Source organism: Dipteris shenzhenensis, chromosome 27, assembly GCF_047967505.1.
Source record: "Dipteris shenzhenensis isolate YYH24624 ecotype China chromosome 27, Dip_SZ_1.0, whole genome shotgun sequence".
In the NCBI taxonomy this organism is placed as follows: Eukaryota; Viridiplantae; Streptophyta; class Polypodiopsida; order Gleicheniales; family Dipteridaceae; genus Dipteris; species Dipteris shenzhenensis.
The window spans coordinates 18,371,032-18,515,210 of record NC_141622.1 but is presented as its reverse complement, the minus strand read 5'-3'; the positions used below and the strand labels follow the sequence as shown (position 1 = coordinate 18,515,210).

Genomic DNA, 144,179 nt, shown 5'->3' with positions numbered 1-144,179 from the left:
GCACTCCTCAAGTACCAAAGTCCTCTGAGTTAGATCATAATATCTCCCAATTGATGGTAGAGTTTGCTGATTTGAAATTGCATTTGGTTAATGCATGACAACCTAGAGCACCAAAGAGTGAGGATAGGCCTCGAGATAAGAGTGGGGTCACTTGCTATGAATGTAATGAAAAAGGTCACTATCGCCCTCAGTGTCCTAGATTGAGAAAAACAAGTATCCTTGTTAGAAGCTTCTTCAAGGGATCAGGAACGAGAGGTAATGATGGCTAAACAGGGGCATGGTAAACTAAAAGAAGAAGAAGAAGAAAGCAAGGAAGAAGTAGATGATGAAGAATTGGAATGGAAAACATCAAATACACAAGATATGATCACACCCACTACTCAACCACATAAAAAAAAGTAGAGCAAGAATTGCCAAAGACACCCCAAGAAGAGCTGTAGCTCAAACAGTCTACTGGAGAAAGCAGACCACTAGCCAGATTGACATATACTCAGAAAGGAAAATTAGTTCAAACTGAAACCACAAATTATGCTCTTATGACTACCAACATGGCTACAAAAGAGCCAGCATACTTTGAAGATGCAGTTGACAAGCCAGAATGGCAAACTGCTATGAATGAAGAAATGGAAGCTTTGTATAAAAACAATACTTGGGAATTATGTGACCTTCCACCAAGAAAGAAGGCCATAGCAAAGAATGGGTTTACAAAGTGAAATACAATCCAGATGGAAGCATTGAAAGATACAAAGCTAGATTGATTGCAAAAGTATTTGCAAAATAATATGATCAAGACTATGATGAGACTTATGCTTCAATAGAAAAGATGGACGCGATAAGATTTTTGATATCGCTAGCGACACTTAGTAGATGGAATGGTTACGTAGATGAGAAAGTCTACATGCAACAACCAGCAGGGTGTGTTGAAAAAAGAGCATCAGGTTTGCCATCTCAAGAAAAGTCTCTATGGCTTAAACCTAGAAGTTGGTATAGTAAAATCGATAGGTACTTTGTAATCTGGGATACATGAAGTCCAATGCAGATTATACTCTCTACACTGACAATAGGTGCACGTGAGGCTATATGTCTCAAAAGAGTATTGTTAGAAACAGATTACTTTGACTCATCAAATCCAACAACAATATACTGTGATAATCAATTGGCTCAAACATTTGCCAAGAATCCAGTATATCACTCTAGGACAAAGTACATAGATGTTAGAGAGCACTTCATCAAAGAAAGAGTGTTACTTAGTGACATCACATTGCAACATTGTGACAGCAAGGAAAATGTTGCAGACATCTTTTTTTCAAACCTTGGGAAAGAGCTTTTTGACAAGCACCGACAAGCTCTTGGTTTGATGCAAAGGAAGGACATTCCCATTAAAGGGGTGTGATGGAATGGAAGGCCTACTTCATGATGTAGATCTTGAGGGAGGGTGTTGAGGATTCAATGGAATGTTCAATCCTTCTTCGATTCCCCATAATCATCATCTTGATGGAAGGCCTACTTCATGATGTCAATCTTGAGGGAAGGAGTTGAGGATTCATCTCAATATCATGTTCAATATTGTGCATAGTACTAACCAGAAAGAGTGCTAAAAAGGAAAGGGTTGGAAACCCTAACCCTAACCCTAACCTTAGGGATTTGTGTATATTCATTATTTTTAACTAAATCTAGTGTACAATTAGTCATGTACAGTTAGTCATTTGTGGTGTGCTCTCTAGTTGTGCCCTCTCTCCTCGTCTCCACTCTTCTCGTCTCGTCTCTCCATATTACCATGCAAATTAAAACTCTCATATTCATTTCCATCAGAAATTCAAAATTGCAATTCCATCATGAAGCTTCCCTTTAGCCTATGTTTCCCTTTATCATGTACTCTAGGATTTGGAGCACAAGTTTGTTGCTATTAGGGTTGCATTCCTTCATACCCACTTGATGGTCATGCTCTACATATCCATCATTAATTTAATCTCCAAATGTGAAACAATGACTCTTAAAGCACCTTATTTTTTAGTAGTATCTTGCCTACATTTGGGTGTATACATCCAATATCTTTGACATGCATGGTAGATGCGATGAATGTATCCATATGATGTTCTCTTGTTTCACAACTATCCATGTTGCTGCTATCTTGGAGCTCATTTGCATGTCTAGTATGTGTGTGGAATTGGGATCAAGTTAATTAATTAACATTAGGAGTATTCCTTTAAATATAACATTGTCAGATGTAGAAATCCCACTTAACATGTTGGACTAAAAGTGTGTGCTTCATGTATTTGCATAGGAATCATGTGTATTAGCATGCTGAAGCATTAAAGTATCATTGGAGTTATTATCCATGTGAAAAAAAGGAACTATCCCCATCATTGTCTTATGAACCACATGAAAATTAGGCATGCATTCCCTTCCTTTTGTTTGTCATTCAATGAACATGTCTTTCTTGCCCATTCTAGGCATTGAGTTCTTGCTATAGTTGATTGCATCAGAGATTTAGGCAACTCTCAAAAGTAAGAGATTTGGCACTAATGCATGTCCCATATCATGTACCCCACATACATGATGACAACCTATAGAGGATATCATCTAATCCATTTGTGTGTTCATAAACTGAACATGTAGCTGCACTAATGACCATAGATACCTATCCCATGAAAAAGCATTATATGCATTATAATGGAAGGAAAAATGTATTGTAACTTGGAAGTCATTTGAGTTTCATTCATAGCATAAATTTTGGCAATATTATAAGGACAAAACACTTGGTGTAGCACATCCAAAGTAATGTGAATAGTGATAAAAAGAACTTGAAGAAGATTTGCATTAGTTTCAACTTACTTCTTAGGTTGCCTATATAAATCTAAAGTGCATTTCCATACCCATCCTTGCCATGTTTTCTAGACCCCATGGGGATATAATATTGGTGTTGCAAGCCTTCTTTTTTCCAGCCCATGATGGTGGATAGGCCTCACAATCATAGCCAAAATGGCCTCAATATTTGCACAATATTCAGCCCAATGTGTGGATGTTGTGCTTTTCAATGTGGTAATCTCATGCCCCGGGGGATTCACTCTTCATTAAAGGGGGACGTCACTTGCGTGCATGAACTTCAAAAAAACCCCCTATTTAAGATCCATGTAGGATGATAAAACACCCCTATTTAAGCTTATAAGATACCACCAAAATTCCATTATGTCCCTCCCTTTCCTTAAATCTACATTCTTTCTCAAGCATTTAGATTACACAATAAGCAAATTTAGGTTACTTTCCCTATCACTATTTAAAACCATACACAAAATCAAACTTGTTTGGACTAGTTACCCAAGGTAACCTATATTATGTCCCCCCTTCTTAAATATGACATGGTCCCCCTAGCTTAAATTCAATATTGGGAAAAAAAAAAGGGCCCCCACCCCTAATGTATAAGCTTATGCCTCATTTCAAAAAAACCCCCTATTGTACACTCACGTGATATCATAAGTTTCCCCCTGTGAATCCCCCGGGTCTCATGCATTTGTGCTTAAGCATGCTTACATATGTATCCATGTGTGAGGTGCTTTGGCTAGTGTGTGCCTTCCCCATTGCACCTCTCAACCAATGAGTTCTTTAATGCAATTTTCAAAGGTCTTACCTATTTAATTACCTCAATACTGGGAATTTCTAATTGCATACAATTTTGTAGATGTGATGACTATGTAGAGATCAAAAAATTGATCACTTTTCATTTTGGTGCCACATGGAATTACTCCTATATCAAAAGTTCTGTCCTCCCAAATTTTGATCAAGAATAAGGGTCAAAATGATGATGTGATAGTTTAGTGCATATGCAATGTGTATTCCTATGAAGGGGTGTGCTAGTGGGGCACAATGATGATGTGGCATAGTATGAAATGTGCAACAAGGATAATTGTTCCTACATGACACTGTGTGCCTAGGTGGCACTAATGGTCAGACTACCACATGGCAGTGATAATGTGGCACTATCATGTATTAATGCTGAGTTGGTAGGCTATTGATGTGACACTACTAATGTGGATTCTTTCCACATGTTAATTATTAGGTTTCCTCATCATATACTTGTCATGCATCACCTCTTTATCTACCACATGTTATCTTCTATAGACTGGTCCCTTGTTGAAAGTTGTAGGAAGCCTTCAAGTTTCAACATTACTATCGCTTCATATTCTTTACCAGATAGCCACACCTCTTCTCACATACTCAACCCATTTTTTACTTGCCTAGTTTGGCATTGGACCGTTTATCTCTTCTATTAGTAGGAGAACTGCAGCATCATCGTTAGTGATTGCACTAATTGCTTGTTGTATCTTTGGGGTTGATTTTCTTATCAGGTCACAATCTTTTTTTGTAGGTTTGGTTTCTTGAGTCTTTAGGGATGATTTTCTTATCAATTCAACTAAATCTTTTTTGAAAGGTTGGTTGTTGTAGTAGAGGGATTTGCACTTTGCTTGAAGCTTGCTTATAGAGGTTAGGAATTCATTCTCATGGGGAGACCTGTGAGGAGCTAAGATAGAAAAGGGTTCTTTTATAAAGCTTGGTGATTGGTTCAAATATGCATGCACGTGATGTTTTGCACGGTTGACGATGTGACAACATTTCTTGCAAAACTCCTATGTAGTGGGAGGTCGTGTAGAGTCATCTTCATTAATGTAGTCTCTAGGCAGTGATGAGGGTCGATCTCCAGAGTTCTAGGGAGGGAATGCGACCCTTAACCCCTCCACATTGTCAAAGTCCTTCAATTGATGAGCTATTGGTGATCACAAGCTGAGGCAGTTCATTGTCGTGGATATATTCATGGAGTATCAAGTCATATGATAGTTCTTTTTGCTAAGAGAGGGAGTCTTTGTGACAAAGCCTTGCAGCCTTCTCTTTCAAGTTTGTAATAGAATTTGTGGCCTTCTCTTTCAAATTTGTAAAGAGCTACATAGTGGATCAATAGAAGTGTCTTGAGTACTTCATGTGTTATCTTCTTGGATCAATCTCTTTATTCTTATGTTCATTTGATTAAATATATTGCATGCAATATTGTGGTAAAGCTATCATTGGTATCAGAGCACAATTGTCAACTTTATTTGAGATAAAAGTCCCTATGGTGCATGCATGTCTCGAAACACTGGGACTAGTATATTCTAGTGCTGAAGAAACACAGAAGCAAAAGAGATCATAGGATGAGGTATTCTCTCAACGTACTAGCAGAGGTGTGCTTTCGAGTTCTACTTTATCCACAGAGGTTGTGATGATGGATACCTCCAAGAAAGACAAGCATGGTGCAATTTTGGTGACCTTTATTGTCAAAAAAGTTTGTTTCATGGCATTTGGGTACACATCTCCTTTTCATGCAAAAAAGCTTATGGAACATTGTTGCAGGCATAGGGAAGAAACCTAAGGAGAGATGGCAAGATGCAAACAAGATTCCAATCTGGGAGAAAAATTTGAGAAAGCACTTGGGTATCTAGGAAGACCTTTAGGGCTAGAATATTTTCATCATCTAGATATCAACGTTAGTGCAACACAGAACTAGAGACTCTTTTTGGTGTACACATGAAACACTCCAAGTCTAACTTGAAGAAAGATCTATTCGACTTAAAGATGGACGAGTCTAAAACCTTGGGAGTCTTCCTTAACCTAATGCAAGTGCTTCTTTGACAGTTGGCTAATGTTGGATCTCGAGTTGAAGATGAAGACAAGAAGGCTATTCTTTTGTGAAGCTTACCTATGAATCAGTTTGGTGAAATTGTTTGTATTCTTCATCTCGACGATATAGATAGAGAGAAAATTAGATAATATAGAGAATCAAAACTTTTATTACTGTAAAACTGATACAATAGATGGCGCTACCTCCCAGCTGTGTGCTCCTGTGTGAGAAGCTTCGATGGCGTGCTAGAAATAGTAGAGGACGGAGGCTAGATGCTAAGGAATCAGGGTTGCTATAGCCAATATAGCCACTAATCATAGTCGATTAGACTCAATTGGGAGATCGACCCAGTCGCCCAAACCGGCCGACTGGAGGTCACTCCCGAAATAGGCCATCGATCACACGATAAAACCGTGGCATAGAATAGAGCAATTGACCTATGATCGTCGTTCGGCCCATAGCCATCCGGGATCATCTGGGGCTCCAAATGGGCCTTGCAACCCAAGAGTGGGCTGCTGCCTCGGGAAATGCTTCATCTACCCTCAGTGCGGTCAGTCATGGGATGCCTTCCCACACTTGCATGTAGCCTAGTTGGTAGTGTGCCAACTCTATCTCAAGCCGTCCAGCCATCAGGCCACACATGGTCCCCATCTGGTGTCCAAACCAGGACCTACCGGATAATCGAGCTACTCAAATGCCTTCTTCTCATATGGGGGGCTTATAAGTAGAGTTAGCTAGTTCTTGCGTAGTTACACAAGAGTGGAGCATTGATATCAAGGGCAGGGTAAGGAAGGGAAGGGAGGAAGGGGAGGGGAGGGAAAGGGAGAGGGGTGAGGAAGGGAGGAAAGGGAGAAGGGTGAGGAAGGGGGAAGGGGAAGAGGAGACGAGGGGGAAGGAGGAAGGGGAGGGGAGGGGAGGGGAGGGGAGGGGAATGGGGAGGGGGAGGGGAGGGAAAGGGAGAGGGGCAAGGAAGGGAGGGGAGGGGGAGGGGGAAGGGGATGGGAGGGGGAAAGGGAGAGGGAGAGGGGTGAGGGGAGGGGGAGGGAAGGGGAGGGGAGGGGGAAGAGGGAGGGGGAGGGGAGGGAAGAAGGAAGGGGAGGGAGGGGGGGGAAGGGGAGGGGTGAGGAAGGGAAAGAGTGGGGAGGGGGGCTCCCTAATTCATGCTCAGGTGGCCGTGGCCGCAGCCGCGGCCATGGAGCACCTAAAGAGACAATAGAAGAAAATGAAAAATGGAGAGGAGGGAAAAGGGAAGGGGAGGGGAGGAGTGAGGAAGGCAAGGAGAGAGGAGGGGGCTCACACATACATCCTCTAGCTATCGTGGCTACCCAATTGGTGTTTTGGATTAGAATGGGAGGGGTGGGAAGAGAGAGGGGAGGGAGAAGAGAGAGGGAGAGGGGAGAGGAAGAAGAGGGGGAGGGGAGGGAGAAAAGAGAGGGAAAGGCGAGCAGAAGGGAAGAGAAGGAGATGAGAGAGGAAGAGGGGAGAGGAAGAAGAGGGAAGAGAGGGAGAAGAGGGGACGAGAGCGGAGAAGAGAAAGAGAGAGCAGAGGGGAGAGAGAGAGGGGAGAGGAAGGGGAAAGCGAAGGGAGGGAGAGGGAAGGGGAATATGAGAGGGGAGGGAGACGGCGATATATAAAGCATGAAATCCTAAAAATTTTGAATTCAAATGGGGAGAGGAGAAAGGAGCAGGAATTTGGAATTCTAGGAGAGCAAAAGGAGAGAATGGCGAGGAGAGAGAGTGAGACATTCGAATTCTAAGGAGGGAGAGGGAGTGGCACAGGGATAAGCATAGATATAGTCACATTTAACTTTTCAAAACTCTTCTTTTGAGGCTCGTCCCATATGAAGGATTGTTGTTGTGCAATCTTTTGGTTATTACTTTTTGTGAAAACTCGATTGTGTTAACATGATTGAGAAATTTATCATCAAGGTGAAATCTTTGATTAAAATTTTTATTATCAAGGTGAGGAATTGTGATGTGGCTCAAAAATTGGCTTGGATTCATGTTGTGGAGGTTTTGGCATTTCATATTTTGGAGGTTTTAACCTACAATTGATTTTGTCATTAGAAATTGATTCTATAAATTTAAAATTTGAGTATTGAGATTTGCAAGTCCTTGAAGCATAAAAAATAAATTAGAAATTAATTTTACTAAGTGTAGTTTTTCTTGAAAAGTAGATAAGACTAGGGATGTACTGCATAGAAGAGGGTATGCTTTAATTTAAAGCCAATACCTATAAATATAATATATTAAAAAGGTATCTTTTTGAAATGGGCACCCCATATATAAGGGGGGGTTTTGAAGTCCAAGCATGCACACAATAGGAGTCCCTACCCTAAAAGTAAATGCTCTAGGTATAAGCCTTTTGTGGCTATCTCATATTGTGTATGATCATGGAGTAACAATACTTATATGTGAGAGGCCAAAGTAGCGATGACAAAGACATGACACTCAACCTGTGGGGGTGCCGGAGTAGCAAAGATAGGACTAAGTAGCTATGACAAAGACAACACACTCAACCTATGGGGGTATCAGAGCAACAACCTTGCCCCTGTTGCTTACCTCATCTACCACAAATGCATCATCCATCCATAAGGTTAGTGCCTTCATCGCAAGGAGACTACCAGTTTATTGTGAGTCCAAAACCACATTCTTACCTTGCGCTATCCAAACATCAGTGAACAACAACAAAATGACTCCATAGGATGCAAACGAGGGTGATAAGGTAATTTGAGGTGGAAGTTAGGAGCCCACCACAAGAAGGCTTTTTCAAACATTGACAAACCTTGATCGACTTACTCCTATCCATCTTCACTTGTACTTGGTATATAACGTAATCTTCCATGGACAAGACTAAAGAATCCTTTTTTATTGCAAGATTTTGTATGGTGGCCCTACACAAAGAGGTTCGATCCTTTATGAACCTTAACCCTTATCCTACATTAGAGATGCCTAAGTAGTTTTCAACAAGTAATACAAACAATTTGTTTTGTTAAAGATTGCAAATTTTCTACTATAGCCTTGTAGTTTTCAAACAATTAGTATGTCATATGGCTAGAGATTTGAAAGGTTCAAGTAGTATAATTGATCTTATAAAGACATGAACTGGTCTCTCTTGAGACTCAAGATTTGTCTCAAAACACTCATTTTACATAGTGCAATGTTGATTCGACAACCCTCTTCCATTATGGCGGGGACGAGCATTTTTCGAGCGAAATCTTCCGAGCGTCCGAGTGAAGGAAAAAAAAAGCTTCCAACTATACAAAAATATGACAAAAATGGATCAGAAGAAAACATAGTTTCACTTAGAAATATGAAAAGTATTATAGGAATGCCTATTTTATACACAAATATTTATGTGAATCTTTGGGAATGGTGAGAACATAATGGGATGGCTTTTGAAGAAACCCACATGTAGAGTAGACTTCTCTATGAAAATTCCCTTATGATCCTTCCTATAACTTTTTACTTAATAGGGGGTGACATTGAAAAACCTCTCTCAACCTATCTTCATGAAAGGGTTTCTCCAAAAAAAACTCATTGAAGCAAGCCATTAAGGTAGTTTCACCAGCAAAACCCCTTTGAACAAGGTCTTTCGAGGTAGTTTCGCTGGCGAAACTACCTTGGACAACACTTTTAAAAGTGACATAATTTTCACATCCAATGTCCAAATATAGTCATTCAGCCACTCAAATTGATCAGAAAACCCCATTTGAGCACATTTATGGGGTTATATTTTGGAAAACCTTGCATATATAGTATTAAATATTACATGTATTTTATGAGAGTGATATATAAGCCCAAGTTAATACTTATTTACAGTAATTTAAACTTCTGTAGAAACATGTCCATAAATATCTTGTTATTAATACTATAAAAACACTTGAAAGAATTGCCATATGATATAGATGTGTTTAATAAGTAATTATTTATGTATAATATTATTATATTGAGAGTGATTATGAGGGACGTTTCTTAAATGAATTATTTTTCAATACTTTTTAAAGGTAATAACAAGGGTATAAAGGAATATCTACGAACAAGAAGATTTATGTTATGTAAAAATGAATGAGTGACTAGTCTGTATATTTTTATGATAAAGGGATCTAGTTCTAATGAAAATAAAAGTGTAAAAACCATCTTTCCTAAAGAAATACTATTTTTAAAATCTCTTGAAAAACACGCTCGTATAAACCTACTCATGGGTTTTTGCTCGTAAAAATGACGCATCCCATTATGGCACCTCTTCCAAGCATGTACTTCATTCTCACGTCACAAATGTTTTATATTCATGACCTGTATTTGTTCACAAAGCAAACTCAATAGCCAAAAGATCATGATTCTTACTCCACCTCTTTGTCGATCTTATCCCCTCCACCTAAGTGTTTAGTACTCTATCACATCATTGAAAGCTAAAAAGTAAGGTAGGGTCGAGTCTTTAATGATTTTAGATATACCTTATACCATGTCCATGAATTTATTGGGTTTTACTTGCATGAACACGTGATCCACCACTCATGTGTAGCATAACAATTATTAGCTCTAATGTTGGTCATTATATGTTTTGGTAAACAAAACACGAGGTGGTGACAATAGCTTAAAATATGATAAATGGTAATGAAAACATACAAGTCATGCTATATGGAAATTCTCGTCACCCAAAATGGTGATGAAAACATATGAGGCATGCTATGTGGATAATTCTCTATACCACCAAACTCTAGCATGCGCAAACATGCTCTATATGTTAAGAGCTTCAAAATCACAAATTGTTGTTATTCTATGAAATCTAGTGAAAGGACCGGTACTTGAAATGTTATGGAATTTAGTGCAAGGACCAGTACTTGAAATGCTATGGAATTTGAGCATTTGGAATTCATAACCGCAAACTATCTCATGTTATTTCAATAAGCAGCCAACCTTTAACTCAATGTAGGAGGTGGGATCCAAACTCATGATTCGAACTCATATTTGAACTCACAACGCTATACATATACCCAAAGGAAAGGAACTTAAATGTGTTTGAGGTTCTGTTTTGCGGGGGGTTTTCCTTTTTGTCTCCTCTCTTTTCAATCTATCCTTTATTTACTAGAACCCATTGTTTTATGTTAGAATTGGCACACACACTCCCTTTAAGCGTCAATGATTGCAATTTGCAGCATGGCTGAATTTATTTGGGCATGAGCTAGAGGAGGTGAATGTGGTTCACAAAATCTACTATAGATTGTAATAAATGAGTTGCTCTATGCTACCTAAGCTCCCTATGTTGCAGTCTTGTGATTGGTTCATGTGAAAACAAACTTGGCTATCGTCTAGTTCTCCAACTTCCCTTCTAAATACAAGGTATGATGTGGCATAGGGACTCAAATGTTTGTAATTGGTTGTTGTTTTCCACATGCAAGCTCCAAAGGGAGAGTGTGCATCAACTCTACATTATATCAAATAAGGCCCAATGCATGCGGTGCCAAAAAGTGTGACTTCTTAAGATTTGCTAAGTCTACGTGTAAAAATTCAACAAAATTAAAGTCGCACAAGTTGCAGAAAAGGCATCTTGAAAAGTGGAGGTGCCATTTCTCACATCAGGTTGCAATCCACATTTCCTCCTCGCTACACCCTTTCCAAGCCTTCAAATGTAGCCTTGGCATTTTACAAAACTTGCAAACTTGACATGCTTTCCAAATAGACCAATCTCTTCATGCCATCCAAGGCTTGTCATAGGCTCTCTTCATTCGTTCTAATACTAAGTACATGAATATGCTACGGTAGAAGTTCAAGGGATTTTGATTGTTGGCATGATTAAAATTGAGTGGGTACATAATGAATCTAATTATGCAATGTGTCCACACATCTACATTATTTGAGCTTTTTTTAGTCCACATGCAGTAATTTGTGCAAAATTGAAGCGCAATTAGAGGCAAAAATGGCACCATAAAATTAGGTGTTAAACATCGCACCAAAGCACATTTTCCTATTAAGCCAATTAAAGGCTGCTAGCGCATCTTCAAAGCAGCTTCAATGTGTTCTCCTTTTGAGAACAAAAAACACAAGAGACTCCTTCTATGTGCAAAAGCTATGTTGCAACCAAGTTTGCCATCTGAGTCCTTCCACTTGCATTGAGGACTGAAAGACCAGTGTATATTTGATGAAGGCTCTGGGAGGAAGAGGCAAAATCGAAAGAGCATAAATCTTGAAAATGATGGTGAACCCGGTCTATGCACAAATGGTAGTGTGTGCCTTGGCTCTAAGCCCAGGAGGGAGGATAAGAGTGCATTCTTGCATCTAGGAGGTCGTGCCACCTTCTTTGAGGATGTCTGGGGACCCAATTTCTGCATGCTTTTGTCAAGCAAGGCTACCGGTTGCACCATCTGCAACTCACTCCATATGCGAGCTTCTTTGCAATATATAACTTGTCTCATGACAGGTTTGTGGATATATAGCCATTAATATAATCTTTGAAATGGTTTCTTGGATAGGGATGGAGTTAATATAATTTCTTTCAAAGATTATAGCCTGATTATCGTTCAAAGAAACAAGCCTAGCCATGAATATAATTTTTGAAATGGTTTCTTGGAAAGGGATGGTATTTGGGTGCCTAGGCTGGCGTTAAAGACCCTGGTTCACATTAATACGACCTTGGGGTTCGGTTAGTTGTTTCAGTTGCCAGCTGATTTCGCATACCTGGCTATGGCGATGGCGATGGCGATGGAGCTCTGTGAGCTCTGTATCCGACAGTGAAGATTTCTCACTCTTGGCACCCGCTTTTCACCTGCATGCAACCCTTCCTCGCAAATTCTGGATTTTGAAACGTTCTGTAACGTACATAAGGGTGGCTTCAAGCAAGACTCGTAGAGTACACTGAGGAAGACAAGCTGCCTTGGGCGAAAATTCTGTCGGAATCTGAGCTCGCGATCCGGTGGAGTTGGTCGAGGGTCGATCGATCAGGCAAAGAGAAAACGGAAAGGCAATACAAAGTTGGAGACGACGGAATGCGGAACGCATCAAATAAAGAAACGGGCGAGAAAGCTAGGGACGATCGACAGGTGAAGCGACGAGGGACGGGGTAGGCGGAATCTGGAGGTAGGATGAGGGAAGGACGTACAGAGCGGAGACAGGATTAAATGAGAGCAAGAGCGTACTGGAGCTGAGGAGTCTTTTCTTCCTTTGATCACTCCAATTACTCTTTTGCTCGACAGTTTGCTGGACAGAGAGAGAGAGAGAGAGAGAGAGAGAGAGAGAGAGAGAGAGCATCGCCATCGCTGTGTGTGTCTGAGAGAGAGACAGAGAGAGAGAGAGAGAGCGCGCGCGCGCATCGCCATCGCCAACGCTCGGAATTAAGAGCACTTGTAGCAGGTAAGGAAACGTACTGCCTTTCTTCCCAGTTCACCCACATCCATGGTCCCTTCTCTTCGCGCCCCTTGCTTCCCTTCTTCTCCTTCCTGCTGCCCTGCTCTCGTTTCACCTTTTTCATCACCACCTCTGCTTCGCGCCCTTCCTCCTTTCCCTTTCTGAGCCCAGTAGATTGGTCTCTTTGGCTTTCATAGCTCAGGCGCCATTCACGTCGACGGTTCTGAGGGCCTCACATACGCTCTCTCTTCTAGCGTAAACTGGCAGGCGCCCCGGAGGCTGAACTGGGAATGTGTTTAACGTTCTTTGCTTTTTGTAATGGGCTTTACTGTTGATATGAATCTTGCTCTTTATAATGTTAGTTTGGGACAAAGTATTTTCCCGTTGAGCTAGGTATTTAAATGTTTCCGTCCAAATCAGAACTTCGAAGCGGCTCATGTAATCTCTGTACCACGTGCAGACAACAATTGGCAAGTTGGCTGACTATGGAGATCAAAATCCCTTGCAGGATGCCAAATTAAGGATTGATTGCATAGTCTCTGTCGGAAGCCCAAAATGGGTAACACTAAGGACGAGTTGGAGTCAGGTTTTAGTTTGCTGGAGTTGGCTGCCGATGATGATTTGGTACGTTTCAGAAAGGCGGTAGAGGAGTATGGTGCCAATTTGGATGACTGTGGGAGCTGGTATTGCCGGCAATATGGATCAAATAAGATGGTCTCGAGTCAGAGGACACCAGCAATGATTGCGTCCTTATATGGCAGCTTGGAAGTACTAAGGTACATCTTGAATCACATTTCTAAACATGGAGGAAATGTTAACAATGTCTGTGGCGAGGATGGAAGCACCGCTCTGCACTGTGCAGTTGCAGGTGGCTCAGCATATGTTGTGGACACTGTGTGCGTTTTACTTAGTAATGGTGCAGATCCCACTATACTAGATGCTCAGGGACTACGCCCTTCTGATGTGATAATGGTTTCTCCTAAACTTCCTCTACTGAAGATGGCAGTGAAACAAGTTTTGAATGGTTCCTTCTTGCCTCCTGCAAGAGAGGTGCCTGGTACCGGGCCTATCTGTCTCGAATCAGATGGTTTGGATTCTGTTTCTCCATTATTTGAAATGGCTGCAGTAGCTTTAGATGATATATCGGATCTAGAGGTGGCTCAAGGTGCTCAGCAGACCTCCTCGTCTTCTACCACTTATTTCTCATCATCTCCAGGTGCTTCTATTCGCTTTCCATTTTGCTCATCGCATGCCTCTTCCCCCAAGTCACTAGGTGCTATGTGCATTAAAAACTGCAGCAATTTTGCTCAAAAAAATAGAGATTATCCCATCCATCCTCCGCTTCCAGATATCACAAATAGCATTTATACTACTGATGAATTCAGGATGTTTTCTTTCAAAGTGCGTCCATGTTCAAGGGCTTACTCTCATGACTGGACGGAGTGTCCATTTGTACACCCTGGAGAAAATGCTAGGCGGAGAGATCCCAGAAGGTATCATTACAGTTGTGTTCCCTGCACAGAGTTCCGAAAGGGTTCTTGTGGACGTGGGGATGCCTGCCAAAATGCACATGGTGTTTTCGAGAGTTGGTTGCATCCTGCACAATACCGCACGCGCCTCTGCAAGGATGGTAGAGGCTGTACCAGGAGGGTCTGTTTCTTTGCCCATACCATGGAGGAGCTTCGGGCATTGTATGTCTCACTCGGGTCTGCTCTTCTGACTCCAAGGACCGCCTCTTCACTGGACGTGACCTCAATGAGTCCACCCCTTGGCCCAGTGTCTCCGTCGTCCATTCTCATGTTGCCCCCTTTTTCACCATTGAATACGGCGCAGAGCCCCTTAATGTCTCCTTCCTCTGGATTTTCTCTTAGGGAGACCTGGACTCGACCAACTGGATTTTCTCTTAGGGAGACCTGGACTCGACCAACTGTACCCAATTCACATTTTCCAGGGGTTGGTTCGGAGGTGAGCCCACTCAGAGCAGGTCAAAGTGCCAGGGATGTTCTTTGGGAGGACTTGAGCATACTTTCTGATTCCAGGGAGCTTGCCTCTTTGTCTAGTCAAGCCCAGTTTAATGTAGCAGTTGCAGCCTCTGGTTGCGGTACCACCTTTACCAGAGCAGGGAGGTATCAGAATATTGGCCTGAGCATTGCTCCCCTCAATCTTGAAGGTCTTTTTGCCTCTGAGGTCATAGCTTCACCATCTCCTCCTCCACCGGCAGCTTGGCAGTCACAATTCAGCACACTTGTGCAGTCTACCAGGCCAGAATTAAGCAGCCATTTCCAGAGCCGGTTGCAATCACAAACAGGAGGACAGGTCCTCTCTGCCGGTTATACACAATCACAACTTCAGAAAAGTGCTTCAGGTCCTCTATTGCAGAGAAGTAATAGCTCGAGACTGGGTTTACATGAAGATGATCTGTCCAAGTTCAGAAAGTCATCTTCCATTGGAGTGAATGTCATGGAGGGATCAGGCTCATCTTGGGTTCAAAAAATGGTCAAAGATGGACCTTTAGATTACATCTCTCCTCTGAATGTGTGCCCTGTGGAGATGGCTTGCAATGGATCAAGAGACACAGACATCGATCATGCGGCACTGGGATATTGGATAGAACAGATACAGTTAGATCAGATTGTTGCTTGAGGTGGAACATTAATATTCCTTACTAAACAAAATATCTTTTAGTGGTCCTTGAATGACTTCACGAAGTGAGGAGAAGTCTGTTTAATTTAGCTGTCTGATAGCGTTGATATACCTCTTAGAGAGGGATGTAAGAATTGACCTATATAAGACCTCAGCAGTCCCCGTGGGACCATCTTTGAAAAACTATATGCAATTGAAACTCTCCCCCTTGATTTTGAGGGGAGTTATAACAGCATCACCCTTTTGTAATAGTTCATGAAAGCCCTGTATTGAAGCCAATTTCAGCATAGACTGTTTCGTGATTGAACAAGGGTCACTTGCTTACCTTGGGGAGCCAACATATGTACTGAAGCGAGTATAAACTGAGGGTTCGAGTGATGCAATAGAGTCTCAATTGTGAACAACTTCATGTATCTGGTATGTGCCTCCAAAAGACAAAAATAAGGTGGCAAGAAATTTTGTCCTTTTGTGGCCTTACCTATCACATGACAAATTTCATACATTTCTTGTTAAGCAGGAGTTCATTGGTAAGGATTGTTCTGTACATATTTGCACTCCAATCTGAAGTCTTGAGTGGTGCATGTGGACCGGAAACCCTTTGAAAGGGAGAAACTTTTTGCCTACCTGCTGATTTCTCTGCTTAGTCTGGCAGCTTCCAGGCTTTCATAGTGCTCTTGCAATTGTGAAGTCCTACAGCTTTTGTTGGCTCAACCCACATGGTGCAAGATTTTGGGGACTAGAAAACTAAGTATATTTGAAAAAAAACCGGATTTGAATCCCCATCCCAGGCACAGCAAATTGCGCAGCTATGAGTGTCGAATTTTGTAGGCTATTTCAACAGTTTCCAATATGCAATATATGATATGCAATATATATTATTGTTCAGATATTGTTATTTTCAGTGCAAGGTTGTCATAAATATTTGCAGCATTGTGTTGAGAAACCATCTCGATATCATGTGTTAGATATTGTGCATAGCACTAACACATAGAGTGCTATAAAGAAAGGGTTAGATACCCTAACCGTAAAAGGGTTTGTATATATTTTATATTTTCAACTAAATCTAGTGTACAATAAGTCATCTGTGGTGTGCTCTCTAGCTGTGCCCTCTCTCCACTCTTCTCCTCTCTCCTCTTCATATTTTGTCATGGTATCAGAGCTCCCTTGCCTTCCGTTGAGGCATTGAGATCCAAGCGAGAGAGATTGAGAGATCGAGTGTTCCTTTCACTTCCGTTGAGTGACAGAATTTTCGCCCATTTGAAAAGTTTCCATCATGTGGTTCATTCTTCTCAAGTGTTTGTGAGAGTTCTTTGTGAGGATTTTTGCCAGAGATTCATTATTTCTTGAGTGATCTTCGAGTTGAGAGAGCTTCATTCATGTTGTTTCAGAGAGGGAGAGATCTCTGAGAAATTAAAACATAGAGATGCTTTGAAGAAGTCTCGATCTAGTTTCTCTATCTTGTGAGACTGTGTGTGAGAGAAAGAGCTGTGGAGCAAAGCTACAACAACCAACGCAGTCAGTAGCTCCAAATTGACATGGAACAAAACCATTCAAAATATCAAAATTAATTGCACCACTATTAATTGGAAAATGTCAAATCCACAATTGTTCACCCCACATTGTTTACAATCTTCAATATTGTAGGAGGGATAAAAGTGGCACTATGCATGAGCTTCTCTGCATGCTTTCCTACCTTTTCACCATTTAAGGTAAAGTGAAAGGACTCATACATGCCATCCTCCATGACCAATAGGTGTTCCCACATGTCCGTGAGAGTCCACTGTGACCTGACAGTCACATTCTTAACATCTCCTAAATGAGAACCAATACATAAACTTACCCCTGTATTATCATCGTCGTGTTAGAGTCAAGGGGGAGCCAATTGCCACCTATTTTCTTCCAATGCATATATTGGAAAGCAAAATATCACATTTGGTGGAGATGTGGTACTTGACAACCACATTGTCCTTACATACACGGAATTGAAACAGATCACCCTTTTGTTCACCTGACCTGCTTCCCCAATTCACCCCAAGCAATTCCTCAAGGGCATTCTCATGTAGGCACTCGCATGACCACATGGTTTTTGTTCTGTGCATCTGGATATTCTGAAAACAAGAATAAAAAATGTGCAGAGGCATAAACCAAGACAACCTTACCCATTTAGAGCCAAATGTAAACTTCATGGCCATGCCCACATCCTTTGAAATCTTTTCCTTATATGATTGCATTGTTCTTGTGTTCACCATGCTGCAATCCATGTCTTCAAGTTGTGGTGTTGCAATGCATTGAAGATGGCCATAGCTTGATGTCGTCCTTGGAGTAATGTACTTGGCATTATACCAATAGATATTTCTCTGTTACAAAGCAAAGGACTTCTCTCTAGCATGCATTTGCCTTCCTAAATCCTCATGAATGGCTTACCTAAGAAGCACTCGACTGGTTCCCACTCCTCAAAGTCTGAAGGAAATACATCTGCTATGCACAAACAATCCTTTCTTCCCAAGCTTGAACTTCATGATGCGGCCCTTCCATTCATGCAAAAGATCACCTCTTTTGCTCTTGGGAAGCTTATGTGGACCCTTGGCAGATCCTCTCATGACTATCCAATCATTCAAGCTGTAGGTGCAGGGCACCCATTCACCCAGTGCATTTTTGCTCTTATGGGACACAGAGTACATGTATGGTCTCCTCACCATGCTTGTACAGAGGTCACAACAGCAATAGTGGACTAGAAAGTGCAGCTTGGAGAGAGAGAGCAGCTCCGATAGAGGGAGAGAGAGGGAGAAGGTATAGAGGGTGCAACTGAAGGTTGAGAGAAGCTCCAAGAGATGCTGTAGCTAGGAATGGAGGGAGAAAGAGTAGAGGGGGATGAGCAGCTGCTCTAGGAGGTGTTATAGCTAGGAATGGAGGGAGAAAGAGTAGAGGGGGATGAGCAGCCACTACAAGAGGTACTGTAGCTAGGAATGGAGGGAGAAAGAGTAGAGGGGGATGAGCAGCTGCTGCTATAGGAGGTGATGTAGCTAGGAATGGAGAGAGAATGAGCAGCTACTATAGGAGGTGTTGGAGAGGGAGAAACACAGTGGACCAGAGCAGGAGGGGCAGAGAAGATAAATGAGTTCTCACATTTAAAAAATGGAGGGAGAATGGAGCTGGACCAGAGCAGAGGAGGGGGCAAGCCTGTAACAAGCTGAGAGGGGGAAAAAAATTCACTCAGAAGGGCCCAGTGCCTCTTGAATGACTTGTAGGTTTGTTTGGGGGGGGTGCATATGGGAGAAGGGTCAAGCATGGGTTGAGGGGGGGCGGGATGGTTTGAGTGGTCCCCAATGTAAGAGGAGTAGCCAATAGGGGTTGTTTGCAGGTCTGCCCACCCTCCACCTCAACATGGCATTGCCCCACAAAAAGGAGCACTCCCATTGGTACACCTCAAATATCTCACTAATCCCTTGAAATTAGGAAACACTAATTGGGGCCCCTTTGGGGACCCCAATTCTCCCCTAATGCTAGTAGCTTAACTAGTTTAATTAGTAGTGTGATTGTCCTAAACCAGCCTAATGGTCAAAACACTGAGTTGGTACAAGTCATACACTAGTTATGTGACTGTCCTAAACTAGCCTGGTGATTGAAATTGTTTTGTTTTGTAGTAGTGAAATTGTTTTGCTTTCTAGTGGCTTGATTAGTTTAATTAGCTTGATTTGACTATTTTTTTGCATGTACCTATGTTTTTTTTTCTCATACTAGAGTAGGAAACATAGTGTTTATTTCAACAAAAAATTTATTTCCTGCATATTGGGTGCATAGACATAGTGGTATCTGAAGTTTATGGCTCAAAACCTTGACCTTTCGATTGAGAAAAGTAGCTTTGAGGAATATAATCCCTGGTATGTCAATAAACTCAAAGATAGGAATGTGTGTTGTTGTAAAATACACAGTGTGTTGTAAAACACACATAGACTTTGGCCAAGCAAGCTTTTCAAGAATGACTTGAGATCTGATTGTGTTGGAGCACTGCTCCAGGAGATAGATGTCCATGTCACACAAAAGAATGTGTAGGCTATAGGCCACCTTGGATCCTCATCATGTGTTGTGAGGGAGACCAAGTTTGGTAGCCTAACATCTCTGTGGGAGCTAGTAGTCTATCCAAAGGGAGACTCTAATGGCACCATGTTAAATGCATGATTCATGTCACATGCATGCATTATAGTCTCAAGAAGAGCACTATGATGTCTGTCCAAATGAAATGAGGCAAGACAGCCCTGCTGCTCTAAAATGGAGGAGATTTGAACATGTTAATGTTAAGGGATCAGAGAAAAAGAGATGGCTACTATCGCATAAGAGCACTAAGCCAAGGGAGATTGTAGAACGCTTGGTTCAATCCATCCCAAAATATATGCTTCACAATTTCATGGCCAGTTGGTAAGATAAGAAGTTCAGGAAGTGCATTGCCAATTTTCTCCATGACACTATTATCTCTGTCATATATTTTGCAAAACATTACTCATTTCAAGTTCTTGTATGACTGATGCCAATCTGCTCACTGACTGGGAGTCTAGATCAGTGCAATGCACATACCATTTGTACATTTCAAATGATAGGGAACATGACACCTTATTTGTACAACATGCTTTTCTATCGCATTCGAAATGGCTAAAAAACAATCCCATGTACAAGAAAATATAAAACAATATTGGGTGTGGTCAAATGGTGCATCCTCTCAGTTTAAATTAGCCTATGGATTCTACAGTTTTGTCTCAGGGTTTAAATCCCTAACCAATCTAAACATGACGTGGAATTTCTTTGGGTCTAGCCATGGCAAGGGGGAACATGATGGATGTGGTGCTGTTATTATTGCAAGCTCTGTTCAAACACCAATTAACATGCCCTCAAGAAAATATCAATGATGCCCATGATGCTATAACATGGCTCACAATGAACCTCTACGTAGGAGCACAATCAACACATAATAATCAAAGCCTCATGGATAGTGTCATGCACAGAGTGTTCCATGTAGTGAAACTGAATGATTTAGTGCAAAGGAAAAATAGACACAATCATGAATGATTCCATATCACGAACTCCGAAGGGAATGAGGAAGATGACCCATACTTTGTGGTGTAGTGTACCAAGCCCAAGCACAAGGTTGGGGAAGCATTTATAGATCATTGGGTAACAAGCTACGAGAAGTGGGATGTACAAGTCAGAGTTATCCATCACAGGACTATGACACAAAATACACATAAAAAAGAGTCGCTATTGCATCTCTAAGACTCAGAGATTCGAGGACTACACATGGCAACTCAGCTCAAGGCGTCTAGCTTCTAGTACTATATCAAAAATGGCCTTCACTACAATAGTGTTTAAGACTGAGGCTCTTTAGGTTTAGATGGTACAAAAAAACATCCAAGAGAGGCCAGAATTACAAACTACTACATAAGATTCCACAAACATTTGTGTACTTTCACCTAGTAAGAGCTATTAATTTCCATTTGCAAGCTATGTCTAGACAAAAGATGGGCAAGAGTGACTTCAAAATGGATTTAGACACGCATGAGCACATCATGGGGTGTCTTGGAGTAGTAGACGACTAAGACAATACAAGAAAATGCATTGTAAGGAAAATGCATTCCACTTATCTTGGAAAAATGGACTCTCTCTCTCTCTCTCTCTCTCTCTCTCTCTCTCTCTCTCTCTCTCATCATTGCTACAGCGCATTCTCTCCCTTTCTCCTCTCTCCCATTGTTGCTTTTCTCCCTCTTTGCTATTGCCACTCTGTCTTGCTCTGCTCTACTTTGTCTCCTCTCCCCTCCCCCCTCCCCCTTTACGCACCTTCCCCCCCTTTTTACAGGTTGTTGCATTCGCAACACCTCCCCCTCCCCTTGGCAAATGGAAGTGTTGCACGCTCACAAATCCCCTCTCCCCTCACTACCCCCTCTTTCATGGATGTGCTTCGTTCAAAAAACCCCCCTATTTTCATGGGTGTGCTTCATTTGCAACCCCTCCCCTCACCTCCCCCCTACCAACAAACACACACACCAACATGCATGCATGCACACACACACACACACACCTTTTGTTGAATTGTTGTGTTAGCAGACAGTCCCTTGCCCACTCCCCTCCTTTCAGGAAAACCTAATTCTTGGAGGGTGCACTAGTAAGAAAGATATGGTGTGCATTCAAGGGGTATCCCCTTCTCCATAAATCTTGATGGATAAAAAGACCCCTTTTCTTTACAAGCTTAGGTTTTCTCAAAGTTCAATTTAAGAAACCCACATATAAATATGTTACTGTAAATTGATCTTAAATTTTTGAATAAAATATGCCTCCATTTGAACCTACATGGTACAATTACATATTTTTGGGTGTACCCGAGTGCCCCCTCCCCTCCCCCCCCCCCCCTTTTTCCCTCCCTTCCTTAAAGATGTGTTATGTTTTGTAAAACCTTCCTCCCCCTCATCCATGTCCCCCTCACCCTCACATGACTCCCTTAGGAAGGTCTATTGAAGAGGTGTAAAGATATTCCAGAAAGATCTATTGAAGAAGTGTAAAGACATTCTAAACAGATCTATTCTTCTTTGTATCAAGTGGAAAGTTGGCAAAGAGGCACTTGGATATGACAATGATTCTTATACTATAGCGAATTTTTTCTCTTTATGCAACATATCAACTTGTGGACTACAACAGATACACATTTAATCAATCCAATGACTGCAAACCATAAGGGATACATAAGAAAATGTGTAAATCATGACTTAAAATATTAGAATTTATGCTCTACATCTAGAGTTTATAAATAAAGTGAAATAAAAGAGTTGAAAATTGATAAGTAAATTTAATTAACTTGCAATGAAAAATGTAGAAAATAATATATTCCATGCCTTATTTTTGGAAAATTTTTCATTTGTGTTACACATGCATATAAAGCTCGTGCATGATTGCACATGCAATCAACATAAGTGGCTTAATTTTCTTGTGAAGTTATAGAAACTATACATAATTTTACAGCATAAGTGTTATACCCTTGAGCGATTACATGTGCTATATGGGGTCTTACATAGTGACCCTCCTAGGATATAATGTAGCATTATGTTTCACCTACATAGGGGTGTGCTTTTTTGGTGAGAATCTTTTGGCGGCGTGCCCAAAAATGGTGAGCATAGTCTCTCTCCTCTCTCCTTATCTCTGCTCCCCCCCCCCTTTTCTCTCTCTCCTCTTCTCCACTCTTTGGATGCCCTTTTCTGTTCCCTACCCCACCCCCCCCCCCTCTATGTGTGTGTGTGTGTGTGAACTAATAGCATCAAATATATAGTATGAGAACCAAATGGCAAATGCATCAAATTATCAAAACCTTTTGAAACACTTTTCATATTTGTACCATCCCCATATGAGTTGTAATGTAGACAATTATGATTTATTGACAATATTTTCCAATACACAATTAAGAGTATTAAAACCCTTATCATGATTCTATAATTTAAATAGGTCTAATTTATTCCCAATAGTAATGCAGCAACGTCAAAGTGAGTTATGCTGGAAAACCCCTCTTTTAAATGCTCTTGCATCATTCCCATATATGCGCTTAAGACTTTACAACTTGAAACATACATTCAAATTTTTTTCAAATCCTAAATCTAGGCCCAAAAAAAGAAAGATCTTGAAATTTAGAGTAACTTTTCTTTTTGAACCATCAAAATATGTGTTATGGATCAAAAGTTATGATCCTTTGAAGTTCTATCTATGTATATGTGAAAGATGGTAACCCCTCCACATACAAAAAGTCCACGTGGCATTTTGGGGCCAAAATTCCACATGCCATTTTTTTTGGGGGAGGGGTCCCTTTCACATTTACATAAACAAAATCTCAAAGGATCATAACTTTGCATACATCTTCTCGTCGACCTTGTTCAAGCTTGCTTAGTTGTAGAGGGGGATCATCTTGTAGTCTCTGTGTTTGAAAGCGTCTCTTGAATTCTGTTTGCAGTAGGTCCCATGTGGTTCTTTCTTCCACTAGGAGGTCTAGGTACCATTATGAGGCTTCAATGATTAAGGCCATGGGAAACCATGTGACCTTGGTTTTATTGGATTGGTCTCCTCTAGCTCGGCATGCGGCATCAAAATGCTGAAGGAACCTTGCTGGATCACCCCGACCATTGTATTTGGGAAGTTTGAGTTTGCCCAAGGGGCATCTGCCTTGATTGTTATTTTTATGGCCAAAATTGTTGCGAGGGTTAAAGAAATTGTTCGCATCTGCTTTGAGTTCAAGGTCACCATCATCGTGGAGACGATGATCTGCCATGTCGTGTTGTGGAGGAGTCAAAGGGATTGGCTGAATTTTAGGGGGGGATTCAGGGAAGAGGGTTGTCAGAGGCATTGGTCAGAGCATAGTTGCATGCAAATTTGGCGAGAGGTGGGACGAGTGCCTCTTCTACAAGTGTGGGTGTTGATGTAGGTGTGTTAGGGGCTTAGAGATGTGTTAGTGTGGTAGAGATTATCATGCTAATAATGTGCCTAGGATTGTTCCACGTGAGTAGGGAAATGTGTCGGTGCAGATGGATCATCGAAAAGGGATTGAAAATCTATGTTTTCACCAGCACATACCCAAGGAAAAAGGCTGCATTCTACTAATAATGTTAGTGATTTTCTCAAAAAGGCAAAAAGAATCAAAGAGATTGTTAGGACAACATAGAACAGGCAGAATCACTTCCCCATCCTTTCAAATGAATCTCAACGATTTTGGTACTTTAGACCTCCAAGAGGTTTGTCAGATCCCAATAAGAAGTTTAGCTCAATCAAGGAGAAGAGGAATGAATCACTTTTTATTACTTTGTATTATCTCTTGGTACTTACCTAGTCTTTGCCCTCAAAATAAACATAATGCTTACTCTTTGGCTCTGAGAAATTTTAAAGCAAGTATTTTTTGTTTGCACTGGATTGGATTGAAATTGATAACTCCGAAGATGGCTGGTTGAAAATGGTTATTCAAAAATTCAAGTTTTTATTCACAACCCAACTAGAGGATCAGATGGAGGGGCTATTCTTGTATGCAGAATTTTCAAGCCTTAAATTTCCTTCCATGATAGTGATGCAAGGATCCTTATCATCTTGGTTACAATAAGATATTTCACTTTCTTAGTGGCCTCAGTCTATGCCCATATTAGGTCAGAGGAGCAAGCTAAAGACTAGGACATGATTTCCTCCTTCAAACGTGAGAAATGTATTTTGGCAAGGGATTGAAATTTGGTAGAGCAAGGTGGTGCTCACACCTTAAGAGAGATCACTCCTATACTGATGTTGAATCTTGAAAAATACTTTTTGAGAGGCTTGACTTGAAAAATTGTGTAGATTCGCTCCATGATCAATACTTGAAGGAATCACATAGTGTAACAAGCAAGACACTCCCCTCTTTAGAGCAAACCATGGTGAAATAGCCTAACACAAGAGGCACTAGCCTCTTAAGATCATCCCGTACCAATATGTCATTTTTGGGGGTTGGTTGACTTCATCCCCTTTCTTAAGTTCTACCCTCTCTCAAACAATAGTTTATGATCTAGGCTCATATGTTTGGAGCTTGTCCTTCTAGGTGTTTTTTTGGGGCGGCTTAGTGTCTTTGTTTAGTGAATCCTAGTTTTGATGACAAGGACCCTTTGCAATGATGGGATATAAGTACTCTTGCCTCAAGCCTTGCCTCAGTCAGATTTGGTCCTCAGTTTCGCAAGAATATCGCTAGGAGTATGCATGATCTTTTGACCTATCTTGACAAAACTTGATCCACTCTTCTATTGGCTAGCTTGACAAAACTTGATCTACTCTTCTATTGGCTAGAGTTCTAGCCCGGAGTTCTAGCCCGATCTGATCCTTTTCTCATTAGGTTGCTAGAGGAAATTGAATGAGCTACTAGAAAACTTCAATCAAGAAGGTCCAAGCTTTTTGGGTAAGGTCAAGTTCAAAGTGGCTCGGAGTAGGAGATTGCTTGTAATTTTTTTAAACAAGAATCAAAGAAAAAAATGCTAGAATGAGTGGAATAATCAAAGAAGGTAAATGACTGAACAAAACAAGGAAGAATTGATGTTGTGTTTCTTCAACCACATTCACGGAATACTCAAGAAACCTCCTGGGAAGTCTGTATTTAGTCCCTTTTGAGTAATTTAAAGGAGGGTATCACTCCATTTAAAGGTGATAGGATAGACAATCCTTTCACCCAGAAAGAGACTTTGAGGCTTTTAATCAATTAAAGGTTGAGAAGTCCCCTAGTATCGACAAGCTTCCTAATAAATTTTTCATGCATTTGTGGGATCTCCTTACTGTAGATCTTACAAAAATGGTGAATGCTATGTCTAAGAGAGGTATCTTTATTATAAATTCACTCTGTGAATAATTGGTCAAGTTCATTTCCAAAAGACAAATAGATTGTTTGTTAGGGATTGGAGATTCCTAGGCTAGTAGGACCTGAATAGCATGGCTCCATTTTAGGACATTGGCAAATTCAAAAAGGTTCTTAAACTTTGCTTTATCCATTGACTATGCTCTTAGTCAGTCTTGGTAGTGGCTTCTGCTAAACATAGACGTAGAGACAAGGCATACAAAAGAGTTAGATGGAACTTTATTGAATGAGTGTTGTAGGGTATGGAATGTGGTGTGAAGTTCTAATATTACAAAGTCCCTTTTCTTTGAATACTGCCGCTTGTTGGCAATGATGGTAAATGGTAGTATTGTGTGTCGATTATACCTTTTACTCCTTGTTGTTGTAACATAATCTCCTCTCTAGTCTATAAGGAATAATATTTATAACTATATAATAGAGGACATCATATTGCCTTCTTGATGAAATGCTTAATTGCCAAATGTGACCCATGCCCTGATGATAAGTACCTCACGGCTTGGCTCATTGCAGGCCTAAGGAAGAAAATCCGCAGAGACATGAAAAAGATTAGCAGTTACGAAACATTCAATGATGCACATGCGGTAGCCATTGACATCGAGGATGGCATAACCGTCTCTGACCATGAAAAGCGAAGAGAAGAAATGATGCAAGCAATGGAACAAAAGCTTCACATGTCTCTGCCGCCACCTCAGACTTATCCACAATGAGAAAACATATGGTTTCCACACTGCATGGTCAATCATACAACAAATGAATGCCTTGTCCTAAGAGCCAAGATCAATGCACAAGCCAATCCACCGCCAAGGTTGTGGTGCCATATCTGTGTAGTCGGTGGGCATGATGAAAATAGTTGCATCTTCAACATGTGCAATTACCCACCTCAACCTCAATAATAATTCGAGTATGAAGCTGCGTACCTAGTGTACTATGTGGAAGGAGCAGAAGGTTTAATACCAATCTATGCAAATCAAGTTCGGCCCAACACATATTGAGCGCCAATCAAGTGCTATGGTTGTGGAGAGTCACCAGATTGCAGAGTGCCCTCATGTGGTAGCCCCACTACTTTCCAACCACTCTGCAGAGATTGTGGCATTGGCCATGCCTGTAAGGTCCCACAATAAAATCAGGCTAAGCTTGACATCCCAATCGGCATTATTGGAGTGGAACATCAAAGTCTAGGGCCAGCAAGCATATTATCACAACCTGTGAATGTAATTACACACCAGTAAAAAGAGGCCACCAAGGACCCTAATATTCCAATTCAATCAAGAAGACCTCTTTAAAAGAAAGCACAAGTGCCTATCCCTTTGCCAAGCAATGATCAGCCCGAGCCTCAAACAAAAGAAGCTCCATACCCTAATGCAGAAGTGGAGAAGGCTCGATTTCAAGCACTTCAACAATGGGTGCAAAAAGAACAAGCTCAATTTGAGGCTGTGAAGCAATCACAAGATCCACTCCCTGACTTGGCCCCACCGAGTATTGACACCGTACTTGAGCCTCTATTCCAGCAACAAAATCCACAACATAATGTACCGCCTCGCCAACTTGAAGGTGCCGCACTCTCTAGCACTTTAAGTTGCCCTATGTCAATTCCCATTGGAATCCTCTTGTGTAATTGTCCCAATCTCTGGGAGAGTTTCCAAGGATGGATTGAGCTGGCAAATCCCCCTCCACCTATGGAAGACATAGAAGATATCCTTGTGCGAATGGGTGAGAGAGATAACATATACAACATCATTGTGCCTTTGATCCATAAAGCATATGATGATGTCCAAGCCATAGTGGATGGTGGAGCAGGTGTGAGTGTCCTATCCAAGGAGCCCTATGATGAATGGGGTCTCCCACCAATGCAAAAGGCTCAACATCCACCTTACAAATGATTCACATGCAAAGCCCTTGGGAATAGTGAATCGTGTGTCAACAAAAGTCGCAGGAGTCTTGTTTTCTCTTCAATTCACAATATTGGATCTCCCCAAGAAATCTTTTAAAGGTGCCATTCTTTATGGTTGACCTTGACTAGAATGGTGAACCTGAACAAGCTATCCATGATAATAAGGATGCATATATTCCTTGGGACCTTGAAACAAAGGCTGAAAATGCTCAATTTGAAGATCATGTCTTTGACAATGATTTATCCATTCTCCATGCCCTAATGGCAGTCGAGCTTCCCAAAGTTGAAACTCCAAAGTTGAATAATAGTAGAAGATCCTGTAAGAAAGTTGAAGGAGTATATCATGGCAAAGCAAAGGCCAAACACTTCAGTGAGATCCAACGAGTCCAAACTAGGATCATTGAGTTGTATCTTACCAAGCTAGCTCCCCCAAAATTTGAGCCACCTCCTCTTGAATAGTCCCGTGATGGACTTGAAGGAGTATGCACCGCAAATGAACCCTTACTTTGGAATACTTTGCCAGTGGAAAAGTTACCCCATAGTTCCAACGTAAGAAGTTTCTAAAGTTTAAGCCACGTGTGCGGATAAATCTTGATAATGAGACTTCAGGAAAAGAAAGTCCACAAGAGCCTCCAAAATTGGTTAATGATACTATGCCACCCAGTGCCCATAGCCCAAGTTCAACACCATTAGAGGCTGATCTTTGAGAACTGCCCGAGCACTTGAAGCACTACACAAGTGGTAGTGTCCCCATAGCAATGCCAAGGCCGATAAGAGAATCTGAAGTGCAAGAAACCGATAATATTGGAGAGACTCCAATCTATGAGGGATCGGACAAAACTTGCACAATAAACCTCGCCCTTGAAGAGGAGGAAGAAAAATTGGTATTCATTGGGAAACAACTTACACAGGAAGATGAAACAAAGCTCAAAACACTCCTAATGGAATACCAATACTGCCTAGCATACAAGGAAATGAAGGGAATTTCACCAGAAGTGGCAGTACACATGATACCTATTAGGGAAGGTGCCCACCCTAAGGTATGTGGACCTTATTAAACAAATCCAAAATATGGCACCATGGTCTATGACGAACTGAAAAAACTCTTAAATGCTAGATTCATCTATTAGATAATGAACACTAATTGGGTTTCACCCATCATCATCATGTCTAAACGCAATAAGAAGCTAAGAATATCATTAACTTAAAGAATGTGAATGCCGCCACAATCAGGGATCACTATCCCCTACCCTTAACGTTAAGAAACAATGTTGGAAAAGGTGGTTGGATTAGAGATATACAGCTTCTTGATGGCTTTAGTGGCTATAACCAAGTGCAAATTGCTCCTGTTGACCAATCAAAAATAGCATTTGCTACAAAATGGGATATATTTGCCTATAGAGTTATGCCATTCGGCCTTTGTAATGCCCCGGCGACATTCCAGAGAGTCATGTTCACCGCTTTCAAATCATTTGTAAATAAGTTCCTATAGGTGTTCTTGGATGATTTGTGCATCCACTCAAACAAAAAAGACCAATTAAAATGTCTTGAAGCAGTTCTAATCAAATGCAAGGAGTATGGCATCTCCCTAAGTCCAACAAAATGTCAATTTATAGTCACCTATGGAGTTGTTTTGAGACACATTTTTCTAAACATGGGATTGCAACTTACATGGACAAAATAAATCATCATGGAATTGCCTCCTCCTACAAATTCCAAAGGTGTACAGGTCTTTATGAGACATGCCGGCTATTACAGAAGATTCATCTTGCAGTATGTCATGATAGCCAGACCACTTTACAAATTATTAGTGGAATTCTTATGGAAAGAAGAGTGCGACCAAGCCTTTGAGCTTTTCAAGTGGTGCCTAAGCACAATACCCATCCTTATATCTCTCAATTGGGATATTGATTCTCATGTTCATACTGATGGCTCTAAGTATGCAATTGGGAGTGTGCTTTGCCAACTTGGTGAACATAAGAAAGACTACCCATTCTACTTTGACATTCGACAACTCAATGATGTGGAGATCAACTATACCACCACAGAAAGAGAAGCCCTAGCAATGGTGTATAGTGTTAAGAAATTTTGACACTATCTATTGGCAAATGATTTTGTCTTCTACACCGACCAATCAAGCATTGCTTTATCTTGTGAACCATCCGTGTACAACAGGAAGAATAACCAAATGGCTCCTCTTGCTGCAAGAATTCAACTTCAAAATAGTGGTCCATAAAGGTGTCCAACACTACATTGCCGATCACATGTCTCGTGTCAAGTCGAGAGAAGAAGCCACTGGAGTAGAAGATAACTTTCTAGATGCCACATGATTTCAAATAGATGCTATTCGAGAATGGTGTGCAGATATCATTGGGTACTTAATGGCAGGAAGACCACCCCCTGAAATGAAAGCAGTGGATGCTAGAAACTAATTTTAAAAGCTGCACCCTATCAACTCATTGCAGGACAACTATACAAGATGGGCGAGGACCAGGTTTTAAGGAGATGTGTATTGCCACATGAAATCATATCAATCCTCAGTGAAGTCCATGAAGGCATTGTAGGAGGACACTTCCAAGGGGAAGCCATAGCAAGAAAAGTCCTCCTCGTAGGCTATTGGTGGCCAACACTTTGGGCAGATGCCTATGAATATGTCAAAATCTGCGATGTATGCCAACGGACTATTAAACCACAACACAAGGTCTTCAATCCCCTAACAACATTAGTTGCACAAGAACCATTAAAAAAATGGGGGATTGATTTTGTGGGTCCCATCCATCCAGCAGCAAAGGGAACATAGGCACCCTACATCATTGTGGCCACTAATTACTTTACCAAATGGGCTAAAGCTAAAGCAGTCAGAAAGGCAGATACCAGAAGCACAGCATGATTCTTAAACGAGAACTTGATCATCCAATTTGGATGCTCCATTGAAATTGTGTTGGATAAAGGCATGCATTTTGTCAATGAGGTATCCAAGAACTCTTGTCGCGCTTTATGGTAATCCATAGAAAAATCACCCCCTACTACCTCCAATGGAATGGACAGGCCGAATCCACCAAAAAATATTATGCATTATCTTCACCAAGGTAGTAGAACCATAGTGTTCTGATTGGGAAGAGAAACTAAATGCAACCTTATGGGCATACCGAACCACACTCAAGGTCAGTACAAGGAATACACCTCTTCAATTGGTATACGGCCTTGAATCTGTGGTCCCACTAGAATTTGTAATACCAAGCCTACACATAGCAGTACAGGAATGTATGGGAGATCATGCATCGCTAAAAGAAAGACTCTATCAATTGGAGAAGCATACAAAGTCTAGATTAGTCGCCTACCATGCCATGACAATAGAAAAACATAGAAGAAAGGCATGGTTTGACAAAAACCTTAAAGCCAAAGACATGAAGGAAGGTGACCTGGTCTTACTATACAATGCCAAATTCCACAAGGGAAAACTCAAGTATCTAGGTCAAGGACGTAAGAAAAATGGATCCCATCGGAGCTATGCTGCTAGAAACATTAGATGAAGTCCAATTCAACACAACCATAAATGGGAGCCGATTGAAGTGATACTACATCAACACGCAAGCCATCCCCGACAATAATGAAGTTTTGGGAACCCAAAGTCTTCAATAGTTAGTACTAGATTGTTACATGCACACTCACTAGCATATGCACGTTTTTGCACATATAGTTTGCACTAGATTGTTACACACACACTCATTGGCATATGCACGTTTGTGCACATATAGGAAGACCTAATCAATTTTCATTTAGGGATGATTGAGTCTTAGTTGCCCTATGAAATCCCACAAATAAGCATATAGTTAGTCCCTACCTAATCGACAGATCACGTGCACTCACATGATTTTGCATAGGCACATAATAGATTGCATCAATAATAGTATCACACACTTTCATTCCATACTCTCAAAGCATGCAATGAACTCACAAGCAGGACAAGAAGCTATGCCAAAACTCAACATGAATCGACAAGAGAGTTTGCAGCCTCAGCAACGAGACCCCCGCCAAACATCACAGTCATCTCCTAAATGCACAAATATCACACTTGCATACAAACTAATCTACAAGTTCAGTGATCCGGGTGCAATCGCATCCAACATAAATGCAAGATAGCAAGAAATGCCAGCCTCTATAACAACGAGACCCCTGTAAAACCTGTTCCAAAGAAGATTCGACGACAGAGTCCTCAGCCTCAGCAACGAGATCACCTCCAAAATTCACAACCATCTACCTCTCCTCAAGTGGAGATAAGCTTCCTGACTACATACCAAAAATTGTATGGTGAAAAATCATTACAATAGGAGCGATTGGCATGCCACAAGCTCAACAGCCACTAGGTTACGTGCATGGCATCCCAACTCCAAAATCAAAATAAGCCATAGCCCGAGGTTGGGTAATAAAATAGATTCGGGAGTATGTTGTCTCTGTGCCAACATGGACTTAGGTAGCACAAACCAAATGTGTCTGTAGAGTAGCAGCAAAGCTCTACTTATAAGGCTAGGAATAATCTCTCTTAGGAATCCATAACATGCATGTTCTACGTGCAAGTTCTACATGTGATTCCTACATGCATGTTCTACAAGCAATTTCTACATGAAACTCCTACATGCTTGTTCTACAAGCAAGTTCTACATGTGATTCCTACATACATGTTCTATATGCAAGTTCTACATGTGATTCCTACATGCAATTCCTACATGCATGTTCTATATGCAAGTCCTACATGCAATTCCTACACGCATGTTCGACATGCAAGTCCTACATGCATGTTATACATGCAAGTCCTACATGCAAGTTCTACATGTAAGAGAGAGAATGTCTTACAATTCCTAAATGCAAAGAAAGAAGCTCTCCAACTTGTATAAATATCCCATAATGGAATGAAGCCGAGGCATTGTGTTGAGTTCTACTTTGGTATTCCAAGCAATTGTCTACGAGTGTCCATGCTTCCTTGCACTCCACGTCCAAAAGCATGCCCTAACTGTGCAACTCCTCCTCCCCTCTCCTCCAACCTTGCAACCCATCCTCTCCCTCTCGTGCTCCCTCCTCCTCCTCCCTTCTCCTCCCTCCTCCTAATCCCTTCTCCACCCTCTCCTCCCTCCTCCTCCTCCCTTCTCCATCCTCTCCTCCTCCCTTCTCCACCCTCTCCTCCCCCCTTCTGCTCTTACACGTTCTTCCCCTACACTCCTATGCTCCCCCTAAACCTTTAGTCCCTCAACCCTTGACCTCCATGATCTACAAGGGAGACGAGTTCTCTACCATGTACTCTACCTTGAACCTTGGATCCTCCTTCTGAACCGTGAATCTCCCTCTAGCCCTTACGGACCCATCCACTCGTCCATCATATGATACATCTTCTCCTTCATTGTACAATCAAATAGAGTGGGAGTCCACTTTTCCTTTCCTATGGAGGCAAAGTTGAATCCCCAAAATGGGCAACTATGAGAGCCAATCACTTTAATTGAGCCTCCCTTGTTTGCATAATTGTTTCCAGGATACTCATCTGGTATCTTGAGGTTGTTCCATCATTGTTTGATCCTCCAAAAATCACTTGGTAAGGGTTGCCTAAGGTGGGCCTTCGGGCCTGGAATCTAGGAGAACACACCACTTGAGGATGCATTCTGCAAGCTTGAAGGTGAGAACAGGGCTACGGCTATGATGAGGAGGCCACCATCTTAGGGGGGAGGGGGGGACCTTGCCATGCCCTTAACCAGGGGGCTTCAGGAAGAGGAAGAAGAAGTTGCTAATGTTGCAATAGTGGCAAGAGAAGAAGAAAGGGGTGGGGAGCTACCTTTTTTTTTTGAAGGGGGGGGTGAGAGTGAGTGAAGCTAGGGGGGCTTAGACAGAGGGGGAGAAGAAGAACAAGAAGGGGGACACGGGGGGGAGGGGAAGTGGAGCTAGCTTGGGAGAGAGTGGGAAGGATTGGCGGGGGACTGGAAGGGGGGGTGGGGGGCAGCTAGAGCAGCAACCTCTGAGGCTAAGGGATGCTCTGAATCTTATTGTTGTGCTAACTATTTGTCTTATTATTGAGTCAACTTATGGGCGCTCTTCCCTTTGCCAGTAGAGTATCTACCTGAACATCAAAAGGAAGTCTCATCCTCTAGGGTAATGGGGTGATCCTTGGAGTCCACCTCTACTTGCTTCCCTCGAGACTGGGAACGTGCCTCTTGTGCTGCCCTTGCATGCTCTCAAAGTCTAGCGTTTCATCTCTAGTTCCTTAAGGTTTTCTTGCTGGGACTTTTGCACTTCACCCTAGTCCAAGACCCTCCAGAGGGCTCTACTCAAGATACATGGGACTCCATCCACTGTCTTGGACCGTGCTATGCCCTATTTGGGTGAGTGGAGGCTACTACTCCTGGCCAGGACCTCTGGCCAGGATCTAGGGGATCTCTACCTAGACCTCTCTTGCAATCACGAGCCAAGTAACCCATCTGCTTGCACATAAGCACTAATGTTGCAACCTTGAGATCTCAATGCACTATCTGAACTCACTACCATCCAAGGTCTCTAGAAACATCCCCTCTAGAAGAGACTCTGGGCACTCAGCTATGAACCTGATTCAAGGGACGCCGTCATATGCTATCACTATCGCTATCATCTGAGGAAGTGAATCCACCACTGTACCAAAGGATCCTCCTATGGAGTGAAGGATGGAAAATTACTCCTTTAGGAGACCTAAAAGATGAAGAGGGAATTGAGGCACATGGTGTGTCAAATCCAAGCCGTCAACTATGAACCCGTGGCACTAAGGATGAGGTAGACAAGATGACAGCCCAAGAAAAGGGGGCTTTGCTCCATAAGTGACTAGGTGGTGCCAAGGGAGCTTAAGTTAAGAAGAAAGACTCCTCTTCCATAGATAGTAACCTTTTGAATATGGTCGCCATCCAATTGTAAGCTCACCTAGATCCAATCATGCACTTGACTCCTTGTTGGCATGAGGCCAACTAACTTATCTTCCACTTCTCTGTCCTGAAGTGATTGGATTGCTTTTTTCACCTTTTTTTTTTTTTGAGAGAGAAAAACCTATTTCGAGGGTAATACCATGTGAGTCCCTCTGGCAAAATCGATGGTCGCCACCAAGATTTGGTCTTTAGAAGAATAAACACAAATGTTGTGCTACCAAAAGAAGAAAAAAAGGGAAAAAAACCAAGAAGGCTGGGTGCAAAGGACTAGCAAAAAAGGAAGCCCTTAGCAAGTACATAGAGTCTTGGGTCCTCTGAAAATTCACTGCCAAAAGACTCCAAAAGGAAGCATAACTAACCAAAAGAAAGGCTATGCTCCCAAGGCTAGTATGACACCAAGATAGGAAGCCCCAAAAAAACTCCTTGAAACTCAACGAGTACCTCCCAAAAAGTCCCCCAAAAGCTATAGGAAAAGTGCCTACCATAGCAAGTCCACCCAAGGAAGGGATGAGTAGGGAAGAAGCTAAGAAATTGCTTCCAACAAAGCATGGCCTTGAAAGGGCCAAAGGCAAGGGCTGTGATCCCCTTGCTTGTCCTTCAAATGTTGCTGTGAGTCACCATGAGCAAAGCCAAAATGAGCCGGTGCCAATCGCAAAGCATCTTTCAAGGCTTTCAAAGGCATATGCTAAGGGCTGAAGACTTGTTTTCATAAAAGGTTGGCCAGGCATAGCAGATTGCCCACCAAACCTGGCTACAAATGGCCAGGTTGCACTATAGATTGAGAGCTCTTCAGTTGTGTTCTAAGGGAAGAGGTGCGAGGGAAGAAGGGCTAACACGTGGGTTGTATACAGTTGCACAACTTGACCAGGGGTGTGCAAACAAGCTGATGGCTGCCACAAGGTGCCACAAGCTACAAACAATAGAGGTGCAACAAAGGGGGGGCGAGGGAGCTAGAAAGAGAGAGGGAAAGGAAGGAATATAGAGGAAAGGAGGGAAGAAAGCTGAAGGAGGGGGCGATGTAGGGGGGGCATGAGCAGGAGAAGCTGTGCGCTTTGATCCTCTAGTACTTGTTTTGTGGAGAGGGAGAGAGAAGGGTTATAAGGAGCACTAACTACAAAGGAGGGAAGGCATATTATATATCTACCCAAAGGCAATGCATTTTAATACAACATAGAGAAAAATCATAGGTTTTACATTGTACTAACTGCGAGAGCAAGTGGGGCATGGCATTGCCTCTGAAACGGAGCAAGGCACCTGTACAAGCAGTGTCTTATAGGGACGAATCACATGTTCAGCAACATACAGTAAGAGTGAAAGCAAGAAATTGTTCTTGGTGATGTATTACTGCCTATGAAAGAAGGATGGTAGGACTAAGTAGAATCTGCAAAATCAAGACAAGCACTACACGACCTCTTAATGAAGGCATAGAACTATGGAAGCAAACTCTACTACTATAATATAAAGCAATAAGCTGTCAGGGTTTGCAATGGCCCTCATGGCAAATTGAAATTTTAGGATGAATGCACAATGCTTGAGTGGGTTTTTGGGTTCAAGGAATGATTGCTTCAGCCCTGCCACCTTTCATCCAACGGGTGACCCCTCTTTTATACAATATGAGAGCTCAACTTTATACTTCATTAATTGAGGTGGTTTTACATTTAAGAACCCAAAATGTTTCTTTCCATATGGAAGTGTTTTCACAAGGTGAGCTCAGGCATTGTAAGTAATTCACTACATCAATTATATCCCTTTATTTCTTGCATAACATATTCAACACAAGTATTTTTCTGAGTTAGTTACCAAGTCATAATGTCTTACAAAGGGGAGTTTCATAGGATACCTTTATAGCAATAGAAAGTGATTGAACTTCCTAGGACTTCCTTATCCTTGCTAAGGAGCTCCTAAGTAAAGTTTTCTAATTGATAATTAAGGATATGAATTGCCCCATCAAAGACATGAATGTATGCTTGTGTGTCTTGATAGATTACATGGATTTAGGCTTGTAAGGATATCCATGGGACTTTGAAGTGCAATAAAAGCATTTGGGCTTTGTTTGAGGCTGATGTGAAGGAAAATTGAGAATTTATTCTTGTGTGTGTTAACATATTGCTAGTCTCCTTGCAAAGATTCTATGAGTCTGTCTTGCTACACTAGTGGTTTCTTGTGGGGATATCTAGTGAACTGAGCTTGTTATATCTATGGCCACATCTATTTTTTTGGCCTATGATGGAACCAACTTTTTTGGTGAAAAAGGAGTAAGGAAAAAAAGTGACAGAATTTTATATGCCCCCTTGTTTCTATTAGTATTTCTATATTTTTTTGTATTTTATATTGTTGCATTGTTGTTCGTATTTCACAATTTTGATTCCGAGTTTTTCTATAGTGTTTTCTAAATAAAACTAGTGATCAAATCAGTTGGAAAACTCTGGTAAATGAGAAAGAGCAATGAAGCTACAGTGTCAATCTGGGAATGCACATTGTTTTGGCGCGACGATGTAGGTAATGGATTCATCAGAGTAGTAGTAGTGGTAGATGCCAGCGATCGATATTTTTGCATTGATTTTTGTCCAAATATGATCCTGGCTCAATTGGTGCCTTTGTCTTAAGCTTCTTCTTAGATATTGTGTTTCTTTGTAGAGAAGTGAATGCCTATAGCCATTGTAGCAATTAATATTGCTAAAGCTAGGTAGAAGGGGATTTGTTGTTTGCATGGCTTTTTCTTATTGTAAGGATGTCGGCAACATAAGCATATAGCTTTCTAGTATATCTTATTTGTGTGGATTGAGTGAGACACTATCAAACATGCACCAGATGCTTGATGACATTCCAGTTTTCATCGCGACATGGTACGATGACATGTTCCAGTTCATCAAAATCGGAGTCCCTGATTTTGACACTTGTGACTGATGCAAGTGCCTCACCCTTTGCAGTCATAACTTTCAAATTATCACCCATTCCCTTTATCCTCTTGGTCTCGACAAAGTTTTGTGTCAATGTGTACCATCACATAAGTCATTTTGTGAGAGGCACATCAAGGGTTGGCTGGAGGACATTTTGCCAATGATACTATAGGACAAAAAGTCCTTCATGCCAAATTATGGTGGCCGACAATTCTTGGTGATGCTTTTTGGACCAGCCGACTGTACGTGACCACATGCCACACAACTCTGGGAACCGGTATATCGTAGTTGCAATCAATTACTGCATGAAATGGGTGGAAGGAAGAGCCCTCAATGACAATTTGCTGGCCTCCACAGCAAAGTTCGCTTATGGATAGATTATGACCTGATTCAGATGCCCTATGGAGATCGCCAATGATCAAGTAGTCATTTTGTGAACAATGTCATGTCCAAACTCACAAAGAAGCACGTGATTATAGGCAAGGTATTCGCCAGGTACTACTAGGTGTAGGCCAACGGCCAAGCGAAATCATCAAACCAATTTATTCAAAAATCCTCAAGAAGGTGGTGAATGAAAATTAGATTGACTGGGATCAAAGGCTCTACTCTAACCTTTGAGCCATTCGTACATCTTACAAGGTCGCCACCATGGGTCTCACACCATTCAAAATGGTTTGTGGCATTCAAGAGGTGGTTCCAATGGAATTCCTAGTCCCAAGCCTCCGAATTGCAGACATTAAACATTTAAGCTCGGAAGAGTCCCTTGCTCATCAAATGGACCAACTCCACAAGCTCAGTGAAGCCTGATTTGTTGCCTCTTTATGTCTTCGACATGGTACAACATCAACAGAAGAAGTGGGTAGACCAGCATGCCAAAATCTGGGTGTTTAAAGAAAGACAGTTCTCTCATCCTATAGTCTCGACAAGGTATACACCTCGAAAAATTGAAGCTATTGGATTGTTCATCGATTTTATGATGGCATGTTTTTATTGGATACGCTACAAGGCAAGACATTTAAGAAGCCTATTAATGGCTATCAGTTTAGGCCCTACTTTGGCTCCATGTCCCCTCGTCCCTTTACTCGATAAGGAGCCAAAAGCGACACCTTTCACATCCCCACGTGTGGATGTAATTTGGCAACTCAAAAATAAGAAATTAAACAAACGAACAATACTCACACAAATCCAATAATCCAAAAAGTCAACACTATGAAACGTGGTCGACCATCGTTGAAAAACAAAAAAAACACAGCCAATCGATCGCTTTGCAACAGCATGAAAAGCAACAACCACCCAAAATCGAGCAACTTAGAACTAGGGTGCGATAGGCCGCCTAAGGGGAATGAATGAAGAGAGTAGTCTATAATATGTTGATTATAAATTCACGATGAAGAAAGGATTACATGCCGGTATTTGAAAAATACCTGACTATAAACTAAGCTAGCAATAGCAGGCCCGACCAAATGGCGTATGTGTTCAAGCGTTCCCTTCTTGCGAACACCTCGGCACACAAATAGAGAAAAAAGAATTTAGAATATGCACAAGCAAAAGAAAGCACAGAACTTGAAATGGAAAACATATATATATAGATATGTATATATTTTATACAACCACACAGTGTGTGGGCGAGGAGGCGACACACTTCCTTCCCCAAATAGTTATAATCCAAGGAAACATGCTCTTCCCCGTGCGCTGAGATATAGAGTTGAAGTTTGCGAAATATATAGATTTAGAGGCCTTCAAAAGCGCTCATGCCTTTTCATCCAAAAGCATGCTTTTCATAAGTGTTGTAGGCCTTCATATCAAAATTAAATCCAAGGCTTATATTAGGAATATATAGATTTAGAGGCCTTCAAATGTGCTCATGCCTTTTCATCCAAAAGCATGCTTTTCATCAAGTGTTGTAGGCCTTCAAATCAAAATTAAATCCAAGGCTTATAATAGGACACGTGGCTCAAGGAGAGGCTAAAGAGCATGCTTTTCATCAAGTCTTGTACGCCTTCAGATCAAAATTAAATCCAAGGCTTATATTAGGACACGTGGCTCAAGGAGAGGCCAAGAAACCCAAAATATCCCATAGGTTGCCTACCATAAATAAGAAATTGAACAAACGAAGACATCCAACAGTAATAAGTGTTGCATCGAATAGAATGATTAGAAACAATAGAGTAGCCGAATGCAAGGGCGATGACCCAACAGTGTCAACCAACAACTTCAACCAAAAGAAAATCAATAGCGTAGAAACAATAGATACCGAAATCTTCCAAGATGCATTAAATGATGTTGGAAAGGCCAATGACCTAGCATCGTCAACCACCAACTTCAACCCAAAGACAATCAACAATTGAAATCTATGAGAATGTATTCAAGAAGACTGATAGAAACACCAACATCTACACATTCGAATAAGATCCAATCAACTACCAATTTTTTAACGCACACGAACAAAGACACAGCAAGCTCCATAGTGGTCTTCCAGCGAAAGATCAAGTTTCCGCGCTACTCTCTCTAAGCTCCATAACTCTTCCGAAAATAGTGCATGCAAATCTACTTCTCAAAAACAGATTCCTTGTTGGACTCATCGAACAAGCTAGCAATAGCCATGCAAATCAACTCTCCAAAAATAGACCCTCTATCAGAACAAGCAAGCATGTCCTCAATCAATCATAGACATGCAACCTACGAATCATCTCTTCATGCCCTCAACCAAGCACAAAGAGATGCAGACCCCATGCAAGCCAAAAAGGACTTTTGAGAAGTCTCCTCCAAGGTTCCGTTTAAGTAGCCCTCATGAACCATTGAGAGTCTTGATGGAATCCATTTGTTTTGACCCACACAATTTAATGTGAGATTTGTTTTGTAGGTGCACACTTGATTACTTGTTCCTATCCAAGAAAAATACAACGCAAGGCATAAAACGACTACATGAGATCAACCTAACACAATAGAGACATAATCATCTAGCAATGGCCAATGCATAGAGAAAAGCATTTATCTACAAGGTACATATTTTCCATAAGAGCTTTGCCCTTCAACCACTCTTCTTCAAACCTATAGCCAAGATCCTTGTACAACCTCGTACTCATGGTAGAAATTTAGTCTTCCATTAAAAGTTGAGGTCAATACTATAAGGGAGGATAGGCACAATATCTTGAAAAAAATAGCTATATGGGAAACGTATTCTCCGCGATGTGCCCAAAAAAGATGGTAAAGACCAACCTAACATGAGTTTGAAATCCCTTGTGACACTTTTACGCACTACAAGCCTCAAGTAACATGGAAATCATTGACAATACAAAAGAGAGGAAAAACAGTGTTCTACGATTTTCGTACCTAATTTCAATCACTATGAAAGCTAAAAACAACAAATCAAATGCATGCAGTTCAACCATTCCAAGCTCATAACATACATGAACTCAAGGTCATGCCAGAGAAAAGTAGCATCTAAGGCCTATATCAACAATCACATCAACAATCACGGATGTTCTCTCAAGCTCATAAGAAGAAAAAACGTTCAGACAGGTGCTTTGCCAATCTACCTTTGCCCAAGAACAACAAAGGCATAATGGGACATTCCACCCCCACAATCATGACCAAGTAACAATGCACTAGAGAAACCCCCTACATACAAAACCAACTTTATGCTTCAGCAGTCCAAAGGATGCACGTGCATATTAAGCATAATGAGTCAGAACTAGTGTCATTGGACACAACTTTTCAAGTGCTGCTAACACAGTTCTAGTATTGTACTTGGATGCCACTTCCAAATGTATGCGAAGCCCAATGTTTAACTAAAATATGTATTAAATGGAACAAAATTTCTATTTGAACACTCAATAAAATTTGAATGTATCAAAGCTGCTGATGACATTCTACGACTTCAAGAGAGGAAGAATCCTTTCTAAGGCTACAAAAGGATCAAAACTGGAACATAAATAAGGCCCTTTCACCGCCCAGTTCTTTATTGCCCTGAGATTCTCTTAAAAGCAAGCCAAATTGGGAGCCACATGCATTACCAAGCTCTACGAAAGGTGGCTATTGCCAACCCAGCTCCACTACGAGTTAACCCACCCACTTCAACATGGTACTCAAGACAACCATGATGTTAGTCGAAGAGAGTTCCATGTTAACAAGCCAAAGTTGAGAGCTTCACCAACCCAACTCCACAGTTGATGTATTTTAATTTATTTAATGTTGCACATGTTTTGAAACTAAAGTGGAGTCTACCAGCAGTCTGCAGCAACCACAGGAGCCTCCATAAAAGCTCACTGTATCTATTGTGCTTTGAGGCCGTACTTAATACTTGCTGTTTCTACTGCATTATATCCCTGTTGCTATTATGAAGGCATGAGAAACATGCAATCTAAAAACCACAAATATAACCAGCTTTACAACTAGCCATCAGACCTTGAAACCGTTCAATAAAAAGCACATAATAGCAATGATCACTCCTGCATGTTAAAAACAAGCATGTTTAAAAGCCTAGTCTAGTGTGCAGGCTGAATCCCACAATTGAATGTACATCTTGGCTCACATGTTTCTTAAGCATCATCTAGCTACTAAGCAAAATGTATTTGAACATATATAGCTTGTAAGTGGACTATCTAGCCATTAAGTATCTTGAAGAAAAGGCAACAACTGAAATTTATGATCTACAAAATAGAAATCATGCATGCTTAAAAACTAAAATCGAAATGTTGTAGCCATGTACTTGGTGCACACGTGAATGTTTTGATTTAACTTAATTATCATCTAACAAACGTTCATCCCCCTCTCATACGTGCAATGCTCACAATTGGGTATGCTAGCTAGTTGTCCCTAAACTCAGAGAGATTGGCTCAAAATCATAGAAACATGCCTGGTAAACACATACAAAATTACTTATCTGACATCAAAGAACATCTACAGTAGACCATACCTTAGAGTAGCAACTACTTATTGAACATAAATGTCTTTCAAACTCTATGAGAAGCTCAATCATATTTTGTCATGAAAATTTTTCTGAAGCTAAACCTTCCTCTTTTGTGGTGATCCATAAAAACATTTCTCATACAACCTTTAGCAGCTCATTTATCATTCCAGCTGCTTGAAAAAACGGCACCAGGACTACAGTAGACTCATTTTGACTTTCCTGAATCCTTTCCTGAAGTACTGGTCCTGCCATGTTTCTGCATAGCATGGTAAACATTGAAAATATCATTTGATGAGAGAGAGACACACACACACACACACTTTTATTTAGTAAAAATTTCGTTGCTTTATATTACAAGAGAGCTTCCCAGAAAGGGAAAGCTGGACAATACATCAACAGAAAAACTCAGTATAAGAAAGATATACATCAGAATCTATGTAGTGAGTTTGCAGACAATCAAAGAGAGATTGCTGCAAAGATATGCAGAAAAAAAAGAAAATGGATCACTCAGGATCACCAAAGACCCTATGATTTTGATCTATCCATAGAGTCCACACACACATACACACACACACAATTTCCATGTATAAAATGGAGATCTGCAACGACAAACTTTCAAGCTACTATTCCTAACAAGACTTCAAAATTGGCTACTTGGATGAGGCTTTTAGATCTCAACTGAACAATAAAATATTGAAATTAACACTTCAATGTACATACATCCTGAATCATCATAATGACACTAGCAGGTTGCAACAGGTCAGTACACATCACAATTAACCACTCCAGTCCAGTGTTGATTTCAGCTTTGGGAACCCTTCGCCTAAAAAATTGTCATTTTTGGAGCAGTTTGTATTAAATCGAGCCCATTCCAGAAAGAAAGGCCGATGATTTTCCTGTAGGTGGAAACAGTGCCTGAGATCCTGTACCTTTCCCTTTTTGAAACATCTGCGTTGGAGAACCACCTGCTATGCCAAAACACAGCAGGTTTCCAGCAAATTTTTCCTCAATACATCTGTTTCTGTTTTTGTGCTTGCTTTTTTTCTGAATTTCTCTCAGTTTCCAAACCATAAGAAGGCTTAGACGTCAGCTTGAGCCTTGGATAGGTCCACAGCAGACTTGGTCAGGGACTATTCGAAATCGTGAAGTTTGCATCAGTGTTATCCAGATTATTGCCACTGTCTGCTGATTTTTTAGGACAGCCAACCTCAAATTCAGTGAAGAACTCCGGAAGTGTCTTTCCTTCAAGATATTGTTAGAATACTTAAACAGAGGTTGCTTGCTGTAGCCAACACTCCCAAAGCAGAAGATTATGTAAATCACACTGTGCTAATTCAAATCTGACTCCTCTCTTTTTGTGTGCACAATTGAATATAGATAGACACAGACAGTAAATGAGCCATGCACATGAGAGTAGATACAGTAAAGATGTATTGCTCCAAAGATGGAGAAAACCTTGTACAAAAGTGTGCACACTGTGCCACCATCTAGCAGATAGGTTGCTGCCTAGATGTGGACACTCGGCACCACAAAACTGTTCTTATACATCCTCTTGGCACCTTCAAAACTATGTCAGCCAGCGTGCTCTCCAAGAGCTTCATTGGGCTGGTTAGATGCTCTCCGTACAGACCTCATTGCTGCTATGGTGGACAACCAGTGTTGGTGCCCTGATCCTTGACCTCCTTGCTGCTCCTGTCTGTAGCCAATGGTGAGTCACAAGGCTCCCTGATTCCTAGCCTCGTTGCTGCTGGAACTGCAGCCAAACTGTGAGGCACACACTAAATCCAAGGGCCCTTTTCATGGGACTGGAATGCCATAGGATCTTGCCGACTAGCAGAACAAGCTGGCTGACCAGCCCACAGACTGTGCCGACCCAGTCTGTGGCAGACCTTCTACCCCCACCTGCTGTTGCCAACCAGCCTGCCATGTGGCAGGTGCTGGCTAGTCCACCTGTCTGTGGGCCCGACCCACTGCTCCAGCCTGCCGACTGGCTGTCCTTGGTTCTGCCATCTGCAGGGCCATATAATAGCCCATGTTGGCTATCCTATGTGCAGCCCTTGCAAGGCCTGCTGCTGTCTGAGCTCAGCCCTCTTTCAGGGCCCTGTGCTGATCCTATGCAGCCCTTCCCTGCAGACAATCTGCTGCTCACATGGCAGCCTGCATGCTGCCCATGTGACAGCATTGCTACTGTTGTCAAGACTCAGATCTGCCCGCATGGCAGCCTTCTTCTCTGCACAAGTGGCATCTCTATGTCCCAAAAGATGCTGCTAGTACAACACCCCTATGTCCTTATTTGGGGGCTCATAGGTGGGGAGGTGCCCTATATAATCCCAACACACCCTCACAATCCACCGTGGACGATAAAAATTCTCTATCAGCTCCCAGTGAGAGGCTCTCAGGAAGAAGTCAGAGACCTCCTCAATCATCGGTCTTTGAACCTGCAGTTCTTGCTCAGGTCCAATAGCGTACAAGCAAACCATCCTGGAAGACACCATCCATCAAGGTAGCAACCACGGTCCATGGTACCACCATCCATGATCACTATCCCAGCAGCATCCAACATCAGGCCTATCCAGCTATCCCCTTCAGAAAAAGGACAGCCTGGATCCTGTCAAGCACCATGCTCCCAAGGTCTGCTTCAACCCGTCACCAACCTGGGCACCATCTGTTAACTAAATAATGAATTTGAGTGATGAGATCCCTGTGGCTGATCCACATAGATCCCCATCACCCAGTAACTCTCCATAAATTCTGATCAACTTGGGTAACATACACCCCAGGTCTGTTGATGTCCTGTCTCCACCATTAAGACTTCAATAGTTCACCTCCATCTTTCAGTATCCTACAGCTGGGCCATGAAGAAGCCTCAAACACTCCTGTCCATGTGAATAAGTCCTGCTCAATTGCTGTCCTTCACAATAGTCATGCAGCAGGCAATGATGACCTCTCCAATGAGTCTTCCCCTTTGTTTGCTAGGAAGGCCTTTTCTCTCCATTCTCTCAAGTCCCTAGAAACACACAGCAAACATATGCCCAATACAAGCAACTGAACTCTAAATGTATGCAAAGGGGATATACCTCTCCAAATGGCTTAGTACTCAGGGCATTCAGAAGGATCGCCTGCCCCCCTTTCAGTACAGTCCAGAAGCCCCATGCCTCCAAATCCCACGAGATGAGATCAACCGTATCATACATTTGGACCTACTCCAGCTATATACACAGAGGGTGGCGTGGTATACAACCAAAGGTTCCCTCAAAGAGGGGGCTAAATATAACATCTGGTTCCTCAACAAGAGGCTGGTTCTTAGAGGCTAGGCTTTACTGTCATGGCTGAATCTGGCTATAGCTAGTGGTTAAGAACTCCCGGAGATGGAAGACTGTGGTTGAAGGGGCTGTTGAGGCTGCTGGCTAAAGTGCTGCACTAGTGACTGCCATTCACAGACTCGTCTGCAACTACAGACAAAGTTGGGTCTGTCAGCAGATTGATTCAGTGTGGGGAAGTGGCGAGTTTACAGAATGATCTGAGCAAGGCTGCTGCACATCCGCCAGTCTTAGCCTGCCTGCATAGACCTGGCATATTTACCGCTGTGGATGATGTGGCAGCCTGTCCTGCTGCTGCTCATCTGCTGCCATGTCTCCTGTGGCTGGATCTAGCCCTGATTGAAGGTTTGGCAGCCCTTGAGGCTGCCTTGTGGTCAAGTAGATGGCCATGACATAGCTAGACATGCAGTTGCATACGTCAATAATTTTTAGCTCTAGAACAGTTTAAGATCCAAACATGTCGATAGGATAACGAGGTTGTGGTATCTTTTTCTCCCCTTTACTCAGTATTTATTCATTTCAGCGTATGCTTCAGTTTTATTTGTGCAAGTTTGAGGCAAGCATGGAGTTAGACACAAAGTCATCTACAAATTTGTCACATTGGTATTTGATCTAACCTTTGAGGAGCATGAAATAAAATTACCAGGTGGCCTTTCAAAGCATTGGATTAGCCTGATGGCAAACTCAAAGACTTAAAGCACAAAAAGTTGGCATATCGCTACAAAACGTTAAAGGCTAACATGAATAGGATGCTTTAAGGAGCTCAGTATAGCTCGAGGGCCATTGGAACTTGTGCACTCTGACCAGGTAGGTGTTGCTATAACACAAGGGTGGTCGATGAACCAAGAATAGAGACAGATCAAGGTTAGGAATAGTCTAAGACAAGCTACTCGGCCTCCCAGCCATTAGATTCACCAGTCAAATCTCCCTCTTTCGAGGATCCTAACGGATCCTAAAAAGTAGGCTGTGCTATATTTGACTTCCAGTCCTAATTAGAGATTTCAAATCTCTATCTTGACAAAAATTGCATTCTTTTATCCACTCTTAACGGACGTCCCCCCTTTCCATACTTATCTCAAAAGGCTACATTCCATATTTCACTATGGTGATAACTTTTCTCACAACAATGTGGCACTACGCAAAAATCATACACCTGAAGAGTTATGGCATTAACATGCATGCTAATATGATGGGCCCAGCAATTCAAGGCATTAATGGCAGTGTCAAGGAAGTCATCAAGCAACAATTGGACGCAAAGCATTATTCTAATGATGTTTCCTCGAAAAAAATGTCAGGCACATGTGCTGCATTTTGCCTTCGCATCCTTTTTTTCCCAAATGATAACATCCCCAAGATAATTCACGTTTCTTAAAGTTCATCTGTCTTACGCCATGGGGTATTGAACTTGCAAGGCAGCGTAATGTTAGAGTGTGTGCTGTTGGGAGGGTTCGGTGTCTTATCTAGCACTTTGTGTAGGCATATCGCTAATGCGCATTTAAACGAATAAACCTTGAAGAAACGACAAGCAAGCACCACGCACGATGTGAAAAACCGAAGGAGCGGATGAATTATACTGAATCCACGGCAGTCACCGGAGGATTTGTTGAAACCAAAGCAAAAAGGCGTTCTAGGTCTGAAGAAAACAGAAGGAAGGAAAAGGGCAGATTAAAAAAGAGGTGAGCAAATGTACAGAAGAGTCCATGTAGTAGGCAACAGCCATGCAAGCGACGAAAACACCCCCGAGGATGACGACGGGACCCGTTGCAAGGTTCCATCTGGTAGCGATCGCCATAGCCTCTGCAGGATCTGAAGATGGTCTGAAATTTTTACACACTCTCACTATATAGTGGTTTGGATGCAAAGAGGACTATGGATTACAAAGTCAAGCTCAACTCAGATAGATCATTGGCAAGTACAAATTCAAATATGTTGCCAAGGGATATGGCCAAGAATTTGGAATACATCCTGGTTCACATCAATTGCAAACATCAACATGGTCATTTCCCTTGCTTCTCACTTTGACTACCTTATCCATAAAATTGATTTTAAACATGCTTTCTTCAACGAATAATTGTATCACGAAGCTATAATACAACCTTAAGGGTATGATGTCAGTCAAATGGAAAAGAAATTATGCAACTTCAAAATTCACTTTGTGGTTTGAAACAAGCATCATGTGCACGGAATGCAAGAATCCTCAATCATTTTCATGCGCTAGGTCTTCAACCACCAAACTCACATTTGCTTCACATTAAAAGGACTACTCAAGACATTATTCTTGTAGTGCACCGAGAAACAGCTAATCGCTTGGCAAGCACCATGATCACTTCCATCACTTGTCTCCATATATAGGGAGTAGAGAGTAGATATCTTTGGCCCTCATGTGTGTGTCAATATGGAAGTGGGTTTGTCATGTCATACTCTCTAGGCTTGGATGTGTCATCTCCATTGTGACCACTAATTTGTGTCATCTTTGTGAAGAAATTTGTGATTGTTTTTTGTCTAGGCTCCATCAAGACCTCTTGATCTCATCTCTACAGTCTAAGTAGTCGATCTTTGTGCTGTTGGGCCACATGTAAGAAAGTCACCACAAATCTACGATTGGGTGAGCCACGAAAGTTGACGGTGGGGTCCAAATCCATGCTGATTAAGCGCAATAGTGTCGTTCGCAAAGGCAAATAGCAAGCAAGAAAATTAGGGGTAAGGTGTCAAAATCAAAACAAACAATAAAATGAGGGAGGGAAGGGTACTTACAGAGTCCCTCCTTATCCTTTTCAACCCCTTTGACTCCCAAACAACACAAGTACCATTAAGACTAACCCCCTTTAAGTTGACAAACTTTTCTCCTTCATTACAACAATCTCTGCCCAAATAATTTTGTCCTCAAAATTGCAAGTGGTGGTTACACATAAAGTCTCTCCACTACTTGCAAAAAGAGCCTGGGTCAAAAGGGAACTTAAGATAGTTCTATTTCCCAGATATTGTGGTACCTCCTATAAACTGCTCCTAGGTTGTGTAAGGATTGATCCCACTAAGCATGCTCATGAACAAGAGGCTCCACAATCACATAGCCATTGGTTGTCTCCATGAGGCTACTTTGCACATCTCTTTGTGCCTTGTTATCCTCTTTTGAAAACAGGGCCTTGGCATTTTTTTTTGCGAGTTTTGTGAGTTTTTAACCCTATAAATATATAGCTAGTGGCCCTCTCTCTTACTTCCTCTCAGTGGACTTTTTCTCTATGTTTCCTCTATCGATATCCTATATCTCTTCCCTCACACTCTAACTCTCATGCTCTTCTACTGACATCCTAACTCACTACCTATCTCTCACGACCTACCTCATGACCTATCTCTACCTATCTCTCACGACCTACCTCATGAGCTATCTCTACCTATCTCGCACGACCTACCTAATGACCTATCTCATGCTCTACCTCTCATGACTTACCTCATGACATTTTTCACACTCTACCTCCATCATGCTCCCTTCTGACGCACTGCTACGTCCCTCACACTCCCTTCTCTCACACAATACCTCTCAAGCTCGCTTGGGGATATCGAGAGGCCTATTTCATTGGTCTTATATGAATAGGGGGTAAGGACCTCCACTGCTAGAGGAATTTGCCGGCCCACTAGCAAAGCAAGAATACTCTGGTGGATAGTACAATAGTTTCTTACATCACAAGAATATGCATTCGATACTATTCACTCCATATATGTTCATTTGGATCCTGAATCCGTGCAATTAGTATGCATTCATCACTATTTGTTCCAAGTTTATTCGTTCTTTTGTATACATTCATTTGGATCCAATTCATGCCTTGGAAAATTTATGAGAATCTTGTAATTTCTGGTGATGACCTAGGATTTTGAGTGACATCTACGGCCCCTCCTCTCATAAACAACAAATGAAAGAGGCCTCGAATCATTCTGCCTGCCTCTCCTTTTTGTAGCAATATAGCACCAAGTGAATGCAAAGATACACTTGGATTTACATAAAAGTCTTGAGACCAATCAGGGGGCTTCAATATTGGACACTTACTCATGGCCTCCTTAAGTTGCTGAAAAGACTCTTGTTGCTCCACCCCCCATTGGAAACAAACTCCTTGTCTTGCCAACAAGTTCATGGGATGCACTATCTCTGTGACATCTTCGGACAACAAGTCATAGCTTCCAATGCCTTATCCTAAAGGAAAGTTTGACTGGCTAATTCTCCTTCTAGATGCCTTCTTTTTCTTACTATGGTGTTCCTCTTCTTGATGTTCCTCATCTACTTCTTCCTTGCTTTCTTCTTCTTCTTTTGCTTTACCACCCCCACGTTTAGCCATCATTACCTCTCTTTCCTCATCCCTTGAAGAAGCTTCTAACAAGGATACTTGTTTTTCTTCTTTCTTTCTCAATCTAGGATACTCAGGGCGATATTCACCTTTTTCATTACATTCATAGCAAGTGACCCCACTCTTATCTCGAGGCCTATCTTCACTCTTTGGTGCTCTAGGTTGTGCATTAACCAAATGCAATTTCAAATAAGAAAACTCTGCCATCAATTGGGAGATATTATGATCTAACTCAGAGGACTTTGGTACCTGAGGAGTGCCCATTACCTCCACCTTAGAAGTTGAAGCTGTTGAAGACACAAATGAGGATTTGATCTTTAGAGAAGCTTCTTTCTTGGTCACAATGCGAAGTGCCTCCATGTATGTTGTTGGATTTTTACTCATTACTTTTGAGCGAAGACGAGGCTCCAAAGCCATAACAAATTTGCTCATCTTTAAGTGCTCCATCCCCGAGAGACTTTGAGGGGCCGATGATGTAGATGTCATAGCTCGCAAAGCTGCCCTTTCATACTTTGTCCATAAAGTTTCATATCAAATTGCCAACGCAGAGACCATCTCACTCTCCTTGATAGAACCGGTCCAACTGCAACATCAAAGCATTTGGTGACTCCACTGCCCCAAATCTCTACTTCATTGTTGCCACCACTTGGTCCCAGTCCTCCTTGGTAGAGTCCGGCAAGGCCTCATGCCAACTCAAGGCTACACCTTTAAGAAAATCAGGCAAAATCTCCGCCTGATCCTTCATGGACCATCTAGAAAGCTGGCATCCTCGAACAAAATCCCGAAGATAAGACTCCGGGTCTTCCCCTTGGGTCCCTCGAAACACTGGAATCTTCACCATGATGAAACACAAAAAAAAAACATCAAGATCCAATTAATATCCTAAACAAGATCCAAACAAGATCCCACAGAGCCTTAGTATACCAAGACCAACTTATTATGCATAACCACTTGTTGAAAACCCTCCACAATGTGATCCTCAACAAGATCTTCAAAAATAAGTGACCAACCAGCACCATGAAAACATTGTGTATACATGCATTCAAGAATCACCCTTCTCACAATTGGAAGTGCACATAATAGATTCAAGATATTGTACTCTTCATCATTTGCATAGCAAAAGAAGTTGAAAGCATTGAGAATCACCACTCCACTGTTATAGTCAAAAACTACCCAAAGACTCAACTCTTCTTCACACCAAGCTGCCAGTGCATGAAACAATCCCCAATCTATCATTGTGCCTGTTGCCGGTGTTGTCTATTCACCAACATATTCAATAGTTCAAACATAAAGGATATGATCATGATGACCGTGCAAATAGCTTGAGCATTACCTTCACAATCTTCTAGTTCTCTTAAACGAGTGGCAATCTCTTCTGACGGAGTTCTTCCAGGCATCTTCTTTATCACATCAGAAAACACATGCCTATATTAGGCATAACATGCAATCAAGTACACCCGAGACCGTTTAGTAAGATGGGATGAATCCAATACCAAACGTACCTGGCGTCTCCACCAAAAAGATGTGACATGAAGTTGGGGGTAATAAACTTCACTCACCTCTTCACTTCCTGCTTTCGAACTAATTGAAAAAGATATTTATCATTGAGAAAGGGACATTAAAAGGAAGCTTTTATGCCAAGATATCACACCATACTTTCCTCCCTCATATGAGAATGAAGATGGTAACATCCTAAGTGATGTTGTACTCAAGCATAGAGAGAAGGAAAGGATCAGCAGAGGCCATAATCTCGGCGAGTTTGGTCTGCACCAAAGAGAAGAGCGATATGTTGTTGAAAGAGAAGAGCGATATGTTGTTGAAAGAGGAGTTTGAAGGGGCTGATTGGGTTGGATGGATAGGTTCCGAGGAAACATTACACCTCCTTCATAGACACCTTTACATTTAGCTCAAAACACTCTACAAACTATCATTAGGCACAAAGGCCTATAACTTTTAGTAGAGACATGATGTCAAAGATTCAAACACATACAAAGATGCACCTTGAGATAGGCTTCGTGCTGATATACATTTCGTAAGAAACAAAGAAGCGGCTAAAAAGTTATTGGTAGTTTACTAGACGGGGGAAAAACTATCATGAACTTTTTGTAGCAATATCTGATTTAAGATCTAAGAACATACAAACATGTGCCTTGAAGAGAGCTTCATGCTAATATATGTTTCGTAAGAAACAAAGAAGCGGCCAGAAAGTTATGGGCAGTTTACTAGACGGGGTAAAAACTGTCATGAAAACAGACTGTCAAACACAGACACTCATAACTTTTTGCAACAGTATCTGATTCAAGATCTAAGAATATAAAGACATGCGCGTTGAAAAGGGCTTTGCATTGATATAAGTTTCATCAAAATCGAACTACCGAGCATAAAGTTATGAGCAAAATACTAACAGGGGGTCAAACTATCATAAAAACTGCCCTCCACCCATGCTCATTTCGCCTGAGCAGGATGCTCCCTCAAGACTCCACCTTCATCAATGATCCACCACTCATAGATTTTGCCTAGAAGAGAGTAAGTAATTCCCTTGGTGGCTCGGGAAATGGATGGACCATGTGTGTGCAATGAGCGGCCGAATAGAAAGAACTTTTAAGGCTTTGAAAGAAAGAAAAGGGAAGAGACACTCATGAGAGAGAACCTGAAGTGACCTTCATTACCAATAGAGTGAGACTCCACTCCAATGCAACTCAAAACACTACAAACACAAGGGAGAAGAAGAGGTTTCATACGTACAAGAAGGAGCAGAAGCTCCAAGACTACTCATAGAGAGAGAACGAACTAGAGAGAGATGGACTCAAGAGTCTACATAAGAGAATATCTACAAGAGGGAGAGAAGGCTCATGGAAGAGGCTTGAGGAGACTAGAGCTATATCAACATGAGGCCTAATGGTGGAGAGATTCATGAACAAGGGAGAGGAGGGCTCCTTTTATAGAGATTTTGTCACCCTTCTTCACCCATTTACAAAATTACTGCCTATAGATTCCTTTCCCCATCAATCGCATAAGCCCGTATGTCACCATCCATGTCCTTTTTGGCTACTCTTGCCATGTGTCCCATCAAAAGATGCTCAAAACTCTTAAAATGTTGAGAAAGTCAAGAGTCTTCCCACACGGAGCCCATAGGGACCCTCTCTTTTCCATATGTCCACATCCTCCTTATTCCACATAGGAATTCTAGAAGGATTCCTCTTGACTCCACACTCCTCCACATGCCTTCCACATGCTTGGGCCTCTCTTATATTATTGGAACACGTGGACATGAGCCCACCTCTTTATATGACTCACTCTTCCTATGTGTAAAAGGATGCCCAGTCCACTGGAATTTCTATTCTCCAGATTCAGTAGCATTTTGTGTCGGCCATTGTAACTAAAAGACTGGCTTATTATGCTTACTGTGTACAAAATAAATATGCTATGAGGCTCGATGTAGGTTGTAATACTGCACGAAAAATTCCCCTAGCTCAATTTGCTAGTAGACCTATGTCAAAGGGGGATAGAAAAATATTTTCATTGTAAATTTTTGATACTCTCCTACACAACTTGCCGGTGATCTATGTGGGAGGACGATGGAAAAAAGTATCCATTATAAAAAATTTGACTCCATTTGGTATAGCTCACCGGCAAGCTATGTTAGAGGAGGATGGAAAAATGTATTCATTTCCAAAATTTCAAGCCCCTCTAGCATAGCTCACCGGCGAGCTATGTCAGAGGAGGATTGAAAAATGTATCCATTTCCAAAATTTCGAGCCCCTCCAGCATAGCTCGCTGGCGAGCTATGTCAGAGGGCGATGGAAATATATGTCTGTTATAGAAGTTTTGACCCCCTCTTGCTGACAAGATATGTTTAGAGTGACAAAACATGTGTGCCTCAGGATCTATGGAGCACTCTAAGGTGGATGGAACCTGTGTGGAAACATGATGAAGAGAGTGCTCATGACATGTAGCTCAAGTCAATTAGGTTCCAAGATAGATTAGCTTGGACTCATAAAGAGAATCTTGAGATAGTGCAAAGTGCTTGATTGATATTACTTCAAATGAACCTCCCTTTTATAGGTGAGGGTACTTACATCCATTTGCTTGCTCACATGTGGGATATGTCCTCCATGCCATGTGGCAGCTTACCCTTTGCTCATACCTTTGCTCTACATGTGCTCATGGCACCACAACTCTCAACACCTCCCCTTGGTGCCATGATCCTTTGGCTACTGCAAGGTGGTCAGATGTGAGTTACATTCCATCACCTCCCCTTAGTGCAAGCCTGCTACTTAAGGTGGTCAAGTGTGGCTTTTACATGTCAATACCTCCCCTGGGTGCTTTCATAGCTACTCTCAGGCGGTGAGGTTTGATTTACAAAAGATAGGCAAGGTTGGCAAGGTTTTTGCTTTTCTCAATACATATTCCTGTCATTGTGCTCATGGCTTGATGATGACCCTGTTGTCTTCTTCGCTTGATGCATGATGCTTTGTTCTTCCATGTGCCTTAATGCTTTATGTGTGGATGCCATGCTTTTTGCTATGGTCATCTCATGCACTTGTGCTTTTGGCATGCTTATGACAATGATGTGTGCATTCATGCGTTGCTTTTCCATTTGTTGCAAAGGTCTTACCAATTGATTACTTTCAATATTGGCAGTGTCTAATTGCATACAATGATTCTGATCTGACAAGCGCCGCGTAGAGCTCGAAAAGACGATAACTTTTTCTTTTTGGAGCGTGTGCAAATTCTTCCTGGATTGCAAGTTATGGCTTGTCGAAGTTTTTGTGAAGAAGAAGGGCCTTTGATGATGTGGCACAGGGATTCACATGCTGAATTCCATATTGTGCTTAGCAAGGGACTCTGTGTGCTTAGGTGGAACTTTTAACTAACCACATAACTTAACCATGGCTATGTTTGACCTTACTAGAGTTAAGTCTTATCTGCCAACTGGCACTCTGCTAACCAAAGACCACTAAACCAAACTTGGAGTTAGCTAAACTGAACCACGGGTCCTATCTGCCATGTGTCTTTTTGTGTGGAGACCTTGGAGAAGAAAGAGGAAGCTTGAAGCTTCTCTGCGCTGTGACGACGATGGCGCTGCGGGAGGCTAGAGCTCAGCGAGTCGTCGTAGGAGCCGTTTGATGCGAGAGTCTTCTTTGCAGTTGTGGCAGCTAGCAATCGTAGATGGCGCAATGTTTCATGGCTTTGAGAGTGCTGCAGGGTTGGCGAGCTCGTAGTCGGCGTTGGACATCGTTGTTGCAGGTTGGAGACATTCGGGGCTGCTGCGTCGCTTGATGCGGCTGAAGGGCCGATGCTGGTTGCTATGTCCACATTTCTTCTTCCAACAATTTGCAGCTCGTGGATGCAGATGTGCCTAACACTTGCGGTAGATCATCTTTTCTTGCTAGCACCATCAGGGAAGGCTCGATAATTCCACCCCGCAGCCTCAGCACCAGATGGAGCGTAGACTCTTTCTGAATGTTATAGTCTGCCAGAGTGCGGCCATCCTCCAATTGCTTGCCCGCAAATATGAGACGACGTTGATAGTATCGCTGCTCTCGACCTCGAGGGTGATGGTTTTGCCTGTTTTGGAGAGGCTTATCTCAAGAAGGCCCGTAAAGGTGCCCAGTCTCTCGCAGAGAATGCAACAAATGCAAATGTTGCTTAGAACGAGTCCTCGATGAAGGAGTTGTCTGCCATTAAAGCAGTTTTGCAAGCTATGGAGGACTACAAGCAGAAGTTGCGGTGGTTGCTTTTGCCATGGGAGTCTTTCTCCTTAGAACAAAAAACTGATCTCTCTCTCTCAGCACAAAGAGTGAACTCACAAGAGCTCTCTCTTTTTCACAATGGAACTCTCACAAAACAATTGAACAGAAATCTTCAACTCTCATGGACGGAACTCTTTCAATCTGAAAACTTAAAACTAACCTAGGAGAAAAACATGAGCTCCTAAGACATGCCTACAACTAATCTAGGAATGGAAGCAATCCTAGTGAACTACTAATGAGCTAAACTAGGAGAGCTAAACCTATGCTCTGATACCATGACAAAACATGTGTGCCTCAGGATCTATGGAGCACTCTAAGGTGGATGGAACCTGTGTGGAAACATGATGAAGAGAGTGCTCATGACATGTAGCTCAAGTCAATTAGGTTCCAAGATAGATTAGCTTGGACTCATAAAGAGAATCTTGAGATAGTGCAAAGTGCTTGATTGATATTACTTCAAATGAACCTCCCTTTTATAGGTGAGGGTACTTACATCCATTTGCTTGCTCACATGTGGGATATGTCCTCCATGCCATGTGGCAGCTTACCCTTTGCTCATACCTTTGCTCTACATGTGCTCATGGCACCACAACTCTCAACATAGAGGGGTCAAGCTTTTAAAGGATATGCAATTTTTAAGAAGTGAATGATGTTTGGTTGAGCTAGACCCTCAGTTGTGGGGAGTGGAAGTTTAAACTTATTAATTTGCATTATCTTTGTGTGGGCTTGTTAATAGGGACAGAAAGAAAGAGAGAGGGATAGGAGGAAAAGTAAAGAGAGAGTATAAGAGAGAGATTAGGAAATTAAAACTTTTCTTTGCTATTTTATATGGAGGTGCTCATGGTCTACTAATCAAATTGGTGTTATTAAGAAGACTAAAAAATATTTTCTCAAAGTGTCTAGGAGATGCTTTTGAAATTTGTTGTCTTTAAAATTTATTCAAACATTAACTTAAGAGCACAATATGGATTATTTGAGCTCTATTAAAAAGTATTTCAAAATGTGATGCCCAAATATTGCAAAAGCTTGCTATGGAGATGAAAAAAGTAGATAAATTCCATCATGTTGAGACCAATGAGGGAAATAAAGAGGTGCATGAGACTAATGAGCTTCAAATGGATAATATTAAAATTGGGGTGAGTATTTTCATCACTGAGTCAATGAGCTACAGGTGGATAATATTAAAATTGGGGTGACTATTTTCTTCACTGAGTCAATGAATATAGCTATGACAAGAGTTGACAAAATGTACTCACTATTTTGAATGCTTTTTAAAACGATACTACTTTGACAAGAAATAATTTATTGTAGCCAAATATTTCAAAAACTACATCATTAAGAGATAGTGATGAGTTTATTGATGATGATTTGCATGATGTAAGTTCAAAAGAAGATGTCCTAGCTAAAGGAGAGTTGAAGGGTAAGAAGGAGAGTAGAAAAATCCAAAGTGAGGAGAAAGACTTTTTTACTGAGACTCCTACACAATTCCAAATGGAATTATTAGCACAGGACTTAGGATAGTGAGAGGTACTCCATCTCCCCTAATCCGTTTATGTCAAATTTACATTCCTAGTGGCATGAGACAGATGATCTAAATTTAAAATACAAATTCACTTCGGATAGCTATTTGGAGGGAAAAGGCTCATTTGTATTGTCTATGAAGGGCCCTTCTGGGACTGCAATTCCTATCACTGAAGGTATCATTGCAACGTGGGATCCCATTTGGTAGGATATGAATCAAAAATTTAAGGAAATCTTGGTAAGGAATGAAATGTGGGGCGATTTACAAAATAATGTGTCTCTTTTGCTAGGATGGCGATCATAGGACTCAAGATTGGGATCTATCAAGGAGAGCTATAGGTTTGATGCATCCAACCACATTGCAATGAGGGCAAGCTTTATATTTTTTGGTCTTGTAGATGAATTACCTTTGATTGGAGCATTAGACAGATTGAACAGCTAATGTGGATGGGATATTTTGATTGTGCATGTTAAGATAGATGGTGATATCCAAGTTTACTCTTGAAAAGATGGAACCAGATAAATTTGAAGCTCTATAGTGCACTATGGTGTGGTGTTTGGTTTAAAGTATGTAATTGAAGCTTCATTTTTCTATAGCATGTTGTTTGGAGTAGTCCCTTAGCTTCAATGCCTACTTTGCATTTCATTGTGTAGGGGAGAATTGTCAAAGATGCAAATCTAAAAAGACATGGTGGATTGTCTTGGTATCTACTCACTCATTATATGTTGGCACGAATTCTATTCTCGGTATGTCCTGTTGTATATGCATTATATTTTGAATGCAAATAATGGAATTTCATCAATTTGAATGGAAAATTAGGATATGAAGCACATAAGAAACCGTGTTAAATCTTGTCTTTGGGTAAATTTCTTGCTTTTGAGAGGTTTCTCTATGAGTTCCATGAGAATGGCTTGCTTTCACATCACTTAGAAGATGATACAGAAGAGAGAAAGATGGCCACTACTCCTTTCCAGTGAGTCCTAGGGAGGTACAGGTGCAATCAGCTACATCAGTTAAAAGAAAAACTAAACAAACCTCAAGTGTGGATAGAGAGGTAGTGGATATGGGCAATCTCCAACCTAAGAGGAGAAGGGAGGTTTTATACTATTATAGGAAGGGGGAGATAATCACAAAAAGTACAATTGTTGGATCTACGATACTTTGCGCTGATGTTGTGGGATTGTTTGATGCATTGTGGAAGAGTTGTGGAAAAAAGAGACTCCATTACTTTTGCTTTTTGGTTTTTTTTAGAGGGACTCTATTATTTCGTTTGTAGGAGTCTCTTCATTGTTGGAAATAGTAGGTACCTAGACAATTGAAGGTTTATAGGCCTTGATGTTATACAGTTGCATGTTGTTATCTCTTGCTTTGATTTTGCCATGGTTAGAAGATGGCTCTAGATTTGTAGATTTTGGGTTGCAAGCCGAGTGCCACAAAATTTTACGAAGAAAGAGGAATACAATTTGAAGAAAAGTAATTTAATTTGAAAAGTAATGCATGAGTGAATTATTCTTGCAATTCCTCTTGTCTACATTTTGCAAGGAAGGGTTCCACCCCTATAAGCAAACTCGTATCTTGTAGTATGAAAAACTTTAAGGAAAACATTGCACTTAATGCATCAATTAAGCCAGTGACCACTCATCAGGCACAATCGAACAATCATCAAGGAAAGTTTAGTCAAGCAAGTTGAAGCAAAAAACCAAATATCTATTCAGATCTATGCCGTGGTGTATCCGCCAACCATGAGTAGCAAAAGAACCTATGAAAAAAGCAAAATAGGGATTATGCCACTCTACCATGATCACTTCCATGCTACAAATAAGGGAATACATAGTCGTTTTAGGGTACTTTTAGGGTTCATTCCCAACCACTAAAAAGAGAGCCAATGCTATCTATTTGTATTCATAAAATCTTTATGAACATTATCATGTTCAATATAAGGATAGGAACCAGCTCACTAGGTAGTCTTAAACAAATATAAATACTATTCAAATTTTAACCTTATGCAAAAGCTTTTTTTTAAACACAAAGTAAAACTTGATTATACATATAGATGGGAATTAGGTCACCATTGTAAGTATGTATTTAGTAATTAAGTTGAAAATATTCCCTTAGAAAAGGGTCATAGCTCAATCAACATAGTACCCATATTATATATCCAAAATTTACAAGATCTCATTCATACCATTAGAATGTTTTCATCACTTGTCATAAGTACTAACCTCAATTGGCATTATGTATTTGGGTCAGAATAGTTTTTAGTATAGGATATAATGGAGCAATACATTTATGTAATATCTAGTGATCATAGTTTCTAATATAGGATAAAATGGAGCATAGAGTAATGTTGTCATTCAAAAATGATAATATACCTTCTTTGACCATATACAAGTATCATGCATTCATAAAAAAAGTTAGTCATAAACTGCAATATAATGTACCCATAATGCATGTACATTAAATCTTCACATGTTAGAATGTGAGAAAGGGAATAATTTAACTATGAAATCAGGGATCAATGTAGGAAATGGTCTTCTATGCACACATGTATGCTAAGGGTCCATCTAATACAATATTGGAAATTGATGTGAGTATAAGTGTATGCATCCATCGGTGATGTATACGAGTGTATGCATCCATTTGTGATGTATATTGTTGTACTAATCCATGGTGCTTTACAGCTTGAGTTGTTTGTAGGGCAATTAGTCACAACAATGTTGTATTTTTTAAAAGAAATATGCCATAAAAATTTCATGCTGCAAAAGACACACAAAAAAATGCCATTTGTAGCATTAATCCAAGCGTTTCCTACAAGCAATCTCCATCCCTCCCTTTCCTGCTTACTCTTTCAGCCACCTCCACCCTCTTGTTGCCCTTCAAGACTACCTCTTGCCTCCTCGCTTCCTCACCTCCTCACCTCCTTGCTTCTTTGCCTTCTCACCTCCTTGCATCATGCTTGTTGCTAGCAATTCCAAGGCCATCCCTCCCCTCATTGGCTAGCTCCTCTACTCCTCACGTCATCCTTCCCCTCATTTTGGTGTCTCCAATGAATAGCTTGGGGGTCTTGTTTTTGGAGGGGGGAAGCATAAGAATGGCAGCACGTTAATGCGCTGTCATTTTTCGTGCTTTTGCCACCCAAAAACAAGACCTGCAAAGCCCTTGCTTAAGCTTGAATGAGCCTCTTGATTTTGGGCGTGTTAAGCCATTTTTGACCATTATACCCCCAAAATCAAGAGGCTCATTCAAGCTTAAGCAAGGGCTTTGCAAGCATTGCAAGTCCAGTAAATGAAATCAATCAGATTAGGAATCGGCAAACTCGATTTGGGAATGGTAAGAAATACTGTCTTTGAATAATGCCTTGGATCATGGGATGGGGTCCCATGAACCTGCTGCCTATGATGACGAATGGTTGTGCCCTCGACTAAAGGTGACGTGTGTAGTAGTAACAGGATAGCCCTCATGGAATCTCTAAGGGGTCTTGATTTTGGCCATGATTTGCACATTCTAGCACTTGAGCCATACATCAATTTCCAACACTTGAGGCATATTTCCAACTGCAATCCAAGCATCAAGCAATCTCATATTCAATATCCAGAGACATCATGAGGAGTAGAGCCTCTTTTTGGTAGTCTCACTAGCAATATGTATTGAAAAAAAAATGTATTCAATTATTATATTCTTCCTTGCTATATGAATGCTCTTAATGCATCCAAATTGTAGAACTACTTCAATACTACTTCTTAGTTATATTGTATAATAACCTCCATATGTATGCTCGTGAGACAATAAAAAAGAGACCTGGTAACCCAAAAATGATAGCGCATTGATGCGTTGCCATTTTTGGGATACCAGGCCTCTTTTTTAATGTCTCACGAACATAAGAACAAGCACTTGTGTTCCTTACCTTTCTTTCCAATGGGGGTCTTGATTTTGGGGGGTGTATGCCAAAAATTGATAAACAACATTATTTGATGCATATAGTTTTATTAAATAGATAAAATAAGCATGAAAACCTCTAAATTGGCTCTTGCCATTCAATTTGATGTATGACATGACCCCATTTAGATTTGTAATTCCAAAGATACGGGGTCTTACTTTTAGGGCTTGAATGCCTGAAATAGGCAGCACGTCAACGTGCTGCCTATTTCATACATTTAGGCCTCAAAAGTAGGACCCCATGTAGGACCAAATGAGGTCGTACTTTTGAGGCCTAAATGCATGAAATAGGCAGCACGTTAACAAGCTACCTATTTCAGGAATTCAAGCCCTAAAAGTAGGACCCCGTATCTTTGGACTTATAAATCCCAATGGGATCATGTCCTATATCAAATCGAACGGCAAGAGCCAATTTAGATGGTTTTCATGCCTATTTTCTCCATCAATCAAAACTATATGCATGAATATATACATCAAGATATGCATCAATATATACATATGTATGTATGTATGTATGTATGTATATATATATATATATATACACACACACATATATATATATATATATAGATACATACATACATACATACATATGTGTGTGTGTGTATACACACACACACACACACACACACACACACACACATATATACAGATATAGATATATATGTATGTATATACATACATATATACATACTTACATACATACAGCAAAATTAGGACCCCATTGGTTGCCTATTTCCTCCCTATTTCATGCATTTACAAATGGTATCAAATCACCGCCCTTAAATCCCAAAGTTCGCCTAAGAACAATAATTTTAAGACCCTCCAGGCGTAGCTCGTTGGCGAGCTATGCAAAGAGGGGGCATGTATTTTCCATCTCTTTTCCTCTTATGTAGTAGGCCATCGCTACTTTAATAGAAGTAGCTTGATTCTGGGGAATAAGTCTCTCAAGACACATCTTTGGCATAGATCCACGGCAATGAGAGAGTGGTAGACATGCAAAAAGCATCAAAACCAAAGATCAAATGCATCTTTTTTTAAACCTATTTCTACATAGCTCACCGGCGAGCTATGTCTGAGGGTGTCTTATAAAAAGATCGTCAAATCTCCAGACTCTACTTCCACATGATGCAGAACCATTGAAATTGAGCGACTGACCTTTTATCTGCTCATGGTGACTTGCTCCACAGAAAAAGGCTTACTCACGACTAACATTTTATACCCCCACTCAACATAGCTCAATGGTGAGCTATGCTATGTGAGGAGGAAATCTTTAGCTCATGGTTAGATTGGAAGGTTGCAAACGTGAATTATAATGGAAAGGATGTCCTTCGTCCAACAATATGTCTCGTGAAGGGAGCGGATTTGCAATGATGGAAAGTAGACAAGTGACGAGGGGGCTTCGATGGAGGTAGAGCAATGGAGGATATTGGACAAGAGAGTGGAAGAAAGCATGATATCGTTGAAGAGAGCTTGTCGGAGGTGGAGGCGCATGGATATCGTAGAAGAGAGCAGAAGTGAGGGTTAGGTCAATCGAGAGGGCATGCAAGAGAGATAAGGAGACATGGTTTTTGCGATGGGTAGCATAAGTGAAAGAGAGACGGAATTCACTATGACCGATGGCGTTACCCCTCCGATGGCCAAAAAATGGCATTAGCTCTCCGATGGCCAAAAAATGGCATTAGCTCTTTGACGGCTAGAAAATGGCATTAGTTAAATCTCCTGCAAGATAGAACGATGATAGTTAAAGCTCCTACAAGAGACAAGCAGTAGTCGTCAATGCTCTCGTGGAGGCTTCCATTCATCCATTTATGCAAGGCGCCCATAAGCAAAGGATGCAACCACAATTTATGAATTTGGGATCAAGTATCAACATTTTCTAGTAGTCATGTTCACTAAAATGCTGCACTTTTGTTAATATTCCATGCTAAAATCACGAATCATTGAGGTACTTTGGCTTTTGAGAAGACTTTGCATTATCTGTACAAACTAGATTGAGCTAGCTTGAGGGGAAGTTGACATAGTAAGCTTAAGAGCCTAATATGCAGCCTGTTTCGTCGCTTCATATGGACATACAAATTTCTCTACAAAATTTCTCTACAAATAATCGACAACGTAGGTTTAGTAATTGACGCTAATGCTACCTCTTTTCCATTGATGCTATGGGAAATCCTTCGGGAAGACCAACTACAAGGATTAGTAATTAGGTAGGTTCAACCATCACAGAAATGCATTTGAACATTGCTGCTCTGGGAGATCCTTCTGTGACCTTCCTGTGCTCCTCCACTACCATCGTCAAACTATAAAATCACATTACTTGCAACTTGCAAGCTACAAACTACAAAATCACATTACCTGCAACCAAGCTCGCTAGAAAGGACGGTTACCGAAAGCCATGACAAGGGATACACCAGGATTTGTTGTGGGTGCAGAGATGATGATCAAGTGAGCATCTTTTTCTTGCAAGCAAAAGCTTCATAAGCAAAGCAAGTGTTGGACCAAAGACAAGCATGGAGTGTTTTGTTGCTGAGAATTCCAATCCATGCAGTCGCTAAATGATGTAAAGCTTAGATTCTTGCAGCTTCGGTTAACTTAAGCACTCCCGAGATGCAGCTTGTTTTTGTATCCCACCCAATCGAGCACTCTACCGTTCATTAGCAGATTCTACACGGGACCTTGAAAGTAGAACTACTCTTCATTTGTGGGCATCTAGGTGGTAAAATCCAAAGGGCCGTTGCATTGCTTTTTTTAATGATGTTGGAAAACGTCTGCACCTTTGGAGGTGAGAGGATGCAGTCATGAAACCAGCACTTTAGACCATCAACGATAGGCATTGGATAAACTACAAGGGAAAATGGGAAAACGATATGCATGAGATCGTATATGCACTGACCCAAAGTCCGAGATTGATGCTCAGCCAAGACAACTGATTGTATTAACAACTACATTCGAACTAAAATTATCAAACCTAGTAAGCTCAGCCAAGACGTAAACCACAATGACAGTTGAACTGATTGCTATTTTGGACAAGCGTTCACTGCACTAGCAAAGGTAACGCGCACTGCACGCCAACTTCCCTTCCTTTCTCGATACCCTTTCTAGTCTGCTAGATAATGTCGAGCAAGCACTGCATCTGAGATAGTGAGAGAGATAGAGGGGAGGAAAGATAGAGAAGGGGGGAGATAGGGGAGCATAAAAAGAGTGAGAGATAGGGAGATAGCTAATATATAGAGAGAAGGAGAGATTATTGCATGAGAGAGAGAGGGGGGGGGATATAGGGAAAGTGCAGTAGAGAGGGGAGGGGGGATGTAGGGAAAGTGCAGTAGAGATCATTGCAAGAGTGAGAGCATAAGAGAGGGAAAGTGCATTAGAGAGAGGGGGGGGGATATAGGCAAAGTGCAATAGAGAGAGAGAGAGGAAGGGATAGTGAGAGCATGAGATAGGGTAATAGATAGGGGAAGAGAGGGAGAGCGTGGAGCAAAGAGAGAGAGAGAGACAGAGAGAGAGAGAGAGAGCACAACAAAAGGGTAAGTAGTCAAGGTTAGGGTTAGGGTTAGTCATGGCTAGGGTTTTGCCACGGCTAGGTTTGGTTGTTTCTTATTTTCTTATTCCTCTTTGAGTATCCGTGAATACTCTACTCCTACTTTTGTTAAGGCAACTCCTTTTTCAGACACCACAATTTACAAACTCCTTGAGCTCGTTGCTCCACTCTTCCATTATCGCTATGGAACATATTCGGTTTGTGTTTGGCAACAAGGACTTGTTTGTAGAGGTTGGAGAAGAAACCCATACAAAAGTGTCTAAGAGTGTAATATGCTTAGCATTTTCTTTGATAGTGGGTAGTGTAAAGGTTGCTCACAACATTACTCAACCAAGTAGTTATCCTCTTTTGATACCATGTGAGGAGATAAAATTTCATGATTCAAAGTGCTTTGTTGTAGAGCATTCTTTGTCCTTGCAAGTACAAGTGGAAGGTGAAAAGGATGTGGGTCGTGGTAAACAAAAGATTTATGAATTGGATGATGATTCCGATCATGAGGTGAAGGTCGATTTTCAGAAGTCTAGGTTCCCAAATGTCATACATTTGGAAAAAAACCAGGATGGCATGTTGGATGCTCCAGTTCTACATTTGGAGACTTTGATTAAGAGATTGCCATTATAGAACAAGTTATGAAAGTTAGTGCAAAGGATAGGAAAGATAGAGCATGTGCCGAAACTTCCGCCTCTCTACGATGATGATTGTATTTTTGAGTTGCCTCCCATAGATGCAAATACTGGATCTATAACTGGAATGGAGTAGAGCAAAGATGGTCATCCATGGATATAAGATGACCAGTATATCTAGATTCAATGGAGATGTGAGATTATCAAATTGTGGAGGCGCATTTGTTTGTGACAATGTAGAATGTATTTTTCTGAAGTTGAGGCAGAGACAGAATACAATACATTGGAAAGGAAGATTGAATATTCCTTGCCATGAGCGTTGGGTGAAAAGGGAACATGTTTTCATTGCAACCAAATGCCACTACATGAATCCAAATGTGCATCTAGGATATATTACGTTATTCCATCTGATGTAAGGTACACAAGGTATATTGTCCATCTAGGTAGCCATAGTCATGAAGTTCAAAAGGGAGAATGCATAGAGCATGTCAACATCGTGAGAAACTTGGTGGAGGATTATGTTGAAAAGATCCCTAGAGCAGGACAAAAAAGGGTTGAGAAAGAGGTGGCTAGGGATATAATATTGAATAGCATAATATCTGCAGGTGACAATGCCAAAGTTGATGGACAATGGGAACTTTGGTGAGTTGCTGTCACATTTGGAGCCCTTGACGAATCAAAGGAGGTATGTGGGTTGTTGATCTCATTGCAATATTTTATTATCAATGTCTGATGGGAAAAAATTGATAGCAGTTTCCTTTGTGTAGACTTCGGAGATGGATAAAGACATTCAAAGTGGCTGCAAATCCAGCGAATGATTCAATTAATTGTATCTTGAAACTGAAAGCAAAGTGTCACTATGAATACTTTGATTCTTCCCTATTTCCTAGACAACTAATGGATACTACCAATGAGAGATGTTGCATTTTTAAAATGTCTACTACCGAACTGGGATCGGGTGTTGATTTGGCGAGGAGGATGCAAAAAGAAGGAGATTTGCAACATTCGTGGGTGTGCTTTGATCATGTGTGAAGGGTGCGTGGTTGGTCTACAATGGTAGCACATGTGTATGACCCTAGATATGCAAATTGAGTGCCCTCCTTCAATTCATTTTAATATAAACTATTTTGATGATGTTAAATTACTTTTTGTTTTTATAGTATACAAAGTCTGCAGACAATAGCCATTTGTGAAATGAATGTAGAAGATGCAATAGCGTAGATAAAATTTTGGGAGACATTAAATATTGTGATGAGAAACCATGGTGTGATGGAAGTTCAATTCCATGGCTTCATGGCGGATGAGGCCATGGCAAACTGGAATGCGATTCGGCAAGTTTATGGAAAAGATCAATGTACACCACTTGTGGGAAAGGAAAGAAGTTGCTTGTTTCATTTTAAAGATACTTTGATAAAGCATACTAGACGATGCATAGTGGTAGAACAAAGACATAGGCATATAGAACTATGCGAGTCATGGCAAAATGCAGAGCATGAAGAGGATGCAAAGACAAAATACAGTATTGTCAAAGCCTTTTGGCGAACTAGTGCTGCATATCCCCAACAGTTGCCTGCCTTGGATAGCTAGCTATCATGGTGGCATGTCAGATATTCTCATTGGGGATCATATATGAATGCTGTAAGTATCAACTCATGTACTACATATCTTGAATATTTGTAAGATTTGCTTGGTTTGAAAAGAGTTTCCATGAAAATGCTTCTTTGACTAGAGATGGGTTTTTGTTTTTTTGTAGACCTTGGGAGAAGAGGAGCATGCAATCATGCCTACTATAAACATGTCAAATCCAAACATGGGAGTTGGTTGGCTGCTATGTCAAACTGTGCTCAGATCTGTGCTCAGATAGGACTACACGAAGCTTGTGTTGCTGATATGGTTGGTTCAATTCTACAAAGTGCCCGTCACGCATCTTACATAAAGGGTAAGCACATGGGGATGGGTCCGAGCTTATAGAATTTTGTAATACGGGTGGTGTCTAGAAAACCTAATGTGATTCGAGAACAATGATTTGTGAATATTGTTCATGATGTTGTAGACGAAGCTTTCTTGGGTACCAAAAACAAAGGCTTGGATGGGGATGAGATAACTATGGGGAGAAAAAGACCTATCAAAGACTAGCTTAAGGCTTCTCCGAATGTGTCACATAGACCAGACATTGAGTATGTAAACGTGGAAAGGAGAATGGAAGAATAGGCATCCTCAAAGATCTACATTGCTAGTTCAATCTGTGATGGAAAAGCAGATTCACAAAACATTTTGGGCAATTAGGCACATTTTGAGTGGTAGTAAAGTCATATGCATGGGTACAAGCAATGGCAAGAAAAAGTGTGGGAAGGCTGTCACCTTGGGTAAGGCAATGGAGAACATTGTGGCCCCGGGATTCTTTGGAAGGCGAGCTTATAGTGGGGGTGAGACAATGCAATTCATATGGTTTTGTCCTGATGATGTGACTCATGTGGCATCTAAACAAGAACATTATGAATGCACTAATCTGTATATGAATGGAGACGATCGGAGTTGATACGCCGAAGTCTCAAAAAGTACTTCAGGGTAGCACCTTTTACAAAGAGCAAAGGTTTAGAGCCTCCTAAAGCTGGTAAGCCCCGTCGGTAAGCCCTAGTATCAACTGAACAACTAGGTAAAAACAACTCGACTTTTATTCGATAACTCATTAGGGGATTGGGAAATACCTTGCAAGCGCTATCCGTGGCAAACCAGTGGGTTGAATTACTTCGTTGGCTTTATGGCACTGGCAACGGAGAAGAAGAAAGGGTGCTGTTTTATGCAAAAAGACTTTCTATAGCTAGAGATCCCTTTAGAAGGTAAGGATTAAAGTTGGAAGAGTAAGGCACCTCCCACCCACACGCTCAAAGTCTTCCGCCCACTCCCCTCCCTCACAATGCTTTTTCTTTCTTTCTACCACGGAAACATAAATTTCGTATATAGAATGGCTTGCTTTACCAAGAAGCCTGTTCTCATTCTCAGGAAGTTCAAATCCTCTTCAGTGCCACATCGTTTCATTGACTCGGAAGAAAGCCGGCATGTGTGCCTGCCTACCATTCAACTAACAAGGATGAAAATGCTACATTGTTTCATTTAATAAGAAGAAATCAACGAGTCCTAATGTAGTGGGATTATTTGGGTTGTTACAACCTTTAGTAAATGGTTTGGAATTAATTCTAAAGGAACCCATTTCACCTTCAAGTGCTAATTTATTTCTTTCAAGAACCCTTTTTTGGTAGCTATTTGTTCCAATTGCTCCTCGTGATGCTACGAAACCTCGGTAATTAGGATCTTAGGATGCAACCATACCTATGATGCAAGGAATAATTGACTCACATCATGACATTCCGTCCACCCGCAGTGCCACTGCAGCAATGGCCAGTTGACAATGGAGCTAACATGAGTCAAGAGGAGGTGGATGCATTGAATAAAGGAGGGTACATGTTGCAGGTCCACGATGTGCAAGCCAGTACTATGGTGATGGATAGTCTTCCCGACATAGTTGACCCTGCAATAAGGGGAATAAGAAGACAAAGAAGAATGATTTCTACAGTGGCAAATGACAGGATCAAGAAGGCAATTGATTTGAAAGTAGTGGTCATGCATGAGCAAGTCATTAACCAGAATAGAAAGCTTGTCTTTCATATTGAAAGCTATGCAACATCTCCTTTTAGAAGTATTGACAATGTGAATATTAGTGATACTCCACAATGCACGTGTGCGAACTTTGTCAAGAGGTTTGAGAAAGGGAAGTTTACAGCTTGCAATCATATGTATTTTGTTTACATAGTGGTCTTGGATCTCGACATAAACCATAATATGTGTATCCATCAACCACAACTCTCTCCTATGGAACTCTTCCAGATTTTGTCTCGTTCGAGAAATCACAAGTTGGTTGGGCTTTTGCGGTGGGAAGTTGGTGAATCAGATTTTTGGCGTGGAGATAGTTTGATCCATTTTTCTATTGCTACATTTTGTTTGTTCAAGTGATAGAAAACATTGCAATGTGAAATTTTGGGATGTTGCCATCACATCTATAGAAGCTCTTGGCTCTAAAAATATGATGCAATTTTGTTCATGTTCGAAGTCTCCTTTCAAATATGTTTTGACAGTAATCATTTTTTTGGTCTTAGGAGAGCATGGTTTTATGAGGTTTAGAATTTGCCTTTGCAAGTGTATTGGTTTTGACATTTGTGCTCTAGTTCGGAAATAATTATTGTGGAGTCACAACAAACATTTATGAAATCCTACTATTTGTTGAGCCGAAGAGCTAAAGAGTGAGCAAGGGTAGATTATATTTGGGATGAATATATAGCTAGCCACTACCTATATGTTTATAGGGTTCAAAACTAGCAAAACTCACAAGAAACAAATTCGCAAAATGCCACGGCCCATTCCACAGCCACTAGGTAACACGCATGGCATCCCAACTCTGTGATCACAATAAGTCATAACCCGAGGACGGGTAACAAAATGGATCCGGGAGTATGTTGTCTCTATGCGAACATGGACTTAGGTAGCACAGAATGTGTGTGTAGAGTAGCATCAAAGCTTCACTTGTACTTGCATAAGGCTAAGAATCCCTCTTAGGAATCCAACTTGCATGTTCTACATGCAAGTTCTACATACGATTCCTACATGCAGTTTCAACATGCAACTCCTACATGCAGTTTCTACATGCAACTCTTACATGCAAGTCCTACATGCAATTCCTACATGCATGTCCTACATGTGAGTTTTATATGCAACTCCTACATGCAACATGCAACTTGCAACTCCTACATGCAACTTCTAGATGCAAGTTCTACATGTAGAGAGAGAAGCTCTCCAACTTGTATAAATACCCCATAATGGAATGAAGCCCACACTCTTTGGGGCATTGTGTTGAGTTCTACTTTGGTATTCCAAGCAATTCTCTCCAAGTTCCATGCTTCCTTGCTATCCACGTCCAAAAGCATGTTCTAACCTTGCAACTCCCCCCCCTCCTCCTCCTCCCTCCTCCTCCTCCCTTCTCCCTCGTCCTCCTCCCTCATCCTCCTCCCTTCTCCACCCTCTCCTCCTCCCTTCTCCTCCCTCCTCCACCCTCTCCTCCTCCTCCCTTCTCCTCCTCCCTCCTCTCTCTCCTTTCCCCCATGCTCTTACAAATTCTTCCTATCCCACTCCAATGCTCTCCCTAAACCCTTAATCCCTCATCCCTTGACCTCCATGATCTACAAGGGAGATGAGTTCTCCACCATGTACTCTATCCTAAACCTTGGATCCTCCTTCTAACCCTTAAACCCCTTTTGAACCTTGGAACCACCTCTTCTAAACCGTGGAACCTCCTTCTGAAGCCTAAACCTCCTTCTAACCCTGAAAATCCTCCTAAACCCTTCAACCCCCAATGAAGGCAAAAGTCTTCATTACTCCAATCATGATGATGCATGTCCCTTTCAAACATGCATGCACTATGTTTGCTTACCACACTTAAGCCTATGTCTCTCACCGAAATATGACTCGAGGTCCTAAGCTACACTTATACTACAAACGACAACACCAAAATATCTGTAGGTGACAAAAAGCCTTGGAACCCTGCATACTGAGAATACCCCTCTTCTTGCAAAAGCCATGGGAAAGAGCGAACAATGGTTTGGTGGGACTCTTCATCTCTTTTGTATATTGTTTATTTTTGGATGGAAATATATCATTGTGGATTCTATATCTTTCTTGGAGCATGATCTATTTAATGGCTTGCACACACACTCATGGTTGTGAAGTACACATAATAAATAAGTTTTGATTCCATAGTGAAACATTGTCATGTGTATTCTTGGCGACGCTCTATTAGTCTTCTGTAGTGGGATACCCTCTGTTGGGATTTCGTTTCTAACATTCAATATTGGGGAGGATTGCAAAAATTGAATGAAGGAGAGACTCCTATTGCTCAATTGACTTCTTTTTCCAAAGCTATGGCTTGCACTCTAGTGATAACGGTGTAGGTGTAGGCTTGAAATAGTTCTCGGATCATCCATTGTAAATTGCAACCATCATTGTAAGCACAGATGCATTCATGAAGCTTCATAATGACAATTTTCGTATGAGTGTTACAAGATCCATAGTCAATAATCACCTTTGTCCATATTTCTTTCATTTAATGCACTGAAAATGATTATGTGCTAATCTCCACAAGTATTAGTGTGACCATCGGAATCACTTTGCAGACAGAGCTCAAAATCATGTTCTTTATCCCATAAGGGAGGCCACAAAGGAATTGCTTGAGGCTACTTTGATGGATGCAAGTCGTGCTTGTTCTATGCCAAGGGCACACTGTGGGATTAGGAGACTTCATACGTATGCAGATATTCGTGCTCAGAGTGTTCCCACTATGACTCGGAGGGTTGAGGGTTGCTGGAAAATATACAGCAGTAGGCTGAGTAGTTTCATCAAAATAGAAGACAAGAAGTCCACCAAGTGATTGTTGTCCCGATGGTCGCCTATGCTCATCTCCATGATCTCTTTGGATCTCGAATTATAAACCATTGAAGGCATTTCCAAAAGAGGATCTAGGGATTTGATGTTGGGAATTATAGGTCACCCCCCATCTATGGGAAATTGTACATTACCTCCCCATTTGTGAGCCCCCAAAGGGTAGCATTGTGGCTACCATGTGGGTAGTAGTTAGAGAAAGCAAAACACAAGAGGCGTACCTAGTAGAGAAGGCACCTCCTAGAGGCATTTTGTTTGCAACAAAATGATTTAGAGCCTGCTACCTCTAGGTTAACACTACGAAGCCATTGGAAAGTCCTGTCAATATGCAGCTTTGTAGGTTTTCTTCCAATTTTAGAGGCCTAGTCATGAATAATGTTTATGTCAGATAGAGGTGTTTTGGAGGTGTAGTGATGTTGCCCTTTGGGGGCTCACAGATGGGGAGGTAACCTATAATTTCCCATAGATGGGGGGGTGACCTATAATTCCCAAGATTAAATCCCTAGTTCCTCTCTTGGAAATTCCTTTAATGGTTTATAATTCAAGATCCAAAGAGACCATGGAGATGAGCATAGGGGACCATCGAGAAAACAATCAACTGGTGGACTTCTTGTCTTCTATTTTGATGAAACTACTTAGCCTACTGCTATAGATTTTCTCGCAAGCCTCAACCCTCCTGATCCACTGTGGGAACACTCTGAGCACGAATATTTGCTTACGTATGAAGTCTCCTAATCCCATTGTGTGCCCTTGACATAGAGTAAGCACTATTTGCATCCGTCAAAGAAGCCTCAAGCAATTCCTTTGTGGCCTCCTCAATGGGATAAAGAACCCAACCTAGCCACAGATATGGAGTAAAAAGTAGGATTGCCATGTAAGCCTTCACATAGCAAATCAAATTGCCACCATCACCAGAGAAGAGCTCCTAGCGCTCATGATGACACTAATATTGTCGAAGATAGGTTTCAAGCTCTGTCGCAAAAAAAGCAATTCTAGTGGCCGCACTAATACTTGTGGAGACCAGCGCATTAGCATTTTTAGTGCAATATGTGAACAAGAGAAGGACATAAGGACAAAGGTGATCACAGACTATGAATCTTGTAACATTCATACAAAAATTGTATTTGTAAAGCTTCATGAAATGCATTTGTGCTTATGATGATGGTTGCAATTTGTAATGGATGATTCTAGAACCATCTCAGGCCTTGCACTTGCACAAGCACCATTATCACCGACATGCAAGCCATAGGTTTGGACAAAGAATCTGATTGGTAGCCATAGCGGATAGGGGTCTCATCCTCCCTAGCATTGAATGTTAGAAATGAAATCCCAATGAAGGGTATCCCGCAATAGAGGAGTAATAAATAGAGAGTCCCCAGGAATTACACACGGTAGTGTTTCACTACATAATCAAAACTTCGTTACTTATGTGTACTTCACAACCATGTGTGTGTGCAAGCCAATAAATAGACAGTGCTCCAAGAAAGATATAATCCACAATTATGTATTTCCATCCAAAAATAGACACAATACAAAAGAGATGAAGAGTCCCACCAAACCATGGTCCTCTGATCTTACCAAAAGTTCTACTTTCTACTTGGCATCTCTAGATCCTTGAGCCCGTGTGCTCCTACTGAGCTTGTGTAGACTCTCCATCGAATGATCCCTCCACCCTACTGCAGCCTAGGTGGGCAGCTTCTATAAGCTTAGTCTGCAGCCCTCCAACATTCTTCTCTTCTTCTGGATGTAGGCCTAGAAGAGGTTGGTATCCTGGTCATTGTTGCTTGAGGTGATGTATTATGAGGCTGACATGGCCTCCCTATATAGAGGCAAAGCCCCCTCCAAAATAGCCAACTGGTAGGTGGGAAATGGGCCCAACCAATAAGTCCCCCACCCTACTTTTTCTCTCCCCATAAACCCTATGGTGGGGGCTTACAAACAGAGGTTTACATGGCCCTTCCTAGCCATGCGGTAGGCCGCCATTGGCCCTAGGTAGTTCTATGCAAATAGCCCTGATCCAAGCCCCCTTGGCCTCCAAAATTTGTTGTGATTCTTGGCGCCTTGCTCTTGCAGCAGCAAATTGACACTTGTGCAGGTCCCCTCCAAGTCTCATATCTGCTCCTAACCATTTCATACACCCTATTGTGGATAGTTGTACACCTGCTGATGTGATCACCAACTCAACACCATGTTTCCCTGTTGGATTTCTTGCATACATCTGCCCTCTCTTGTCATGGATAGCCGTTGGGAAATTGTGCCTCAGATCTGCCCTCTAGAAGGTGCGGTACTCTTCTCGTGTTTTTCTTTCTCTAACTACTGTCCACATGGCAACCACAACACTGCCCTTTGGGGGCTCACAGATGGGAAGGTAACCTATAATTTCCCATAGATGGGGAGGTGACCCATAATTCCCAACATCAAATCTCTAGATCCTCTCTTGGCAATGCCTTCATCTTAAATTTCCCTTGAATAATTGATGTAAATGGTAATTGATTTTTAAACTCCAACTTCTCCCTTGTGCTTGAAGAATCATTTTGGAATCCCTTGACCTTCCTGCAAATATTTTTTCTTTTGCAACTATTCAAACATGGTTAAAAGGGCTAGGACTTTTTGTTGAGGGAGTAGCTCATGCATAAAGATTTAGAGCTTAGGAGAGGGTTATATAAAAAGATTTATTTAGGAGACAAGGGTTTTTGGAACATTGGACTGTACCTAGGTAAGGCTTTGGGATAGGCTAGGATTAAAGGTGACACTCGAGTGTAGGTATGCATAGTATACTAGAGGAGGTCATACTTTATGCTCAAGTAGGAGAGGAGAGGAATGATTTATGCCAAGGTAGACTTTGGTAAGGTTGTGAATGGAAGATGATTGCCATCTCTAGAGTATGTTCAAGTTTATTGCCCTTGCATCTCTATATGTTGAATTATGCTCAAGTAGGAGAGGAAAGGAATGATTTATGCTAGGTTAGACTTTGCTATGGTTGTGAATGGAAGATGATTGCCATCTGTAGAGTATGCTCAAGTTTATTGTCCTTGTGCCTCTATATGTTGAATTAAAAGACTTCCATGTGCACGAGGAGAAGATAATGGCCAAGTCGTGTCATGTCTTTGCTTGTTGTTCATTGTTTGCTTAGTTGCCTTGTGATTTTCATAGCCATGTATACCGGTCGCTATCGACTATGAGTGCCTCTAACTGTTGTTGTGAGAATGCTCCTTTGGAGATTGGAGTTTCCAAGTGCTCCCTTGGTAAGGTGATGCCTAATGCAAGCTTTGTTTGTTGTTGCAAGTGTACCTAGCTCTATGCCTCGAATTTATTGTGTTTCTTGACTGCTAGCTCATCTAATGCATGCAACATCACCCAATTGTTTCTTGTTGTTCTAAACAATGTTGTCTTTTATGAGAGCTTGAATCTATCTAATCTTCTCTTAGTGATTCATGCAAATCACTTTGGCTGTTGAGCCTATATATAAGCCATCGTAGTGTAGTTTCTTAGCTGTTATGTAGCCTTCCTCTATCACTCGTGCACTTGACCAATGTCAAAGTACACATCCTATGTACTAGGCCATTGAGGCCTCGATGAGCACCACATCACTTATATAGTAGGCCTGGTACTAGGCCATTGAGGCATGCGTGAGCACATAGGCTATGTAATAGGCCATTGAGTCATGATAATTGAAGCTGTTCTTAACTACCATGAATGATCCTTTAGCATTATGAAGCCTTTTGGAACTTTGAAGCTCCTTAATTTCTATTAGCAAACTTGCGTGCTATACCATACCCTTTGCTGCCCTCTATAGTGTGGTCTTCAAAGCACCATGTGCCATGAGCTCCAATCTTGGTCAAGTCAACTATGCCTTTGAGTGCCATGCTAAGTCATTCAGAGCCATGCCAAGTAATTCAGAGCCTTTGGGTGCCATGCCAAGTCATTCAGAGCCTTTGAGCTCTCTCCATTCTTCCCTCCCAAGCTCTTTACAGTCTTCTCACAACCCCTCACTTTTCTCACAAGCCATCTCTACAAGCTTACAAGCATAAGGAGTTAAGAGAAAATGAGCTTAGTTATGATACCATGTTACATAGGGAGAGTTGACAAAGAGACAATATATATTACAAGCACACAACATGATAGTCTACACTGTACATCTATTGCAAATGAAAAAGAATCGTGTATGCAATCATCCATATGTGTGTTGGAGGTAGTGTCCTTCACCCCTCATTGTGCGTGAAAAAGGCTTAACATAAGGGGGGCAGTTGCATGCTGACACGTGGAATTAATGGGAGTAATCCCATCAGCATATGTGTATATTAGGGGGGCTTGGATATAAAGGCCTCATTGCCCACCCTCTCTTACCCTCCTAAGACTTTTTTGGGAGGAGAGAGAGGCTCTATTGCATGGCTGGAGGTGGGGCTTGGGACCCCTCATACCCGGTGCACAGGTGGTGCCTTCTGTACCTACATACACGCTTACATATGTGACAAAATATGAAGAGGGGAGAGGAGAAGAGTGGAGATGAGGAGAGAGGGCACAGCTAGAGAGCACACCACAAATGACTAACTGTACACTAGAATTAGTTGAAAAAATAGAATATATACAAACCCTTTTAGGGTTAGGGTTAGGGGATCTAACCCTTTCCTTTATAGCACTCTATAAGGTTAGTGCTATGCACATATGATCACGTGATGGTGCTATGCACACATGATCACATGATGTTGAGCATGAACTCTCAACACCTTCCCTCAAGATCAACATCATGAAGTAGGCCTTCCCTCAAGATGATGATTCTGGGGAATCGAAGAAGGACTGAGCATTACATTCCATCACACCCCTTTAATGGGAATGTCCTTCCTCTGCATCAAACCAAGAGCTAGGCGGTGTTTCTCGAATAGCTCTTTACCGAGTCGTTTGGTAAAGATGTCTGCAACATTTTCTTTGCTATCACAATGCTGCAGTGTGATGTCACCAAGTAACACTCTTTCTCTGATGAAGTGCTCTCTGACATCAATGTGCTTTGTCCTGGAGTGATATACTGGATTTTTGGCCAATGCTTGAGCCGATTGATTATCACAGTATATTGTTGTTAGCTTTGACTCATCAAAGTAATCTGTTTCTGACAATAGTCTTCTGAGCCATATAGCCTCACATGCACCTGTAGTGAGTGCTCTATTTTTTGCTTCAGTCGAAGACAAAGAAACAGTTGGCTGTTTGTTTGACAACCATGATATAGCACCTTGACCAAGGAAAAATGCATATCCCTGTGTCGATCTCCTGGTCTCATGATCTCCAGCATAGTCACTGTCACAGTATCCATGCAACCGTGGATGACTTCCTCTATATTCTATCCCAAACTATCTTGTACCTCTGATGTATCTCAAGACTCTTTTGGCTGCATTCTAGTGAGACTGTTTTGGATTTGCCATAAACTGTGCTAGTGAGCTTACTGCATAACAAATATCTGGCCGTGTGATTGTCAGATATATAAGAGATCCAATGAGTTGCCCGTAGTATCTGTCATTGACTGTAGGCTTTTCTGAATCTTTAGTAAGTTTCAAACTCTGTTCCATGGGAGTGGCTGCAATCTTGCAATCTGCCATATGAAACTTCTTCAGGAGATTGTCAACATACTTGAGCTGACTCATGAATGTGCTATCTGAATCTCTCCAGAACTCAATTCCAAGACAATAGTGCATAAGTCCAAGATCTTTCATGTCGAACTCTATAGATAAGTCTTGTTTTAATTTTCTGATGAAGCTATCCTTGCTTCCTGTCACAATCAGATCATCTACGTACAAAAGTGCAATAGTAATATCTTCCTCTTGAACTTTGTAGTAGAGAGTATGATTTGCATTGGACTTCATGTATCCTAGATCAGCAAAATATTTGTCAATTCTGCTGTACCAACTTCTGGGTGCTTGCTTTAAGCCATAGAGACTTTTCTTGAGATGGCAAACCTTGTTCTCCTTTCCTGGTTCAACATAACCAGCTGGTTGTTGCATGTAGACTTCCTCGTCTAGATAACCATTGAGAAATGCATTCTTGACATCGAGCTGATACACATTCCATTTACTGAGTGTCGCTAGTGATATCAAGAACCGTATGGAATCCATCTTTGCTACTGGAGCATAAGTCTCATCATAATCTTGACCATATTGTTGTGCAAATCCTTTTGCAACTAATCTGGCTTTGTATCCCTGAATACTGCCATCTGGATTATACTTCACTTTGTATACCCATTTTTTGGCTATGGCCTTCTTTCCTGCTGGAAGGTCGCATAATTCCCAAGTGTTATTTTTATACAAAGCATCCATTTCTTCATTCATAGCAGTTTGCCATTCTGGCTTGTCTACTGCGTCTTCGAAGTACACTGGCTCTTCTGTAGCCATGATGGTAGTCATAAGAGCATAGTTGGTGGTTTCCACCTGAATTGCTTTGCCTTTCTGAGCATATGTCAATCTGGCTGGTGGTCTGCTTTCCCTAGTAGACCGTCTGAGCTGCTGTGGCACTGCTTGGGGTGTTGCTGGCAATTCTTACTCTTCTTCATCAACCTGTTCTGTAGATGACTGTGAAGTCGATGCTTCTATCTCCGGTGTAGGTGAGGTTTTCCATTCTGATTCCTCATCAAAGATTACATCTCTGGAGATAATGACTTTGCGGTTGATGGGATCATACAATTTGTATGCTTTGCTTTCTTCACTGTAGCCAACCATGATGCATTTGCGTGACTTTGCATCCAATTTCCTGCGATGATCATCATGTATGTGGGCATATGCTATGCAACCAAATATGCGGAGATGCCCAATGTGTGGCTTGCGTCCAGTGAATGCTTCATAAGGAGTCATACCTTGTATCGGTTCGGTAGGAAGCCAATTAAGCAAGTAGTTAGCTATAGCTATTGCTTCTGCCCAATACTGATTCGGAAGATGCTTTTCACTAAGCATTGCTCTAGCACTGTCTGCTAAAGTCACATTCTTCCTTTCAGCTCTTGCATTCTACTGAGGAGTATCTGCACATGTGAACTGTCTTCGAATGCCATGATTTTTGCAAAAGTTCATGAATGCTGAAGACATGTATTCACCTCCTCTGTCTGATCTCATGACCTTGATCTTTCTGCCTGTCTGGTTTTCTACCATGGCTTTGAATTCTTGAAATCTGGCAAACACTTTAGATTTCTCTTTCAGAAAGTAGACCCAACAATATCTGCTGTAGTCGTCGATGAAGGTCAAGTAATAAAGTGAACCATTGATGCTGCGGGTATGGGCATAACCCCATACATCTGTATGAATCAAATCAAGAATACCTCATGCACGAGAGGTACTTCTAACAAAGTTGGTTCGCTTTTGTTTGCCGAAGCAGCATGCTTCACAAACTTTTCCAAGAAACTGTAGCTTCGGAATCCCAATTGCCATATTTTGATTCCTGAGATCTAACAAGTACTTGAAGTTGACATGACCATATCTCTTGTGCCATTTTGCAGATAGTGGCATCTGTTGCATTTGAGCTGACATGGCATGCTTATCTGGTACTGTAGCTAGCATCATGTATAAGCGTCCTTCCTTGACACCTTTTGCTACTAGCTGACCTCTTTTGGATTTGTCTCTGATAGTGCATTCATCACCATCGAATATGACTTTGTAGTTGTGTTCCGTCATTTGACCTACTGACAAAAGGTTCTTGCTGAGCTTCGGAACATAGAGCACATCTTTGACTAATCCTTTTGTACTAGTGAAATTGTTCATAGGGATAACACCTGTCCCTTGAACCGGATTCGATGTATTGTCTGCTGTGTAGATGACATTCTTTTGACCTTCTAATGGCTTCATTTCTGTGAACCATTCCTGATGATTTGTCATATGAGATGATGCACCGCTATCGATGTACCAAGGATCCTCTTCCATTTGGTCGACTTGATAGCTGAAATCCTCTTTGGGAATGAAATCAGTGTCTAGGTGCATTGTATTAGTCTGATGCAATTCCTCACTTGCAAGAAACATATTTCCATGTTCATTTGCAAAATGACTGTGACTAGAATGTCCACCACGATGATTTCCTCTTCCTCGGGAATTCCCTCGATTACTGCTGGATTGACCGCCTTGGTCGTACTGCTTCTTGCGGCAATCTCTTTCATAGTGTCCAAACTTGTGACAGTAGTTGCACTGGATGTTTGACACATTGCTGGATGCATTCCCTCGTCCTTGGAATCTTCCTCGGTTGGAATGATTTCCTCTTTGCTGATTTTGATGTTGCTGAGGATGATGCTGATGCTGATGCTGATTCTGACTTTGATTTTGTTGATGATGACCACTTTTCTGGTATGATCTACCTCTGTTTCTGCCTTTGCCTCTGCTTCTATCTGAAGCTGTGAATGCCTGATCATTAGAATGACCTTTATGTGCTTGAATGGCCTGAGTCCTGAGTTCTTCACCAAGTAGAACTGACTGAAGTTCTTCCAGTGTTGGAATTTGCCGTTGGATGGCAATACTTTGGACTAGATTCTCATATCCTTCTCCTAGTCCATTTAGGATTACTTGAACCATTTCTGCGGGATTCATAGTCTCTCCTGCTGCTGCAAGTTGATTGTTGTAGCCTTTGATGCGGAGTACATAAGCATGACCGGTTTCATTGCTATTGCGGAAACTCTGGTTGATCTGGTTTCTCAGGGTGAGAATCCTGGATGTGTTCTTGGACTCGTAGAGAGTTGCGAACATATCCCATGCTTCTTTTGATGTCTTGACTGTGTTGAGCTGTCCTAGCATGACATCTTGCACATTCTGCTTGATCAGGTGATAGGCATATTTGTCTTTCTTATCCCATTCTGCTTGAGCTCGGGCAATGGCAGGATCTGCTACTGGTGCGGAAACTGTTTGTGTAGATGTAGATCTCGATGTAGATCCCGTTGGTGGTGCTGTGACAACAAATGGAGTAGGGCTACTGGTGGCTGGATCGGCCAATGGTTTAGGTATAGATCCATCGACATACTCCCATTTGTCCTGAAGCACAAGAATGGTCTCCATTCGGTATTTCCATGTACCGTAATCGGAGTTGTCTAACTTAGCAGATGCCTCCAGATTGAGGTTGCTAGTCGACATGGTGCAAACAATGTACTCAAAAAGTGTCCTAAAAAACTCTGTATGAATCAACTGCAAATACACTGAAGATGCCAAGTGAAATCTCTGTACCGTCGGTGAAGATAGAACTGCAGTATATAAAATCTGTTCTATGTTACAAGGCTTGTGGCAATGATGCCGGGAATAGCCAAGAGGCTTTACAAGGCTGAAAATGATGTGCACGATGCCGTGAGATAGCCAAATAGGCTTTACAATGGTGGCATGTGTGTGTGAAATCAAATGATATCTGCCCACTGAATCAATCTGCAATGCCTCTGAACTCTGAAGTCTGCTCACTGAACTGATGAACGTAAGTTTCAGGTAATGTAATGATGTGAAATCGGATGTGAGCGTATGGACTGACTCCGAGTAGGTACTAGTCAGGAATTTCGGGCATGGCTTAGATTGGCAACTTGGGGAATTCAAAGCGTCCCCTCTATGGCGATCTAGTCTACTCTGATCTAGATCTAAACCAACCGTCGATCGATGAAAGAGTAGCAAATAATTCCTTTTCTTTTGTTCTTTTTAAGTGCTGGGTCAGATGCGTCGATGTAGAGGCAAATGTGCATGAAGGAAGTGGTTTTGTCGGCGAGGCTCAAATGTGAGTGTAACTTGCGCCGAAATGTGCGCGTGATGTAACGAGCGTGTAGAGCACGAAAAAACGAGCGACTTTCCTTTTTGGAGCACCCTCAAATTCTTCCTGGATCAAGAGATACGACTTGATCTAGGTGGAGGGGCAAAAGGAGTGCAAATGGTGCTCAATGATGATGTGTCACTGTGAGTCACATGCAGTGATGATGTGGCACTGTGCTTAGCAAGAGGTGTGCCAGTGAAGCTCTGTGCTGAGGTGGCAGGAGTGTACACATGCAGTGTGTGCACAGTGTGCCTGGCAAGGGACTGTGCCTGCAGGGGTCAGTGTTGAGGTGGCATTGCTGATGTGGCAGAGGTGACGTGGCAGTGATGACGTGGCCTAGTGACGTGGCCTGATGATGTGGCCTGGTGACGTGGCCTGGTGACATGGCCTGATGACATGGCTTGGTGACGTGGCCTGATGATGTGGCACAAGTGACGTGGCCGATGATGTGGCACTGTGGATAAGCTGCTGACGTGGCAATGGTGACTTGGCCAAATGACGTGGCAATGGATAAGATAAGGTTGCCACGTGGTAGTGTTGTGGCCAAGCTCAAGTGTGGTGACCTTGAGCAATCCCAAGGGAGGAGATAAGGTGGTTAAATGATTGCCACGTGTCTTGACTAATCGAGGATTAACCTAACTAACCCGGGGTTTCACCAACTAACCATATGCACAGGAATCTTTGAGATTACGTTGGTGAAGGATTCCTTCGTGGCTCGTTGTGTAGTCGTTTGGCGATGGAGACAATTGAGTCGAGCTCTTGGAGCCATCGCGTGAGCTGAAGCTTTGGCGCTGTTGTTCAAGCCAGGAGTTGGTGAGCGAGTCGGTGCTAGTCGAGTTCTTGGAAAAGAACATGAAACAGTTCGATGATGCTTTGATCGTTGCTAAGAGCAAGCTTGTTGTCGTGGAAGGGAGCTGTGTTGGTTGATGGAGGCCCTTCGTTGGAGCTATGGCGGCCGATCGTGAGCTTTGAGCTTGTTGGAGGAATCGTTGTTGGAGCTGAATCGCCTGTCGTCGGTGCGAGGAGCCATCTCGTTGTCTCTCAGGTTATGAATCCCTTTCTCGGAAGACAAGATTTCCACCTCCTTGGTGGAACGTAGCAGGAAGGAGGAGGGGACTAGATGATGGAAGAACTCTTCTTGAAGAGGTTAGGCTCGGGACGAGAGATGGCCAAATGGCAACCTCCACGAGAAACTCGTGTGCGGTATTTGGGCAGTCGAACACTGGATCGGCGAGCTTCTGCAACATCATCTGATAAAGCACAGGAGCTAGAGCCGTCGTTGGTCGTCGTAGGTAGGAGCTTCTACTTGGCCTTTGTGAGGTGCTGTAGGTCGTTGTAGACTGGTGCGTCAATGGGCGCTACAGAGAAGCCTTTGTGGCTCGTTGGAGACTGTTACAGGGCTTGCTGAGAAGCCGCCTTGTGAGCTAAGGCTATGTTGAAGGAGTATGGGTAGATAGAATGCCATACAAAGCTTCCAAAGTTATGTTTCCCACTATTGAATCCGAGCTCCTCAGTGTGGTTGCTGCGGCAGTGAAGGAAAACATGAAAGTGAAGACTGTCACGGAGAATTCCTATAGCATGAGCAAGGTCGCTTGCCTCTCAACGGAAATATTTGAAGCATAAAATCTCTCAAGGAACTCTTAACGGAAATCCTCTCTCACTCAGTTAAGGGAAGAATACCTCGCAAGTAAAGCACTCTCTTTGTCACAATGGAAATCTCTCAAGAACAATGACGGAAATTTCTTTCAATGGACGGAAATTCTCTCAACGGAAGTGAAGGGAAGGATCTCACAATCACTCAAGAGAACTCTCAATCTCATAATCTCTCTCACACTCTCAAGAATCTCAATGTCTCAGCGGAAGACAAGGGAGCTCTGATACCATGACAAAATATGAAGAGGGGAGAGGAGAAGAGTGGAGATGAGGAGAGAGGGCACAGCTAGAGAGCAAACCACAAATGACTAACTGTACACTAGAATTAGTTGAAAAAATAGAATATATACAAACCCTTTTAGGGTTAGGGTTAGGGGATCTAACCCTTTCCTTTATAGCACTCTATAAGGTTAGTGCTATGCACATATGATCACGTGATGGTGCTATGCACACATGGTCACATGATGTTGAGCGTGAACTCTCAACAATATGTACATACGAAACAATTGAAAAAGATTTGAAACATGGTAATGACAGAAAGACATGACTTGAAGTCTAGTTTCTTAGTGGCATAATTCTACATTGTATATTGTGTGGTCTAAGTGTCAAGATTTTGTTGCTAAAGATTTAAATTTTAATCACATAGATGTGAAGAGGGTACTTCTTGTTTTCTGCTCCTCCCAACAAAGAAAAGAACTTATGTTCATGCTTGGAAAAAACTAAACATACGAATCAATCATCCATGAGGCATTGATAATGGAAGAAAGCACTCGATGAATGAACTGGTTGTCAACCAACCTATTTTTAGAGAGCACAGCTCACTACCTAGGGAATCTCTAAAATAGAGGCCAACAAATAGGGTGGAGGACTATACATTTAGTGAATGCCTCACTCATTGAATACATAGAAGTCACTTGCAAGTCAAGCCTTGCAGAAACACACCCTACCTCTTAATGTTCGTCTGAGATCCTGATGTCTTGTGCTCCAATATGGCTTGTAGGATGTAGAATGTCTTGCCAAATGGCGACTAGGGTGGATGTCAAGGGGACCGACTGGGCTCTTGTCTCCAAACTGCAACGTGCAACCCATATGTTCCAAGCAGTGATGCTGGATACCATCCCCCCCCATAAGCCATCCTCTAGCAATAACACATGGCACTATTGGGAAGGAGGCATTTGCATCTTGTGCGTCTATCCAAAAGACCCTCTGACCTTGGATTCTCTAAGCTAGTGAGGTTGGGTCGATGGAGAAGGCATGACTCTCCTCCATTGTCCATGTAGCCATTCCCCAAGTGAAGTCTTGGCATTGCATTAAGTTCTAGCTATAATCCTGGGCTTGTGTCAAATCCTTTGTGGTACAAGGAAACTCCAAGGACAATGCGAGATCATCTCCATATCCCTATCCATGTAGTGGTGGCACCTCCCATGCATGTGCATCTACTCCAGCCAAGGAATACTTTGTTGGCAACCATCTAGAAGAAATACATGATCTTTCATGGCTTATGACTAGTCCATAAGCATGACCAAAATATGGGAGATAACCTGCTGGGGCACTTTTCTGCTCAACCCAATGTGAGGGTGTCCAAGCTACTACCTCCTGTTGAAGGCAATGCCTAATACCTCCAGTATGAGGGTGTCCAGGCTACTACCTCCAGTTGAAGGCAATGCCTAATATGTGTCGTGTATAAGCGAAGGGCGCCTCCACAACCGCCTCTAAGTGCCCTACTTGTGAATGCTAAAACCACTCTTTTAAATCCTAGTGCACCTCATGAAGAGGCTTATCCTTCCATAGCTGAAGAAGCCACCATAATGTATCCTGCCACTCTGTCGTGATGGGAATTAGATTTGTAGTCTAGTCCTTGCACAAGCGACCTACTACCCTAATCCTATGCCCCTCGAGCAAATCCAAGGCCCCGTCCATCTTCGGGCCTCCATTTGTCTTTGGCTGTAGAAGGCCTCCAAGCCCTACTTTGTACTACTTGGAGTATAAGGATTCGAGGGGTCGACGTAAAAAATGGATCCTCAAGGGCACCCCATTCCTAGAGAACTGCCTATATCAGCATGGGTTGAGGCTTTGCACAAACGAGGTGCCAACCCTCCCACCAAGACTCAGGGATGGTAGTGTCAATCTCTAGCATTTGAATACCTATCCCCTCAAATCAGAGAGGGTTCTTGCTCTTACTTGTGTCTCGACGGCGGGGAGATAGCTCCATGCTCTGAATGAACTAGATGGGCCACTATCCCACTACGCCCAACCAATATGCATCCACTGCCCCAACATGAAACCATCCTGATCTCAAACCTCCAGGTGCCAAAGGAGAGGTTGCCACTAATATTCCTCACGGCGCCAAGGTTTGGCCGACTATAAGTCCTCTAGACAAGCACTACCAATCTGTATGAAGACTCCTCATCAAAGGTGAGGTCTTCCTTATGAGGGGAGCCTTTGAGAAGATCCACCTATGGGATTGTTGCCACTGACCTCTTGTACGCGCTGTGTTCCTCAGAAGACCTCTCTAGAGTGAGAGCTTCCAGAGCTCTGAGCCTAGAGTGAGACTCTGCACTACCATCTTGCCAAGAAGGATCCTTCTTGTTTTCTTGAGCCAATATATATTGTGGGCAACAGTCACCTTTGACTTTGTGTTGCAGTTGATGAACTGGTCACCACCTTAAGAAAGTGGACATCTAAGGTGCTTTGACATGCACTCGAAGGTAGGGGTTTGAAGAAATAAGCTATAAGAGACACAAATGCTTACTCGATGTCACACACAAAGTAAGGACATTCAACGTGGTAGAACTCCAAAAACAAATAGTTTCGCTTGTAACTTGTTAAAATATGAAGAACATGCACTCTAAAAAAAGCCATTTTAGCTCATGTGATGTTAAAAGCCACTATGAAAGGGTGAAAAACGTAGCAACATGTTTGATTCACATCCTTGCTGTGCACTCTCATTGCCTATAGAAGACAATAGAATAAAATGCTTGAGTCCTACTAAGGAAAGGCACTTCAAGTCACTTTGTAATTTAACGTGATATGTGTACTTGGGAAGCTTGCAGTGCCCTTTAGCTAATGTAGTGACCTCAAAGAGGTATTTTTCACATTCTCTAAAATACTTTTGAATAAGAGGTGACGTTTGTAGGTGACGGCTTGAAGTTGGTGGAGTGTGGGATGGGTGTGTTCAAAAAAAAAGAGGAAAAAAGAGAGAGTAAAACATTGTTTAGACCAAGCGCCTAAAACGTTGTGGGTTCATATGTGTCAACAAGCCCCAGGGCAGCTCATGATTCTATCTTTATCACCTCGTATGGGGGCACTATTGGCACTTTCAATTTCAATACGATGCAGAAAAAAAAGTTTACATGTAGACCATGCCCTAAGTTTTTGAGTGAAACCCTAATAAGACCCGGTTCAAGATGACATCCTTTGCAATGGGATGCCATCCTAGTTCGACCATAGAGGTGAGTAAAGCACATGGTCATGTTTCAACACAAAACTTGGGCAACACTACGAGCATGTCCACTCCACTATTGCGTAACAACTAATCATGTTCTTTGCCACCGGGTTGTGTGAACAACACACCTGACAGCCATCTTTCCCTTCTCGCATTGCATGTCACTTCCTTGAACGGTTGGGAAATGGCCTGGGTCCCCCATTTCACATTTACAAAAATCTTCTATTTCCCATTTGGGAAATGTTGTCCCTAGCCCCTATCCTTAGAAATTCATCACCCTCACGCACCTATGGTCCTATCGAGGGGCACCTTGCCTTGGACCGAATGGGTCCACAGCTGTGACACTCACGCACTGAACCACAAGCTAGGACAGAGCCTTTGAGACGTGAACCCATGTCGTGAGCGTTGGAAACCCACTAGAACAAAGCCTATGTTTTACATTTTAAACTTAGGGTTTTTAGTTTAACCCGAATCTGAGGGCATTTAGGCTTAGGGTTCGCCTAAATCGGATAGATTTTCTCCCACCTCTCCTCCTTCCTCTCAACAAACTTTTGCGCAGCTTCGTTTCATCTTCCTTGATCATCTTCCTCTCTCTCAATTCAATGATGCAGATCACTGGACCCTTCCCTGAGTCAACAGTATCTGCCCTTCTTTGACAGAATCACTGCCGCAAGGGTCCTACATCTGAATTTGCTCTCTGAAGATGATGGGAAGCTTTTTTCTTCGTGCTTCTCTCCATAATCGAGGGCTATATTCGACCTTGTTTTGTGTCGCTGCGAGTCTTCTCGTAGAGTAGGCTTTGCAAGCTTCTCCTTTCTGCCGTAGAACTTGGAGTCGCAGTTTTGGGCGTTGATGTTTATTTGACCTTCAAAAGAAACGAATGCCGTTTGCTGCCTGCTAATCCCCTGCCCCTTGCCTTCTTGATTCTTGGAATGCTCTTCGACATTTCCCATAATCTATTGCCAAGAACTTACCATTTCATATTTTCATCAGATACCATAGGGTCTTTTGTGCAGATTAAGCATAAAACAAGTGCGGATTATAAGTTGTGCCTTTGGAGCCTGTGTACCGCCTATTGATATGGGCAAGTTTACTTTGCAATCCTTAAGCCGTCTTCTCATGTTCACAGGTTGGCCAAGTCTTAGTTTGGTAGTAAAGTGGAGAGTGGTACAAGACATTCCCGCGAGCCCTGTCTGTGATTGGGCAAGTTTTTCTCATGGGATCCAATGATCGTGAGGTTTTGTATGGTTTATGCTACCCCCAATGTTTGTGATTTGTTCTGATTCGTGTCTGTGCTCGGTGGTGGGTCGTTTGGTGGTGTTGTGGGATCGTGAACTCGAAGGAGTGGTCTGTTCTGTCGAATTGCATATTTTTCGCACACAGACTCTTCAGTTGTTCTGCTTTATTTATTTGATTCAAATGTGCAAAAGTAATTCCTAATAGCAGATGGTGCCTATTCGCTCCAATGTCATTCCAAAATAGGGTTTTGGGTAGGAAATTGGATTGGATCGTATGCGTATGAATGGAATGACTCAATGACTGACTGTGTTCTTGATCACAAAATGTATTTGGTGTGTGTTGCTGAAGTAGAGGCATATTGGGATTGCAGCCTATGTGAGAGAGAGAGAGAGAGAGAGGGGGGGTTGCCTAGAGAGAAGAAGAAGAGAGAGAGAGAGGTATGAGAAAGAAAGGAGAGAGAAAGGGGAGAGAGGAGAGAGAGAGGCAGGTCAAAGAGGATGAAGTCATTAAATGCCTTACTTGAACTAATCACCTTGAAATAAAAAGAAATATCTATTTTATCTTTAGAAAGAGAACAACCTTTCCTATACTTTGCCAAAGGCAAGCCAACAAGTGAAAAAAGATGAATGACACATGTTATGTTGTAAGCCTCTCCAAAATAAATGGAGAGGCGAAAGGGGGGGAGCTAGGGTTGAGTGGTGTAGTGAGGGAAGGAGAGACAGAGATAGAAAGAGAGAGACTAGTGGTGGAGTGAGAGAAGCTAAGAGAGAGAATGGGGAGAAGGGTGGGTGGGCTAGGGACTAGTGACGAAGTGAGGGAAGTTGAGAGAGAGAAACCCAAAATCGTTAGTTGTGCATCATTGTCCCATTTATTAGGTTGATAGTTTAACAAAGGCCAATGAGAAGAATCTGGAATTTATGAAATTTAAAAGCTCTCCTATTTTAGCTTTGCCAAAGTAGAACCATTGCTAAGGCTACCTTGTAAGAGAGGTTAAAGAAAAAAAGGAAAGGTCGGCTTTATTAGCTCTGTCTCGCTAGGAGCATGTGATAGCAAAGGTTCAGTTTCTCGTCTAAAGTGCGACTTTCCAAAGCGAGACTTTCCAAACCTACAGATGCTTGTGATTAGGTGATGAGGAGGCTTTCTTTCATCTCCTCTTGACCTCGTGTCTCGCGGGTCTCTAGCTCTACTTGCTCAATAGCACATCACGATAGCAAGGAGTGTGAGAAGACTCCATCTAGTGCATTGTTTCGGATTTGTTCTTCCTTTGGACATAGGATCTTTTGGGCTTCCATTAGCACATGACATTAGCAAGGAGTGCGAGAAGATCCCATCTAGTGCATTGTTTCCAATTTGTTCTTACCTTGGACACAAGATCTTTTGGGCTTCCATGGGCTTTCGAGAGTCGTATTCCGAATGTCTTAGCTTACTTGAGAAGTCGGGGTGACTAAACTTTGAAAGTGAGAAATTTGTGTAACATGATTTCTTTGAAGTTAGTTGTCGTAGACACAAGCGCTTGCGCACACACACCCTCACACCAACTTTTGCTCATTGCTCATCTCGGAAATCTATCCTTCCCTCAAGAGGTAGATGAGGATGATATCTAGAGAAATATATCCATGAGCATGATGTATATGAGTACTCTGCGTTGGGTAGTAAGGTGTGGTCGGAGCCAACATACTTTCCCAAAGATATGCATTGTACTTTGCACTTTGAAGAACACATGCTACAAAACTAGATGATGCAAAAGCATGATATAAAGAAACTTGTTCCTTGTATTCTCGCTTGGTGTGGTAGTCTCAATTAAATTGGAAATAGTCCTCACTCCACACGAATTTGCTTGTGCCACATCAGCCAAGTAGATCCTTGTGAGATTTGTGGGTTGCCTTGTGTAACACAATTTTAATGCTACGAAGTTAGCCAAATCTTCATTTTAGAATAAGAGGGGGAGGAAAACTAGCTAAAGACATCTTATGCAAAACATTGGATTATTATCTAACACGAGACCAATAGCATTACTTCTACCAGCTCTGTTGCTTTTCTTGGTGGCAGTCTCCATATTTCTGTTGCCCCCCCTCCCCCTTGCCCCCCCCCCCCCTTCCCATACACACACCTTTCTCATTTGCATCCATAGACTTACTTGATATCTCAAGCTTGCAATGGTGCTCACAAGCTAGCACATGCAATAATTTCAAGATCGCTCTAAGCATATTTGGACCACATTTTGTCCACCTTGCTCTACAGTCTTAATTGCTAAAATGATTCACCTCTTGTAAGCAAGAAAATTTATTGCAATAAACCCTTTAAAAAATAAATGGAACACGGAGTCATCTACACGACAATATTCATTGATGATATCTCTCATCTTATGTGAGCATTTTCTTTTCAATGCTACTTTTATGTTGCTTGATGGTACATCTTTTTCACTTGAATCATCTTTGTCATCCTCATCAGCAACATATATTATCAACTTGTATGGGTGGATGTCCATTCGTTGAGTAAAATTTCCCAAGCAATATTATCTTTGAGCAATGAAGTTCATTTTTATGGGCGGTACCAATGCTTAAAATAGAGCTTAGCAATTGAGTGGCAATCTTGAATGCAATGCTTTGAACAAGTCAATTTGCATTAGATCATTATATGAACAAACAAGTAGCTAGTAGAAACCAATGCCACATGCAAGCATTATCTCATATTCCACACGAACAAAAAATAAAATTTGCATTAAAGTAATCACTACTATCTTGAAATCTTCACCCATCAAAATCATATTCAAGCAATCAAGGCCATTTTCTGGTGGATGGTAGCGTTGCTCAAATAGAGCTTATCAATTAAATCAAAGTATTGAATGTAATACATGTCAATTTGAATTTTTAGGGAAAAAAGCATTTAAGATTTGAAGATTGGAATAGTTTGGATGGTTGTATTTGATGCCAATTAAAGTATCACTTGACTACTTTATAATGATAGAAGTAGCCAAGCTAGAAATACAATTTACAAATTTTTGAAAAGCACAATTAGTAGCATCTTCCACACCAATGACAACATAATTATTGCTACCATGCAAACAATTTTCAATCTTGAGAATAACAAACAATAGACTTACATTTTTGTAGATTAATAGCACATGCATCTCTTTCCACACACTTGCACCTCTTATGCAAGAACAAAAGAATAATAAGAAAGTCTTATTCGTGGTTTTGTCGTGACATCATACCAGTGCTTCTTGTAGCATGGGATATGTCCTTTGATGAAATGGTTGCAATGCTTCTCGATCATGAACGAAGGCACAAGGATGTCCACGAGGAGTAGGCATTATATTCCAAGGGTAGCAAGGCATTCAAACCTTTCAATTGTACGAAGCTTGGGCATATAGAAGACCAATGTTTTCAGAAGCTTGCCAAACAACAATCCAAGGAGCATGCTAAGTTGGTTGCAGTTGCCACTAGTGAAGAAGAAGAAGATGACACTCTGACACCAACTTTTGCTCTCACTGCTCATCTCCGAAATCTGTCCTTCCCTCAGGAGGTAGATGAGGATGATGAATATGTCTTCTGAAATATGTCCACGAGCTTGATGTATATGGGTACTCTACCTTAGGTCGTAAGGTGGGACCGGTTGCAGTTGCCACTAGTGAAGAAGATGACACTCCGACACCAACTTTTGCTCTCACTGCTCATCTCCAAAATCTATCCTTCCCTCAGGAGGTAAATGAGGATGATGAACAATCGAAGACTGTGGAGCACACTTTGAGGAGTTCCACTATATCCCAAAGAGCGTGTGCTTGCATATTCTTCCTCCAGTTGTAGGTTCACATGGTACTTGTTGGATATGTTCAACAAAACAAGAAAAACTTATAGAGAATGCCCTCGAATGGGTGTGCATAATTTTAGCACAACATGGGAAGCCCCTTAAACCACTTCTAAGGTTCTCAATTACTGTTGTCCTTTGGTTGAGGAGAAGCTCACCTAGTTTAATTTTGAATGATTACTTAGTTGCATCTATATATAGAACGAAATTTTAAAGTTTTTGAATAAGTTGTTATATGCTATATTCTTCAGGATGCATGCTTCCATGCAACATTGCACTTGTAATGTTTTAATGGTCTCATTTCAAATCTTTATTCCATATGTTTTTGGTCTCCTATTCAAGATTGGAATGTGTACTAGAACTTGAAGACAAATTTTGTTGAATTCCGTTGAGCAATGCATAAGTTGTGGGTTATGCAAGACACCTATATACACAAAATGCCTTGAACTTCACAAAAAATGACTAGACCCAAGCAAACATTGAGCCAAAAAGGTTACATGAGCATAGGAGGGTGATTTTAAGAGAAGGAGAGTAGGATACGTAGGTTAAGTTTAGCTTTGGATAGAAATTATGTCACTAATATTCTACAAGTATATAATATTATTGATTCAAAATATATAAATATATTATTAATTATATAGTATTATTAATACAAAATATATCAATATATTAATAAAAATATATAAAACATTATTGTTATAAAATTAAATATATTATTGATGTACAATCATAAACTGGTTAAAGAAGTGGAAAATTATGCAAATCAATAATACTCTTCTTAAGCTTTTGATATATTATTTAAATAATATTATTCAAATTTAACAAATAATAAATATTATTTTTTAAATAAATATGAAAAAATAAATCTGAATATAAATAAAAAATATTAATTAATTAAATTCAATTAATTAAAAGATACTCTTGAAATATTAGAAATAACAATATGCAATAAAATAATGTCATAATTTGTAATTAAAAAGCAAATTAGGAATCAAACAATGTGTGAAATTAAACCATAGAAATATTTGGAAATCATAAATCAAAACTCTAGGAACCTAAAAACCCTAAGCCCTAAAAAACCATTTGTAAAGTATCTTGATTTGAGCAAAAGGTTGTATTGCACCTAACTGTTGCTCAAGCAATAGGTTAGGTCTTTCATCAACCTACAAAACAGGTTGGATACAACACAACCTCTTGCTCAAATCAAGAGAGTTTGTTAATTTAAGAACAAGTTATGTTTCACTCCAAGGTGTTAGTTGAGCAATATATAGACAGCCTATTCAAAAAAATGTGCCTTGTCTTAGGTGGAATGTTCATGGGAAATCTCTAGAACTTAGCATATGGAAAGCATCTAGAACTTGATGGCCTTCCCAATTGGAGGACCTAGTGAATCAAAGAAGCTTGAGGATGTACCAAAGGCCTTTCGGCTACTGTGAGTGCTTTTTCAAAAGGCAAATGTTAGAAAATCAGGTGCTTAGTTGGGTTTGGGATGAAAAATGGGCCACCATGGTATCCACCTATTTTTGTGAAAATCTATGTTCATCACCAAAAACAACCAAAGTTTGACATGTAGCATATCAAATCCAAATTGGATAATGTAGCAAATGCCAAGACATGATTTATATAATTATCATGTTTGTCGCACAATTTACTAAAGTTACAAGCATCAAAATATGCATTTTATGAAGTTATATCTAATTTTCTCCACCAAGTTTATAAGATGGTGGCACATTTTAGACTATCATTTCTCAAGGGTAAGGAAGGTAGTATAGCCTTCTTAGGTGCTCCTTTTTAAAGGGGGACTTTTGAAAACATAGCTTTTAGCTATAATTGATTGGTGTTGTAGGCAAGTGAATCATAGTACTTTCTCACATGACCAAGTTGGTTTTTGAGGCATGGGCTTATTAGTCATTAAGGGGCAATTACTAATACATAAAGTACCATGTGAGTTCAAGAAATATTTGTGTTTGACAATACAAGATATATTTATGAGAACTGTCTTGTAGCATGTATTCAACAAAAGGTGAGTAAATATTAAATGGTATATACATTTGCGTGGGTGTCATAATGACATTTTTACACATGTACACAATCATACATTTATTAGGTTTCTCAGCACTCATGGCATTACCAATCTAAAATAAGTGCACCCTTGAAAGACGAGTTACCCCATAAACTATGTATTAATGACCCGTGTAGATTGCTGATACATGTGGAAGAAAAATCATTGAACTTTATAGGATGATAGTGAAAAAATGATAGCTAACGTGAGAATATGTATGTAAGTGTGTTTGTTTGAGAGTGTGAGTGTGGATATGGGCACATAAGTGTGTGTGTGTGTGTGTGAGAGAGAGAGAGAGAGAGAGAGAGAGAGTTTCACATCTCAATCTAAAATAAGTGCACCCTTGAAAGACAAGCTACCCCATAAACTATGCATTGATGACCCATGTAGGTTGTTGATACATGTGGAAGAAAAAGCATTGAACATGATAGTGAAAATATGATAGCTACGTGAGAATGTGTATATAAGTGTGTTTGTTTGAGAGTGTGAGTGAGCATATGGGCACATAAGTGTGCTTGAGAGATAGAGACAAAGATAGAGACAGAGACACACACACACACACACACACACACACACACACACACACACAGAGTTTTCACATCTCAACGCAAGATTTACAAATGTCTACACGTCCTCCAAACATTGAAGCCTTTGGGCACTATTTGCTGATGAGCTATGGACATTGTTTGTTGACATAGTAAAAGATTCTTGGTTCAATGGCCCACTTTTTCAAGTGTCCGCACCTTGCGTGACCTGGGGAGGCTACCCATCAAATCAAAAAAAACTTTTTGAATGGCCTATTAAATATTGCCATGTGGAAGTACTCCCCCTTTCTAAAGTGATGGGTGGATGTTTGTGAATCTTACCCAAGATATTAACTCATGCACTCCAAACAGGATGCGGTAGTGATGCCAAGCTATATATAGATGATGTGTGTGTGTATGGGGAAGGGAGGGAGAGAAGAGAGAGAGAGAGAGAGAGAGAGAGAGAGAGAGAGAGAGAGAGAGAGTATGTTGGTTTTAAGGGTAGTCTCACTATGTGCATTAGAGGTAGTCATAGGCACTATAACCTTCCAGTGAAGATGCAAGTAAGAACATGCCAGCCACAATATCGGGGCGTGGGAGGAGCATAGAGTTTGAAAAAGAGGTTGTGGATCGATGCTCATAGAAAACTGGCAAATTGTGTGCAATGACATTGCAAATTTTTAAGTCTACTAGGTAATTTTATTTTTGCACTTTCAAAAATGTGGAAAACTTTTCATGTTTTAGCTATATTAAAAACTTGAGATATTTTAGAAAAATTTTGGGAGGTAGGAAGTCGTAGATTTCTGTATACAATTTGGCAAGGTTCAGGCAATTGGATGTTTGATGAAGGTAATCGAATGCCTAACAAATGCAAATAGACTACACAGGGAGGCATGGATTGGTAGGAGGGGGCTTGCCAATAGAAGTGAAGCACGTTGCTTCTCGGATTTCAATCTGAACATGTGCCCCTGACTCGGATATCGTCCAGCAAGCTTCAGGTTGGCATGTGCCCCTGATCTTGATAAGATTCGACCTAACAGATGAGAATCGGAACCACACATGTGCCTGACCGATGTGTGAACACTCGTGGGGAGCAAAGTTTGAGCTAGGCAAGTGAGATGATGTTGGTGAGAGGTGCGGGTGCCAAAGTTTATAAATAGGGGAGCCAATCAAAATGCTCCATTGGGGTGGATGGGCGGGGGCCCTTTGAGGACTCCAAAAGCTAAGCAAAAATTTAGGCGATTCCAAAAGCCGAGTGAGCTGCCACCTCCTGCCCATCATAAGAACTTTCTTGGGCAGCAACCTTGGCTTGCCCAAGTTGAGATCGTTCGAGTAAAGATTGACCGATCTTGCGAGCGAGAGAGAGATTGATCATCCAATTTTCCTACCAGTATCAACGACAGGGAGAATCTGCGACTGTCGATTGCATTGAGAAAGATGTTTGTGAGCAGAAATTGAAGCACAAAATTTGCCAATCAAGGATGTGTGTGTGTGTGTGTGTGTGAGAGAGAGAGAGAGATCGATCAAGATCAGAGATTGATTAGCCAATTTTCGAGGCTATGGCCGCATTTGGAAAGTAAGCTCGCTGTTTGATGAATTGCGATGATGCTTGCCATGGAGAACGAGAGTAGGAGTAGGGACTTGTGAAGTTGAGTAGTACTGCAGCTATGGCGGATGATACCTTGTGAGGTTGAGTGGCTATGGCGCCGCATGTTGCAGGTGGCTATGGCGGACTATACATACAATAATTCGCAGAAGATGGCGGCTTTTGCAGTGTATTCATTCGATCTTTTGCTGGTTGCAGCTGTGAATTCCGTGATGGCGCCCATGTTCCTGCTCATATATTCTTTCTGGGATCGCGCACCCTCGAATTCTGTCAAAGCTGGAACTTGTTTTCTGCTCCTTCGTTGCTTTTGATGGCATGAATTTGATTGTTTTCTCAAGACTATGCGCCTCCAGGCTCACCGCCCAAGAATTGCAACGATATTCCTCAAAAATCGTCCGGTCCATCATCGCCCAAGAATTGCTGCGAATTCGTTGAGGCTCATCGCCCCAGAAATTCGCGACGACATCCACGAAAATCCGTCACGAGTTGCTAGGAATCCGTTCGCTGTGTCGGAGGCAGCTCATGGCAGCCCCCACGAGATTAACTCAAAAACCTCCGTCACCCAAGAAGTGTCATGGAATCGTTCCGTTCCGATTGTGGGCGTCTCAGATCGTTTGTGGGTCATCAAAAATTGCGAATTTGCAACGGCAGAGCAACGAAATTTGTGCTTGCGAATTTGCGAGTGTTTCACGGCGGAGGATGATGTCAAAGATGGACGAAAACCGTCACCACGATCCTACTGATGCATCTGCACTCCATAGCCAGCTGCTGCTGAAATCGATACTAGAGTCGCACGCAGCAGACAATTTGTTTGTAATCATACACGACTTTGCACAAATGATCCGAAGATCGTCGATGCATTGTAGTCCATGATAGCTGCATCTGACGTGAAAAATGTGTGCAAAATCGAGCGCTTGATCCAGCAGAAATCGATCGATCCAAACGCGGCAGGCGCAGGATTTGTTCGTAATCACGTGATTTGCACAAATTTTGAAGTTTGCGAATGAATTTTGCTGAGCAAGCACGGCCTCTGCACGACCATCTTGCTCTTTCGAGGTCGGCGACTGATTGATCGTACCACAGAAACTACACACACACACACACCCATCGCCATCGCCAATCAATCCACCATCGCCAAACGACAACGATTATGGACGATAGATTTACTCACCTCAATCCCGTGCTCCCCCTCTTACCTCTGGCCAACATCATTCTCGTCCATCCAGCTCCACTCTCCATCCCCACCTTGCTCAGTTCCTTCCCCCCCTCTAGTCTCCCCACTCAAACCTCATCCCCAAATTCCAACAAACACCTTTCTCTTCCCGGCTCTCCTCCTTACCCGCCGTTCTGCAATTGCTACAAACCTCTAGAGCTGTAGCCTGAGTGTCGCCTTCAGTCGAATTGCTCCAAGTTGTGCTGCAATTCCACTTGCCCAGTCGATCAAAAGCGATGCTTGCATCGCTCGACTTCAGTCTTCTCTCATCTTGAGCTACAATATTGGACCTTGGCTAGCTAAGAAGCGCCCTTCCTTGTGGCAAGATGCGACGCAACGGATGGGAGCTCCCCTATCATCCCCTCCAGGTACATCTACCTGCTCTACCATTCGCAAATTGACATTTTATACGTTGGTACTACTTGGCATGTGTATCTCCATATGCAAACGATCCGTTCTTGTATCTGCAGTTTCGAAGACAGGCAGTTCACGTGTATGTGTCGCACGTTCTCGGTCACGTAGAGACTTGAAGCTAAAGTTTTGAAAACCGGGAAGGAAGTCTTCGTCAAAATGTCCGGCAAGCTAACTTGGGCGTTTTTGTTGGGTTGCCAGGTCGTTGCTGTTGCGGTGTTTTTAGCTTTGGTGTTTGCCTTCTACGTCTTCGTTGTACCATTTGTCGGATTCAAGATTTTCGAGCTACTCACCATTGCTGTTTATTCCCCCACGGTATTTTTACTCGATATTGGTATCAAGTAGCTTGCTTTGCGTTCACAGGATGCATCGTCGGTACAAAGCAGCTCCTGTTCGATTAATTTCAGTCAATTCCATAACGAATGGATTATATTGGCTCCCGAAGCGGAAGGTTGATGTGGAAATGTTCTCAGCTGAAGTATATTGCGGCCAGTGTGCGTCTATAGAATTGATCCTGTTTCTAGTTAACGTTGTGTTGAACGGTTGAGAATCGCAGCAGTATAACGTATAGAGAAGTCGGGTCTCCCGAGCTCGGTCAGCCCGGCCCCAAATGGTGCAATCTTTGATTTATTCTTTAATAATATTCTGATCATTGATATCTCATTTGGGCATGGAGCACATTGTTCTTTCCATCCTGACGTCTACGAGTCACATTATCAAGGCGATTCCTATCGCAGAGTTCTATAATATCTCTAGAGCCTTGAAACATGATTAGTGACCTTGCCTGGCAAATGAGTATATTGCGAAACGTCGGTCAAAATTCCTTTGGGTCACGTGAAAAATAATTTCCCCTTACTCCAGTGTCTATGTCGCATGGTCTTGTTTGCTGGGTTCTATAACTACACCTCGATTTACTGTCTTCCAACTCTTCAGTTTTTCTGCAACACGAGTGTAGAAATGCTTATGACTAACCGTAAGATTTGTTCTTGATAATCAATTTGAAGGAATTGTTGAACACAGGTTATCATAGTCTTTGTGCTCTACGTCTGGTGTGTGGCAACCAATCCAGTAGACATCGGAGTTCTAAACAAGATGCGTCATGCATATTCACGTACTACGAACAAGCCCGCCTCTTCAGTGACGCCTTCGAGAGTGGATAGAAAAGATAATCAACCAACAGCTTCACCTAAAGCAGACAGGCGCTTGTCTTCTGCTTATTCGGAGAATGGAGTTGGTCCAAATGAATCGAATAAGCCGGAGAGCCCTAATGCTTCTCTTCCCTGGGTCTTATTACTGACAAGAACCTTGGTGGGGCGATTGTGCACACATATGCCAAGCACAGCGGTGCCTACTATTGATGATAGCATGCTTTATTGCACTTTGTGTAAAGCTGAGGTAAGAAAGGTAATCTGTTTAGTACTTGAATTAAGGCTATGGTGTGCATCTATGAATTTAGTAACGGTCCACGGTTGGGTTCATGCTTGGCAGGTTCTCAAGGACAGTAAACACTGTCGAATCTGTGACAAGTGTGTAGATGGCTTCGACCATCACTGTCGAGTAAGTTCTCATTGCCCTCAAATAACCTTTTTACATGACATTACAAATACTGAAATACATCAAGAACCTTTGGAAACAAGGTGTGATTGGGTAATTTATCACTAAGACAGATGGCACGGCATAATCTTTTGTTTTGTTTCTTGCAGTGGCTGAACAATTGTGTCGGTAGAAAGAACTACCAGGGTTTTATTGGTCTCATGGTCTCAGGAATTGCCATGGTAAAAAATTTATATAATGCAATCTCAGGCATCGAATACATGGATTAACAAACCAAAACTTTAGCTGTTATAAAATCTCCAACGGGCATTTTCCTTAGGAGGGGACTACCTTTGCTTGTTTTTCAGGGTTCAAATGTATGCAGCTACTATACTACACTAAAATTGCTCAGCTCTTTAGAAAAAATGTTCTTGATTTTTTCATCTTGTAAAAGAAACACAATGCAAGCCACTAAAGAAAGTGGACGTGAAATTCACGAGATGTTCCCTATGTTTTGAGTAGCTTTTAAGTTTCGAATCTGTTATGCCAAGTGTACCAATCAAACAATTCTGTGTATCTACTGGAAGGATTACCTTAAAACTTTTCTTGCATGTTTTGGTATCCCCTTTAATTTGTGTGCATTCATTCCATTTTTATGAAGCCTTTGTTTTTTGGTGATGCTTGACTTGTTTTTATTATAGCAACAACCAAGCCTTCTCAAGATTTGTTGCAATCATGTTAGTTTAAAAGCATGGTCAAATGCAGTGGGGGTTTATGACATCTCTAAAGCTGGGAACAATCTTTCAATACGGTTCCTGCAAATAGCATTACTCTCGTTGTTTTCATTGACAATCGAGGATAATGCAGTCCAATGATGTGATCCGCAGATATCACCCTTAACAAGTGTTAGATCTAACTTAAAGGCCACTGATTCAGTTCAAACATTACAAGCAATTTATATCTTAGGTGGCATTTGTGTATTATAAAAAAAGGTCCTGGATAGGGTCCATGCATGAAAGTCACCCAATCCTGTCAAAAGTACTCTAGGGGGCATACTGTTTGTTTCCTCATGATGATCCTCATTAAGGAGTATATGGGAATGGCCTTGATTGGAGTCCAACTGGATGATTCCACTTAAATCATCCTTACGGTGGATAGGGTCCATGCATGAAAGTCACCCAATCCTGTCAAAAGTACTCTAGGGGGCATACTGTTTGTTTCCTCATGATGATCCTCATTAAGAAGTATATGGGAATGGCCTTGATTGGAGTCCAACTGGATGATTACACTTAAACCATCCTTACGGTGGAATATTTGGTAGAGCTACATATCAGCGATAGCTGGAATTATCATAAGAGACACATAGGCTTGACATGGAGTATTTATAGCAGACTGGCATTGCTTTGGGGATGATCTACCAAGTGCATCATTTATCCTTTCGAACGGGCTCCAATACTTGGAAGAAGCAACTAGACAGGACTGTAAACATTTTTCACAAGATCCCTTGTTTTAAAATTTACATAAGTTGCACTGTTACGGACTTTACACATCAGCATAAATTTGGACTAGCTGCTTGGCACCCTTGTCAAGGGTAGTACAGCATTACAAGGAGCTGCTAGAGCTTTCTATATAAGGAATAGTATCCGTGCAAGGGTCAAAGCATCACGCGAGGAGTACGAAGTGGAGTGAGAGCATCTACGATAGAGCTCACTGGATATTTTCTGGAGCTTCTGACACAATGGGGAATTAGGATCTACCAAGGAAAGTGGCTCAGTATATGGACGGAGTATAAGACTGAGAGGAAGGGGGAGGGTTTTAGAAAGAGAGTGTGATTCTAGTGCCAACTTGGGACGTAGACAGGAACTACCAAACCCTCAATGCTCAAACTCATTAATGCTTCTCTCCTGCAGTCTTCCTTCACTCAATGCAATAAGCATCCACAAAAAAACTCACCTCTATGATTAGTAGCTGCGAGGCACCCATATGGAGACACATAAGCTCTTTGTGAGCTCTTTGTGTCTCGATATGTGCATAATAATTAGTGAGCTCTTTGTGGAATCTTGAATGGCTTAAATTGAAAATCTTTGCATCTTTAGTAGAAGTCATAGATCACGAATCAGATTCCCTTGAAGGCAATAAGCTGTTAAATCTTGGATTTTATGCGTTTTTGTTCTTTCATTGATGCTCTGCTTTGCCAGCATGAAGTGCCCTGTGCTCTTGAACTGCAAACTATTAAGATCTGCACGATTGGGTTGCCTTATAAGTGTCTAGACCTAAGCTTGTCAGTGATGTCAGCACATGTGAGGAAATAAGAAATTCCCTTTCCTTACTCGTGAGCTTATTGGCTAGTCTTCTTCACTTAGGCTGTGAATGTACTCAATTTCATGCCATTGATAAGAATTTGCTATATGGGGTTGGCGTTGCAGCTCGTCCTCCAATGGTCAATTGGAATCTGGGTGCTGGTGCACTGCTTTCTAAACTTGAGGCAATTCAGGAGCATCATTGCTGTAAAACTGGGGAGTAGCTTTTCATCTGTAGCATATATCGTGGTTGTGGTACGTACAACATTAGGCAAAATCCATCTCATGTCAACTGTAGCAATTTTCTGGTGTTAAAGCATCAATGGTTGTGCAGGCCTTTTGCACACTTCTGGCCATGGCTGCAACTTACCCTTTAGCTCAACTTCTCTGCTTCCATGTCCTCCTCATCAAAAAGGTACTCTAGTCACTCTGATTCTCTTTTAAATCTTAAACGGTCTCTAATATCATTCAAATTTTCCTTGCAGGGAATCAGTACTTACGATTATATAGCTGCAATGAGGGAACAAGAGCAGAGAGGAGGGGCTGAATCTGCCCAAAGTCCCCTCACTTCACCAGCAAGCTCTGCTACAACAATGAACAGTGGTGCTAGCTTTGCTGGAGCTCTGCAAAAGCGAGCCTGGTGCACACCTCCAAGAATATTCTTTGAGCATGAGGTTGTTATGTGTTCAGTGCGTGTGGGGATGTGGATGTGCATACACAAAATCCATTCCGTTAGGCCCTTTTATTTTATAGTTGTGATTTCCAATTTATGAGTTGAGTTGAGGATGGTTTCTACGCACACGAAATTTGTCATTTAAACAAGTGCAACAGCTGAATCTAAAATCTGTTTGTAGGAAGGTGCTTATCAGCCAGAAGGTTCCCTTCCAAGCAATTCCCGGAAGGCTTCTGCTCAAGGAAATCTGAAAAGAAAGGCATCAGTGAATATAAGTCCATGGGCTTTAGCTTCTCTGAACAAAGAGGAGGCTTTACGTGCTGGTACCCTAGCTAGGAAGAAGTCATCCATCTTACAATCTGTGGCTCCTATCAGTGAGAAATCAATAGTGGCAGAGACAGATAGTAGCTTTGACAGCAGTAGAGAAATTAGCGCGGAATTTCTTAATTCGTTAGGAAAGAGAGGTACCAGCAGAAAACAAGCTGAGGCCAATCTAAACTTCCAGGATCAGTCTCTAGTGGTGACATCCTGGCAAAATGGCAAGCTTCCTCTTGATTCTCTTGAGCAGATTGACAGCAGCGAAAATGATTCTGGTAATTTGAATCTGCATTCAGAGACAGGAAAGAAGGTGCTCAATCCATTGCAAATGGAGGCAAGGAATGTATTCAAGTCAAGCCGTGCATTTTCCGCTGGTGTTTCATCACCTAAAAATAATGGAGCCTCCTCAGAAGCTTGGCCTTCTGGTGTACGGGAATCAACAATGCTTGGACTGCCAAATCCTTCAGTTGTGCCACAAAACTTGCTGTGGTTAACAAGATCAGCAACTAATGAGTATGAGGCATCAAGGGGTGAGAGTGCAGCTGACAATGACCAGGATTTGCCTTTCTGATGCAGCCTATGATACACCCCTTGATGAGCATTCTTGTATGCATCACATTATATTTGAAGAGAGGAGTTGCAACCCAAACCTTTCAAAATCTTCTACTCCAAAGTCCCATAGAGTCTCGTGGAGCATTTAGCCACCCAACGCACATAATTGTTGTCCACATCTTTTAAAGAACATCTGTGCAAATACTTACCAACACAGCCTGACACATCCCCACTATCAATGCATACTTTATTTGTTGGCCCATCATCCTTTAAGCCATGCAACACACACTGCTCCTCAACTACTTATTAGACAACTTGAAAACTTTGCCCATGGCATCTATATCCAACCATTCCTGTCCCTAAAGTGATCAGTTCCTTATTGTTAACATGTTTTGCCCCACCAGAATCAGAAGGTTTAAACTTATCTTTGTAAGCATGTTCTGCTAACCAAACCAACTTCCCCAAAGAAGAATCGCCCTGAAATGAGACATTACCAACCCAAGAGACGCAAGAAAAGGACTCTTTCCAACATTGAACACGGTTCAAGAGTAACTCTGATTGCAGAATTCTAATTGCATAGTCAATAGTACAATATCTTGCCACGGACTAGAGACTCCCAGAGGGCCATTTCTGGATACCCAACGCCTAGCTAGAATAGCCCAATCCTTATTATAGTTCATCCTCAAACACCACTTGGAGCATAGTCTCTTACATTTTTGATTCGTACTCTCAAGGCCACGCCCCCCTTCTTCCCTACTTGCCACCTAATGTTCCAATCAACAGCATGCCATTGTTCCCTCCAAAGGAAATCCCGAATCATCTTAATCCAAAGGAAACCATAAGGCGGCTAGATGACACAAACCACTAATTCTACGTGAGGAAGAGCATCTCAAACTCACACATGGGGAGTTATGACACCACCAAGGGAACTAGAATATTGCAAAAGCAATGAGGCACTTTTGGTGCATCTGAGGTATTTGGAGGTCATTAAGGATCCGAATGATGAAACATTCATATGATTCATGGAATGGACAAAGCCTACTCAACAACTAAGATAGGTCACTAGATAAACAACTTCACCAATGAGCCCCAAGGACAATACTCCCAACAGCGAGCTCATAGCTCTAGCCTCTTCTCCTCTGACCTTCTTTGAACTCCAGGATCACAATAAAATTAACACTTAGCCTTAGACTAATCAAGTTTAGTGAGAACTTGCGAGTGTAAACTTAATTAACGTAACCATTAGGGGAAAAAGTGGGAAATAATAAAGAAAGGAGACTAATGTGAGCATTTAATCACACTACGATTAGTAAGAGAGATAATAAGCACATAGATGTATATAAAAAGGTTATGAAGAGAACTATTTTGAACATGGAAAATTTAAAGGAAGGAGGGTAATTAAAAAATTTTAAGAGAGAAATTTATGATTAAAAAAGGGTAAGGGGAGATAAATCTAAAGAGAAGGGGGAAGGAAAGAACATTCTTATATATCGAGAAGGGTCAAATTTGAAGGTGAATTTTGAAGGAAAGTATATTGAGGTAGAAAGAAAACAGAGTGGTGAGAGGGTGAGAAAAAGAAAAGAGGTTGGGGGGGTGAAAGGAAATTATAAAAAAGAAAGAAAAATAAATAAAGGGGAAATAAAAAAGAGGGGAAGTAAGAGGGAATTTATAGAAGTAGAGAGGGGGAGGGAAAAAGAAAAGCTATATATAGAGAAGGGAGAGGGAAAGAAAACACAAATATATAGAGAGGGGGGAGGGAAGAAAAATATGGAGAAGAGGGAAGGAAATATATATATGTGTATATAGATAAAGAAGGGGGTATGGATAGTGAGTTTAAAGAAGTGTAAATTGAAAGAGGAAAGAAAGGTGGGGGAGTGAGAATAATAAGGTGGAAAGGAGGAGGGAGGGGGGAGGGGGGGGAGCGGGTCGTAATGTCGTATCACATTTTAAAAATGATGAACATCTTTAAATCCAATGAAACCCAATACTTACTAAGCTTTGAAACCCCAACCTAATCAACAAACAAAATTTCGATAAGAAATAAAACTTTCATAGCAAGTATGTCCCCCCACACATTGATAAATGTATATATGTATATGTTAATACATATATATATATATATCGAAAAAACAAAAAAAAAGTAGGGAAAATTAGGAGGGAGAAAATAAGGGAACTTAGGGGGAGGGATATAAAGCAAAGGTTAGGGAATTAAGGAAAATTTAAGAAAATGAGGGTAAACAGGGAAAAGTAGGTAAATAGGGAATTTAGGAGAAAGAGAGGGGAGAGAAGGGTAAAGAGAGAGTGAGGGAATAATTTTGGAAAGAGAGAGAGAGAGAGAGAGGGAGGGAGGGAGGGGGAGGTAGTTTAAAAGAGTTTTCAAAGGACTTTGAAGGGAAGAAAAAGTAATTAGTATGGTCAAAAGGAAAAAGGGATTGTGTGTGTGTGTGTGTGTGTGTGTGTGTGTGTGAAGACTCAACAAAATCCCATTTCATAATTTAATGAAAATAATTTTTGTAATAGAAACAAAAGAGAAAACTGCTATGAAACATTACAAAAAACCAAGAGGAGCATAATTTACAAAAGAAATATAGAATGCATGACAGTACATACAAGTTCTGCTTTGATTAGAAGTCACAAGCATCACTTTTGACAAAGCACATGCAGTGGACTTGGAGCGACATGAATTGGAAGAATCAATCCAGAAGCTCGCTGAAAGTGAACAAGATTTGGAAAGGTCTATCTATGGCCAAGTTCAATGTGCCGTGGAGAAGGAACGAAAGAAGTCAATAGAACGAGTACAAAAGTTAAAGGGAACACCTGTGGGACTGAAGGAGAGGAAAAGACAATTGCAATCTATGGATGCATTGTCAACCAATAATGGTGCCCGAAAGAGGAGAATACGGGGTACAAGGTTAGTTCCCCAAATTTTCAATGAAATTTCTTACTCCAAAATAGTTGTGGTGTTGCATTCTTTCCACTAAGACTGATTTGTACTCTACTTTAGGAATTTCATGGAGGATGTGATGGGAACAATGGAAATGGTCTCAAGTGATCCTTCATATGTTCTAAGAAGTTTAATAAAGCCAAGTGATGTCATGGAAGTGTTGAAGGACCCTAGACAAAAAGGGCTACGTAAACAAGTTGCTAGAGAGGTAATGAAGGATTTTAAGGGCCTCGTCCAAGCAAAGAAGGTGCTTGGAGCTTGTGATGCTACTGGTGTAAGTCGTGAAGCTTACAACTCTATTTTTAAAATTTTCAAGTCTACTATGGAGGAAAAGTATAAGATATCTACAATGCCATTGCCAACACCGTGGTTTGTAAGGCTTGCACGTCAAGAAACAAACCAATGTGCTAGAGAAAAGCTTGGAGGATACCATTGTGTAAGTGGCACAATGACTTGGAAGAGTAAAAAGAAATCTAGCATCCAAACATTTAAGATGAATGTTGTCAATAATGTTTACGTGGATGTAGAGAATTTGCAAAGAGCCATGGTCAAATTCTATGGGATGAGAGAAGAAAGTAAGAGAAATTCCCTCTTCACATTCAACTTTACTTCTTCTCATTTCTATATCCTTACTGTATTTCTCTTTCATTGTACAGATGGCAAGCTAGTATTTGTTATAAAGATGAATGAAGCTTAGTTGGTAAAAGAGCACAAGCTAGAGAGGGTGAGCATTTGTATTATGAATGATGCCTTGCGTTTTTGCTCAAGGGGATGAGGAAGTTGAGCAGGGCTTCTCAGTCCAATCTGAGAAGGACATATGGTGGCTTGCAGCCTTTGAGACCCCAAAGGAGTGCCACGAGACATTGAAGTGGGTTTCGAAGAGAACCGGCATCCCGTCAATTATTTGAAGACAAGAGGCAGGGCAAACATTAATAGTGGATGGGCATGGAACGTTTCAAGTTGAATGGCATCTAGCTGGTGATTTGAAGACCCTTAAATCCTTGTATGGTTGTGATACAGGTGCAGATGCAAAATGGACATGCTTGTATTGCACCCACTCTCAAAAGATGCAAAAGGGAAGCCTACAGTGGGAAAATGGCATCCTTTCTTGCAACCAAAGTGCAGCCCCTGATCGTCACAAAAAGGATCCTAAGTGGGACACCATTCTACCAATTCCATTAGAGCAGGTACAGGTGTGTACTTTGCATGTTGAACTGCATATACTTGATAAGTTACTCTATCTCCATCTAGTTTATGCTTGGAATTTGAGGCCACAGCAAGTATCTACACAATCCATTGCAAAAGTTGAAGAACTACTCTCACTAATGGGACTTCACAGAGGCAATGTCAAGCTTAAGCAGGACAAGAAACAATCAGGAAAGACACAAAATCTTCTTGCTAAAGTGTCCATGGAATTTGAGGTCACAGCAAGTATCTACACAATGCATTGCAAAAGTTGAAGAACTACTCTCACTAATGGGACTTCACAGAGGCAATGTGAAGCTTAAGCAGGACAAGAAACAATCAGGAAAGACACAAAATCTTCCTGTTAAAGTGGTTGGACATGTCAAGAAGACAAGGAGATGTGTTGCTTGGAAGTCCTCAAGAGGGAGCCAAGGGGTTGCGCTTTGGTTGCAACGTAGAGTCAGACAGGGGAGGCATTGGGTCCTAAGAGAGCCCCAAATATAAAATGTTTGATGAATAAAGTTAACACTATTTTGAGTCAATTATAGATTCCAAAATTCACAAATTTATTTGGAAATTGCAAAATTGCATGTGCGACATGGCAGGGCGAAGGGTTGAGTGGGTTGGGAGGGAGGGTGGTGAAGATTAAGTATTATCGAACTGGCGACAAAAGACGGGGGGGAGGGGGTGCACTCAAAAAACCCTAATTTAAAAGAAAAACACTAAAATGCTTTAAAAAAGACAATATAAAGCACTTCAAAACCCTAAAATCCCTCATTTCTATGGCACGAGTTAAACAAACTGCTAGACCCACTGGACGTCATTTAGATGCTACCCATTGTCCTCCTCACAATGCCATGGCCTTCGAACACACTACAAGCCCCAGTGGCCAAGAGGGCAATGATTAGCAGGGATTTGAAGGCGGTTCTCATCATCAGGAATCCAAGTAACGTGAGTCCCCACCATCCGACTCTCATGGGGGATCCCAGGGATCTCAACACCATGAGGAATCCTAGCACGATGAAGGATCCAAGCACGATCAGGGGTCCTCTCAATCCTTCCACACAACTAACCGTGGAAGTAGAGAGGTATCCCAAGGGGGGCAAAATAGTCCAGTCAATCCTGATCAACTGCCCCTCCCTCCTCTGTGGGGTCCTGGCATGGAGCATCTAGACCAACAAGGGGAGCAAGAAAGGCAAAGAGAGGAGATGGAGAGATTACAGGAGCCACAACAAGAAGAAGTATTTGGCAGGCTCGTAGATATAATGAACCTTGGCCCCAATCCTCCAACCAAGCAGACCGCACGGAAGAGCACCATCAACCCTCTGTGCCTTGATATTATCAAATATGAGGAGCCTCTAATATGAGCTGAGCAAGAGCCTTAGCCTGCTGTCTCACAGCCTCATGAAAAGGAAAAGAGACCAAGGACAAATTAGAACCCTAGGCGCGACAAGCCAGCTCAAAGGACCCACCTAACACAGGATGAGGAGTCTGAAGAGGTGGTTGCAAGGGAGGAGAGGCGAAAGAAGTTCAAAGCTGACAAGCGGCCATCATCGGTGCTTCATAGGCACACTGTGTGCTCCAGCATATGCACACATAGGGCACATCATCAGTGCATTTTTTTGCACCCTTAATCCACAAAAGCCAATCTAAAGCCCTGCCCAAAAAATCATGATTAGTTCCCGAACGGTGTCAGTCCCTACAGAACCTATCATCGACATTCATCTCACACATATCGACCCTTGTTCCATTCTTTGACAAAGAGCAGATTCACACTTGTTGAGTCACTTGGTAGTCTGGGTTCCTAATTCAGCACCTTTGCACACACATGCCACATTGTAAAGTCACTAGTTGACTATTTTGGCATTCGAGTTTTGTAGCACTTCTACAAACCTTGTAAAGCCTTTGGCTATCATTGGCACTTGGTTGTACTTGTATATAGGATTTGAGTTTTGGTGCACCATGGCAAAAACACATGATGATGTCATATTTCTTAATCATAGTAGCAAGCTTGATGATAATAACTATGGCAATTGGAAGTTCAAAATGCTGAACATTTTTCTGCTGAAGAACTTGTGGGACATAGTCACAGAAGATGAAAAGAGACCTGAGCCAACTTCTACAACTCCTCTTACAGTAGATCAACAACTAGAGCTCACAAAGAAAGAGAAAGAGTGGGATACCAAGGCTCGAGTTGCCTTGAATATCATCAATTTCAATGTAAAAGATACGATGATCCCTCTTGTTCATGGGCGGACTTCAATTGTACTTGCTTGGAAAGCTTTGGAAAGGAGGTACAATGCCAATAACATGTTGCGTATTCTCTTGTTAGAGAATCAAATGAACAACAATCCAATGCTTCCAAATGAATTAGGTCATGACTTCTTACTTAGATTGAAGGACCCTTGCGATCAGCTCACATCACTAGGACACGAGGTCAAAGAATAAAGACTAGTCCAACTTGCCATCAATGGACTTGGATCATATTATGGGCAGTTTGTGACCACATTAGTCACTTGAGATGCACCTCCAACATTTCAACTCATGTCAGACATGCTCATGCAGGAGCAATTGAGACGTGGTCTCAAAACACATTCGAAGAATCATGACACTAGTTGCAAGAGGGTCGTACAAAGGAAAAGGCAAGAATTTCGGACACACTAGCAATCAAGGCTGAGTCAAGGCAGAGGTCAGTACCAGGGCAAATGATCTCCATCTTCATCAACTCAGAGTCATGGTCCTCCTACTCAAAGGGGGACATGGAATCCCAGAGGTAGAGGTAACTTTGGAAGAGGAGGAAATCAAGGAAGTTCTCCTAGACGCAAGGGAAAGTGCAACTATCATGGCATCCCAGGCCATTGGGAACCAGAACACAGAAAGAAACAAAGGGACTTAGGCAGTGCAAGCTAGCCAAGCACTCACAACCCTTATCAAGGAAACCATCATCAACGGCAATCCACCGAGTATGCCTAAGATGAAGACAACTCTCAGGACTATCAACACAAAGTCCTCATATCACAGTTTACATATCAGATTTAGAAGGATGAGGACACATGGTGGTTTGACTTTGGTGCAACCACATGACACCTGAGAAAGAACGGTTCTCTGATCTCCCTTCCAATCGGAATCCAAAAGAGAACATCATGGGGATGAGACACACCACAAAATCAAAGGGATCGGTAGCATACTCTTACACAGTAATGTAGGCACTGTACGGAGCATTGGAGATGCCTTCTATGTCCCCACAATGGCACAGAACCTTCTCTCTATTGGACAGATGACTGAGAGTGATATGGAAGTCGTCTTCAACAAGTATGGATGTACCGTGAGAGAGCTCAAGAGTCCCGAATCCATCATTGCTAGGGTGTCAAGATTGGAAGAATGTTCAAGCTTTCTTCTACCATTCCGATCCAAAGAGCCCTAGTAGCTCATCATCAAAATCAAGATGCCTATTTGAGTACACTATGGCACAAGAGGTATGGTGACCTCAACTTCAGAAGTCTTGTAGCCCTCAAAAAGACAAACATGGTACAGGGGCTTCCACAGTTGTACTTTCAAAAAGGTGTATGTGAGGCTTGTTGCATGGGCATGGATGCTTTTATTGAAGCTATGCTTGTATAGTAATATAAAATGTTGGTGAAAGCCTATCAAGTCCATTTTTTAAGTTTCACAATATTGGTAGAATGTAGTACTGTTTTTTTTTTTTTTTTGAAGGACAAAATGTAAATCCTGGCAAAACTTTACTTTTTTTTCTATAAAAGTTTCAAATCTTGGTGAATGTTTCAAACATTTGTTTTTATTACAAAATTTTGATGCCAATATAAAAGTTTAGCTTCTTAACAAAACTAACTTGAAAAAATCATCCATGTGCATGGGTAAGCAGCATAGACAGTCCTTTCCAACATTTTTGACTCAAAGTACCGATGTTCTTTAGATCATTGATTCGGATCTATGGGGACTAGCTAGTATAATGTCTCTTGGCAAGGCTTTATACTTCATGACCTTCATCGATGATTGCTCAAAGAAGACTTGGATCTACATCCTGAAATAGAAGTCTGATGCATTCAACATCTTCAAAGACTTCAAAGCCTTGGTAGAAAAGTAGACCAGCAAGTACCTAAATATCCTCCGTTGTGATAATGGAGGTGAATACTAGTCCACAAAGTTCAATGCCTTTTGTAGATAGAATGGCATTACACGTCAGTTCACATGCAAGTATACCCCTCAGCAAAATGGGGTTGGTGAACAAAAGAACAGGGTGATTGTAGAGTCATCTAGGTGCATGCTTGATGATGATGAGAAGAATGTTCCAAGACAGTATTAGGCTGAGGCATGTGACACAGCTGTGTACTTGATGAATAGGAGTCCCACTTCTTCATTGCAAGATATAACACCAAAAGAGGCATTCACAAGAATTAAGCTTTCTATTGGTCACTTGAGAGTATTTGGCTCTCTTTCTTACACTGATGTTCCTGACACACTTAGGACTAAACTTGATATCAAATCAATCAAGTGTGTTTTTCTTGGATACATTGTAGAGGTGAAGGGATACCGACTCTATGATCTAGTCAAGCAGAAGTTGATTATATCCAGGGATGTTATCATTGATGAGGCTTCATCATACTTTGAGAATTTGACTATAGTTTCTACTCTGCCTTAGCCAATAATGCCAGTGATACATCAGATTTCTTTGCCTACAGAGTCAGGTAGTATGCAGTCCATTGTGTCCACTCAGAGTAAAGGCAAAGACAAGGTTCTTGATATAATGGATACAACAACTACCACAATCATCACTGAGATTCCTGAAAGTTCCACCTCCAATCTGAGAAGATCTGCTCGTGATCGAAAGACACCTGAGAGGTTGACCTACAAGAGGAACTATGCATTCATGGCCAAAGTGATGGAGTTGGATGAGCCAACCTCCTTCAAAAATGCAATGCAAGTCCCTGAGTGGCAACATGAAATGGATGAAGAGTACAATGCTCTTCTCAAGAACTAGACTTGGACCTTGACAGATCTTCCTGCAGAGAAGAAGCCCATAGGATGCAAATGGGTTTACAAAGTCAAACTCAACTCAGTTGGTGAAGTTGATAGATACAAGGCCAGGTTGGTAGCCAATGGATATGCGCAAGAGTATGTCACAGATTATGAGGACTTTGCACCAGTTGCAAAGATGACTACCGTTAGGATAGCCATAGCTCTTGCAGCTCACTTTGATTGGCCCATCCACTAGATGGATGTGAAGAATGCCTTCCTCAATGGTCTTCTAGATGAGAAAATCTATATGATACAACCTCCAAGATATGCTGTTACTGGGATGGAAACGAAGGTCTGCAGGTTGCAGAAATCACTTTATGGTTTGAAACAAGCTCCTCATGCATGGAATGCAAGGATTCATCGTCACTTTCTAACATCTGGTTTTCAGACATCGAATTTCGGCTCCAATGGACATCTCATCTCAGAAACAAAGGGTCAACTTACCTCATAGTTTGACATGAAGGATATGGGAGAACTCCATGACTTTCTTGGTATAGAAATATGGAGAGATGACACATAGATCACACTTACTCAGGGAAAGTACACTCAAAAGGTACTTAAGCAGTTTGATCTACATGACCACAAGCCACTCCCTACTCCTATGGAATGCAATATCCGGTTGTCACCACTTGACATTTCTCCAGCTTCAAATCCTCTACAGTACAGACAACTCATTGATAGCTTGATCTATTTGACTATCACCAGGCCAGACATATCCTATGTAGTTGGTATGCTCACCCAATTCATGCAAAATCTCAAGAAGACTCATCTCCTTGCAGCGAAGAGAAAGGGTCCATGTATATATTTCTATTTTCCTTGGAATACAGTAAGTGTACAGCCTATCTTGTGCACTCATGCTCTCTCTCTCTCTCACTGTTATCTCTATTTTATCAAAGGCCACGAGTCGATAGCTGTTAAACCATTGGGATAGCTAACTATGACACACATTAATTAGGGCGGCGGGTTAGACCGTGGTTAGAAATTAGATCGTGGGGATGGCCATGGGTCAATAAAGTTTGACCGTTGGGATACGGCTATGGCGACAATTGGTGGGATAGTGCTAAGCTACCGACCTATGGGGATAGAAATGCGCTATGTTACCAACTTGTTTTTTGATGATTTTGGATAGATTTGGAGTTTTTGTCAAGGTTTTTTGTGTTAGGGGGATGCCATACTATCTACTCTACCTACTCAATGGAAAAAACTTGAAAGAAAAACAACATTTGAGTGCCAAAATGCAAGATTTCTTGAGGGGTGACTGTTAACACACAAAGCAACTTCAAAACTCAGCTCAATTCTTCATTCTTGGTTGTTTTTTGTGGGATTTGACAACATACACACCTTAGCAATCTGAGAAACTACCTTCCTATCATCTCAAAACTCAAACAAACCTAAAAAACAAGCTTCCTAACCTCAAAAATGCTCTACCAAACTAAAACTCCACTAACAAAGCTCAAAGTTAAGCTTGAAGCCTTATGCAATTGGTGGATTACAAAAGAAAGCAAGTGCAAATGCAAAAGTATACCTCCATTCCCCGACAACAGCACTAAAATGTGGTCTTGATAGTGACTCACATGTCGTGGGGATGTTGAAGGAATGCTGTTGGAGCCTCCACTCTAAGCTACTTCCTTGTGAGAGCAATGCAAGCACGAGCCATCCACTTGTGTCATGCAAGCGGCTTCCGGATTCTCATAGAGTGTTTCCACGAGAGAGAGGGAAGGGGGAGAGGGGAGAAGAGAGGCGAGAAGGGAGGGGGAAGGAGAAGGGAAAGAGAGAGTGAAGGGGGATGGACTGGCAAACACAAAGGCACTATGAAGGAGACAAGAGAACACCCAAAAACACTCTTGAAGAGAAGAGGGAACTTGCATTCCAAACTTGTGCATACAACAATGAAGACCAAAGTCAACCATTTGGTTTTTTATACATGTCACCTTATGAAGGGAGGGCCAACCCTTTTCCTTTTAGCACTCTCCCTTTCTTTACATTTTAAAGGCTCTTGGGCCCATAGGGTGCCAAGGCACATTTGCTATCCTTTCCATCTCTCCCCTACTGTTCCACTCCTTGTGTGTCAAAAATAGCACTTGTATTAACCATATAAGAGTGCTTGGGACAAACCTGGCATTAGGAGGTGCTCCTAACTGAGTCCCAAATAGTGCTTGTGTTAGCCTCATGCCTCCAAGCCCTAAGTTATTTGGGGCTCAAACACCCTGTATGAGGCTCAAAACCTAGAGTGGCAAGGCCGATCTTGGCCTACTTGCGGCTTGACCCCCGTGAGGTAAATAACCTCACTAACCACATTTTGTGGCAATTTGCAACTAAAACCTACACCCTGTGACTGTTTGGGGTGTTTGGGGCTCAAACTCCTTGAGCTTGTATTGTACTCCTTCCATGGCTACAACTGTTGAAGTAAATCATGAAGGCTAATCACCTCTAATCATGAAGGCTAATCACCTCTAATCACTAGTTACCCTTCATTCAGCAACGACTGTACTCCGTGGATGTTAACATTGTTGTATGAACCCTTTAGAGCTGAGCTTTGATGTAAGTGACTCTTTCCAAGCTCAATAGATGCACTGACATGCTAAAATCTCATTCAAAAAAGTACAGCTGCTTGTAGAGTTAGAGTAGTGGAAGAAATTTAAGTTCTCTATCTCTCTCAATGGAGACCTTCCTCTTTCTCACAAGAAATACTCTCAACAAACAAACGTTCGAAGGAACCTATAAACAGAATCTCTTTCACTCAATGAATGAAAATGATCATAAGTCTCTCACCGGAAGCGAACTCTCATGGAGAACACTCAAGAGAACACATAATCACTCAATGTCTCTCACATGGATGAACGGAAATTTCTCTCAATGGAAGAGAAGTATGGAATGGATGACACTCAATCTCAATCTTGCACTAGGATCTCAATGCCTCAGCAGGGAGCTCTGATACCATGAAGAAATATGGAGAGAAAAGAGGAGAAGAGTGGAGATGACGAGAGAGGGCACAGTTAGAGAGCACACCACAAATGCTAACTATACATTAGATTTAGTTGAAATTAATGTATACAAACCCCTTTAGGGTTAGGGTTAGGATTTCCAACCCTTTTGTTTTTAGCACTCTTTTGGGTTAGTGCCATGCACAATATCAAACATGATGTTGAGATGAATCCTCAACACCATGTGTGTAGAAAAGAACAATAACTTGAGAAGTATTGTTGGATGCAAATCAATTTTCTTTTCAAAGGACTTACCCAAGTTGATTCCTAGATGCTCACATGATTTCCAAACATAGATCTACATAAGAGAGCAATTGGGAAATTGAGATGCCTATCACACATGTGGAAGAAATAATGGGAAGTATGTAGAGTCTAGGCCCGCTCAAAAGTAGTCTAGACAAGTTTATGTTGAAGGAGGTTATATACCCCATAGGCACATGGTTTCACAAGGCTAGTGGCACATTATTATGCCTTGTTAAAGCTATATTATGCTTAAATAGTCCTACTACTTAGGTGCAAAGTTGATTTGACTTTATTAGGTTTTTGCAAGGACATGGTTAGGCAAGCACCTAGTAGACATATATATTGACAATCCATAGCTTCGAAGGAGAGACCAATGATCAAATGGGTGGGAAGAATGGCTTTGAATATGGAAGGATATTTTAGATTAAGGGCAAGCTCCCTTTTGATGGCATGCATTATGCCCACACTTTTGGTTGCAAGTGAGGATCATGGAAACCCTACTCTTCATCATGGAATCCCTACTCTTGGGATTCTTTTAAAAGCTACATAACTGCCATGGGAAGAGGAAAATCATAGTCATATAGCCAAGAGTTAAATGCCTTACATACAAGGATTCTAGCCTAACCTAGAATGTTAAGGAAGTATTAGGACTTTTGGAGTGATTTGACACCAAAAGCAACTACTACAATGAATCTGATTTTCAATTACTTTGATTTGTGTAGGATATCATAACCAAAAGTGGAATGGATTATGGAACAAAAATGAATGCTTCCAATGTGTCCAAGTGTTTTGACATTTTGCGAGTTTATTTTCTGCGAGTTTTGCAAGTTTTTATATAAAATGCAACTAGAAAGAACATAGCTAGTGGCTAGCTATGTTCAACATGAAATCCCAAAACAATATATACTTCCAATAAAATCATCTCACCAAATTGAGAAAAACTTATTACAAATGAATAGCTAATAGTAGAATGTTTCTCCCAAGAAATCCAATTATTGGCATCCCCATGACAAGCACACAATGCTGTATCCCAAAATATAATGCCATAAGATACCTAAAATTTGTATGATAGAAAATAAAAGCCTAAAGATAGGAACCCTAATCCATATATGCAATGACTTGCTAGCATGAAACTGACTAATGAAAATCCATAAATGAGTGCGATGCACTCCAAAATTTGATTGCAAAATATAATGTCTCTACAATGAAGACATCAAATGAAAGGAAACATAGACAAAGCTACTCCTCTAGAGCAATGGCATCCACATGATCCAATAAGTTTGATGTAAAACTTGCATGTCTCTACAATGAAGACATAAAATGAAAGGAAACATAGATATGGCTACTCCTCCAGAGTAAAGTCATCCACATAGATGCAACAAACCTGATTCAAACATGTCTCTATAACAAAGATATAAAATGAAAGGAAACATAGATATGGCTATTGGTCCTTTGAAGCAAAGCCATCCACATAGATACAAAGAAAGTTTTTCTCTTATTTTCTTTTTCCTTCTTGTCATATTGCCCACCATGATGCTCCATGTTCCTAGCCATGTTCTCTACATAACAAGGTAGATCACTATTGAAATGTCACTTTATAGTAACTCCCTTATTATAGTTTAAGAAATATTTCAAAGAATAAATCCTCTATGTCTTACTACTAGAAGTCAATATCCTTGATGGGTTCTCCAAACTTTGGAACCGTATGAGGTGTGGATGTAGAAATCTCTCCTTAACCTTGTACCACTACACATTTTACACAAGCAAATCAGTTTGAAAATAAGACCAATTGCACACCTGTATAGTAAGCTTCATTGTCATATCTTAACACAAGAATTCAAAATAAAAAATTCAAGCATAACATTAGACTATGTTAACCAAAATGACTCACCTTTACGTGTCAAGATCTGATTCACAACCTTTGGATCCTAATCCACTCCCATCTCATGGACCCCAACCTTCACCCCTGCATCGATGGTCCCACTCGCACCAATAAGAAAATCTACATTCACTTCCGATGGATATTTGGAAGAAAAAGGATCATTTATATTGTCTTTAAAGGGCCCTTCTAGGACTAAAATTCTTGTCACAAAAGATATCATTGCCACATGGGATCCGATTTGGCAGAACATGAATCAAAAATTTGAGGAAAGCCTAGTAATCAATGAGATGTGGGGTGATTTACAAAATAAAATGTTTCTTTGCTGGGATGGAATTCAAGCTTGGATGAAGGCTATCAAGAAAAAAAAGTTTAATGTATCCAAGCACATTGCAGTGAGGGCGAGCTTTATATCTATTGGTCCTATAGATGAATTACCTTTGATTGGAGCATTGAATAGATTGAACAGGTTATACGTATGGGATATTTTGAGATGCATGCCCATGTGGTGTTGATGAATTATGATGATTAACCTTTTAATGTTTCTTTGTGAAGATTAAATGAGGAGGCATTTGTCAAAATAGAGTTGAAGGATATTTTGTACTCAATTAGAAAATTGGGTGAAGCAAATGACTATTTTTTTGTATTGAAGTTTACTCCTAAGGAGATGGAGGTAAATGTGAAGTTTTGTAGTATATCTTTTAGTATTAAGTTAAAGTTCTATGGTGTGGTGTTTGGATTGTAGTGTTTTGCATTTCATTGTGTAGGTTAGAAGTGCCAAGGATGCAAAGCTAAAAAGGCATGGTGGATTACCTCTCACTCGTTACATGTTGGCGCAGATTATATTTCTAGTATGTACTACTCAATATTCTTTTTTTTTTGGAAGATAAGTGGGGATATGCAGCATATAAGAAACTACCTTAGTCATGTCTTCTGATGTAGGAAGAGATCGAAAAGGATCTCTTGGCTGAAAAAGAAGGCCATTAGAAAGGGCGACATAGGTGAGACTTCACAATATAAATCTGAGATGATTGTTAGACATCACCATACTAATTATATGAGGAAGCTTTTGGGTGTGGTGGACCCAAAGAATGGTGATGAGTGGTTTCAGTCAGTGACAACAAAGACTTCCCAAGACACATGCTTTAGGATGACGCTTGAGAAGTTGCATCATTTACGAAGGGATGAGCTTTCAAATGAGCAGAAATGTTGCTTGCTTTCATTGTCACATGGTGGAGTTGCACTTAGAGCACAGCATGGAATCCCTCTAGGTGACAAGGATTATAGAATTTGGGTGGGGAAGGAGGTGTTCTATGAGAACTTGTATTTGGGTGCGACTGAATTGTTGTAGAATCTCTTTTCTTAGGATACTTCAGGTTAGAGATAAACAATGTTTTGCTCTTATGTTTTGTTTCAAGTAATGGTGTATGCATTCTTCTCGAGTGAAATCAGAGGTCTTGGTATTGTAGTTTTCAAGAAAAGCGATTGTGAAATGTAATTGAAATTTTACATGCATACGGACGCGTGTGCAATGTCAGAATCACCAAATTCTGCACAGAAAAGTGTTGCTCTTATATGAACATTGAATGTAAAGCATGTGAAAGAATATATTTATTCCTTTTCACACTGACATTTCTCACGCAAGTATCCATATTTTCTTGCTTTTATAGAGAGAGAAAAGAGAAAGTAGTGAATTTCTTACAGGGCCCCAAAATGAGCTCCCTTTTTTCCTAATGAGTTTGTGACTGTTTGGTGGAGGTTAAAGGTCACATCTCTCACTGCCTTCTCTTGAGCTTGGAGAGCTTGGTTCATGCACACTTCTTCAACCTCTTTCTCATCTATTTGCACCCGAAGTGCCCTGACCTCTATCGCGATTGCCTAGAATAGCTCTTCGATTGGCTGCTGCTGTAGTCTGTCTTTCCAATTCTCATGCATGTTCCTCCTTGGCCAAGCTAGTGAATAGTTCTAACATTTGGAGAATTTGGCTAGCTTGATGATGGAGAATGATAGATGGTGATGAGGACTGGCGATACTGTTGATACAATTGGTGCCCATGTAGCCATTCTGATGATTCTGTAGTACTTGTTGGGGGTTGATCCAATGGTTATTAGTCACTTGGGTACAATAGTCATACTATTGTTCTGGCACCAGCTCCCCTTGTGACTCATGGACTGCTGGCATGGTGCAGTGCTGGTGCCAATGTAACCTCAAGCTCGTACCAATCTAGCCTCAAGCTCTCGCTGCTACTGTTGTTGGAGATATATTGGTTGTAGTTGTGCACCAGTCTATAGCATCTCGTGGGGCAATTCCTCAGTTTTGACCTCCTGAATAGGCATTTCTAACGAGGTATCCGCATTTGCTAATGTGATAGTAGGAGAAGTTGGTGAGGGCTCCCATGCTAGTATGAAGGGAATGTCCAACTCCTCAATAGGTTTTGGTGACTGGGGCAGAGCCATTTCTTGTTCCTATAGCTCTTTATTGATGATTATAGCCAATAAGTGTGGAATTTTACATTTTTGGCCTGATGAACCATCGAGTTTTTTTGTGAAAAAGATGAGTAAGTGCTGGATCCAGGATTGCTTTAGCTGCCTACTCAACAAAACAAATATGTGGAGTGGGAGGGATCGATTCTTTCCGCATTTAACCCCCTAGATTGTGGATAGGAATTGTGATGCTTCCTTAAGTAGAGGGTTAATGATGGTGCTATCCCACCCCTATGGAACTTTGTGCCCTTGGTGGCAAGGAGACGCTGTATTTCAAGAAATTTAGCATCAGCAAGCCTTGTAGGGTATTTCGCACCTTGAGTTGGGAGTGAGAAGGCCCTTTGAATTACTGTACTAGCAAGGATAATGTTGAGTGGCCTCTGATGTACAGTGATAGTGCCGTACTTGCCAACTTGTGCATCATTGGAATGGTAAGAATGGAGAAAGTACCTGATGTACATGGTCATTGTAGGACTAATCTTCAAGGATTTTAGGCTCTCATACAAACTTCCCATACCCCTTTGCTCTAAGAAAGATGTTGCATTGGAAAGAGCATAAGTTAATGTAGGTGGCCACATAAGCTCCAAGGACTGGGCACTAGCTCTCCTTGTGGCTCATTGACTCACACTAGCTCTCCTTGTAGCTCATTGATTGGCATGGCACTAATGGGCGGTACTGGTGCCAATGTAGCCTTAGGCTCTGGCTACTGCTATTGTTTGAGATATATTGCTTGCAATTGTGCCCCGATTGACAACATCTTGTGGGGTAGTTCCTCAATTCGTATCTCTAGAATAGGCCTTTCTTCTGAGGTATTCGCATTTGCCAATGTGATAGTAGAAGTTGACAGCTGTCCAACTCCTCAATAGGTTTCGTTGACTGGGGAAAAGTCATTTCTCATTCATGTAGCTCTTTATTGATGATTACAATGAATAAGTGTGGAATTTTACATTTTTGGCCTGATGAACTGTCTAGTTTTTTTTGTGAAGAAGATAACTAAGTGCTGGATCTAGTCTTGCTTTAGTTTCCTACTCAGTAAAACAAATGTGCGGAGTGGAAGGGACCGATTCTTGCTGCACTTAATCCCCAGGATTGAGTATAGGAATTGTGCTGCTTCCTTGAGGCGAGGGTTAATGATGGTGCAAAGTAATATCCCATCCCTATGGAACGTTGTTCCTTTGGTGAGGAGAGGCTGTACTTCGAGAAATTTAGCATCGGTAGGCCTTATAGGGTATTTTGCACCTTGTGTTGGGAGTGAGAAGGCCCTTTGGATTACTGTCCTTTCAAGATAATATTGAGTGGGCTCTAATGTACAGTGATGGTGTCGTACTTGCCAACCTATGCATCACTGGAGTGGTAAGAATGGAGAATGTACCTGATGTATGTAGTCATTGTAGGACTGTCCTCCAAGGATTTTAGAATCTCATACAAACTGCCCAGATCCCTTTGTTCTAAGAAAGATGTTGTTGCATTGGAAAGAGCATAAGTCGATTTAGTGGCCACACAAGTTCCAATGACTAGGCCCCGTCAATGGTTGTGTAGGCTGGTGGTGACTCAAGTGGCATTTTTTCTTCTTGGGTTTCCATGTTGCACAGAATCCTCCTCAGAGCTATCACTCTAAACCACAAATTATTGTGGTCACCATGGTTGAGAGGAGGTAGATGGTTGTGAACTCTAGAGGGGATCTCGTGGCTAAGGCGTTGGGCTCTTTCTTTGCATCCTCTTTAGCGGCGGCATTGTTTCTGAACCTGCATCCATGTCCATATGGTGTACCATTGATCATTAGATTAGTTGGCATGCAGGTTAGACGTTTGTGTGTGTTTGTGAGAGATCTTATTTTTACACATGCTTTGAGAGTGTGGAATGAAAGTGTGTGGCACAATTATTCATGCAATCGACTTGCACGTGACCTAGGAACTAGGTAGGGACTATTGAGATATCGAGCTCCACTCGAGATATGCCAAGGTGACCGTTGTGTACTTATGTCACCGACTTGTTAGCTGGAGATGCGGTTGGTACACCGCCCACGAATAATAGCTGGATGACAGCTATCCTTATCTACACTAGTTCGTGGCTCAGTTAGTATGCCACCTTAGTTAGTTGAGTTTGGTTTTGAGACCCACATATAGGGTTCTTCTATTTCTTTGTACTTGAGTTCTTTTGGCTTACACAACTAAGAAGAGGAAAACTGTTTTCAGCCTCCACCTTTGTGTGTATTCCCCCATTGTGCATGTGAGAAAGCCGCAAGTGAGACTCCTTCCCTCTCTCCCACAATCTTCACATGGTATCAGAGCCTTGTTCATGGTAAGGAGCTCAAGAAAGCAAGCCAAGTTCATGGTGTCCTGGTAAGAGGACCAGTGTTGCTTTCCTATTTCGAGTTTGGGAGCAAATCTCTGCAGGTAGCACAGCCAGAAGTGCAGGAGTGCACTGTTTCAGATTGAGACGCCCTTCGCGGTGTGGCGAGAGCGCAGTATATGCTGCGGGAGAAGGCGAAGCCCTTAGTGACTTTATTTTTTTGATTTGAGGCCGTTTCGGGGCCCGTTTTGAAGGCGGAAGTCCTTCGCAGGCACTCAGAAAAAGGCCCTGTTTTTGGCTATGCAACCACTGCGCGGCTAGTCGGTGGAAAGGTGCCGCAGAAATTGCATCGTATGCCTATGTGCGGAGATATTAGGAGTTACAGATTCATGCCTATTGCCTGTTGATGCAAAATCGTCACTAGGAAGTGACTGTGTGGTGAAATACCACTTTCGTCAGTTTTGCAGATCTGCCCGTGTGTGGCAAAAGTTGTGTCTTTTGCAGTGACAGAATATTTTGCAGTGTTCTGTAATGGCATCTGATTCTCTTTCACAAATTGTCACTGAAAAGCTTGACAAGAACAACTTCCAGGCATGGAAGTTTAGAATGACGAATTTCTTAATGGGAAAAGGCTATTGGGAATTCATTACAGGAAATGAAGAAGAACCTGTTCTTCCTAATGTTCCCAGTCAATAGGAAATGCAGGCATTCAAAGGATGGCATGAGAGAGCCAGGAAAGTTATGTACTGGCTGTCTATCAGCATTTCAAACTCCATGATTGTGCATATTCAGGATGCAAATACGCCAAAGGAGGCATGGGATACTTTGGCAAAAATGTACAGCACAAATACGCAAGCTAGGAAAATGCAACTCAAACAGGAGTTGCACAATGTGTAGAGAGAAAATTTGAGCATAAATGACTACCACATGAAAGTGAAGAAAATTGCAAATGCACTTGCTTCCATTGGGTCGCCAGTGGATGATGATGATTTGGTTTCTGTGACCTTGAATGGTCTAGGAAAGGATTATGCACAGTTCCGGACATCCATTGCCGTCCATGAAAAATTTCCTGATTTTGAGGAGCTGATTGCTCTTCTAATTTCTGAAGAGCAGAGAAATGGTGGTGCATCTTCTTCAGCAGGAACTTCAAAAGAAACTGTCTTCTACTCAAATGCTGGTAGAGGTAGAGGAGGCCGATCTGCAGGCCGTGGTAGAAATCAGAATATACAGCAAACGCAAGGAAACCAGTCCTATGCAGGAGGACGTGGTAACTCTAGAGGCAGGGGGAGCCAAAGAGGTCGTGGTGGATGGCAGAGAAGCCAAAATGCAAATAGCAATGTTGAATGCTACTATTGTGGCAAAATGGGTCATATGGCTAAGGACTGCTACAAAAAGCAAAATGACATTATGAATGGAAAATTGCAGCAAGGCAATTATGCATCTTCTAGCAGGCAGGGTGATGACAGAAATGAGCATCTATTTATGGTGCAGCATATGACCAATTCTGTGACAAGTGCAGAAGAACAAAATGATGTGTGGTATGTTGACTCAGGTGCGTCAAACCACATGACAGGTCATGCAGAATGGATGCAAGATGCAAGGAAAATGGAAAAGCCAGGATTTGTGGAGACTGGTGATGATACTGCACATCCTATTGTGCAGATTGGCAAAATTCCTTTGTCTATGCAGGATGGGAAAAAGAAATACTTGTCTGATGTATTTCATGTCCCGAACATCACCAAGAACCTGGTTTCTGTTGGTCAGATGGTTGAGCAGGGCTTGCAGGTTAGATTTAATCCTCATGGATGCTTTGTTGAGGATATGAAAAATAATGGTTGCTTGATAGCAAAAGGAAAGAAGTGTTGAGATATCAAGCTCTATCCCCGACATATCTCCTGGATGACTATCATTTATGTCATCGTCTATGTTAGTTGTACTCGTGGTGTAGTTAGACTACCACGTATGTTTTGGTTTGGGTTCACATATGAACCACGTATTCTAGGTTTTGACATATAGGGTATTTCCCTCTTCTATTGTATCGTTGTTGTGTGCAAAAGTGAAGAAAGGCTTCACCCTCCAACCTTGTGTCCTCTCTCTTTTGTGTGTTGTGAAGAAAGCTGAACTTGAGTCTCCTATCTCTCTCCCTCTTTCTTTACATGGTATCAGAGCCTTGTTCGTGGTAAGGAGCTCAAGAAAGCTAGCCAAGTTTCTGGTGTCCTGGTAAGAGGACCAGTGTAGCTTTCCTATTTCGAGTTTGGGAGCAAATCTCTGCAGGTAGCACAGCCAAAAGTGCAGGAGTGCACTGCTTCAGATTGAGAGGCCCTTCGCGGTGCGGCGAGAGCGCAGTATATGCTGCGGGGGAGGGCGAAGCCCATGGTGAATTTATTTTTCTGATTTGAGGCCGTTTCGGGGCCCGTTTTGAAGGCGGAAGTTCTTCGCAGGCACTCAGAAAAAGGCCCTGTTTTTGCTGTGCGACCACCGCGCGGCTAGTCGGTGGAAAGGTGCCACAGAAATTGCATCGTATACCTATGTGCAGAGATATTGGGAGTTGCAGATTCATGCCTGTTGCCTGTTGATGCAAAATCGTCACGAGGAAGTGACTGTGTGGTGAAATACCACTTTCGTCAGTGTTGCAGATCTGCCCCTGTGAGGCTTTTCGCAGAAGTGTTGCTATTTGCCCTTGTGAGGCATTTGCTGTGTTTACAGGTTGCTGTTGCAATTCGTGATTTGTAAAATGTCTGAGAATCTGTCTACCATTGTCAGTGAGAAGCTTGACAAGAACAACTTCCAAGCATGGAAGTTCAGGATGACAAACTTCCTTATGGGAAAGGGAGTTTGGGATTACATCAGTGGTGAAACTGCAGAACCAGTTTTGGGTACTGCTCCCACTCCTGCTGAATTGAAGGCCTTTAAGGAATGGCATGAAAAAGCCAGAAAATGCTTGTATTGGCTATCTGTTAGCATTTCAGATTCTATGATTGTGCATATACAGGATCTAGAGACGCCTAAGGAAGCATGGGATACATTGGTGAAGCTGTATAGCACAAATACCAAAGCACGAAAGATGCAGCTAAAGCAGGAGTTGCACAATGTGCAAAGGAAAAATCTGAATATAAATGAGTATTCCTTGAAGGTGAAAGGCCTTGCAGATTCTCTTGCCTCCATTGGAGCACCTGTTGATAATGAGGACTTAGTGTCCGTGACCTTGAATGGTCTTGGGAAAGATTATGCACAATTTCGGACATCCATTGGAGTCCGTGAAACATTTCCTGATTTTCAGGAACTTATTGCTCTCTTGCTGAGTGAAGAGCAAAGGAATGGTGGTTCAGCCACCTCAACTTCTCAAGAGACTGCTTTCTACTCGAATACAGGTAGAGGCAGGGGTAGAGGAAGAGGCCGTTCTGGTGGCCGTGCAGGAAATCAGAACCAACAGCAACAACAGGAAAACCAGTCCTATGGAGGAGGACGTGGTAGTTCTAGAGGCAGGGGGAGCCAAAGAGGCCGTGGTTCATGGCAAAGGAACCAGCAAGTAAATAGCAGCACAGAATGCTATTATTGTGGAAAGCCTGGACACAAGGAGAATACATGCTATAAAAAGCAGAATGACATCAAAAGTGGAAAGTTGCAGCAAAGCAACTATGCATCATCAAGTGGGCATGGTGACGACAGAAATGAGCACCTTTTTGTGATGCAGCATATGGTTAACTCCATGTCAGGAGATGCTGCAGCTTGCAATGATGTTTGGTATGTTGATTCAGGTGCCTCTAACCACATGACCAGTCATGGTGAGTGGTTTCATGATGTCAGAAATTTGGATAAGCCAGGTTATGTTGAAACAGGTGATGATACTGCGCACCCAATTACGCAGGTTGGTAAAGTGCCATTGGCTATGCAGGATGGCAAAACAAAGTACTTGGCAGATGTACTTCATGTTCCAAAAATCACTAAGAACCTGGTTTCAGTTGGCCAGATGGTTGAGCAAGGTCTGCAGGTTAGATTTAACCCTGATGGATGCTTCGTTGAGGACTTGAAAAATAAGTGCCGCTTGGTTGCGAAAGGCAACAAAAATGGCAGAATGTTCACCTTGGATGTTGATATGCCTGAGGTGAAAGCTGCTATGTTTGCGCATGGGAGAGGTGTCATTGCAGATATTGAGATATGGCACAAGCGCATTGGGCACGTGAATATACAAAGGCTGAAATCTATGCAAACGAAAAACATTGTTGCAGGTTTGCCTAAATTCAGAGTTGAGGGAATGCAAAAGGTATGTGAAGCATGCCAAATGGGTAAGCAGGCCAGACATGCATTTCCCAAAAATGCTAAGGTGAGCAGAAGACCTTTGGAAGTGATCCATTCAGATGTTTGGACAACCAAAGCTGCTTCTATTGGTGGATGCCATTACTATGTGACGTTTATTGATGACTACACTAGGAAGGTGTGGATTTATTTTATGAAGCACAAAAGTGAAGTGTTCAGCCATTTCAAGGCTTTTAAGGCCATGGTTGAAAAAGAGAAAGGTGTGCATATTAAAGTGCTAAGATCTGATGGAGGGGGAGAGTACTTTTCAGAAGAATTTTGTGAATATCTGAAAGAACAGGGAATTCAAAGGAAGTACTCATGCAGGTCTACCCCTCAGCAGAATGGGGTTGCAGAAAGGAAGAACAGGCATATTGCAGAAGTAGGACGGGCGATCCTAAATGAGAAAAACATGCCTGATTATTTTTGGGCTGAAGCAGTAGCAACTGCTGTTTATATTATGAACAGAACCCCCACTGCAGCTGTCCATGGCATGACGCCTGAAGAAATGTATACAGGCCAAAAACCAGATATTTCTCACTTGAAGGTATTTGGTTGCATAGCTTATGTTCATGTTCCTGATGAGAAGAGAACAAAGCTGGATCCAAAGGCAGAAAAATGCATCTTTATTGGATATGCTCAGCACCAGAAAGGGTATCGCTGTTATAACCCTTCCACCCGCAAAATGCAAGTGAGCAGAGATGTTGTTTTTGATGAAATGAGCAGCTGGTATGCACCAACTGTTATGGTAGGAGATGCAGATGCAGGAAATGGGAATGCTGCAATAAATGCAGAGCAGCAATCTCAAGCCTTGAGTGGACCCAGAGAGTCCTCTACTAGTGGATCTAATGCATGGACAGGGAGATTGAGATCTAGTGAATCGTCACATGGCAGTCCTGATAGTGTTGTGCAGGTACCACATAAGGGAAAAGAAAAAGTGGACCATGCTCCAGTATTTGATGTGTCTGCTGGTAGCTCTCATGTTGATGGAGAGTCAAGCGGCTCTGAAATGAGCCTTGATGAGGAACTTGGGATTCCTTCTGTTGTTACATCTGGTGCAAGGAAAAGCAGGCATGATTTAAAGACTCCTGCAACTGATCCAGTTGTACGGAGGTCCACTCGTATTAAGTATCCAGTTGACAGGCTGAGATATGATGGGTATACAGCACATCACTATGCTTATATGGTCAAGGTTCTAGAGGAGCCAGAGCCCACATGTTTTGAGGATGCAGCAGGGCATAAAAATTGGGAAGCAGCTATGGATGAAGAGATGGCTGCCTTGGATGCAAACCACACTTGGGATTTGATGCCTTTGCCTCATGATAAGAAGGCTATTGGCTGCAAGTGGGTTTACAAAGTAAAGCACAATGCTGATGGGTCTGTTAGCAGGTACAAGGCAAGATTGGTTGCCAAAGGTTTTGCACAGACATATGGAATTGACTATGAGGAAACTTTCAGCCCAGTTGCAAGGATGGCAACCGTGAGAGCAGTAATTGCTATGGCTGCTGCAAAGGGATGGTCTTTGCATCAGATGGATGTGAAAAATGCCTTCTTGCATGGTGACTTGCAGGAAGAGGTTTATATGATGCAGCCAGAAGGTTATGAGGATAAAGCACACCCCGATTTTGTATGCAGGTTGCGCAAAGCCTTGTATGGCTTAAAACAGGCGCCGAGGGCATGGTCAGACAAGATAGGGCAATATCTTGTCACTATTGGATTTCAGATTTCCAATTCAGATTTTTCACTTTATGTGAAAAGGACAAACAGAGGGATTGTGCTTATAGTCATCTATGTTGATGACTTGATTATTACAGGTGATAGTGATGCAGACATTAATGAAGTGAAGCTGCTGTTGAAGCAAAAATTTGAGATGAAGGATTTGGGAGAGCTGCGTTACTTCTTGGGCATTGAGGTTATTAGATCCCCGAGTGGGATATGGCTGTTGCAAAGGCAATACGGTTTGGACATGCTGTCCAAATATGGGATGACAGGCTGTAAGCCTATCTCTGTTCCATTGGAGCAGAATGTGAAGCTCAATGCAGAGTCAGGTGAGCTTCTTGAAGATATTACTATGTACAGGCGCATAGTAGGTAGCTTGATTTACATGACTATAACCCGACCAGATTTGAGCTATGCTGTGGGGCTGGTGAGTCAGTTTATGCAGGCACCGAGGAAGCCACATTTGGATGCGGCTAGGCGCATACTGCGGTATGTGAAGTCCACATTGCATTATGGACTGTTTTATGAAGCTGGGTGTGCATTACAGGTACATGGATACACAGATGCTGACTGGGCTGGTAGTGTCTCAGACAGGAGATCTACTAGTGGTTTTATGTTTTCCCTTGGGAGTGGTGCCATCAGTTGGAGCAGCAAGAAGCAGCCAACAGTTGCCTTGTCGAGTACAGAGGCAGAGTACAGGGGTGCAGCAATGGCTGCATGTGAGGTAGCTTGGCTACGGAAGCTACTTGCAGATATGGGACAGTCAGTTCATGCAGCAGTTGTCATTCATTGTGACAACATTAGCAGCATCATGCTTGCTAATAACCCAGTTTATCATGCTAGAACGAAGCACATTGAGGTGCATTATCACTTTGTGAGAGAGAAGGTTCTAGCTGGTGAGATTGATCTTGTCTATGTCAGCACTGAGGAGCAGGTCGCTGATATCTTTACGAAGGCATTGGGTACCGAGAAGCTTCGCAGATTTAGGAGCTTGCTTGGTGTACGTGAGATGGATTTGAGCTTGAGGGGGAGTGTTGAGATATCAAGCTCTATCCCCGACATATCTCCTGGATGACTATCATTTATGTCATCGTCTATGTTAGTTGTACTCGTGGTGTAGTTAGACTACCACGTATGTTTTGGTTTGGGTTCACATATGAACCACGTATTCTAGGTTTTGACATATAGGGTATTTCCCTCTTCTATTGTATCGTTGTTGTGTGCAAAAGTGAAGAAAGGCTTCACCCTCCAACCTTGTGTCCTCTCTCTTTTGTGTGTTGTGAAGAAAGCTGAACTTGAGTCTCCTATCTCTCTCCCTCTTTCTTTACAAGAAGAAGGGCAGGATGTTTACGTTGGATGCAGACATGCCTGAATTGAGTGCAGCAATGTTTGCACATGGGACCGGTGTAGTTGCAGATATTGATATCTGGCACAAACGCATTGGTCATGTTAATATACAGCGACTTAAATCAATGCAAGCCCAAAATATTGTTGCAGGATTGTCTAAATTCAAGGTTGCAGAAATGCACAAGGTTTGTGAAGCCTGTCAATTTGGGAAACAGGCAAGGAAACCTTTTCCTAGGCATGTTCAAGAGAGTAAAAAACCATTGGAATTAATCCACTCTGATGTGTGGACTACAAAAGCTGCATCTATTGGAGGCTGTCACTATTTTGTCACATTTATTGATGACTTCAGCAGAAAACTGTGGGTGTATTTTATTAAAAAGAAAAGTGAAGTGTTTGGGCACTTCAAAGCTTTCAAAGCTATGGTTGAAAAAGAAACAGGCCTGCAAATAAAATGCCTAAGGTCAGATGGAGGGGGAGAGTACCTCTCAAATGAGTTTGCAAGGTTCTTGCAGGAGCATGGTATAAAGCAGCAATATTCATGCAATCATACCTCACAGCAAAATGGAATTGCAGAAAGAAAAAACAGGCATATTGGAGAGGTATCTCGGGCTATGCTAAATGAAAAAGATCTACCAGATTATTATTGGGCTGAAGCAGTTGCTACAGCAAAGTCTATATAATGAACAGGACTCCCACTGCAGCAATACATGGCATGACGCCAGAGGAGATGTATACTGGTAGGAAACCAGATATTTCTCATTTGAAGATTTTTGGTTGCATTGCCTATGTCCATGTGCCAGATGAGCTGAGGTCCAAGTTGGATCCAAAAGCTGAGAAGTGCGTCTTTATTGGTTATTCTCTGCAGCAGAAAGGGTATAGATGCTATAACCCTTCTACACGTAAGTTCACAATGAGCAGAGATGTTGTTTTTGATGAGATGAGCAGCTGGTATAAACCAGTAAATGTGATGATTGATGTAGATGCACAAAATGGTAATGCTACACAGAATGCACAACAGCAATCACAAAATATCAGTGGACCTGGAGTGTCCTCTACCAGTGGTTCACATACTTTGCCATGGACAGGCAGATTGAGATTAGTCAAAGCAATGCAGAGAGTGGTACGCAGGTATCACGAAAAGGGAAAGAGAAGGTAGATCAGCCCATGTATGATGTGAATGCAGGTCACTCTTGTGTGGATGGTGAATCCAGTGGCTCAGAACAGAGCATTGATGATGAGTTGGGTATTCCTTCTGTTGTTACACCTGGAGTAAGGAAGACCAGGGATGTTTTGAGAGCACCTGGAAGTGAGCCTATTTTGCACAGGTCTACCAGGGTTAGGTATCCTGTGGATAGGCTGAAATATGATGGATTTACAGCCATTCACTATGCCTATATGGTCAAAGTGATACAGGAACCAGAACCCACTTCTTTTGAGCAAGCCATGGGAAATGAAAAATGGGAGAAAGCCATGGATGAAGAAATGGATGCCTTGGATGCTAATGCTACATGGGAATTGGTGCCTTTGCCTAAAGGCAAGAATGCAATCGGCTGTAAGTGGGTTTATAAGATCAAGCACAATGCAGATGGTTCTGTGAATAGATACAAGGCAAGATTAGTTGTCAAGGGGTATGCACAGACATATAGCATTGATTATGAAGAAACTCTCAGCCCGGTTGCAAGGATGGCAACCGTAAGAGCAGCCATTGCTATGGCTGCATCAAAGGGATGGTCTTTACATTAGATGGATGTAAAGAATTCCTTCTTGCATGGTGATTTGCAAGAAGAGGTCTTTATGGAGCAGCCAGCAGGTTATGTTCATGCTACTCATCCTGAGTTTGTTTGTAGGTTGAAGAAAGCCTTGTATGGCTTGAAGCAAGCACCTAGAGCATGGTCTGACAAGATAGGACAGTATCTTGTCACTATTGGCTTTCAGATTTCCAAGGCAGATTTCTCACTCTATGTGAGAAAAACAGAGAAAGGGATTATGCTACTGGTCATTTATGTTGATGATTTGATCATCACAGGTGATAGTGATGAAGATATCCTTCATGTGAAAATGCTATTGAGGCAGAAGTTTGAGATGAAGGATTTGGGAGAGCTGCGTTATTTCTTGGGCATTGAGGTGATTAGATCACCAAGTGGGATACAGCTCTTGCAGAGGCAGTATGGATTGGACATGCTGTCCAAATATGGGATGACAGGCTGTAAGCCTATTTCAGTTCCTTTGGAGCAGAATGTGAAGCTAAGCACAGATGCAGGTGAGCTTCTGGAAGACCCTACTATGTACAGATGCATAGTAGGAAGTTTGATTTACATGACTATTACCAGGCCAGATTTGAGCTATGCTGTTGGGTTGGTAAGTCAGTTTATGCAGGCTCCAAGGAAACCGCATTTGGATGCGACTAGACGCATACTCAGGTATGTGAAGTCCACATTGCAGTATGGACTATTTTATGAGGTTGGGGTTCAGATACAGTTGCATGGATACACTGATGCTGATTGGGCTGGTAGTATTTCTGATAGACGATCTACCAGTGGATATGTGTTCTCTTTTGGGAGTGCTACAATCACTTGGAGCAGCAAGAAACAGCCTACAGTTGCCTTGTCGAGCACAGAGGCTGAGTACAGGGGTGCAGCAATGGTTGCATGTGAGGTAGCTTGGTTGCATAAGCTACTCTATGATATGCATCAGACGGGCCAGTTGTCATTTATTGTGACAACATGAGCAGTATACACTTGGCAAAGAACCCAGTCTTTTATGCCAGAACAAAGCACATTGAGGTGCATTATCACTATGTGCGGGAGAAGGTTTTACTAGGTCTTATTGATCTAGTTTATGTCAGCACAGAGGATCAGGTAGCTGACATATTCACGAAAGCATTCGGCGCAGAGAAGCTGCGCAAGTTCAGAGATTGTGCAGGATTTGGGATTGAGCTCGAGGGGGAGTGTTGAGATATCGAGCTCCACTCGAGATATGCCAGGGTGACCGTTGTGTACTTATGTCACCGACTTGTTACCTAGAGATGCGGTTGGTACACCGCCCACGAATAATAGCTGGATAACAGCTATCCTTATCTACACTAGTTTGTGGCTCAGTTAGTATGCCACCTTAGTTAGTTGAGTTTGGTTTTGAGACCCACATATAGGGTTCTTCTATTTCTTTGTACTTGAGTTCTTTTGGCTTACACAACTAAGAAGAGGAAAACTGTTTTCAGCCTCCACCTTTGTGTGTATTCCCCCATTGTGCATGTGAGAAAGCTGCAAGTGAGACTCCTTCCCTCTCTCCCACAATCTTCACAGGGACTAACTGTATGCTTTCTTGTTGTTGCTAGGATTTCATAGGGCACCTAGGACTCAGGCATCACTTCTGAGCCCTTGGTTGAAATTGGTTGATGCTACCTATATGTGTAAAGACATACATATGCAAGTGAGTGCTCGTGACACATATTTTTAGCTTCTTATTGTGTTTAGGCATGATGACAATGGGTGAAACCCAATCAGTGTGCTCTATCTCATAGATGTAACTGGCATCTAAGGGTTTTTCCAGCTCGTCATAACCATGGTGCCATACTTTGTATTGTTCGATAAGGTCCACATACCTTAGGGTGGGCAGCTTCCCTTATAGGTATTGTGTGTACTGCCACGTCTGGTGAAGTTCCTTTCATCTCCTTATATGACCATGATAGGCAGTCACGGTATTCCATTAGGAGTGCTTTGAGATTGGTTTCATCTTTCTGTCAAAGCTGTTTCCCAATGAAAACCAATTTTTCTCCTCCCCTTCAAGGCCGAGGTTTATTGTTCGAGACTTTTCTGGTCCCTCATAGATTGGATTCTCTCCAATGCTATCGGTTTCTTGAACTTCATATTTTCTTAGTGGTCTTGGCATTGCTATGGGTACACTTCCACTTGTGTAGTTCTTGAAGTACTCTAGCACTTCTCGAAGATCAGCCTCTAAGGGTGTTGAACTAGCCTAACATGTGCTATGGGTACTAGGTGGCATAGTATCATTAACCAATTTGTTAGGCTCTTGGGGGCTTTTTTTTTTTTGAAGTCTCTTGATCGATCTTTATCCGCACATGTGGCTTATACTTTCGAAACTTCTTACATTGGGAACTATGGAGTAACTTTTCCACTGGTAAGGTGTTTTCAAGTAAGGGTTCATTTGCTGTGCATACTCCTTCCAGTCCCTCAAGGGACCATTCAAGAGGAGGTGGCTCAGATTTTGAGGGAGTTGGCTTTGCAAGATACAATTCGATGATCCTTGTTTGGCCTCATTCAAATTCATTGAAGTGTTTGGCCTTGGCTTTTCAACGATTTCCTCCTTCAGCTTTCTTGTGGGATCTTTTGCTATTATTCAACTTTGGAGGTTCAACTTTGGGAAGCTCCACCGCCATTAGGACATGCAGAATGGCTAAGTCATTGTCAAAGACTTGATTTCAATTTGAGCATTCTCAACCTCAGTTTGGAGGTCGCAAAGAAAATCTAAGTCATTATTGGTATGGGTACATTCACCAGGCTCATTATTCCACTCGAGGTCAGCCATAAAAAATGGCACCTCTAGATCGATTGTTTCTTCGTGTGTGAGTGGAGGATCTACCTGCATCACCCTAGCATCTATTTGCGAGAAGATGGGGTCGAATGAATGGCAGTCATCAATGGTTGCCAATGTATGTATCCAATTATTGACATTGCTTTGTGTATCGCCCGCTATGGCATGTTGTTGCAGGGGAGGTGATTTGCTTGAGATTGTTGTTGAAGAGGTTTCATCCAACGCTCTGGGCACAATTGGTTTTATTGCTCCTATCCCCACATTCACCCTGACCGTGGTGTCATGATTTTGGATTGTCAGTCTATCAGTTCCCCAATCATGGACGACTGATGCTTTCCACAACCAAGGACGTCCCAGCAAGATTTGAAAAGATTTCTTGGGGAGATCCAAGATTGTGAATTGAAGGAAAAGCGAACCCATGCGACTTTTGTTAACACGCCATTCACTATTCCCAATGGTTTTGCCCGTTTATTATCGGCAAGGCATATGTTGAAATTAGCCTTTTGCATTGGTGGGAGTCCCCATTCATCGTATAGCTATTTGGATAGGACATTTACACTTGCTCCACCATCCACTATGACTTGGACTTCATCATATGCCTTGTGGATCAAAGGCATAGTGATGTTGCATATGACATCTCTCTCACCCATCCGTACAGGGATATCTTCTATGTCTTCCATAGGTGGAGGGGGTTTTTCGAGTTCAATCCAGCCTTTGAAACTCTCCCAAAGATTGGGACAATTCCATAATAGGATTCCAATGGGAATTGACAAAAGGCAACTAAGAATGCTAGAGAGTGCGGCTCCTTCAAGTTGGCATGGCGGTACATTATGTTGCGGATTCTATTATTGGAACAGAGGCTCGAGTACTGATTGAGAGGAGGTCTTATCGGAGAGCAACAAAGAAAGGGAGAACACAAAAAATTATGGGTGTTAACTCACCCAGATCAAGGTAAGCTCTTATTATGTATGTATGGTACAAAGGGGTATAGACTGGGCCATTGGCCTTTACCCCAACAACCTCCCACTTAAAGACCAATGCGCTTTTAAGGGAGAAGATGGGCATCCTAATGTCATCCGACACCCATCAATACGCTGCAATGTGCAAATTGTTCTGAGAAAAGACTCTTTGTAAGAAGATCTGCAGGGTTCTCATCTGTGTGAGCCTTGACAAGCTGGATGTGCTTGTCCTCAATCACCTCTCTGATGAAGTGATACTTCACATCAATATGCTTTGTCTTCGCATGGAAGACAGGATTCTGTGCCAACTGGATGGCACTCTGACTATCACAATGCAAAACTGGAACCTCTCTTGCAATGCTCAAGTCTCCCACTAAATGAGTAAGCCATATAGCTTCCTTGCAAGCCTCAGTGGCTGCAACATACTTTGCCTCAATGGTAGACAAAGCTGTACATGGCTGCAAACGAGAGACCCATGAAACTGCACCTCCAGTGAATGAGAAAACATATCCTATAGTAGACCTCCTGGTGTCTACATTCCCTGCAAAATCAGCATCTGCATATCCAACAACAGATGTGTCCTTCCTCCTAAAGAAAATGCACATGTTCTTTGTACCATTCAAGTATCTCATGATACCTTTCACTGCCTCCCAATGCTTCTTGCTAAGATTTTCCTTATACCTGCTAACAACTCCCACTATAAAAGCAATATCTGGACGTGTAGCAACCATGACATACATCAAGCTTCCTACTGCGAATGTATAAGGTATCTTTGCCATTTCAGCCCGCTCCTCATCTGACTTAGGGCTGTCTGCTTGGCTGAGTTTCACATATGGAGGCAATGGAGTACTTATGGACTTCCCTCTCCATATTGAAACGCTCAAGTACCTTGCTAATGTACTCTTTTTGTGACAAATGAAGGAGTTTCTTGTTCCTATCCCGAACAATCCTCATGCCAAGTATGTGACTGGCATCACCCAAATCCTTCATGTCAAAGGTCTCATGCAACTTTTTCTTCAAGGCATCCACATCCAAAGTAGATTTCCCAGCAATAAGCATGTCATCAACATATAAAATCAAAATAAGAAGGCTACCATCTGATGCCTTCTTTGTGTAGAGGCAATGATCTATCTCACTCCATGTGTACCCTTGGGATCGCATAAATGCATCAAACTTATGGTACCACTCCCTAGGAGCTTGCTTCAGCCCATAAAGACTTTTTTAAAGCTTGCATACCATCTATTATTTGCCCTGCACAACAAACCCCTCTGGCTGCTGCATATAGATGTTCTCATGAAGATCTCCATGTAGAAAAGCTGTTTTTACATCCATTTGGACAAGCTCCATATCCTCTCGGGCAACCAATGCAAGCACTATATGAAGGGTAGTCATCTTCACCACTGGGGAAAATGTCTCATCAAAGTCAATTTCCTTCTCTTGCTTAAAACCCTTGGCTACCAACCTTGCCTAATGCATCTGCTGGAGACAACTTCAGCTTGTAAACCCATTTGCATGGCAATGCATGCTTTCCTTTGGGCAAATAAACCAAATTCCAAGTAGCATTCTTCATCAAAGAATCCATCTCTGATTACATAGCCTTCTCCCACTTATGCTTGTCATCCCTAGACATAGCATCCTCAAAGCATGAAGGCTCACCACAATCTATCAACATGACATAATCTAGAGATGGAGCATATCTCGGTGGAGGTTGTGAGACTCTAGTGGAACATCTCAACACTTGCTCACCATGAGCATCTTGCTGTCCCAACTGATTTTCCTACATAACCTGAGGTTGTCCACCTAGATGTGGCTCTCCCACCTCACAATCTATGGGTTGTCCATGCCCTGCATCATGTGGAACAGGTTGTGCATGCCTCTCATATGGTGGTTGTCCATCCTCTTGAAACACCACTCTGCATATCTCAACAGTCTTCTCTGGCTTCTTGTGCATCTTGTCCTCATTAAAGATAATATCACAGCTGCGTACTATCTTCCTGGCCTTTGGGTCCAATCAGTATCCCATCTCACCTGAATCACCATATCCAAGAAAAATGCACTTCCTTGACTGATCAAGCTTGCTGTTGTAGGGTATAGTACTAAAAGCCGAGGCTTTAGGCTTTATGATCCACAGCCACAAGGAAAGTAATCATAAGCATGGATGTTTTGTTTGCATATCATTATAGCATGCAGCCCATCAGTAAGGAGTTGCCTCCATATGATGGTACACCTCTAGACATCATTCAGTTTGAGGATGATGTTGATTTGGGTTCTCTAGTTGATGTTCCCTCTACCTCTCAGACTCCAGCAGGGTTGCCACATGTTCATGGTTCTTTTCCCTCAATGTTTCAGATTTGCAACCAACTCATGGGGAGGGACTGTCCAATATTTGGAAGTATTATCAGCACCATGCAAAGGATGTTACTCTAGATGCACTTCCAGATTCTATACCCAGTGGGACAGCTGAGAATTCAGTTCCTAGACGGGCTAGGTTGACACTTGCAGATGCTAAAGATCGGCCTATATTGGGGAGAACTAGGGCCAGTACTCAGAATGCTAACAACCAGGTGAATTTTTCCTTAGGGATATGAACATAAGCTTCACAGCCAAATACACGAAGATGCCCATAAGATGGTGGCTTGCCTGTAGTGCATTCGAGTCCCACGGCCCTAACTGTCCCTAATTGAATTGGCATCTAAAACAGTATATTCCCTCCAGTCCTGCCCTGACCCGGGTTAATCCCAGTGAGCGGACCTTTAGACCCTGGGCAGCCCTGTTTTAACGTTATAACCAACCGGTGCACATATAAGGGTAATATACCCTGCCTCTCGTTGCATATCAGGAGGTCCTGGGTTCGAGAGCTGGCTTGCAGGTCCCTGGAGCGTGTTGTGCAGAGGAAATCACGAAGTGGGAAGTGGATGCGTGGAGCACCGCCGATGACTGAGCAGCGCGACTCTTTTGCCATGTGCCCGAGTGTAACCCGAGGCGTGGTTCCAAGGAAAGGTAAAGGGAGCGGTTAATCTTTTAAAGCACCCCTTGCATCGGACGGCTATGACTTAAAGGGGAGATCGACGGTCGTTGTTAAAGGGGCGATCGACGGTGAAGATTGACTGTGAGCGCCATCCAACTGTGGGGATTCATTTCCCACACTCAGCCGTTTTGAAGGCCCTTCTTGTGAAGGCCGGGCTGTGCTCCAAGAAGAAGAGCCGCGCAGAAGTCGAAGGCCTGCAGAGGAAGTGCTCCTTGGATGAAGATCTAGAAGGGACAACACGAGGTACAAAGCCCAGAGCCAAAAAAAAAAAAAAAAGAGAGTCTAAACTTTGACCCTATGACTAGTGGTATCAGAGCACGATCACCATGGAGGCTTCGCAGGCAGATGGTGAGCTCAGGCCAGTGGAAGGTTAACCCCGAGTCGAAGACTTAGCTGTTGAAGGCCATGCCAGTCGCACCAAGGCAAAGTTCAGAGAACATGGGGCACGTCTCCTCACTTTGGAGGCTATTGTGGACATCTTGCGTGCCGACTACGACTTACTTCAACAACAACTCGCTAATGCACAAATTCAGATAGCTACACTAAATGAAAAGGACGATGGTGCAACCAGCAAGATCAGGTGAAGCCGAAGTAACCTAAGGTGTACAAGGGAGCCCAGGAGGTGATGATTCTAGAGAATTTTGTCTATGATATGACCTAGTATTTGGCTCTTGCCAGGATTGGGGACCCCCATGAGCAAGTGCTTCATGCATCTACGTATCTTTCAGATGATGCAAAGCAGCCATGGCGTAACTTCAAGGAAGATGAACGTTTGCAAAGAAACACCTTCACCATCAACACTTGGGACGAGCTGCAGTAGCAGAGGCTTCGGATGCAGTTTCTCCCTGCCCACATAGAGAGGAAGGCCCGTGATGCCGATGCCCTCAGTAACTTGCATCGCACAGGTACCCTCAGAGATTTCATAAAAGCACATTCATCACTCATGTTGTAGATCAAAGAAATGAGTGAAGCAGACAGATTGTATTACTTCATTACTCGCTTGAAGCCATAGGCTCATGACGAGTTGATGAGGCAACGGTCAAAACTGTGGCAGAAGCCTACGAGGCAGCTGATCGTTTGACCGACTAGCAGGAGCGCCAGCACACTTCCAAGAGTGGAGCCGCCCACAGTAGATTGATTGGAAAATCCTTAGCTCTTGAAGCGAAAGCTTTCAAGGGCAAGAAGAAGGGCAAGCGCTTATGGAAGAGCAAGAAGCGTTTCAGACCCATGGGAGCCACTGTGGAGACTCCTCCAAAACCGGCTGCTAGATTGATCAAAGGGAAGGCCAAGATGTCCTCGACCCCTACCAAGAGTAGTGTGGGTTCAAGGACCGGCACTAGCAGCTCATTTCCAAAAGGAAGCGGGTCTTATGTGTGCAATGGAGCTCACTTTGCTCGAGATTGCCCTATGAGACATAGTTTATAGCCCATCCAAGAGGTTCCAGAGGAAGGGTTGACACAGACCATGACCCCATTGTTGCAGCAGTTAGTGGCCATGAGTGAAGCAAAGGTAGCCCCCGGTCTACTGTTCATTTCATCGTTATCAATGGCCATGTTACACGAGAGCCATGGTAGACACCAGGGCTAGCCATAACTTCGTGACCCCCTCCAAAGCCAAAGAAATCAGATTGAAGGCCAAGATCAGTCAAGGAGAAGTGGTGAAGACTGAGAATGCCCCTGGCCAATCAGTGGCACTGGTTGCTAAGCACATTACCATTAAGTAGGCAGTAGCACAGTAAAGAGTGAGTTCTCAGTCATCACCATGGATGACTTCGACATTGTGCTAGGCCAAACGTGGCTAAGAGCAGCAAAGGCATTAGTCTTCCCCCTGACTGATCAGCTTATCCTATGCAAGGAGGATGGCTTGGAGACAATCAAAGCTTCGAGGGAATTAGAGAAGACTGCCGTCAAGACCCAATCAGCCATACAACTAAAGAAAGCAGCCCGAAAAGGAGGGCAGCTGTTCCTCGTCATGGTTAGGCAAGTTGCAGATCAGGAAGAAGAGCTCAAGTCTAAGCATCACGTACCCAAAGAGGTGAAGGCTCTACTCAATGAGTTTGCAAACATCATGCCCGATGAGCTGTCTAGAGAGCTCCCTCCCATTCAGTTATTTTTGCCTTGTAAGAGACATTGATCATAGGATCGAAGTGTTACTCCGGGACTGATCCTCCAGCAAAGGCGCCCTACAGATTCTCTCATGGACAAAATGTGGAGCTGAAGAAGCAACTCCAAGAGCTATTGGATGCTGGTTTCATTAGGCCATCCAAGAGCCCTTATGGAGCACCAGTTCTGTTTGTAAAGAAGAAGGATGGGGACTTAAGGCTTTGTGTGGACTATAGAGCCTTGAACAAAGTAACTGTAAAAAACAGATACCCTCTTCCAAATATGACGAAATTGTTCGACTCTTTTGTCCATGCTCGCTATTTCAACAAGATTGACTTGAGATCAGGGTATCATCAGATTAGAGTGGCTGAGGAAGATATAGAAAAGACCACTATGAGGACGAAGTACGGATCTTATGATTGGTTATTCCTCACCTTTGGGCTAACCAATGCTCCAGCTACTTTCTCTACTCTAATGACAGAAATTTTCAGAGATTCTTTAAATGATTTTGTAGTGCTATATCTTGATGATATTCTCATTTATTCTCGAACACTTGAAGAGCATCTACAACACCTAAGGATTGTGTTCACATGCCTTAGAGAAAACAAGCTCTACCTAAAGGCAAGCAAGTGCGACTTTGCTCAAAGGGAGGTCTACTACCTTGGCTTCAAGGTAGCTAAAGGACGTATAATGATGGACGAGGCAAAGGTGAAGGCAATCACAGATTGGCCAACCCCAAGGACTATTCATGACATTCGAGCCTTCAATGGCTTGGCATCATTCTACCGAGGATTCATAGAGATGTACTCAGCTATTACAGCTCCTTTGACTCACCTCACGAGGAAAGATGTTGCTTGGAAATGGACAGCCAAGCATGACAAAGCCTTTCAGGACCTCAAAGATGCTGTGAGCAATGAACCAGTCTTAGCTCTACCCGATTTTTCTAAGCCGCTTGAAGTTCAGACAGATGCGTCTAATTTGGCAATTGGGGGAGAACAACTTCAAGACGGCCATCCAGTGGCTTTTGAGAGCAGAAAACTGATCGAGAGGGAAACGAGGTATCCCACCCATGATAAAGAAATGACAGCCGTCATTCATTGCTTAAGGACTTGGAGGCACTATCTCATGGGTAAGCATTTCACAATCTTTACGGATAATGTTACTACTTCATACTTTGTAAGCTTAGCCCAAAGCAAGCTAGGTGGTAAGACTTTCTTGCAAGCTTTGATTTCGATATCAAATACAAAGAGCACGGTGGTTGATGCCTTGTCTAGGAGGCCATATTTGTCTGCCCTTCAACTATTACAAGGAGCTACCCTTCTAGAAGAGATCAAACAAGGGTACATCGAGGATGCCCTCGCCAAGCGCATGATGCAAGAAGGCTCCAAGAAAGCGCATGTGGAGATTCGAGATGGAGTCATCTTCTACAAGTAGAAGAGGGTTTACGTCCCAACAACAGGAGGTCTAAGGAGACTACTCATGAAGGAGCATCACAACACTCCGTGGGCTAAACATCTAGGCCAAGAGAAGACTTTGAACCTGCTCTCAAGGAGATTTTGGTGGCCCTTGATGGAGAGGGACTGTGATTCATACGTTAAGAACATGTTGTAACGTGTTCCCAAGATAAGGTAGAGAGAAGAAAGCCTGTGGGTTTGCTCCAGCCACTCCCTATCCCTAAGAGACCGTGGGAGAGAGCGTCTATGGATTTTATCGCATGTTTGCCAGATTCAAAAGGGTATACGGGTCTGCTTGTCGTGATTTGCAGACTAACTAAGTTTGCCCACTTCATTCCATTCAAGGCCCCTTGTGACGTAGCAGAAAGGGCTAGATTGTTCTTCAAGCATGTTGTGAAGAACCACAGGTTGACCAAGGAGATCGAGATGGACGGTTCACGGGAGCATTTTGGGAGACCTTGTTCGCACTCTGTGGCACCACCCTATAGTTCACAAGTGCTTACCATGCCCAAGCTGTAGTGAGGCTAATTCCTCATTCACATTGGAAGGTTCTTATGTGACTTCCACTGTGTCTGGCGTGGTTGGTGTGACAGGATCTTGTCACTTGTGTAGCTGCTGTGAAGCTTAATACCAAATCTCTTACTAAGGTTCTTGTGTAGCTTCCAAAGTAGATTCCAATCTTTTCATGGAAGGTTCTTGCGTTACCATCTCTTTTTTGGAGACAGGTTCTTGTGTAACTACCGTTTGCCTTGAATATGATGCAATGAATTCAAAGGCATTTTGATAGACTTGGTCGAGTAGGTTCTTGTGTTACTGTCTCTCTTTTTGAGACAGGTTCTTATGTAACTATCCGATAGAAGGTAGAGGATGATCTTTGTGTGTGATCCTCCTTTATTGGTGCTTTTCCCTTGTTCTTGCGAGCAGGCTCTTGTGGTTCTACCTTTTTCAAGGTAGGTTCTTCAATTCTTGTGATTGCTCTCCAATCTTTGCCTTGATTTTTCATGATCCATAGGCTTGAATTTGATGGTTGCTTGTCATTTGTTGATGATGATGATTTTAGAGGCTTGGGCCTCCATTCTTTCTTTTGCTCTTTATTGAGCACGTTGTCGTGCTTGAAGATGATGGACCGAGCGTGATCACCAACGAGCAGAGGATTACCTCAGACACTATGTACGAGGGGATCAAGCCGACTAGGTCGCATACGTAGACGTTGCAGAGTTCGTGTACAATGCTCGGCAGCACTCTTCTATAGGCTTCTCTCCCTTCGAGCTTGCCTATGGGTATCAACCCCTAGCACCAAGAGAGGCGGCCGTTCTAACCTCCAACATAGGCATGGCTCCAGCAGGAGGTGCGTTTCGTGAAACATGGGTGCAAAGGTTGGAAGAGGCTCGAAAGAAGCTAGAGAAGGCTCGGAAAAGAATGAAGAAGTTTTATGACACTAAGCACAGGCCCCAGGAGTACCAAGAGGGAGACCTAGTATACTTCAAGCTTGACCCCGCCGATTGCAGTTTCGCAATCTGTTCCGTTGAGCAGCCCTCGTCGAAGTTCAGAGCCATAGCCATAATTACGCGAGTCGCCAACGCTGTACGCCTACCATCGCCATCGCCCGTCAAGGAGACCCCGTTTCCTGAAGCTGCAGAAAGATGACGTGGCAGATCTGACACGTGGCGCTGACGTGATGCTGACGTGGCAGCCAGCAGGTACACAGTGCACCAGATGACATGGCAGTGACACGTGGCACAGGACACGTGGCGCTGACGTGGTGCAGTACAGGTGGCAGACAGCTCAGATGCTGACATGGCACTGACACATGGCAGCCAGCCTGGCAGACCAGTGGTTAAGTTAATCCTGGTAAAGTTAAACCCTGGTTGGTTGACCCGTGGTTAGTGAAATCCTGGTTAAGTTAACCGCAGTCAGTTAACTCTGGTTAGCTGAACCAGTATCTAGCTAGTTCAACTTTGGTCCAGTTAATCTGGCCTAACCAGATCAGTTTGGTTGGTGTAGCCAGAACCAGTTAGTCTGGTTAGACTAACTAGCAGTTACTCCATCTGGTTACTGTTCTTTCAAAAAAAAAAAAAAAAAAAAAAAAAAGACAGTTGCAGAGACAGTTTTGGCTATCAATTTTCTCCTGCCTGTCAGACTTTACTGTCAGAAAAGTAGCAGAAAACCAGAGAAAAGCAGAGAAAACAGAGATTTGCAGAAAAAGGAGTATGCATGCCTTTGAGCAGTAAAAAGAGGGAAAAACAGATGCCTTTTGAAGCCATCTGCAGCAGCCAGAAAAGGGCAACATAGTTGATGATGCTTTGGCAGTTGTGTGGGTACATGCCTTGAACTGACAGCCCGTACTGGCATAGATTGTGAATGCAAAACACCTCTTGTTGAGGTACCTTTTCTGTTGGAAAAGCAAAGGTAGTGTGCATTAGTTACTTGCACAGTG

At 42.0% G+C, this 144,179-nt stretch overlaps 2 protein-coding genes, 1 long non-coding RNA gene and 1 pseudogene across 6 annotated transcripts; 2 read left to right on the top strand and 2 right to left on the bottom strand.

Annotated features, from left to right (window-relative positions):
• The first annotated feature begins 12,397 nt into the window (after positions 1-12,397).
• Positions 12,398-16,524, top strand: LOC147883978 (zinc finger CCCH domain-containing protein 30-like). Of its 3 annotated transcripts, none has more exons than XM_087398403.1 (2): positions 12,398-12,727; positions 13,503-16,524. In XM_087398403.1, the coding sequence occupies exon 2, from the start codon at positions 13,550-13,552 to the stop codon at positions 15,635-15,637; it is 2,088 nt and encodes a 695-aa protein (XP_087254529.1). In that variant the 5' UTR covers positions 12,398-12,727; positions 13,503-13,549; the 3' UTR covers positions 15,638-16,524. The 3 variants fall into 3 exon arrangements, with proteins under 3 accessions (XP_087254529.1, XP_087254528.1, XP_087254527.1); XM_087398402.1 differs by having other exon boundaries at positions 13,455-16,524; XM_087398401.1 differs by having other exon boundaries at positions 12,398-13,000; positions 13,455-16,524.
• A 25,060-nt stretch (positions 16,525-41,584) lies between these two features.
• LOC147883977 (uncharacterized) lies at positions 41,585-47,789 on the bottom strand. Its single transcript, XR_015543714.1, has 3 exons — positions 47,661-47,789; positions 42,657-42,906; positions 41,585-41,758 (listed from the first exon to the last, which is right to left on the bottom strand). It is a non-coding gene; the product is annotated as an uncharacterized LOC147883977 (long non-coding RNA).
• A 7,703-nt stretch (positions 47,790-55,492) lies between these two features.
• On the bottom strand, positions 55,493-96,462 carry LOC147883976 (ubiquitin-ribosomal protein eL40 fusion protein pseudogene; annotated as a pseudogene).
• Positions 96,463-97,206: 744 nt separating this feature from the next.
• Positions 97,207-103,441, top strand: LOC147883975 (putative protein S-acyltransferase 22). Of its 2 annotated transcripts, XM_087398262.1 has the most exons (9): positions 97,207-97,820; positions 98,065-98,178; positions 98,884-99,258; positions 99,352-99,420; positions 99,567-99,638; positions 101,823-101,951; positions 102,031-102,111; positions 102,182-102,370; positions 102,551-103,440. In XM_087398262.1, exons 1-9 carry the CDS (start codon positions 97,779-97,781, stop codon positions 103,256-103,258), a joined length of 1,779 nt encoding a protein of 592 aa, XP_087254388.1. In that variant the 5' UTR covers positions 97,207-97,778; the 3' UTR covers positions 103,259-103,440. The 2 variants fall into 2 exon arrangements, with proteins under 2 accessions (XP_087254388.1, XP_087254389.1); XM_087398263.1 differs by lacking the exon at positions 99,567-99,638 and having other exon boundaries at positions 102,551-103,441.
• Positions 103,442-144,179: the final 40,738 nt, after the last annotated feature.

What these genes read in the sequence shown, in the direction of transcription:
- LOC147883978 (XM_087398403.1), top strand. Translation starts at nt 13,550, where the DNA reads ATGGGTAACACTAAGGACGAGTTGGAGTCAGGTTTTAGTTTGCTGGAG.
- LOC147883975 (XM_087398262.1), top strand. Translation starts at nt 97,779, where the DNA reads ATGCGACGCAACGGATGGGAGCTCCCCTATCATCCCCTCCAG. An exon ending in TAGCATATATCGTGGTTGTG is followed by an intron (nt 101,952 to 102,030) that starts GTACGTACAACA and finishes ATGGTTGTGCAG; the next exon opens with GCCTTTTGCACACTTCTGGC. An exon ending in ATGTCCTCCTCATCAAAAAG is followed by an intron (nt 102,112 to 102,181) that starts GTACTCTAGTCA and finishes TTTTCCTTGCAG; the next exon opens with GGAATCAGTACTTACGATTA.